The 144,179-nt window shown below is 47.6% G+C and overlaps 1 protein-coding gene across 1 annotated transcript; it reads left to right on the forward strand.

The window, feature by feature from the left end:
* The first annotated feature begins 55,813 nt into the window (after positions 1-55,813).
* On the forward strand, positions 55,814-102,722 carry LSM8 (LSM8 homolog, U6 small nuclear RNA associated). Its single transcript, XM_069627946.1, has 4 exons — positions 55,814-55,969; positions 61,766-61,806; positions 71,697-71,824; positions 102,470-102,722. Exons 1-4 carry the CDS (start codon positions 55,939-55,941, stop codon positions 102,558-102,560), a joined length of 291 nt encoding a protein of 96 aa, XP_069484047.1. The 5' UTR covers positions 55,814-55,938; the 3' UTR covers positions 102,561-102,722.
* Positions 102,723-144,179: the final 41,457 nt, after the last annotated feature.

Here is a 144,179-nt window from a genome sequence, read left to right on the forward strand (position 1 = left end):
ACGCCACCAATGGATTCTTCCTGCTTCTGCAGTGAGTCGTGTGCCTTCCGCCTAGCATAATTCCTTTTGGCCTATTTTCCAGAGACCGACTGTCTCTCGGTGCTTTCGAGCAGTGTGGGTTTGAATTTCCCAGGCCCTGCAGGACGGGCACCAGCTTCCTTCACTGCTCTTCCTGCTCCCAAACACCCTTAGTCCTTCCGCAGTCTTTACTTTATACTGCTTGGCCCACCCCAGCGTAGCGCCTATGTTCGCTGTCAAAGCCTTTGAAGTTATCTTCATGCCTCCTAGTGGCCACCACGTCACAGTTCTTTGGTAATCCCTTCTTCTTAGGTTTTGTGTGTTATTTTGGTTCTTCTTTGTCTCAGTCCTATCTGGTCTTGCAGATGCAATAGTAGAGACTTCACAATAACACAGTTTGGGAGGGAGAAGGAGTCAATAGGGCCATGAGGTCTTCCCGCATTAATTCACCCCCAGGGGACTATTGGGTAGCAGCCTCACCTCTCTAGCCTCATAAGAAAGGCTCCCCTGCGGGGAGAAGTGACGAGATACTGCAAATTGTTGTAATGCCCAGAAAGAGGCCATAGACATTCTGTGGACCAATGCTCATTTCCACAAAAATGGTGCTTCAGCAGAGATGATTGAGGATCTGGTGCCGTCTTGTTTTTGGATGTAAAACATTGTGCTTGTGTTGTCTGGGAATACGGGCACCACATTCCCTTGCAAATGGGCCAAGAAGAATTTGAAGTCCTAGAACACTGCCCAGCGTTCCAGAATATTGATATGAGAGGATGCCCTTCCGTTGACCGGAGGCCCCTGGCATGAAGTTTGGTTGTGTGGGCTCTCTGGTCCTCCATAGTATCTGTCATGACGGTTACTTGATGAGCTGGGACTGTGAATGAAGCCCCACTGGTAAGGTTGGTGACGTGTGTCCACCAGTGTTTTGCATCGTAAAAGGCACTGGTGAGGAAAAGCTTGTTGTCTCAATGTCCTGAGACTTGCTGCCAGCGAGCATACCGGAATTCTTGCAGGGGTACCCTATATCATTGACAGAGGCATCATAACAATTTGCTTTATCGTTTTCAATCCTAGAATATGTTGTGGGCACACAGATCATGAAGTAGGTTTTACAATGGCAATGCTAGCATTGCAGCACACGCATCATGAACATTAGATGTTCAGTGGCAACGCTGCAAATATTGTGGGCACAGGTATTAATTTAACGTTGCAACTCTGGCATAAGTTGTGGGCACAGCAATCATGAAAGTGTGTTTTACAGTGGCAATTCTGGCATACATTATGGGCATAAGCATCATCAGAATTGAGGTAAAATGCTCCTCTGTAATTTTGGTAACATTGTATCTTTTGGATTTTTCCATGTGTTACTCTAATGACCTGATTGTGAACTGATTGGCTAGTTACACAAGTGTATGCACAATGTTTGCTGTAAAATGCATAATTTCAACCCATTATGTTAAAATGTTTCTTTTGAGAAAGACCTCCACAATCCCTGACAGTTTTGTTTGGGCTCAATTTTGTTTTCTTTTATTTTTTATTGTGCATTAGTTTAGTTACAAAACAATAAACTTTAAGCATGTTTTTATATAAAGAAATTTAAAACAGAAGAAACTAGATTTTTTTAAACTCCTAAAAAGAAATCAATCTCAAACTCAGTGCAAACGAGTTAAATCATACAAATATAAAATGTCATCATCTTTTGGACATAATAATTAATCATAAATACATTATCAAATCTCTATTACATTTATAACACAATTCCAAATTGCATGGGCGGCTGCATTGATCACAACATACTGAGCCCCCATTAACGTAGACCAAAATTGGTCCACTTTTATACTATTTACACAGCTCACAAAATTCCCATACCCTTCTTATAGTAATCCTTCAGAGCCTCACATGAAGTTAATACATGTTGACCGGTCTCAACCTCAAGGCTACAGCATCTACAGAGATCATCTTGCAATACTGAATCCTTCCAGATACAAGTGTATTCTTTGGTTGGAAGAATATCAGAGCGCAAAAGCATAGCAAATCACTTTAACTCCGTACTACAGCATTTGTTCAAATAGCTGTGAGGCGTACCTCCCTTAAAACTCTGATATGAATATTCCTTGTATCTTGCGTATTTGTGTAGTTTTTCAACATCGGAGGCCAAGTCCCATTGCTGGGTGTTAAGTTTAATTATTCTTTTGCAATCTGGGCAGATTTCAAACATTTCCTGTTTAAGGCCCAATAATGTTAGATGACTTTTAGTAAACCCTTGAAGCTCAGCAATAAAGGGATTTGAACGGTCATTAACGCATATAATATTGAGGGAGTAATACTTACTTTATATATATCTACAAAACCCCCAATATTACACCCCTTACTGTGTTCAATATAGTTCTTAATTACTAGCCATCTCTTCCAGGTTTTCTCAAAAACGAAGGCCTCATAATAAGAAGAGGACAATCACATTTTTACTGGGAAACCCAAATATATAAATTCCTGTGCATTATGCAATACCTTGTTTTCCACTTGCCATTTATATTTATCTTTTGCTGTGTGGCTACCTCCCAGGCACATCGTTCTGGTCTTCGATTTATTAATCACCATATTGTTTACCCTAGCGTAGTCAGCAAGCGTAGTTAATGATCCCGGTAAGCCAATACGGGTCTGATTGAAAATAATAATGTCGTCAGCATAGGACATGCTGACAATCTTAGTGCCATTTATCCTTGGAATGAAGTTAGGTATAGAATGCAAAGAAGGATCCAAGTCAGCTGCATAGGCATTATAAAGAATGGGGCCCAATACACATCCCTGCTTCAGGCCACAGTTTATTGGTGTATATTTTGAATAGTGGCCTTCAGAACTAAGAAGTATAGATATTGAAGTGTTTGTGTACAGGGACTGTATGAAATAAAGCAATTGTGGTTCAATACCCCATTTTTTCAGTTTTTCCCATAACTTGGATCTTGATACCAGGTCGAAGGCCTTGGAGAAGTCTACATAACAGCAAAACAGGCCACGTTCTCTCCCTTTAGCCCAAATGGAAAGAAGAAATTGAAGAGTAGCAATATTAGTTATGGTGTTATATGTTTTTCTAAAACTTGTTTGAAAAATACCCAGAATATTTTTTTGCTCTAAGGAGAGAGTGAGTTGTTCAAGAAGTATATTGGTAAAGAGCTTTTGGAGTCCATCCTTGCAAACAGGCGATAGTTTGACGGCTCAAGTCTATTGCCCTTTTTAAAGATGGGGACCAATATTGATCTCTGCCAACTTTCTGGTATATTGCCAGTTGGAATAATATGAGAAAAGAGTACATTTAGTACCTTCGCCCACAACAACGAATTTTCTTCAAATACTATATTGGGGATTCCTTACCGGCCGGGGGCCCGTGAAGCTTTGGATTTGCTGATCAATCTCGGTAGGTTTCCCTCTTTGCTGTCAAAATTAGACAAGCTCTGAGGCCGTACAGTGGTAAGCAGCCGATCATTATACCAGTCTAGCCTAACTTCAAGAGAGAATTTAGATGGTACATAGTATAAATCCTGAATATATAATAGCCCTGTCTCCCGTGATATAGGGTTCAGTTCCTGCAGGGAAAAAGTCTTACGAAAGTCGTTATAATGATGCCAGAATTTACTTATATTATGTGTTTTTAACCAAAAAAAAACAATTTCTGCCAACTTGAACTTCTAATGGAGAGCTTATGCTGTTTTAACCAATTTCTATACTTGGTTGACAAATTTGTTAGTACTTTTTGTCTTTCCTGTAAAGTTAATTCGAAATCGGCTCTAACAGGCTCTAAGACAGTGGTCTTCAAACTTTTTTGGCCGGGGCCCCCCTGAGCAAAATTTGGGCAGGTCGGGAACCCCCAGAAAAGCCAAATGGACAGTATGTATTGCGCGCGGTCACCAGCTCCCATCACAGTCGCTGGGCTGCCTCATCCCACTCCTACCCAGTCCCTGGTCTCTCCCCACCCCATCACACACCCTGGGCTCTCCTCACTCTGCCCCCACCACTATCCCATGGTTCCCGTCCATTGTGCTCCCACCATAGTCCCTGGGCTCCCCATCCCGTTCCCAACACAGTCTGGGGGCCAGTGGCATCTGGTGATTTTTTTAAGTGGAGGGGCATAACTATTTCCCACAATAAAATGCCATAGCGACCGAGCACAGTGAGGGAGCCCGAACCAATAAAGGGGGGTCCTGGAGGGTTTCCCCTAGTGAATTCTTTTTTAAATAATGGGTTGAAATGTTGCATTGTAGAGCATGGGTAAATAGCCAAACTGTTTGCAATTGGTGCTGGGGGGCCCAGGGGGCAGGCATGACATTTTTTACTGGACATCTATGATAGCTGTCCAGTAGAAAGATACCAAACCTGTCCCCTAGGCCCCACTGGGCCTAACACAATCAACATGATTATGTGTGTATGCAAGGCGCTGCACATTCATACAGCAAACACTCTATCATTCACACGAGCATCCATCACCATACACTCACTCATAACATAAGCATACACGCAACCATACACATGTTTAAATAAAAACAATGAACATAAACGTACCTTCTGCATTGGCCTGCGTGTGGGTGCTGAAACGCCCTGCTCCACGCTGCTCTGTCCGCATGTGCGAGGTTGCGCAGGACCTCCCCCTCGGACATACAGACATGCAGTGACCCAGCCAGCATTTCCAATGAGCTATGCAATGCTGGCGAAGCAAAACGCCCCAGCACTTGCATGGCTCAGTGAGCATGCACGGCTGGGGAACTAAACTGAACTGTCAAAGGGAAACAGTGTTTCCCTTTGACAGTTTAGCCAGCCCAGGAGCACTCCATCAGCTGGAAAAAGCAGCTGCGTGAGTGCTCACTGTTTCACTAGGCTGGCTCCTTAGCTCCTCCATAATGGGTGAGGGGCCACTGGGTGGGCGCCCCCTCACCATTATGGATGAGCCGCCAGGCTCGGACTGGCCTATAGGGCAATGCCTGTACCAAAAATGTAAAATGCTAATGTGGGCCAGTCAAAATGGGCCATCATTCTGGCCAATGTGGACTAGTTTGATGAGTTACTTAACTATGCAGTTAGTAATTTTGACCATTGTTGCTGAATCTAACACAATTTACTTACATTTTAACACAAATCACCCCCTTGGATACTACTGAAACAGTGGGGCCTCATTACAACCCTGGTAGTAGCTATGCCGGTAAAACTGGCACGGCTGCCGGCGGAGTTGCATACGGGTCCGGCACCCGCGAATGGGCAATTACCGGGTCATGCTGAGTTAGGCGGACCTGATAATTGCCCTTTCGCGAGTGCTGGTACCGGTAGATCCCCATTCCCACTTGAGCCCCATAGGGCTCAATGGGAAAGGGGATCTCGGATGCACCGGCACCGTTAATAACGGCGCCGGTGCATCCAACGAGCCCGTGAGCACAACTCGTACTATGGCGGTACGGTAGCAACGGTGCCGGTAGCTTACCGTCACCGTTGTTACCGTTCCGCCATAGTTATAATGAGGCCCAGTCTGTGACTAAAGGAATGAATATTCATTTACAACTGCGGCCCACTTTTTCATTATTGCCTGAGACAGTTTCATGCTTCAGCCCAACCATGGGAGCCACCCCTGCCCATTTCTTCCAATATAAAAAAAAAGTATATATTTTTTTTTTTTTTTTAGATTTCATGTTGAGCTCTCAGGGCCCCCCAGGGATGCACCCACGGACCCTTGGGCGGTCACGGCCCACAGTTTGAATACCACTGCTCTAAGAGCAGTACGCACCCTATGATGTAATATTTTTCTTTCAGCAATAGCAAAGTCAAAGGGAGCGAAATTGTTAGTGATGTTATTGTTTCTAGTTCTTCATTTCTTGTTTAGCAGTGATTGTATCTTGGCCGTAACCATTTTTCCCAAATCCCACTCAGCCGCAACCAAGGCGGCAGTCAATCCAGGGAGATAATGGTGTAATCTCTCATTAGTATATTTGATGTTATCTACTGACCATCGGAGGCGATTGCCTAGATACTTTTATTATTTTTTTTTTTTATTGTGTTTGGTTTAAAACCTTTACAAATACATTTTTTACAAAAACATTCTTCTTTACACATTAAAATACCAAGACAAAAGATACCACACAAATTTGCATAATAAAACAATCCAATCCTTCACATATCAGATACAACTTGACTGAAAAAGACATCTTATCTTTCAATGCACTCCATCAATTTTGAGTCAGTGGTCGTTAAAACCGATAATAATTTCAATATTAACTTTGTGCTTTCACCCAGCATACATCTACTCCATAAAGTTTCATGAGACAAGATAGAGTTGGTGATCATATAGTCACCAAACCTGGTATGTCTCAGGTCTTCAAAATATTTGCAATAGATCACTAGGTGTTTAAGAGTCTCAAGTATGGTCATTTCTTTGGAAAATCGACAAGAGCCATTTTTAAATTCAGTTTCACCAGTACCCCATTTACACAAGCGTTCATTAGTATAAAACAAATTAAGTTTAAATCTTAGGTATGAGTTGCGACCCGAGGCTGAGGGGAACTGCATTATGTATCCTGGTCTCTCACCCATTTTTCTTCTGAACCGACGTACTCATAGTAAGATCGATAGGACCCAATTCTATCAGCCTGGCAGCTCCAATAGTAAAGGTATAATTTTTGTTTGCAACTAGGAAGACCTAACATTAGATCCTCCTTCAGGATACCAAGAAGACCCATTAGATCATTCATTTTTCCAGCGTATTTGGACAAAGATCTCATGCAACCCAAAGCAAGATGCTCTTTCAAGTCTTCATACAATGAATTAGCAGGAGGATTCAGAATTTTCACATAGTTACTCAAAAGTCTCCAATTCCGTTTAGCTGACAATGGAAGAATGCCAAGTTCAAGCCGAACTATATCATTTGGAACGGATGGAGGAAGCCTTAGCACATTTTTCCAAATACCTCCTTGAAGTGTATCTAAGATGTCGTCTATTTCATATAAACACACATCTAACATGTAGAGAATTGAAGGTTCCACTTTTAGGGTGTAAAATTGAAGAACGGGCAAGACCGAGAACCCACAGTATTTACCCATTATTAGTCTCATTTGGGAAACGAGGGGTTACATTTTTTCCCATATTTTATTTCTCCACCAAAACTTTGAAAATGAATTCGAAAGGGGATACCCCAAGTATTTAAATTCTTGAATTGTAGCAATCCGAGTATCTTCCATAAACAAAGTGTAGGTGCAAATCTTTCTATGACCGTCTTTAAACATCAAAATGTGTGATTTGGAATGGTTAATTTTCAAGTTATGGGCATTGGCATAAGAGCTGAAAGCATTACGTTTGTGCTGTAGCCGAAAGGAGTTTTGTCAAAAATAAGGATATCATCCGCAAAGCCAATATAGTTCAATTTGGTTCGACCTATTCGAATTGGGTAAATCACTTCGTTTGACCAACATTCCTCAATATCACAGGTATACAAATTGAACAATATGGCTGCTAGAGTACACCCCTGCTTTAGCCCCACTTTAGATGGTATTTGTCCGGTTAGCATACCTTCCTTGTTAAGACGCACTCTATAAGTGGTGTCAGTATGGAGTAGGTGTATAAGCGCTATTAGATATCCAGGGAAGCCCAACACCTTCATCTTTAGCCACAGGAGGTTCCTTACCACAGTATCGAAAGCAGAGCTCAAGTCAAGAGCAGCCATGTAAACTGCCCCAGAGTGATTATGCTTGGAATTCCACTCAATATGGGCGATAATGGTAGCATTAAGAGTGCATCCCATTTGCTGGCGAAAACCAGTCTGGAATTTAGAAAGAATGGCATTAGTTTTCATAAATACTTGGAGTTCTTCCAGAATTAGATGACAAAATACCTTAGACGACGCGTCGGTTAACGCAATGGGACGAAAGTTACTGGGGTCATCAATAGGGCCTTGTTTGTATGTAGGTATAATATTAGCAGAGCACCATGAGCTCGGAATAGTTTGGGAAGTAAATACTGCATCAAATTTTTTTTTCAAGATCATGGCCCACAACTGTATATCTGATCTATAGAGACAGAGACAAGCTGGGATACCATCAGGTCCCATGGCCCTAGAGGGATTAGATTTCTTAATGGCCCGTGAAATATCATCTAAGCTCCAAGGGGAGCACATAGGTATATTATTCTGGGTCACTAGATAAGGATAATTTAGAAACGTTATGGGTAATTCATATTTCTGCCTGAAGTAGCTGACCCACTGATCAGCTGAGATAGCATTTTCTTTCAACCCTTCCTTGTTACCATTTATCATTCTTAACAAAGCCCAAATTTTACGTGTATCACTTTTCAAGATGTGATAAATCATATTATAGTTGTCATTCATGTAAAGATGCGTTTTTAGGTTTTTCACAACAATTTTATGTGTAGCTAAAATGTTTTTTCTTTGCATGAAATATTGTGTTGGATCAAGCAACAACCTAGATAATCTATGTAATTTATAATTTCTGGTCTTCTTAAGTTGGTAAATTTCAATATTAAATTTGTGTCGGTGTGGTTTAACGACCGGCAGCGTTTTTCTATACTTAGACATTTCCAGCAGATGGAATTCGATCATTTTAGAGATATACTGATTAACACCTGCAGGGTCCTAGAGAGAATCATTCAGACATTTGATCAACCCCAAATCAACTCTAATACGCTCCGTAAGTTGATAACATACCGAGGGATTCCATCTGACCGTTAAACCTGGGCGATCATTCTCGACCAACTTTAGAGAGTGAGATGGGGTAAAACCCCAACCCTCTAATTTCAATTGTATTGAAATAGCATTATGATCACCAAATGCCAAATTCTTGATATTCACACTGTCCGATAAGAGGCAGGTATTCGATGATGTAAAAAAATAGTCAATGTGTGAATACAAACCTCCCCTAGACCAAGTGTATGTATAGTACACTGAATTGGTAGGAATTACCTGAATGTCCCAGTTAAGGAAAAACTCTATCCATTTCAACCCGTTCCTAGCTGAACTAGGGGCAATAGGAAAGGGTTGGTATCCCGGACAAAGCTTTTGCCTTAAGCATGAAGAGTTGAAATCGCCACCAACCACTACACTAACCTCATTGTGTCGAGAAAAAACACCTTCTAAGATAGCATCCAGAATGTCGGTGATTTCATTAAATGTTATCGTCAATCTATTCCAATAGATGCACAACAGGATGAGGAATTTGCCTTGCGGAGAAACCGGTGCTAATTCTATGGCTAACACATTCAGATCCTTATAGACAAGTTCTGTTAGATATTTACAAGCATTACTTATTAAAATTGCAAGACCACCCGACGGTCTACCCTTTTCTCCTCGGAGTGCAGGTTGGGAGTAACAAACAAAACCATCAAACGACAGCTGGGAGACATGCATTGTCTCTTGTAATAGCAATATAGCCGGAAGTTCACATGGGTTGGTGGATCCCCACCATCTTTTCAGGTTAGCCAACCCACAACAGTCCCATGACAAACATTCAATTGATTGTAAGTTAGCAGGGCTAGTGTGGCACCACCGATACAGTCGCCGATGTAGAATGAGGTAGTGTATTTAAACCTGATAATACAGCAGCCATTGCTAATAACTGTTTAACCAGATCACCAGTGATTTGGGGAGGCTGCATTAGCATCGTATTATGGTCACTGGTGACTGTGGAAACAGTAGGTTTATCAAGGAAAATTCTAGCATCAGAATCAGACTGTAATAAAAAGGGGGTCAATCCAATGAATTCAAAGTTTTCTTTTTGTTCCCAAACAAGTTTCATAATAAGTCTGGAATAGAATCCACATGCCATCCTGTTATTGTATCTGTTAGCTAGTCTTACCCAATCAATATCATCTGATACTATGGTTCTCAGGCAGGGTATAGTGTGAAACGCTTTTAGGAGGGATGACCGATTCAAAGTTAATTTGCCGTTAATATTGGGGTCACTTTCCCAACCAAGTATGTACGGTGGATCAAGAATGGACTCAAACTCATTGTTGTCCGCTTTGGGGCTGCTATTAGAACAACCCGCCACATTTAAATCAACCAATTCAGTTGTTGCTATAGATTCATTATCTTTACAGGACATAACTTTAGGCGGTGAAGGCATAGGCCCTATGTCAACTTGTAAGACCTTTGAACCTTCCAGACCTCCTAATGGATCCCTACCCAATACACCCAACATCCATGGCTCAGCAGAAGAACCCTCTAGTGGGTCATTGTCAGCGGGCTGAGAGATACAAGCCCTTGGTATCGTAACCTTACTTTTCCCTTTGCAGACGGAAGTTTGTTTATGGCTTATCGGGTAGAATTGAGAGAGCGACATTTGTAACCCCCCCCCAGAGATGCCTGAGGGGAGTAGACTGGATTGGGGGTTCGAGGAAAAATCAATCCTCCCCCATTCCTTTTTACATTAACAATTTCCTAGATACTCTTTTGTTTTTTATCCCCATTTGTTTTTTCTTTGCTTTTATTAGGGGGCATGATATCAAGTAACAGTCTTGATTCGTCATCAAGTTGAGAAAGATTAATCACCGCGCCGTTCACAGGTATGACCGGCATAGCTTTAGTTTGGGCATTTAGCGTGGCCTTCCCATGTTTCTTTGCCAAGGCCGACGCTTTAGCTTTCCTTTTCAAAGCCCTGCCAGCTAGCCTTTTTTCCCTTCAGGTTAGAACTTCTATAGGTTTCAGTGGGAGATCACCGTCAATAGATTCAGACATTTTTGGGTCTCCCATCATGGAACATTCACCCCCTAGATCAATTAAATCCATCAGCTGGGAAGGGCTATCAGGACTTCGGGATTCGTTCATGAATTCAACCCTGGTGACAGCAGGCGAGATCACTGCTTGAGATGCAAAAGTCTCTTTATTCATTTTATCCAGATGATACTCAATCTTTTGAACAGTGGACAGAACTTTACACAAGTCATCAACAATAACATCAGTCTGTGTACAGGTTGAGATAAAAGATCTGGGGATAACAGTACTGGCATAAGAGCATCTTTTCTGCGTAGGTATGTTAAATATGCCATCAAATTGAATGGCACTATCCACCATATCCTTTTTCTTGGGTAGTCTATTAGTTAGAGCAGCCACCGCGTCACAAGTGAACAGTAGGCCTTCAATTCTGTTAGTTTTGTTAGATAAGTCAGCGATAGCTTCTCTCATGATTCCTATTTCATAGTGGGAGCGCTCATGACCCTTATCCAGTAAGTTGAGAATTCTTGATAAGACAGGGAAATCAGGACTTAGAGATGGTGCATCAAGTGTGATGCTCTCAGAACGGACCTCATTATTAGAGGCATCTTTATCTTTTCCAATCAAACTAGATTGGAATTCTTTAATATCAAGGTTCATCCGGTTATTTAGTGCAGTTTGAGCACTAGAAGCTTTAGGTGAACTAACCATGGGTTTATTTAAAGATTCATTTGATTCAAAATCCATTTCCCAGGTCAGTTTGACAGTTTCACCACTCAAAGTGTCAGAATTGCTAATGGGAACAGGTTTACTTCTAGTACTCAACATGAAAACATCTTCTCTCCCGACCAATTTCTGATTCACAGGAGTTGAAGGTCCAAGAGAGAGACAAATACGTTTGCTTAGCTCTGCTTCAATGGTGGGACCCATTACTGAGCAATCAACTGTTTCTTCTTTATAGGAGATGTTGGAGATACTGTATAGTCCAATATCAGTACTTTGTTTCAAGTCAATTGCAAGGGAATTACTTGGAGCACTATTATTTAGATCCTTAAGCTCAAATTTAGTGTTTCTCACTGAAGGGTCAGCCCTATTACCAGAGCAGTGTATCATAGCATTAATATCAAATTTGGGAGCAACCCCCATTTCGTTGAATACCCTGTTTTTTTAGGACTGCTGGAGTGCACTCATCAGCCCCTGCACCATCTATTGACATCGTAGCTTGGTGTACCGATGCGGCCACAAGATCAACAGACGTTGCCTCACTCTCAAAAGAGCCCGGTGTAGTTACCATAGAAGCTTGTGGAATAAGTGGAGCCACAAACTCAGCAGACATATCCTCGCTCACAGCGGGGCCAGGTATTATAGATACCGGTTCTAGAAGCTTCCGACCACTTCGCAAGCCATTAATCATACTGCGACTTATATGTTAAATATACAGCAAGAAAATAAGCTCTGAACAGACTTGCTCTTGGTGGCTAAAATAGAGCAAGCGATCCCCGTGAATATATCCCAGCTAAACAAGTGAATCTCCAGAATTACACACAGGTATGTACAAAATTGTGCACCTATGTTGATCATGAAATACTATATTTAATGGAACATATCTCAATCGACAATTTTGCCCCTTACCCCGCCGCACAGCCGAAGAGCAAAACAGCACTTGCAGTGCACTTCCGGGGTGCACGCGTGGGTGCCTAGATAATTTGAGGTTGGCATTATGCTTCGCATGATTTGCAAAGGAGCGCTTTTCAGTTTCATATGCCAACTAAGAGCCCCATGGTCGCTCAGACTATTATGAGTGATAGTAAATTGACTACAATGTGTGCTCAGAGCAGGATTAATTATCACATAGTCGATGTAAGATATAAAAAATACCATTCGACCGAGTGTAATGAGACTCATAATTTGGGCTCACATACTGCAGTCACTCAGACCAAGTCAAGGAAAATATTTACTCTCCTGCACTTCAAAAATTCACCATCCACCAGAGTTGAACATTATCTCATAACTGAGGCTCAGGCACTGTGCATAGGAAAATCAAGGAACAAAATAACCCAAAACAGAGTCACTAATGTGGCCGTCCCTGTACATCAACGTGAAGAGCTTCAGAAATGAGCGGGTCATTAGTCACAAACTTCTGGTAAAACCGGCCTTCATAATTGACGCTCACACATATTAATGAGTTCAGTACTGAGAGATTAAAACATAATATAGTCAGAAGTCTATTTTAGATACAGAAAGCAACAAGGAAATCCAGCACAGAATTGTACTGGCAAATCCCTGCCTGGCAGAAAACTGTGTTGGAAGGAATTAGCAAAAGGGCACTCTATCAGGGAACACAGGGTGCAGCTCTAGTAAAAAGGTCACTATTTTGGAATGAAAAACTGAGCAGGACTTCAAGGCCACCCCATGCTCTGGAAAGAGCCAGCGGGGAAACCTGCCAGCCATGAAAGGTTCACGTGTGGTTTCTGGAGTGCACGCGCATCTAAAGTGGCTCCTTTGAATCAGCTACCCATCTATCTTAACTTCAAGCCTTTTTTGGCAGGGATTAGAGTACACAAGAGCTCAACTGTGCATTTGGAACAAGTAAACCTAGTAGGTACCTTACCCATAATAGAGGGCCCAACATGTGCAATCTCCTTTCTACATAATGAGGTATATCTGTCTTTCCACCACCGTTCCAGAGGCTCCTATCTTCTCCACTCATAGGCCCATCTGAGTCCATTACAAGTGGGTAAGCAGTATCTTGCAGGTTCCTTCTATTTGTAAGTCTTAGCCAAGTAAATACCTTGTTGATCACCCCAACACCTGCTAGCTTCAAGCAGAAAGTGCTTGGTCATCAACCCAATAAACATGTTCCTCTCTATGGTGGCAAGGGAATTTCTAGGATGTGCCCTCCTTGTGCCCCACACAGTTTAGTTTTACTGGTGCCTCCCTTTACTGTTCAATGTGGACGATTTAACCTCTTCAACATTGCCAGGTTTGTTGCACTTTCTCAGCAATGTTAGAGACTGCTTGGCCTCTTTGGAAATCCCATCAACTATTGTACTTCCCTTCATACTGGAATGACTGATGGGAGTCCCTGTCCCCTCAGATCCCGCTTTCCCAAACCCCTATAGAGGATTTTGCTTAGCAGGCTCACCTCCCTAGCAACACATGGAGTGGAGCTTCCCCCCGTGGAAGAAGGGAGTAAACCTCCAGATTCGTCACATTGGATGTTTCCTTGTGGATCAATACTTAATATGTCCGCCAAGGCTTTTCCCACTTAGTGCCTAATTCCAGGTCCGATTTACCTTTTGGATATTTTGGCTTTTTCCTTACTGGAAAGTAGGAGTGTTCCTAACTTAAAAAAGGAGTTTGCCTTCTTCTAAAAAATTACATGTTCAGCTTTGGCTCAATACTTTTGAAAGATATTTATAAGCATATACAAATAAATGTTGAAGAGAGCTTGAACAGTGCATTAGAATGGGTAGGAAAATGTGAACGGTACTCACCATAGAGACTGCTGTACTCTTAGTCCATGATCCTCCTTCCTCCATTCATATGTGATGTTCTCCCAGGGACAGGGACTGGACTGGAGCATGTTATTACGCATCATTTATTCTTACAATGAATTAGTGGGTGCATAGCACAGACACGCTTCATGTGTTGGTAACCCTCATGCATGTCCCCACAACAACCATCCATTTTTTTATCAGTGAAACAGATGAAGCCCATCAAAATGTAAAAAACATACTTTGTCTATGGCGTGTCTCCCTGTAACCAGTCAGTGTCTGACGCTTAGTTCCATGAATATCCCCAAGGATGCTGTATCCATGTGGGCAGTGAACAGATCCCGGAAAATTGTGTGTAACTGGTCATGCATCCATCCAGTCTGTCATGAACTGATCTTTTCAATCAAGTTGTATGCCTGATCCAAATTCGGCTTGGTCTTTCCAATACTTGATGTTGCAAACTGCTAATAAAAAGTCTACATTGGTTTGCCCTAAATATAGGGCACAATTCATACAATTCTTTTGCCCCAGGAGTCCTGGTGTTCTGCTCCATGTCCACACCTGTGGCATTGCGATAGAAGGGACTCTACCTTGATTAGATTAGAACTCAAGCAAAGCTTCTTATCCGGGGTTATGCATGCCTTGATGCATAACTTCTTGTTTACCCTAGTGACAGAGAGTCTCCCAAATTTTCACAGCTACTTCAGAGATTCGGGTTGCAATCAATGGTATACTCATCCTTTTAGATTAAGATAAGAGAACCACTCCAAGTATGCCTGCCTCCAAAGCGTAAGACTAGGGACCTGACATTCAGAAAACTCCATCATTCCTAGGACTGTCCGATTGGAGGCAATGATTGACCAAGGAAGTCGGTCTTGTTCCTCGGCTACCAAAGTGCAGAAGGCTGGCTTGGGCACTCTAAAGGTGCTCCTGCACCCTCTTTTACTTCTGGTTCTGCTGGTGGTGGTGGCTCCAAGCGCTGATCACAGACTGTGGAAGAAGAAGTGTTAAGGTAGCCCAAAGGTCCCAGGGAAGCCCAGAGGAAACGGAGCGAATCCAACCCAGACTCAATGACGGAGTAGACAGAGTGCAGAGCAAAATCCAACTTTATTCACATCGAAACAAAGCTGGGACAGCATACAAGCATTGAAATCTTGTCACTCTCAACATACTTATTAAAACCAGTTGCAAAAACCAGTTGCTTTAAAAATACAAATGTGTCATCAATGTTGTCATACCATATTATCAATTTACAGAACCTATGGGGAAGGTGGATAGTTTAGTGGGTTTGACTACATATAGATTCCATAAGTGTTAAACATTTTCACTGGGTTACACATATCTGATGGCTCCGCCTGGAACCACCCCTATATTGATAAAGGTCAAAATGCATCATCTTCACAACAAGGGGTTGGTTGGCATACTTCTTGATGGGCGGCATGTCTCTAAGGATCTTGATAGGTTGGCACATTGCTTACCCACATTGGGCACTTTGCAGGTCATCAGGATATGAGCCAGACAGAGTAGGGGGAGATAGGCCCATGAAACATTCTTCCTTCAATTAAAAGTTGCCATTCCTCATTCTCAGGCCATGAGACTGGGGTTTGAACTTGGCCTTGTGCGGTGCCTCGTGTCTATGTGTGCGTTTGGGGAGTACGGCAGTTGTCCTATCTGTGTTTCCTTCAAATGAATGGCCAGTGTTCTCCAATTATGATCCACGTGGGATGGGACCATGTTTGGAATAGATTGACCTTTTATTCATTGAGATTTCAGCTAATATTAATGTGTGTGTCGTGTGGCCAGGGCGAAATAACTTGGAGGGAGGGCGAGGCCCTGCGGGCCGGTACCTAGCCTGCGCCCGCGGGCCGATTTGGGGGTTACTAGCACCAGCACTAACGCAAATGCTAAATTTCTTAATGTGTTCTGCAATCTGCACATATATATTAGGGCTTTCCAGCCAGCGGGCATCAGTGATCAGGCCCTGCTGCTTGTGAAAGCTACGCACAAACAGAGCAAGTTGCAACATTGTGGCCCTGCTGTGTGTGACTGACAGCGGACCTGGGCCCATCTAAAACCAGGGTCTGCTGCCAGTTATGCACACATTCAATATGCGTTGACTGTTTTTTGAGCCAATGGAAATTGAATGTGTGCTGCTTGGGTGGGGTTGCTGGCAGTGTCCCAAACCTTCACTTGTTTGTCGGCTTCTGGAAGGGACGGTGGTGCAGGACTGCTTGAAATGAGGAGACACTTCTAGGCCCAGGAGAGGACTCAAACGCAACGGCTGCCAGGTCCCAGTGCCTAGCCACAAGAAGGGGCACTGAGGTGACAGGTGAGCCACTGTCAGATGACCTGGGGGATAAGGGATCACACACGCAAATGGTTGATGTACCAGAAAAAATGTGATGTTTGTTTCATGCACCCTTGTGTGGCCGTCGTGCCGCAATACAGTTGAGATGCGAGCAAACGTGGTTTGATTGGGCACCTCCTGCGGAGGAAGTACAGCATTTGCTTTAAGAACTAAGTTTGCAATTTAAACGTCTACAAACAGGTATAATTGTTAACTGGTAAAGTTGCATGCACCTAGTCACCTTTTTTTTTTCTTCGCCCGTCGGGCCGCGTTGTGGATGCGTTTACAGTTGAAGGGGGGTGAGGGAGTGGGTTAAGGCCATGTGTTCTCCCTGAGTGGCGAGAGCTGCCGCGTGGCGGTGGTCACCTAGGCGTTCGTGAGGTTCTGCCGGACATAGTCTAATGGTAGGTTACACTAATTTGATATTACTGGGTACTGCATGGGCACTGGTAGTATTATATCGTGGCACTGCATTATCCCTACATATACGTACGTGGAGTTGTACTAGAGGGGAAGGCATGCTGCACAGGAGCACTCATTGCGTGGTGAAGTTTTGAAGGGATGGGGGGGTGTTGGGGATGGCCCGGTCGGTTGCTGTGCAAGTGGCGCACTTGGCCTTTTGTTATGGAGCATCTTGGTTGGGGTGGCTTGGAGGGGAGGTTGGGGGTTTCTTTGTGGCGGCCTAGGTTTGTTTGTCTCGTGCATATAAGGCTCAGGCACCCTGAAGCAGCGTTCGCCATGCTTGGGGCAAATACATAATTGTTGGGCACTAATGATACTTGAGGATGTGGGATCCCTGCATGTGAATTTCTGTATTTGCTGTCCTCGACGTCCAGCACCCACCCACTCCCACTGCTACTGAGGGATGCATGTGCGAGCACAAGGAATTTGGGTGAATTATTTTGTAGTAGCCCTCTTTCACCTCTGCCGCCACTGCTCTATCCATGTGCACACCTACAGCCCGATAGTGAACTGAGGGCGAAATATTCAGAATTACAGGGGGTGTGCAGAGTAATCCATTTGGGCTTTGCTTGTAGAGCTGCAGAAAAGTGTCCTGTAGCAAAGACCATGTAGCAATGATATATTCCTTACAGAGCCTACATCCTGATCCCTCACATCACCAGGCGCTCTAGATGAAACTAGTACCCTGCGTTGAAGAGATTACAGATTTTCACCACAATGGGGGCCGTGGTAAGGGTGGCGGCTTCGGTCTGTGCATTTTGCCTAGGTCACGAAGCACACCATGAGCCATCGCTACTTCCGAGTGGGGGCGTTGACTGATGCATTGACTGATGCAGAAAATGCTGGGCCGGGTAAACGACTTGTGTTAGGACTTCAAGGGGAAATGCTAATGTAATACTCCTTGCGGCGCATAACAAGTTACGGTGGGGAGCTTTTTACGTCCGTTAGATTTCACAGGCACAAACCCACAAGCGCCAGGAAGCGGTATTGCTCTTTCCATCGAATGACAAATTGTCTCTTTGATTTGTTGCATAAAGGGAAGCCAAACAAAATTTGCAAAAAAAAATACCACATTCATTATAACAAGTACACATTATACTGTTGTGTGCATGGCCATCTCGGCGGGTTTTCCAAAGCATGTGACTTCATTTGTGGGGTGTCGGGTTGTGATATTGGCTGGATTTGGTGTGGCGGGGCTGCCTTTCGGGTGGAGGGGTGTGAGTGATTCACATGGTAGTAATTGGCTTGGGGGGGGTCAAATCTATCAAGCGCCATGCGTTTTGTGGTCAGCTTCTTTTAAGCATGGGTTGTTCACTTACGTGATGGTGGGGTGCAGAATTTAACAATAGGCACGCAGACATAAGGCCTGCGTACGGTTCGGAAAATCTTGCTGGGGGCTTATTTATGTTAAGTTATGAATGGCGGAGCAACGTGCCATGTAATTATTGAGATGCCTAGGTACGTGGTCTGTTTTCCTCGTGTTGGGCAATTTTGATAATTACAAGCCAGTTCGGACTAGTTTCCTCCAACCACCGTCACCCTAACCCTCCTTTCCTGTAGGGTTTGTAGAGCTATGTAAGGGCATCAACTTCCAGGTCCCAAAACCGCAGTGGGGGTGGTTGGTTCATGCCACTCTTGCGCCTCTGCGTTTACACGAAACAAGACATGCAACAATCACATTAAACCTCCATAAGTAGCTTTTTCTGTAAAGTTGTGAAGTGACGTGATTCACGGATGATGACTTTGGGCCACTTTTTTAAGGCGAGGGGTGGGCCACTTTTTTTTGGGTGTCCAGGCCTATTTCTTGTCCCAGTCGGACCCTGCCTGCAGGCTGTGTTTTACCCTACTCTCAGCCATACTCGTGCGTTCTTTGGGATGCTGGGAAAAAAGTATTGAAGCCGTGCTGCTAGGGCACTGGGAAAAGGGAACAGGTGCTTTCTAGTTTGCTATTACCTGGCAGCGTCTGTGAGTGGCTAGATGTTTCATTCCTTTGTGTTAATTAAGGAGTCAGTTACTAATGCTTATGTTGAGTCCTACACAGTTATTAAGCTCATTTATGCGGGCTGGGTGGAGCCCCACAGCAGGATCTGGCAGCAGCTGCTTGGCCTATTGGCCTCATGGTTATTATTGGGGTTATTTATTGAGCGCGGTCCTAGCTTCAGATAAGACACGGTGCAATTAAATGATTTGCCCAGGATCATATACTTTGGTTGTACCAAGCAGAGATAAGCACTTAGTTAGGTAGGCCAGACCACCCCTGTGTATTTTTACATGTTCTTTAGGCCACGCCCATCAAGTCTTAGACCATGCCCCCAAATGAGACTACAAATCCCATCAGTTGTACCCCAGAACCAAACAGATTCATCTCTCCTCTGTGGTAGCAGGCCCCAGGGGCACCTCGAATCAGTTCCCCGTGGCACTGGAAAGGGGTCTTGGAGGGTTACCAGTCAATTGGTCAAAAACATTTGGTCGACAGGACAACTGGTCGACACCATTTGGTCGAATGCCAAATGGTCGAATTTATTTATTTTTTGTTTTTTTTACCCCTTTTTTGTTTTTTTTTGGGGGGGGTCCCCCAACCCCCTTTTTTTCTTTCTTTTTTTTTTCCCCACACGAAAACCCACAAAACATAAAAAAAATAAAAAAAAATTCGACCATTTGGCATTCGACCAAATGGTGTCGACCAAATTGCAGTCGACCAGTTTGCTGTCGACCAATTGACTGGACACCGTCATGGAGCCCCTCCATGATTAGCAACATACAGGGAACGTGTCACGGGTCCAGGGCCTCTGAGGCAACAGATACTTTCCTCCCTGCAACAACATTTTTAAGCCAACCCGGTGAAAAATCCCGTCCGACTTCCAGAGCCAAGCCTGTTTGGGACCGACGAGAGGGAGTCCAGAAAAAAAACACAGTGCACAGGCGTGATCCCGCCTCGTGGATCCAAAAGAACTCGTGAGACGGAAATATGTTTTAAAGACATGGTTGGCACCGTCAGGATGTGCGTGGGATAAGCGTCGACATGTGTTTTCAAGAAACCTCCTGTGCTAAGCTCTATAATGAACACCGGAGGGCAGCAGAGGCCAATTGTTTTGCAGACGAAAATGAAGAAGACGTCCATATTTAAAAAATCTCATTTGGCTAAACCATAACTCTCAAGTCCAGTAAGTCTCTGAAAAAAACAGTATGAAGGTTGAGGGTAAAGTGAACGAGCAGGTAACCCGAAACGCCTTGAGTCTGCTCAGGCCCAAATGAACCTTAGCAAATGGAAAACTACTCCCATGGGCATCCATCAGTAACCATGGCTATGATATGATATGATCGTTTATTTATATAGCACCTATACACGATGTGTTTCAAAGCGCACGAAGGCAAGGGAGAGAACAAGAGAAGATACAAGGCCATGAAAGTAAGGATGTGAAATTAACTATCGTACTCGGCCTGGCAACATTTCAGATAGTGCAAGGAAGGGAGGGGGAGACTGGGAAGGAACTGGAAACAGACAGGCGACTACCATACTAGGCATATTTCTGGTAGAGCCGGAGAAAAACAAAAGGTGAGGGAGAGGGGTGCAGAAAGGGAGTGGAGGAACAAAACAAGCGACTATCGTACTAGGCCGGACGACATTTCAGACAGTGCTGGAGGGGGAGCGGGGGAACAAGTAGCCATATCTCACTAACAGCTGTAGTTTCAATATCAGATTATGAGGGCGGCAACATCTGTGGCTGGTCCACCTCTTGGTTCAAAAGACACTGGTTTTGAAGCCAGCAATGACCTTGACACGCCAGTTTCTCCACATTAAGGTCTGCAACAAGCATCACTCCAGATGTTTGGGAGGACCACTCCCATGATACCTCATCATTGACTAGGCTGCTTAGGGCCGAAGGGAGTTGTACTGCAAACCATTTGGAGAACCAAAGCTTGCAGATCTTTCTGCTGAAGATGGTGCACAGAAGAAGGCAGCATGTCCGCGGGGGAACAGGCCTTACTGCAACAAATAAAAGAAACCCTACAGATTAGCCACCAATACAGAGATGGCATCATACTGGTGAATGGCATAGTTGCCAACATAATCCATTCCAATCTGCAGGTGCTTAGATATTCCTGTTTTTTTTCTTTGCACTCTGGGACTTGCAGTTCTGTTTTCCCCATTATAAAACTCAGACCACAAGTCCCAGCCTCTAACTCAAAAGCCAGGCCTATTACAGTCAGTGTCACATTGGAATGCTGCCATGCTGGTCCCAATGCACATAGATGTTCTGAAGGTAAGTATGCACTCGAGCATCATCCTGGCGCTGACAAAGGCAAACAATACAATATCCTGAGACCCTATTCTGGGCCTGGAACCTCGAGATGCTCAGCTTCGCCGGATGCTCAGCTGGGCGAGATGCTGCAGCAAGGCAGGGAGGAAAAGGGGGCCAGTACCACCAGTGGAGAAGAGCACTGCAGAGAAAAAAACACAGGGAAAAGGAGCACACCACATCACAACACATCAATCGCCATGCTGCCAGCATCCTTGCACAATGTCAAGATATATAAACCGTTTTGTTCGGTAACTCAGGCTGCATGCCTTAGTCCCTCTCTGCGCTGAGTGACAGGACCGCCTGTAATTGTTTATTTGTAAAGCACTTATACACAAGCGAAGTGCTTCAAAGTGCTTCAAGGCGAGAAGGGAACAAGGGAAATACAGTTGTCATTCTAAGGCCTTGAAGATTCCGAATGATCTAACAACAACAACTAGCATACTAGGCCAGAGGCATTTCTACTAGTTTAAGTGTGTGACTGCAAGGCATAAAATAAGCAGTGTTGCATAGCAATTTACTATGCAATTCTGAAGGTTTGCTAATCAAATGAACACTTGTGTAGCAAGGTTAGCTATTTAAGTTGCCCTGTTCAATGAATGCACAGCTCGCCCTGCATTCCTCCTGTCCTCGGTGCACCAGTAATCATCTCCTACACTCAAGTCCCAAAGGCATGTATGTGAAGGGGTGGTAGGCAAGAATTTCCTTTTTTTTTAAATTGCAAACCAGAAGTAATCAGGATGATACTTTTAGGAATCTTTCAATATCCTGTCTGGCAAAGACCAGTATATGTCTACTTTATATCTTTTTAAAAAGACATTCATGCAATTCCATTCCAAAAATGAAAGTTGTTACATGATGCATAATTACAGTATTGATACTGTAAAACACTGCATCATCTCCTTGCTAAGTTTATGTTAGCGTATCTGAATTTCAAAGTGTCAACTATATTTCATTTTGTCGGGTAAGATTCATCATGTTGACTAGTGAACTTTTGAAAATGTACATGATCAAATGCTTTTCACTGCAAACCTAGTTCTGTAACCTGTAGGTTGCATACATCTTGCAACTGGTGCTAAACCCATGTCCAAACCATTGACTTCTACAAGATCACCCTGTTGATTTATACCAGGTACCCTGAAAGTAAGATGACCTCAAAATACAATATTTTACCTAGTTTGGCCAGTTCTTTGCCTGCTACGCAATCCACTCTACTTATTCTTTCTTTCCTCTTACTTAATGAATACACACAGCAAGCTAAATGCTTACGCAAAGTAGTGATCAATAGTTCCATCCAGTCCGTACATCTACAGATCTACTGCAACACCAAACACTGTAGTTAGCCTCTAGTGCTCGTTTTGCTTTTTGATTGTATTATATATTTCCACCTGCATGAGACAGCTGGCCAAACTGTTTTCATAGCCTTTTTATCATATCTATTTATTTGTGTACTTTCATGCAGCTAACCTTTCACATTTTACAGACACTCATCTATGGCTCACAAAGTCTTTTCGCACAGTCGAGTAGATTTAATGAAGGCCAGTAGCAATTACAAGAGATATTTGAAAATTTTATAACATTTACTTTGTTTGCAGTAAATGCCAAAGTTTCCCTGTGCATTGCTGGCCTGTGAGTGGCAACAGCGTGGCAAACATAAAGCATGTTTGTAGTGACATGCACCATTTTACAGAAATCTAATTTTAAATGTGTTGTCCTCCATTGCTATGGATCAAATGAATTTCTCTTAGGTTGAATATGCAAACTAAGTTACTTGCAATGCAAAATGTGGGGTGAAGAGGTTACAAACACAAACACATAGGTCCGAAATTCAAACAGGGCACAAAAATGCAATGCAAAATGTGTGGTGCAAGAGGCTACAAACACACACACCAAGGTTTGAAATTCAAACTGGGCACAAAAAATGCAATGCAAAATGTGCGGTGCAAGAGGTTACAAACACACACACACACACACCTACATTCCAAATTCATACTGGGCACAAAAAATGCAATGCAAAATGTGGGGTGCAAAAGGTTACAAACACACACCTAGGTTCGAAATTCAAACTGGGCACAAAAATGCAGTGAAGAGGAGGAAGATTAGGTCAGGCAGAAAGTCAAAGTGAGATAGACAGTTAAGATTCAGGTTTGGTGTTGAAGGAGGCAATGGAAAAGTTCAGCCATCACTCACATGACAAAAGGGGAGAGCGTGGAGGTGCAAGGGCACAAGTTTGTATGGGCACCGGCAGCATTGGGAGGTTCCTCATGATTCAGGGAAGGAAAAGGTGGGTGCCCCTCCAGGCCCGGACAGGCACAGACAGGGCCTTAGATGAGGCCATTCGATGGAGGGGCTGGCTAAAGCCTGCCGGTGCCTGTGATTGGCTGATGTAGGAAAAAGGGTAGCCAATCACGTCGCTGCAGCAGGCTGGCCATGGGGGCTCCTAGACCCCAGGACTGTTCAGCCATCTTGGAGGATTTAAGCTCTCACCTGTGGATTGAATTGGCCCCTCCTTTGAGGCTCCTTCAGTTGTACATTCTTTCCAAGATGGTTTTGTTCCCTTAGGTTTGGAGTGGAGATGTTCTGTGAAGAGGTAGGGACGATCCCTTCCAGTTGCCACAATGCCTGCCTATTAGAGACAGTCAAGGACAAAGAGGATACCATTGGGCCGAGCCTTGCAAGGAGGAAAAAGCCAGAAGGCAGAGTCAGAGTCCAAATAGTGCTCCAGGGGAGATCCAAGCGAAATGCAGGAGTAAAAGAGACATAGGAAGCAGGGAGGTAACAACGGAAGCAAGCAGGAGCTGGGGTGGTGGGTCTAGCAGCGACAACAGAACTGAGCGTCTTACCGAAACAGCAGAGCAGAGAAGGAATGCAACGCAGGGTGCCGCTCATCCTCAGTGAATTTGAGAAATGTATGCAACGGTTGCGACCATATTGAAATAGACTAGTCCGACAACAATGGTTGATGGTCTAAAGTAACAGCACGACTAACGTCCTACCGCCAGTGATGCCAGAGCGATCATTGCATCGCTATGACACTGTCCCACTCAAGTAAGAGTTGCTGTGGTAACAGGACTACCAGAGGAAGTTACTATAGGTACAGACTTCCCTACCTTTACGGATCTGTTGACACAGTCTACTCGGTAGAATTCTACAAAAATATATTCTCCCTTGTCATCCTGAGATAGTGACAAACCATCTGTGTGGAACTGGGGAAAATGTAACCTCACAGAAACAACAGCACCAGAAGAGGGGAGCTCCTGTTTAACGAATGGGGTATGTGATGAATCTGGGAAATGCATCCCTTCTTCCCAGGGGGGCAGACCCCAGTTTGAGGCTAGGGAGGTCAGCCTGCTAAGCAAAATCCTTTCTAGGGGTTTGAGAAAGCAGAACCTCAGTGAGACTGACTCCTCCCCCCAGGGACACAGACTCCCATTCCTGTGTGGAACTCCCTACAAAGGAAAACACATCTGCATGCATGGGAATTCAAAAAGAAGATATTTCCTTTAATCGTGGGACTCAAATAATCTTGATGACAAGTACAGACGTTAGGCTCAAGGCAATGGTGTTTACCAGGAGGACATGATGGCTGATCCTGTCCAACACATACCCTCTTGGTCATGGGATACAGATAAGAAGGCAGTCTGCCTTGAATGGAGGAGAGGAGATCAGCGGAGGCACAGGTCAGGCGGAGGTGTGGCTTTGTTTCTCAGCAGCATCAGCCGTTACGGAGAGCATTGTGGCCGAAGGAGAGAGACACCGCCGAGCAAACAATAAACCGCAATACTGCTGCAGACCGGAACTGAGAAAACCCAGTCCCAGCTGGAGGCACAACCACGCTGAGGACATGACATAGTGGGCGGGGAGCCAAAGCAATGATGCCCACCTTGTGACAGTGGACACACTCCTCCGCTCACAAGAGTGAAGGTGCCTGTTAGGAAGGAAACTCCAGGCAACACTCCGGAGGAAGCCGAAGAGCAGAAGAAGGCAAGAAGTCCAGCGAGTGTAAACCGTCTCACTGGAGGTAGCCTCCGGTCAGAGAAGGTTCATGGATTGCTCACGGTGGAGAGCGAGAGAAAGTCCAAAGAGGATTAAGAGAAATTAAAAGGATTGCGCCAGCTCACAGGCTCATAGGCCCTAAGGAAAAGGACCATTTTGGTACAATGGTGAAGGAGCAGAAGAACCGATTATAATAATGTATCAAACAGAGTATAGTCACTATAACAAACCAGAGGGAGAATACTGAAAAGGGGTTCTCAGCAACCCTGGAAGATGAAGCCCAAGGAAAAGGAACAGTCTCCTAAAGATGACTGTGAAGGGGCAGAAGGCCTGGTTATAATTGTTGGCTCATTCATTTGGCTCACAATGGCATACTCTTGCGAAGTGATGCAATTTCCAACTTTTCCCGTATTACTGATTTTAAGCCAGTCAGCGTCCTTCATGTGGGTAGAGTCCATCACAGCTAAAGAACTCCTGTTGGCTCTCTTGAATCACTCGTATGTTTCCGCTCCCATCTCTTCTCGTGTTGTGTTGCTCTTGCACTCATGTTTTTCCTAATCCCTTCTTTTTCACATATCGCATTAGGGTCACCTTCATTTTCTCCATTTGTAAATGAATTGCTTTTCCTAGATCAGAGGTGTGTGAACCGCCACCAGCTCAATTGAACGTGCCATGCTTAGTCAGTGCCTTAAGTGGCACTACAAATCGAGCCGGGCTCATCGAGGGAGCGTGGCCTAACAGCGGGGGTCTTGATGGCCCGTTAGGCCACGCCCCCTTGACGAGCCCCGGCTCAATGGGCTACTGGCACCCCTACCAGGCAGCCTTTTGTAGAGATTGGCACCCTCTCCCCTGTGGGGGAGAGGGTGCTGATCTCTGCATTTATTTTGTGTAGGCTTGCCTGGCAGGGGACAGCGCCTGCCTATTCAGCCTTAATGGTGGTGCTGCCCCTCGCCAGCTGGGGAGGGGCAGCACCACCATTAAGGCTGAGGCCACTGGAAGCAGAGGCCTTTTTTTTCCTAAATACTGAAACTCCCGCGAATGCGCGGCAGCTCCAGTATTTGGAAAGCAAGGCCTCTGCTTTCAGCGGCCTCACGTTTTTTCCATAATGGTGGCGCCGGCCGACGGGAATCTCTTGATTAAAGGGATACCTCGCAGGTGCGGCGCCACCATTATGGCTGAAAGGCATTTTTTCTGTAGCCTGAAGCTCTCGCAAACGAGCAAGCGCTTCAGGCTGTAGAGAAAAATGCCTTTTCGTGTAGTGGCCGGGGCTGCCAGGGGAGATTACTGGGCCCCGGCAGGGCCCCGCCTCAAAACGAAATTTCGGAGCCTGCCCGGACCCAGCCCCGGCAGGCCCCAGCCCCGGCAGGGCCCCGCCTCAAAACGAAATTTCGGAGCCTGCCGGGACCCAGCCCCGGCAGGCCCCGGCCCACTTAAAGCCCTGTGCTTAGTATTTCTTTCAGAGAGAGAGAGAGCTGATCTACTGATTATGTATTGTTGAGGCTGTTGAAAGTGGCACTCATAGATTATTTTCAGGCGTACCTCATGTTGCAGTCCTAAAACATGCAGGGTGAGGCCAAATAGGTAAAAACAAATGGAAATAGTAATCTTTTTCTGCTTGCCTCTCATTTTTAAACTGGAATCTTTCATAATCTGCATTGGATTTTGGATGGAAATAAGACGAGAGTACCTGTGTCAGGGAGTCATAGTGCTGCACTTTTGTTACCACTGGCAGGTCTAATAGTAAGGTTTACACTTTTGTCCCCACAAAGTGTAATAAATAAGTGCTATGTGACAAATCTAGAGAATTGGTCCCTTCTCCCGAAAGATGACACCTCCTTTGGGACTAGGGAGGTGAGTCCACTAACCTTAATACCCCCTAGGGGACAGGGCAAGCGGGATCCCACTGGAGGTGACTCCCACTTAGTGGACAAGGAATCCCCAGAAAGGGATCGTATTCCTCCTTCCTCATGTGAAAAGTTGCATGTGTTTGTTAGCTATATAATTCTAATTATTCTTTTATCACACGTTTAATACCAGAGATTGGTTTCTAAGCGCAGGATGGGGATTCAAACCTGTGTTGCACTGCGTTGTCTTGCTTCCAAGACAAACGTGTTGTCCCTGAGTTACCCCCCTTCACCATATGATGAGTGACATGTATAATTGTATTTATGACCCTTCAGAAATGGCTGGTGTGACCCTTATATCAGACACGCGTTACGAGAACCACAGAATCTCGTTTCAGTGTGGGCCATAAGATGCCACACGAGCAACACCAGCAGCGAAGAAGAGGAAGTCCTGCAGAGCGACCTGCAAGGGGGGACCTCCTCCAGGAAGGCACAAGACATGTAGGAGCTTGATGCAGAAGACTTCTGGTACACTGGAGCCCAAACGCCTGTGGAAAGCTGCTAGCTCAGAAGCCGTCTGGAGTTAGTTGGACTCGACTGAGCAAATCGGGGGGCAACGCCCAGAGCAGAAGTATTTGACCGGTGCCCACAGCCCCCGGCACCAACGTGCCTAAGGCCAAAGAGGAGGTTGACACAGACGCAGAGAATGCTGGAAGGAGCGAGAACCGAAGAGTCCGCCTCTCCTGCCACGATACAGAAGGTACGCGGCTGTTTCTGGGAGCAGGGAGGAGGGCAGAGAGACTAAATACCCCAAGGTGGGATGGAAAATCAGAAGACCCTTGGCTGGGTGAAAGCCAAACAACCCCAAGCAGGGGTAAGAGACACATAAGTCCATGACAGGGTGAAAGAATCCGGACCCTAAAAAGGGGTGAAAAAAGCAGGACGAGAAGGAGATGAGCGAGAGAGACGTCCCCAAAGTCGATTGCAAGAGATAATGCTCCAAAGAAGAGAAATCACCATTCACTTCACATAGTCAAAGAATGTTGTACAAGGAAATAAGAATTACTCAAAAGAATTTTGTATTGGAATATCCCATCAGGCACAAGGTCTGGAAATTCCCAGAGTGACATTTGGGGGGTGGTACGAAGCCAACCACCACTTCAGCTATTGAGGAAGGAACCCTTTAGAGACCTGTTCTGGTCAACTCTCTGTTAGTCCTGATTGGTAAGCCCTTCTATCTAATAAGCTGACTATCTGACATAGATGACCTAAACGGAATAGCCTTCTCCCTCCAAACTCTGTCTGGGAACAATCTAGGTAGTCCTTAGTGTGGTATAACGTCTGAGTTGATGCCTTCAGACACTCAGGTCCCACTTAGTTCTCTCCTCCCGGTTACATGTCTTTCCATCTAAATTTTTCTAACAACGATAAATTCCATCGAATCTTTTCCATTGAAAGATGTTTCATCGAATTGCCATATACAAAGTGTTTATACATCTAAACACTTTAATCGAATGGAATTTCATTATATAAACACTTGACATTTTTTTGAATGGCAATTCGCTGAAACATGCATAACGTTACAGGGAGCTGTCCAGTGCTGAAATCTATTCAATACACTTAAAATGTATTTCAGCACTGGACAGCTCCCTCTAACTTGTGTAGGGTCAGCAAGTGCACTTGAGACTTATTTTATTTTTTAATGGGGGGGCCGGGTCCCTCCCAATCCCCCCAATAAAATAAAGGTCCCCAGTCCTGAAATTGCTTGCTAACACTACACAAGTCAGAGGCAGCTGTCCAATGCTGAAATATATTCAATAAAGTTACAAAGTATTTCAGCACTGGGCAGTTCCTTCTAACTTGTGTAGTGTTTATATTTTATTGGGGGGTCATCCCCTCAAACCTCATTTTCAAAACTGAACCCTTTCCTCGACCCATTGAATTTCCAACCCAAACATCCGTACATCTATTTTAAGGTATGTTTGAGTTGAAAATTCAATGGAAAAAAAATTCAATGAATATTATTTTTCATGGAAAAGCATTTCAATGAATACATTTCGATGGAAAAAGATTCTATGAATCTTTTTTCGATTAAAAGACTGTATATCTTTCCTCCCTATTCCCTGGTGGTCCTTTTCCTGTCTTTCTCCCCTATCCACCACCTACTCTCTTCCCTAGTACTCCACCCACTGTGACTCCTATTTCTCCCTCTCACTACCTCTTCTTTCACTCTTTCACTTTGCATGATACTCGACCTTGCTGGCGAGTACAGGGATGTTAGAAACCTATTTTTCATTTACTGCAAATGACAAATACAAGTTTCAGTGCGCATGCTTGACAGCATTGTCCCAAATAGGAAGTGTGCTTATGGCGACATGCACCATTTTACAAAATGCACTGGCAAATATTTTGTCACCAGTCACCTTAGGACAAGTGCATTTCTCTTAGGTCGGGTATGTAAACTAAGGAACTCGCCCTGCAGGTCTAGTGGGATTTTTAATTAAGAATTTGCAAGGCCTGCTGTCAGGTTTCCTCCTCTCATGGTAGTTATTAGGCTCGTGCTTCACTTTTATGCAGCTTGTTTTCTTTTTCTATGTGTCTCAGTCGATTTTCTCTTTTATTTTTAATTTCCTTGTTTTTATGTCTTGAACATACAGTATTGTTTACGTTGCTCCAGGCCCCAAGCCTCCTCTCCCAAGCAGCCCCCTTTCTCCGGTCCCGTCACCAGTGTTATGGAGCCTTCCTTAGCCATTGCACAGTTTGCCACCTTACGCAGCCCTGTTTTTTAAATTGTCCTTTTTTTCTCTCTGCAGCTTGTGTCTGATTGAGGAGGAGTGCAGCGGCTTGTATGCGTCTGTTCTTTGCACGCCTTATTCCATCACCCTCGTCGCCAATGTGGTGAGTGGCAGGACTTCGGAAGAAGGCGCCAACACAGGTCTGTTATTTAGTGAGGACCGGCTTTGAAAATGGCCAATGGCATTTTTATCAACTAAGTGCCCCTGCGATCTACACAACACTCTTCTTACAGGCCAGTAAATGCATGTGTAAGGAAGAGGAGATAGGTAAAGACCTTTGCACATCCGTTGTTGCCCTGGCTACTATGCTCAAACCTCAAACATGCAAGTAGGGGAGGGGATTGAAACATGTGGCCTTCCAGATGTTTTTACTACAACGTCCATGATCCCTCACCATTAATTGTGAAGGCTAAGGCTGATGATGGTTGTAGTCCAAATATCTGGATATCCAAAGATTGCAGGTCCCTGGGTTCTGGTGTCTTAAGCAGTTACAATGGAGGCAGCGTAATGATACTGCAGCAGATGTGGAAAAGTTGCAGAGGGTGTTTCTAATAGTGCACATGGGTTGTAACACACCCGAAAACTAATATATTGATGCACACAAGGAAGGAGAAGCAGGACAAGTAGCACAGTGGTGGTAGCCTGTGGGCCACGTCTCTTCCCTCAATGAAGGAAGAAACAACCTCCTACAGCCACAACAGTAACAGTGATTTCACTCACTGCCAAAAACATTGTTTTAAATCCCACTGTTCCCTTGAGCTCCCTCACCCCACACACCAAATATGCATCTGATTTCACTCAAGGTGCAATATCAAAAACTATATAATCATCATCACCTAATTAATATCCTTACTCAAGCGCCACCTCAGAGGCGAAGAAGGGGCTTCCTTAACCTATCACAACAAATGTCACCTCCTTGATTGCCTAACTTCTGTCTCCTCTGTGCATATCAACCCTAAGCACTTCCTCTCCAGCAGTTTACTGTTTGTAGTATGTCAGGTCTTGTCAATAGTAGATTCCACTCCTCTCGTTAGTCAGGTTTTCCAACAACGCTCACCCAGTGTATAGCCCTGTCTTAGGAGTTCCCCGACTACTGCATGCTCGCTATGTAAGTGTTTCAGGTTGAAGCACATTGCTCCTTCAATAAATACAATGATTTGTGTACGTTTTGCTGTGTTTAAACCATTAGCACAATCAAAAAATATGAAAAAAATAAATGCTATACAAAATATAAATTCCAAAAGTTATGCAATCGACCAAACAGGTAGAAACGCCCAGATGGAAATGACAAATAAGTAACTCTTTCAATGATAAAATGAACCTTTTGGATACTTTTAGCTCATTTTATGGAGACTTGTGGCAGTAGACAACTTTGGGATTCTACGCAGCAGGCTGCTTGGTGATGCCTGAAGCAAGGGTGAGCTTAGCGAACCTTGGCAGCAGACGGGCTGATGACGCATGGCATCAGGAAGTCTGCTTGGATCTCACAGCACATAACTGTTTAATCTTGGAAGTCAGTAGCTTGATAAGACTTGGCTTCGACAAGATTGCAAATATTGGAATCTGGCAGTTTGGCGGCCAGTAGCATACAATAGCTTGCCATCAGACAGTTTTGTAAAATATTTCTTAAAGCACCCATGCAACTAAACTTGGCTGTGCCTTTTAGCGGGCATATTTGACAAGAATTCTGAATTTTGGAATAAAACAATCACCTTCGTTTGGTTGACTGTGTGTAGGCCATAATGCTTTAATCACCATAGTTTGCCTGGAATCCCAAGCCGTATGCAAACGGATGGGAATTAATGTCATTTTTTAATGAACCCAACTAAGAGTATATAAATCATTGGACGCAAATATGCACAATCAATTATAGTTAATACAAATAAGAGAATATAAGGATCGGTGTAAAAGTTGTTTTACACACTGAAGCATCATAAGCAAGGTCACACTGCAAGGAGATCGCAAAATACCAATTTAATTGATGAAACACATAGCAACTGAAAAACAGTTGTTTTTAAGAACTAATTAGTGGCACCACAAGGGGGGGAAACCTTTACCCAATTATAAATTTAGTACTACAAGTCCCAGATTGCGAACAAAAAATCATGACTGGGCTATCATACACATTGCACATTGGGATGTATGCCTTCCTCTCCTTCAGGTATAGAAGTAAGGGCTGACCAAGAGCACAGGGGAGAGGTAGGCGCCAAGGAGTTCCATTGGGGAGAACATAGGGGCTGAGGCACTTCATAGGTGTTAGACAGAGCTGGGCACTGAAAGAGAGCAAGGCAGGGTATAAAAGGAACATTAAAACGATACAGGGGCAACTCTCTTCTTGGCATTCTGTGTCTAGTTGCTAAGGAGGAATTTTTGGTCATTCCATTGTGCCATCACCGTAGAACCCGTCATTGTTATGTCAAGCAGCCACAAAATTCCAAAATGTGACATGCATGGTCATTTTGTAGCTAGTAGGTTTGAGAGATAGTAGCTAAGCTAGTTCTGAGCCAGTGTTTGCCGGTCTCTGGAATACGTTGAGTGTGCAGTCTTTGTATGAAATCAGATGGAGCAAAACAAGGTATGAAAATGTTTAACACATTATATTGCATATGATAACTGACTGTTGCAAATCCCTTTGAGCCCCAACCCCACAGTTGAAGCCTACATTTTTCATAATGAACTGACTTTTTAATAGGACGTCAAAGGCACAATTTTTCTCAAAGGCCTGTGTTGGGTTTAGATCTGCTCCCTGTCCATGGTGTGTATGCTTAGGTCATGTTCTGGTTTGCCACTTTACTTCCCAAAATATGTTGTCATCTCCGAAACTCCAAATGACTCAGCAACGTGTCATTGTAATTATTTCAGCAGAGATATGACTACATTAGATCACGTTTGTTTTTTTAACGAGTCGGCTAATTGCACACAAAAAAAAAAGTTCAATACAACATCCTGCGCCGCAAATTGTACGGCCTGGAAACTCCGTTAGGTAAAGTTCCTCCTGGATGCAGTACATTGATGAATCTTTAATCCAGCCCAGTGCACGCCGAACACGCACAAGGGTCCTTTTTTCAAAGTTACGTTGCTTTACTGTGATGTGACCAAGGCACCAACGTTAACTCCCTCCAAGAACGTAGGTGGCAGTATTCCAATAGAATTGTCGATCACCAACTCCCCACTGTGTTCCGTGACGTCACCATAGTGGAGCAAATCCACGAAGGGGAAAGAGCTCCAGCTCCAACCGTCGTCCACAGGCTGACCGCATGGGCAGGTTCACCAGGACTGACACAGCGCTGCGCAGGCCATCCCAACAACGCGGCCGCCCGGACTGCACACTCCACGGCCTACTATCAACGCAGCCATTAAAGAGCAGGTACGTACCTGAACAAACATGCTTTGCTGTTTAAAAAGAGGACACCAGCCGCACCACATTACTTCGACTGCTGGCCGTTGGGACTGCCACCAGTCGTGTATCGCTGGCCGTTGGAGGACCTGCATTCTCCTAAGCGGCCTGTCGTTCCTCTCTAGGGACGGCTCTTTCATCCAGCTGGCCAAACGCACTGCGTAGCGCTCTCTATTTGTGGGAAAGACACGCACAGAAAGGTGTCCGGAGGGCTACTTCTCCGGCCTTATTGGTCCCTTTATTTTCACTGCCCCATAAAGATGCAAGCCAGCCCCCCAAACTATCTCAAGGTGCAGTTTTTTGCCGGCTCTAGCGAAAGGGCACGCTCACCTTCTGGCAAAGGGACAGCATGGGGTGGCCGGTGGATGTCTCCTCTGGTGCTCTGCCTCCTTCTCAATGCTGCAAGTGCCCTCTGTCTCCAGATTTCCTTTGCTGTCGTTCAGCGTTTCTTCCTTCACCTGCACACTTTCTCCAGCAGACCTTCCCAAAGTCAAAGGGTGCTGTGGGGAGTCAGTAATGCGAGGCAGACAACTGTTTGAAGATCTTTCCAAATATGCCATTGGGTGATTTTCCTTCCCCAGGATTTAAAGTCACTTCACCACAATGTTCAACCTTGAAAAGGAAATGTCTTAACTTTCTTCTTAAAGATGTAAAGTCAAAGCAAATGTTCATCAACAAATGTTCCAATGCTAATAAATCTCCTTTTAATAAAAGTTCCACTAGCAACAAATCTCTCCTTTTGGGTGAAGTGTTCCACTTTTAACTTCAAACAAAATAGCACCAATGGTAATCCTGGCCATGATGCTTTGTCAATCCCACAGGAAAATTTGCCACATTTCAAAAGAAAATGCAATATTCACAATCAATGTTAATATTAATGGTGCACAGTTCTGGGTGAACAGTTAGGATTCCTTGAATTATGGTTTCAACAGTCAAAATTGTATATTTGTCACGATGACCTCTAAATACTGATGCTTCTACAGCTATATTTCTTCTTATTTTACCATGAGAGCAGTCACCTTTGTACCACAGTAGTTCACCTTGGTTTCGACAACTGCAATGTATCATCGGCTGACAACCAAATTTACCCGAGGAGTTTTAATACTTTGGACTACTGCCACAACTTCAATACCTTAAAGACAGACTTTGACCAGATAGATTTGACAATACTGCAACTCTTCAGGCAGGCTAAGCACTCTTCCTTCAAACTGAGCAGCGTCTTAGCCCCTCTTGTCTTACTGTCAACAACGGTAACCTGTGTTTGCCTTCAAGACTCCATATTCTCTGGCCTCTGCAGTCTTGGGCATTACAGGTTGAGTCTACTTCAAAATGTTCTTCACAAGTAGCCAATTCCACTTCCCCAACTTTACAGCCACCTTTCAGCCCAACAATTACCCAGAAGCCTTGGTGCCAACTCTCTTAGCCTCGGGTATACTTCACAGTATAGCTGCCTTGTTTTAAACTCCGAGAAAGGTGCAGCTTCTCAATTAATATGGGATACCTCTTTGCTTTAAGCAATACATGTTCTCTTCAATTTTTTGCACTCTTGTGAATGAAAGGTATGATACTTGTATACAAAGTATAAAGTTCAGTCTTTCAGGAGAAACCACAATTAGACACACACAACCACTCTTTGATGTAATTTTTAAGCGTTAAAGGTGGTTGTGAAATTGTATTCCCATGTAAGCAAAGGATCGAGTTCAGGCCTCCTTGGGGAATCACATTAAGGCACACATTACCAATCGTTAAAGTAGTTTTCCCACAATAAATATTGTAACTTTGAAATTATCACCGCTAAGTGTTCTGCAATGGTCTTCACTGGTCTTCACAGCGTTCCCTTTTCTTAAATAGGGACACGCAACCACTCCCTGAACACTAATAGTCTTAGCTTCCTGCACAAGCTAAAAGCCTTTTCCTCAATATGTGTTACATTTCCATTGTTCAAAGAATCTTTAGTACAGCGGTCCATTTCTACTCGCTGAAAATCTTACGCGAGTGGCAGAGGAGCTAGTTACTGTTACAGGCAAGGCTCAGGCAATGCTTTAGAACGCTATGCTACACTTACCTGTTTCTGAAGCGTATTCTCTGCTGGTCACACTGCTTTCCCAACTTCTACTACAACTTCTACTGCTTCTGGCTCACTGGAGACCCACACACTTCACCTGAACAGCTGTCTCCGTTCTGGCCACACGTCTTGGGAGTTTCCTCTACTCCTGAGACCCTCAAATTGGCAATTACTTCTTGCCTCAGGGTTCGACACGCCGGTAGCTCGGCAACCACAGCAATCAGGCTCACATGGGGAAAACATTTTCTCCAGCACGTCTTCCGCTGCGCAGCCTCTGCACTTCGAGTTTGGAAGGACAAGACTCTCTCAGAACAAACAGGTGAAATCTGCTGTCTCTTGGTTCCGGCATCCCTCTTGTTCTACCGCTTCTTCATGCTTTGCCAGCCTCATATCTTCCTTCTGCTTCTACTGCCACAGCCTGCACTCCAGCTAAAGATCCAGCTCTTTCCACTCCTTCCCCCTTCCTCTCCATTAGGGCGCATTTTATGGTTCCCAGGTTCAGTGATATTTTTCAGGTGTGGGCTATTAGCCACAATTGCCTGACAACTGCATGCCTCCTCAGCCCTCTTTCTCGTCTCAGTCTCTCTAGGGTTCTAGAACTTGTAGTTTCTATAAACAAAGTTAGGTTTTAGCTTATTTGAATTACTTTTAAGGCTAGGTTTAATTTCCTTAAAGTTATTAGAGAGGGGCTATGAAGATTAGCCTTTATAGATGAAGCTTGTTTATTGAAAACATTTCCATTTCAACATTCCTTTATAGTGTACCGTTGGGTTTGAAGAAGGTGTTTAGTTTGGGATACTTAAAATGATCTTTCTTTTTGTAAAGTTTGCTCGGATTTTACAACATTAATGTCCACAACTCAAGATCTAATGTTTGGGTTAGGGAAATTAAAATGACAATATGCCATTGCCTCTTTAGGCACCTTGGGAAGATTCATCCTTACAGACGAAAAATACTGTGTCACATCCAACAGAATCTCCTCACCACCCAAGGCCCGGTTTCCTCCCAGGTGATCAACCCGCAGTACACCACCCCAAGGGTTAGGATCAGGAAGCATCTGACTTCCCCTGGCCACCTGGGAGGAGACTTTAGGCAGGGTTTCAGAGAGGGATCCATAGGATTCTTCACAGTGGTTGCAGTGACTGTGAAGCTGGAGCCACCTGCACGCTAGCTGTTGAGTCTGGAGAGCAAGGGAGGAGGAACAGCGTAGCAGTCGTGGAGGGACTCTTAGGACAATGCGATGCGTGAGGTATGTGAGCAGTCAGAAATGCAAGACGGACACAATGGAAAAGGTTTCTCGAGTTTTGCCATTTATTAAATGAAGAAGGGTGAGATACATGCCTATCTTTCCCTATCCTAACCACAAGGTCCCTGTCTAGCAAACTAAAACAAAAGAAAAATGAGCTAGTGTCTAAAAAGTCTCTGACCCTCACACTAATACACACAACAACATTATACAAGGAATGTAGCAGTTCAAACTTAAAGGTTTTTGAAAGTACTCCTTGCGACCAGGGTTGAACTCCCTTCCCCTGGATCAATTCAGGAAGACCCTGCGCAAAGTTCTGATTCTACAAAGTCCTGTTCAATGTACCGCATTCTTCTCCATCCACTGTGTCCTTTCCCTTATAAAGGAAATATCTTTCCACAAATGTTTGTTCGCACAATGCACTACAAACAAGACTTTTCCACAATTTAAACAACTGTTGTTTCTCCACAGTATCCTTCTTGATAAGAAAACAGTCTCTTACAACACAAGCTGAAAACCAAAGCAATTGTTCTCTTCAGAATGTTGAATATTTATTAGCAATCACACCTTCAAATGAAATAGGATAGCACACCAACTACTTTTGACGATACTGCAGCTTGTCAAACAAATGATAAGGTTAATACGTTCTTTCCACCACACCTTTTTACCACAATACTTCTTCAAATCATGCTCTTCTTTCCTGGTATGCTCACCTGCCAGGACTAACTAGTATGATTCCTTTCCTGGTGTACTCTCCTGCCAGGAAGAAAATTCATACAGCTATAATCAAACTTTGTGGCAATATGGGTTCCAAGATTCTCCACACCAATATCTCTAAGGAGGGCTGAACAACAATTGCCTTTTCTTATATTCTCTTGACTCTTGTTAATGTAGGTTCCAGTTTTCTCCAAACTGGAAACTCAAGATAAGAGAATAGTTCTCATATTTATTTTCAGTATTTCCTGGCAGCCTTTTGACAGTTGGCAGCATGGGTTTAAGTTTTCCCCCAGTGGAAATCCCAAGAAAGGGGAATTGCGTCCTTGTTGCCTCTGCATGGTTTCACAATCTCTTGGCTGTTGGCAATGCGGTTTATAAGCTTCCACCAATTGGTATTTCGTATAAGGGAAATGATTCCCTTGTCCTTAAGTGTGTTTTCTTCATAGCCTTTTGGCTGTTGGCAATGCGGATCACAAGCTTTCCTCAATTGAAAGTCCCCTATAAGGGGACATACGTCCTCGCCACTTCTGCTTTGTTTCTTTACACCTGTTCGGTATTGAAAATGATAGGGTTTCAACAATGGACTTATTCATAGCACCACAGGGTCAGCGATACCATCTGCCCAACTCACCGGCTTTACCTAGCATCTCCTTTTCACTGTTCGCAGCTGTGGTGGACTTCGCGTATCCTGCCCGCTCTCTCTCCAGCTTCCTCGTACCTTCAGTGGGCTGCGCGTCTCTCCCCTAGAGCTCTGGTAATCTTCTGCGGCTTCTCGCTCACCTACACTCAGTGTGCTGAGTTGGGAGCACATCTCCCCACCAGCTGGGCTTCTTCTCCATACGTCAATTCCCGCAGCGTGTACTCTGCCATGCCGTTCACATTCACTCTTCATGACTGCATCAGCTGGCGTTCTTCTCTCTGAGGCAGTCCCTGCACCCGGACAGCCTCTGCATCAGCTACTTCTTCCGTACTGCCTTCTACAGCTCCTTCACCTCCATCCTCCAGCTGTAACTCATTTTGGGATTTAAATGTCCTGTTCAGGTCCCTTGGCCTGTAACAACTAGAGCGCACCTTTTGGGTAATAGCAATTTTAATCTTGACTGCCTCTGAGCCTTTCTTCCTCGTCCCAGTACCATAAGCATTATGTGTACTGAAGTCCATAGTGGTATTGATCTTTTTATACTCAGTTATTTGCGACTGTTTTATGGTCTGAGAGTTATCAGAGTGAGGGGAGTTTGTGAAAAGGTTTTGTAATTTAACATTGAAGTGAAAACGTTCACCCTTCGGCAGAATTATGAGAATTAAAGTATTTCACATTTAATTCTTGATCCCCTAAAGCACCAACTTTATTCTGTATAGATGATTTTCAATAACATGTTCTTTGGGTAGTTATATGGGAGGGACTCGTACATTGATAACACACCACTAGGTATCTGGGAATGACATGACTCTCATCCTCAGAAGAAGATTAATACAGCGTTAATCCCAGCGGAGTCACCACTCCCCCCCCATAGCCGTCTCATCTAATGTGATCCTCCCTCCTGATGCCACCCCCAAAGTCAGGGTCAGGTAGCGGCTGCCTTCCCCTGGCCACATGGGAGGTCATTGTAGACTGGGGCTCAGTGATAGCTGCACAAGATTCATTACAGGTAGGATGGTGCAGTGTTATAAATGCACCATGTAAAGGCATCATGAAGCAAGACACAGACAAGAGATTCATACTTTATTGGTCTTTATTTGTCAGGATGCAGTAATGCCTAACTTGCCCCAAGCTAAGGTGGGAGCTAGCTAAAGAAACTAAGGACAGTCTGTGTCATTAAATTCAACTCCAAAATCTGTCTGTGTCCAAAACCTATACTTGCCCTCACAACTAAAGCTATACATTGTGTAGGGATCTCAGTACTAGAAGAAGCAGTGTTCAACGTAAAGTTCTGATTTTTTTCCAGCTCCGTCTTGTTTCAGCTTCACCTTTCCGAAGTTCAAAATAGTTCCAAAGGGTCTCGGGGTTCCCTACCCCAAGTTCAACACAGTTCCAAAATATCTCAGGGGTCCCCCCGTCCCCAGGTTCAACAGTTCCAAAATATCTCAGGATTTCCTTCCCCAAGTTCAACACAGTTCACCAAAACCTTGGCGTTCCCTAAGTGCAACACAGTTCACAAAATCTCTAGGTTCACTTCCCCAAGCAGGCAGTTCCTCCAACAGAACTGCTATGAGCCTCTTGACTTGTAAGAATGCTTCCACTGTAACTTTGTAAACCTCTAGGCTCTTTATTAGTTCAAACTAATACTTTCTTTCACTTTACCCATTGTCATGCAGCACAGCCTTTGTATTGAGGCTTTCTTTGGTTCTTTCTCCAGTAGGGGCTACTCAGTCTAGACACAGTTGTCAGACCAAATGGTCCACTCATTGCAGGTCACGCAACCGATAACCCTTTGCACTCTGTGATGCTCTTGATTTTCTTTGGCCCACAAAGGTTGTCCTCCACGGACCGGTTTCAAAAATTCACATTCATTGTAGCTTTCACAATGGCAGTATTTTGGCTTTGTCAAAACTTGTATTCCTCTTGGCTTTGCATCAATTTGTATTCAAGTTACTTTTCATACTAGGCTTTCAAGCTTGCTTTTCTGCTTCATTCAATAGTGCTTATTATGAACTTTCACTTTGTTCATCAAATGCTTTAGAATGGGTTTTCACTGCGTGCACAACTGTACATCATTCGTTTTTCACTCAAGCTGTATTTTCACCTGATTTCCTTATCTTTTTTTCCATTCGGTATTCAGTAAATCTTGGTACATTGCAAAAGGTACTTTACAGTTTGTTTGGTATTCAACCCCACTCTTAGGAGTTTTAGCTGAATCACTACTTGCAAATGTCCAATTCCCACCCCTGGAGCGCTGCAGTACGAGTATTCCCTCTCTCACACTCACCAATACTTGGCTGCGCCTACGGGCGTCTACGCAGTCTTCTCCGACTTCCACTTTCCTCCCGGGTAAGCGTTGGGAGCTGCAGCGAGCAGCGCTCGCTACCAGGAAAACTCGCTGCAGCGGCTTGCAGTGGTTAGGTGTCTTCTGAGTTCCCCAGCTCCAACTGGGAACACGCGGTTCAGGTAATTGTAGGTGCTCCAGCCCGCTCAGGTCCCAGCGCCTCTCTCCCCCCTAAGCAACACACCGCGTCCTCATTGCCGGCTCTTCTCCAGGCTGCTCCTCACAGCTGCCTCCTTCTCACCAAGCAGGTTCCACTTTCTCCTCTCTCGGTCTACCATTTTATGCACCTATGGCCTTTCAATTGGTTGCAGGTGCAAGTCATTTGCCTGACCACAATTATAGTAATTAGCGGGACATGCCTGACGTTCCATAGTCCTCTTCCTCGTCTCAGTACCATAGTGGTGAAACTGACTAGAAGTATCCATCATTCCTAGTTGCCTCTTCTTCGTCCCAGTTGTAAAGGTATGTGAATGTGGGAAAACTCATACCGGAGCTCTGCACGGGCTAGAAGCAGGGATATTTAAATACCGAACCAACTGAAAAACAATCACAAGTACTATGGAAGGCCAATCTAAGGGTTGTTAAATGCCAAACAAGTTGCAAAGTGTATAAATGCTTTTGAGAGTACAGCAAGCGCTTTTGAATACCGTACTAAAGGAAAGATGTGATGAGCAAGTTAAAATACAGGGCTAGACGAAAGCAAGTGATAAGCATTTATGAACAACGTGAAAAGCAAGTAATGAACACTTATGAATAAGGTGAAAGCAAGGTGGTGGGAAAAAGATGAACACCACAGAGTGAGAATCTGGTTGGATGATGTACCTGTTATGCTAAAGCCAAAAGACTGCCAAAGAGAATACAGTTGTATGAAATACCAGTTGTGGCACAGTTGAAAGACTTTATACCCTTCAATGAGGGCGGCTATTATTACTATAATTCCTAAATTGGGGAAGGAGGCTTCTTCATGTTGATGTGAAGATCTTGACTAATTGGTTAGATAAATATATGGGGGAATTGGTGGATCTGGCGGAGGTGGGGTTTATGAGATTGTGACTCAGATATGACAACATTAGAACACTGTTAGATATTATGGGCCTGCTCTACTCCAAGGTTGGGGAAATGTTGTTAATTTTTTTAGATTTTAGATGCTGAAAAAGCTTTTAATCATGTGAACTGGACGATTTAGAACTACACGCTGCTGGAAATGGGGTTTGGACCGTTATTTATTAATGCAGTTGTGCCCTACAATCGGAAATAACTGCTAGAATCTGGGTGAATGGAGAATTGTCTGTGCCTTTTCAGTTGTTCAGAGGTACTCGGCAAGGATGCCCATCATCTCCTTTCCTTTTCAACCTAGCATTAGAACCCTTGTTGGCTTATATCAGGCAGCAGCAGAACATTCGTGGTTTGAGTGTGAGAGGCAGAGAAATCAAGGTTCTTGCTTATGCTGATGATGTCACAATTATTTTGTGTAATCTTGTAGAAGGAGATCCTATCCTGAAGAGTATGTTTGAAGAGGTGGGTTACTGTCAGGGCATAAAATTAATTGGGGAAAAACTGTAGTATTTCCAGTCATAGATACCCCGGTATGCAATCAATTAATGGATTGGAATTGTAAGTGGGAAAACCTGAGTGTGAAATATTTGGGGATCTATCTTGTCTGTGATGTTAGGAAAATTGTAGATTAAAATGTGTGCAAATTAATAGAAGTGCTTCAGAGGGACATTCAAAGATGGAGACATATTACGCTCAGTGTTTGGGCGAAGGTGAATGCAATCAAAATGATGCTACTGCCTAAAGTGCTGTATATTAGTCGCTCCCTTTGGGGTTTCCCAATAAGGTCCTTAGACGTGTAGATACCATTTTTAAGGAATTATTGTGGGATACAGGGAAGAGGCCAAAGATACCATGCTATATTATGGTCCGCAATGTTCAGGAGGGGGGATTTGGATATCCTATACTTGAGAACTATTGTAGGGGATTTCTGTTAAAAGGATCTGTCAGTTACTTTGGAGAGGAAGGGAGTTTGGATCCCTTATGGGCACAAATAGAAAGGGGGAAGTTGCAACCATATCAGGTAGTGAGTTTATATTCATTTGCTAAACTGCCTAGACAGGTAGCGACCTTACAGCCAATTGTGACTACAAAGGACACGTTAACATCATGCATACTTTGTAGCGGGCACAGTCTGCTTATGTATAAAGATGCGTCGATTTGCTTTAATCCGGGGTTGCAGATTGATAATTGAATGTTGAATTGGGTAGCTGGGTTAACAAAGGCATTTTGACAATTGAGGACATCTGGCGAGATGAGAGGATGGTGTTCTATACAAGTCAGAGAAAGAAGTATGGACTGAACAAGAGGGAGATTGGCAGATAGAGGGTTATGAGGAATTTTATATCTGAAAGGCAGCAGATGCTGAACGCACCAATGCTGCAGAAGCCAGAGATTTGTAGTCTGTTGGATGCAATGCCGCAAATGGTGTCAAGTTTTCTTAAACTCATGCCAGTGGAAGGTCATCTACTGGATTCTTGGGAGAAACTAAGGCAGGCTTGGCCTGAGGAGTTAGGTAGGAGCATTTCAGTGAAAGAGTGGGAGGGTCTTTGGAGAGTCCCTTTAAGGCTAAGACAGATCTAAATTTGCATTATATTCATCAAAGAATAATAGGCCGTCTTTACTGGACTCCAGTGCGAATTAACATTTTGGGATTGGCTTGTAGTAATCAATGTTGGGGATATCAGAGAGGGAGAGGTTAATTGTTGCACATGCTGTGGGACTTTGTCAGGGTGGTGGATTTTTGGAAAGATGTGCTGGACAGACTTGATACAATCTGGAACATCTCATTCCCACGGAATCCGGCAACTGTGATTATGTTGTCGCCAAAAAATTGATGTGACATTGGTGGAGAGTCTTTATGTTGGATTAACAAGGCCCTTCTTGTGGCTACTAAACAAATACTGATGGTATGAAAAACAACACAGCTTTGTAGCTGGACTATCCAGGAGTATGTGGGTAACAGTACAAAATTTAGCTATATTGAAGTGCAGCCCTACTTCGAAACCCCTTTAGAGGTTTCAATGAGGCCTATTACTTATCCTTTGTATGCACAAGGGTTCCAAGGGAAGTAGTCCACCACTCCTGTTACCATCTCAGCTGGACAAGGTGAATCCGAGTAACAGCATAAAATTAGGAATCCTGTTGACCATCAGCAAATAATCCAAACAAACCAAGCAGCAAAGATAGCAACAAGGTTTATTTCCATACAATTGTACAGAAATGGGCAAGAAAACTGGCAGAGTATTCCTATCCCACAGTGTGACCCTCTGAGTTTTAATAGAGTTTTACACAATAAACCTTATACAGAAAAGTGAGCATGATATTTTTCGGTTACGTTAACAATGGACTTCCTAACAAGACATCCCCCAGCCTTGGAGGTCCTGACTTTATAGTGCATTCAAGCCCTATACAATTGGGCTCAGCCTCATTACTTGGTACAGGCCACCACTTCCACAGATCTTTGCAGTCTAAGTAGCACGTCCTGATCCAGCATGTTGGGCCTACATGACTCACATTCCACTTCTCAAGCATTAAAGCCTGCATTCAATGATGATGTTGAGCTGTGAATCTGAGCCCTTGACAGAGCCTAATGTAACATATGAATAGCCTATGGGCGTCCATATGTCTGATAACCAATAAGCTTTCTCCCTGCACCACCTCTCCAAGTATAGCTACAGCCAACGTGTCTACTGCTGCGGGTTTCCTCTGTCCAAGGCTCATATGTGTCCATACCTCATGTGGCTTCGAGACTACTCATTTGTCCTGGCATGTCTTCCACGCTCCACTGCGACCAAAGCGCAACAGGAGTCACTAAGGCAGGTGTTCGCTTCAGCAACAATTGAATGAAGCGAGTGCAAGCCTGACATGCCTATCACCTGGGAAACATGACACAAGGTTCAGCAAAAAGAACAGGAAGGCTTCACCCTCTTATAGCCGAGGCAGAGGGGTCAGAGGTGTGAGGGGCACCACCAGTGGAACAAACAAAGAGTAAGCGGGCACCACCTGGTAAATTCACTTCAAGTCGAGTAATTCATATATAAAAGATCTCTGCTTCGTAATAAATCAAACCTTTTCCAGGAGCTGGCTGTGATGAGTCTGGAGACACCCTGACTCAAAAAAACATGTGAGGACGGAGACTAGATTGCAAACCCAGTCACACAGCTGCTCTCCATTGTACCCAAACCAAATTAATTGTTGAAATGTTCAAAATTATTAGAACCTAATATATGAATGGAACGTGGCAAATTTCAAAAATTGTCAGAGTCCTTGTTGTGTTTCAAAAAATTATATTTTATCAAAGACAATTCTTTCCAAGCAAGGTCACTAATTTATTCTTAGTGAGGAAGCAGCTAGCACATCTCTTGTTTAAACAGACTTATTGCGCCAATGCATTTCGGAGAATGTTCTCCTTCGTCAGGGCAAGTCTATGTTATTGCAAACATATACATGTCATGATCCACAGAACGCGCCCCTTCTGGACTTCCTGGTCCTTGTCACGGCACGGCTTGCATTAATTGTTTCTCCCAACATGGCCGTATCACATGACACGCCTCGCACCAGCCTTCTCAGGGACGTAGTACGTTCCATAAATATGCCACGCCCCCGCGGCCCCGCGCGTCTCAATGCTATTGCGAAGTAGCGACCAGACGTGTGCTCCGTAGCTCGCGGTATTGTTTCCCTTGCTTCTTCCACTCTAACCCAATTCTAGTCCCTTTCCTTCCTTTCTTGATTCCTGGACTTGTGTCCTAGTTGCGCACCCTGTTTTTTCCAGGATCCCTGCATCCCGGTACTTGAACGCACGCTGGAGTCGGAAGAGACTCGTGCAGCCTTATTCAAGATTCGAGCAGTACGCAAGAAGGCATCGATCAAGAAATCCAGCAAAGATCGAACTCAGGTGTGAAGGGGGGAACTCCTTGACAGTTTGAGACGACAACCGACCGAACTCGATATGGACATGGAAGCGACCATCCAGGACCTGATGCGTGGCATGCAAGAGCTATCAACCGAGGTGCAGAATCTAAAGGCGGAAAACGCCGCTCTCAAACAACTAGTTCTATCCCGCAATTCTGCCACAAAAGAAAGTGTATTGCTGGGCGGTATAGTGGACAAATATGATGGCTCACCAAAAACCCTTCGAGGATTCCTGGATTCATGTTTGGTTCACTTTACTTTTAAGCCCTACTACTTTTCAACTTCCAGGGCTAAAGTGGGCTTCATAATTTCCCACCTTTCAGGAAACGCCTTAACCTGGGCCACGCCCCTCGTTAATTCCGGCGACGTTCTTCTAGATGACTATGATGGCTTCATACAAGCCCTTAAGACCATGTTTGACCGTCCAGAACAGGTCTATAGTGCCCAGGAACACCTGTTAGTCTTTCAGCAAGGATCCCAGGATATGCTCACCTATGTTACCCGATTCAAGCAGTTAGTCAAGGAAGCTGATTGGTCCCCGGAGGCGAGTTTTACCCTTTTCAGGAGAGGACTGAAGGAGGAGATTAAGGATGAGTTGGCCAGAGTGGCTCGCCCAAACTCATTCCAGGCACTAATGGACCTTGCCATGCAAATAGATTTTCGTATCCAGGAAAGAAAGGCAGAGAAGAAGAAATCCAAAACTAATCCTCCGAAGCCGTCCTTTGAGAGTACCACCAAGGCGGACACAAACCCAGGTTCAATCTCTGAACCAGAACCCATGCAGATAGGAGCCTTCCGTGGACCTATATCCCTGCAAGAAAGAATGAGAAGGGTACATACGGGGTTGTGCATGTATTGTGCCTCAGACAAACACCTAGTTAGGGAGTGTCCTCTGGCGCCTCCTCCGCGTTCGGGAAACGCCAGCTCCCGATCCTAGATGGAGCAGAGCTTCGGGAGAGAGATGTTTGCTCCACATCAATTCCATCCTTGAACTCTCCTGGACAAAACAATTTGGTGATACTACAAGCCTCCCTGTCGCCTTCCAAGAATAAGACCTATCCCATTCTGGCCTTGATGGACTGCAGAGCTATGGGATTTTTCATTGATCAAGACTGGGTTGTTAGTCATCATATTCCGTACGAGACACGAAGCACCATGCAGCCGGTGGAAGCAATCGACGGAAGACCCCTCTCTTCAGGACCCATAAGCCTGCAGACAAAAGAGATCCAACTTTCCATAAACCATCACCAAGAGCGGAAAACATTCGACATCATTAAGTCAGCCCATTAACCCATGGTATTAGGTATGCCCTGGTTACAGAAGCACAATCCGTATATCAATTGGACAGCAGGATCACTATTCCTAGGCTCAGAGTTTTGTATGTCCCACTGTCTAATCCTGGATCCCTCCTCGACACCCCTTAAAAAACTACCAAGAGACCTGAAAACACCACTCATGGTTTCTAATATCATACAAGCCCCAGAGGCCTATCAGGGATATGCTGATGTATTTTCAACTGCCATAGTCCAGGCCTTACCCCCTCACAGACCTGAAGACTGTGCCATAGATACAGATCCCTCAGCAGTGATTCCTTTTGGCAGAATGTTCATTCTTTCCGAACCTGAGAAAAAGGACCTCAGAGAATACCTGGATACCAACCTTGAAAACGGCACCATAAAACCCTCAAAATCTCCAGCGGGTGCTTCATTGTTCTTTGTTCCCAAGAAGGACACCAAGGAACTCAGACCTTGCCTCGACTATCGTGGCTTAAATCAATGCACCCTCAAAGATCGGTACCCACTACCCCGGATCTCGGATATCCTGGAAGCTGTGAGAGGCGCCGTAGTATTCACAAAGTTGGATCTCCGGGGTGCCTATCATTTGATCCGTGTCCGGGAAGGAGGCGAATGGAAAACAGCCTTTAGAACACCCTTTGGTCACTATGAATATCTAGTCATGCCTTTGGACTAGCTAATGCCCCCGCGGTTTTTCAACGTTTTATGGACAGGGTGTTTTCTGACATGTTATTCCTTTTTGTCATTGTCTATCTGGATGACATATTGATCTTTTCCAAGGATCCTCTAAAGCATGAAGAGCATGTAAAGGAAGTACTACAACGACTCAGTGAACACAAACTTTTAGCCAAACCCGAAAAATGCTTGTTTCACGTTACTTCTGTTCACTACCTGGGATTCATCCTTAGCCTAGAAGGAATTGGTATGGACCCTTCAAAGGTAAAGGCCATACTGGCATGGCCTGCTCCCACCTCCGTGAAACAAGTTCAATCCTTCCAGGGGCTTGCCAACTTCTACCGGAAGTTCATTTCCACCTTTTCCGAGATCGTCCAGCCGATTGTCCTCTCTTGAAGAAAGACACTCCCTTTATCTGGTCTACACCGCAAGACAAAGCATTCCAACGATTGAAGACAGAGTTCACGCAAGCCCCCATCCTGGCCCAACCAGACATAAATCGCCCATTCCTAGTGGAAACGGATGCCTCTAACTACGCCATAGGAGCGGTCTTGAAACAGGAACTTGAGGATAAACTGGAACAGCCGATTGCTTACCTCTCACGAACCCCGACTCCCAGTGAGACACACTATTCCGTCCTGGAAAAGGAACTGTTAGCCATCCGTCAGGCCTTCACTGAATGGCGACATCTACTTCTGGGTGCTAGATATACAGTTCAGGTCCGCACGGACCATCGGAATCTTCAAATTCTACAATCATTGGAGTGCAGGAACAGTCGTCAGGCGTGTTGGGCCTACTTCTTTGGCCAATACCAAATCACTCATGTTCCCGGATCACAAAACATGATTGCTGATGCCTTATCTCGACGTCCTGACTATGTAACTACTGAAGATAAGGCCTATCCTAAGATGTTTCCCCACACGATCTTTGTAGCTCAAGCAGTCAACCTCCTAGAAGAAATTCGAGCACAAACCCAATCCTCTGACCTCTGGAAGGATATTTCAAGGAAGAATCCATGGAACCTAAGACTTAAGGAAGGATACTTATTCAAGGACAATGCACCGGTCATTCCTACACAGAAATTACAACAAAGAATGATCAACATCTGCCATGATACCCTTCACTCTGGACATCGTGGCATAACCAACACCCTCCATCTTATACAAAGACAGTTTTGGTGGCCTGGAATGAAGACCGATGTACAGCAATGCATCAAAGCTTGTGCTGTCTGCAGTCAAAACAAACATGATAACAAGAGACCGACGGGTCTTCTAATGCAACCATCGCTGCCAACAAGGCCATGGGAATTCATTGCTACAGACTTCATTGTGGAATTACCACCTTCCCGAGGGTACACGACCATCATGGTTACCATAGATTTGTTCACTCATATGGCTCATTTTACACCCCTGTGTAAGTTACCATCCTAGTCCGAACTTGCTGGAATCTTCCTGCAACACATATTTCGTTTACATGGACTCCCTTCCAAGATCATATCTGATCGAGGACCTCAGTACGTCTCTCAATTCTGTAAACATCTCTGTCGCATTTTGGGAATCCAACGCGCCCTCTCATCTGGTTATCATCCCCAGACCAACGGGGCCACAGAACGTGCTAATCAGACCCTGGAACAGTATCTTCGATGTTTCGCCACCAAGGTTCAGGATGACTGGTCGCTCCTGATACCCGTGGCTGAATTCGCCTACAACAATTCTGACCATTCAGCAATTAAGACCAGCCCCTTTTATTGTAGCCAAGGTTTCCATCCATCAGTTCTACCCTCTGTTCTCCCTCATCCTACACCAGTACCTACTGTCGACTCCTGGATTGAAACCCTCATCAACGTACACCAAGAGGCCAAAGAAAATTTAGAGAAGCCAGAACACAGACTAAGAGGTATGCGGTTTTAAAAAGGAGACCAGGTCCTTCTTATGCAATCAGTGATCAAGTCTGGTTGTCCTCGAAATTACTACCCCGGCATCTACATCCAAACAAGTTGGCCCCTTGGTACCATGGGCCATTTCCCATCAAGGAAATTATCAACCCAGTTTCATACCGGATTAGTCTACCAGACTCTTGGAAGAAAATTCACCCAGTATTCCACACATCCTTATTAAAACCCTACAACCAATCCTCCCGGAAATCCTACCGACCTCCTCCTCGACTGGTCGACAACCAATTGGAATATGAAGTATCTCGAATATGTGACTCCAGGTATAAACAGGGTCAGCTTCAATACCTGGTCGAATGGAAAGGATATCCTCCTAGTGAAAGAAGCTGGGAACCACTTTCTAATCTCAAGAACCCTCGACTACTCAGAAGATTTCACCTTATACACCCGGGCAAACCTGGTGGAACAGGTTTTCGGAGGAGGCATGCTGTCATGACCCACAGAACGCGCCCCTTCTGGACTTCCTGGTCCTTGTCACGGCAGGGCTTGCATTCATTGTTTCTCCCAACATGGCCGTATCACGCCTTGCACCAGCCTTCACGGCGGACGTAGTACGTTCCATAAATATGCCACGGCCCTGCGCGTCTCAATGCTATTGCGAAGTAACGACCAGACGTGTGCTCCGTAGCTCGCGGTATTGTTTCCCTTGCTTCTTCCACTCTAACCCAATTCTAGTCCCTTTCCTTCCTTTCCTGATTCCTGGACTTGTGTACTAGTTGCGCACCCTGTTATTTCCTGGATTCCTGGATCCCTGCATCCCGGTACTTGAACGCACGCTGGAGTCGGAAGAGACTTGTGCAGCCTTATTCAAGATTCGAGCAGTACGCAAAAAGGTATCGATCAAGAAATCCAGCAAAGATCAAACTCAGGTGAGAAGGGGGGAACTCCTTGACAATACAATGTACATCAGTGAAAACAATCAATGTAATGAAATAAAAATAAACATAGCAACATACCAAATGTGGGAAGATTCAGGCGAGGATTGGAATACCGAAGGACAAGAGAACAGAAGAGAAGTAAAAATCAAGGAAAGTTTGCCTGTTGGTCAGTGTCTAATCAAATAGGAATGCTGTTTACCTGAAGAGTGTCAAGCCCGTAGGTAAAGAATCAGTACTAATGCCGTACGTGAAGTCACAAAGTGCGTTCGGGAGAATGCCAGATTAACACAGGGCAGGAACGCGTGTCACGTTCTGTGAATAGATATGGAGTATGAATCAATTAACCGTTCCAGCGCTGAGTGCTGGATTCTCAAAAGTAAAAAAGAGCTGCGTAATGCATACCTGTCGTGTCTGTGCTGCTTGCAGAGCTGCGGCCAATGCCAAGTCGGTCAATCGCAACGCTGTGTAACGCAGTTGCCATTGTAGCGGTGCTGTTAAAGCCTCGTACTCGAATCGCGTCAATGTTTGGCGCGTTACGGTGCAACGGGGACTGATCACTGCAAATGCAGTAATTCAGAGTCCGAGTGCAAAGGAAAATAATTACCAAGTACTGTAGACGGATCATGAAAATAAAATGAGTGTAATCCTGGAACTGGAAAAAAACATGAACATAAAAGAAATACTCAACTGGCTAATGTGAGCCGGTCAGAGTCAATCACGAAAGGAAACTAAATGTAAGGAAGAGTCTCAATGTTAGGTAAGTGCAACAGTAATCAAGAGGTATCCGAGTCGCGGGAGGTGGCATCACATGGTGTCACCTTGGGTCCCAGACAGAATGTCCGGGATCTGCGACCTAGATACCTTTACTTAACTCATATGGCAACAATACTTGTATACACAAGAAACCATCATAGTAATGTAACAAGAAGTGAAAGAGACAACATAAAAACATACAAGAGGGTCAATGTATGCGTAAATGGGAGAAAACCAAAGCACATCAAAAGATACATATACATTCAAATATAACAGTGATAATTAATCTCCTCATTGAGACCGTTTGGGACCAAACTCCCAAGCCTGTCAATCCAAAATGTTTCTCTCCTGCTGAGCCGTAAACCCAGATCTTCATGTGGGTTGACTTTGGTCAGTACTTCAAGGATCAAAAACCTGATTTGTGTCAAGTTATGCCGTTTTTCAATCCAGTGACGAGACACTGCTGAATTCGGATTTGCATTCCGGATGCAGAATCGGTGCTCATTCCAGCAAATTCTTGCTGCTCTAGTGGACTGGCCTACATAATATTTTCCACATGGGCACTTTATGCCATAAATAATGTTTATGCTGTCGCAAGTACCAAAGGTTCGGAGGAAAATCTTTCGGGCCTGTACGTGGATGGTATACAGTGTTCCCCCTGATTACCATATTACAATTACTACAATGAAGGCAGGGGAATGTTCCGGTTCGTTGTGTGATCAGTTCTTTCAAAGCGGGTCTTGTACGAACCAGTTCGTCTTGCAGATTCCTGCTGCGCTGCATGGCAAATACTGGGGGTTGATCAAATAGGTTCTGTACCCTTATGTCATTTCTAAAGATGTCCCAATGTTTCTTGATGGTGTTTTTGATCTTGTTACTCTGTACAGAAAATTTAGAAACATACACTGGCGTTTTCAATTCTCTCTTGGTTTTAGTGGTGCCTGATAATAGGGTGTCACAATCAAGCGAATTCACCCTCTGGGATGCTGAATCGAGTTCTCCTTTCTTATAACCCTGTGCCAAAAATTTCTCTTTCATCGCTAATTGTTGCTCTAAGCAGTCTTCAGGGTCACTGACGATCTTTTTAACCCGCAGCAACTGGCTATAGGGTAGATTCTTAAGTAGACTGGGTTGATGAAAACTCATCCAGTGTAGCAAATTATTTCGGTCAGTCGCTTTTCGGAACAGGGTGGTGTTGTAGCTGCCACCCCTTTTCTCTACTTTGACATCCAAGAAAGTGATTGTATCATTGGATATTTCGCTGGTAAATTGAATTCGTTTATCAATTCTGTTGAGGTATTCAAAGAAATTGTTGAATGTTGTTTCTGTGCCTATCCAAATTCCAAAAATATCATCGATGTAGCAATCTTTTTCCAGTGGAAAACATCTATAAATATTTGGGAATTGACTGGGTGAAGGCAGAACTGCCTTCATGAGTAATACTGACATTGAAGGTTGACTTCTATTATGTCATGTCTTTGTGTCATGACTTCCCTTGCATCTTGGACTCATGGTGGCCCTGAATAATGCTGTTCCCATCTTCATCTTGTAACCTGGCTTGCAACATTATATGTTACTATTGACTTCTGCAATTGTATTCGCTCTCCCCCCTTGCTTCTCCACTCTTTTGACTGCTTACTCTCTGTTCTCTCCTCCTCTCCCTTTTCCTATCTCCTCCCCTCCTCCCTTTACTTTCTTCTTTGCACTTAATCTATAAGAATTGTCCCTGGACCTAGTATGATAGCAACTTCGTCTGTCTCCTCCCCCCTCCCCTTACTTGTTTTCTCCCCCCGACCCCCAGCACTATCTGAAATGTCGTCAGACCTAGTACGATAGTCGCTTGTTTTGTTCCTCCCCTCCCTTTCTGCACCCCTCTCCCTCACCTTTTGTTTTTCTCCGGCTCCACCAGTAATGTCATCAGGCCTAGTATGGAAGTCGCCTGTCTGTTTCCATTTACTTCCCACTCTCCCCCTCCCTTCCGTATCTATGTCTTAGCTCTCGCACTATCTGAAATGTCATCAGGCCAAGTACGATAGTTAATTTCACATCCTTACTGTTCATGGCCTGTAAGAATGTCATTGTATTTTCCCTTGTTCCCGCCATTGCCTTGAAGCGCTTTGAAACACATTGTGTATGAGCACTATATAAATAAACTATCATAGTTCGGTTCCAGTCCTGTTAGAGTGGCCAACCGAACCGTATTTTGCAGGACTGTCTTAGTTTCAGGGGCTTTGTTGCATGTCCTGCATACAGCTGTCTGGGACAGGTAAAAGTCCCAACTTTGCTCTGCTGCAGCAGGATAAGCTCTCGAAAGGATTCCCAGCTCAGACTTCACACTTTTTATGTGATCGTTCAAATCACTGGAAATCACAGCTGCTCCCTTTGAGGACTCACTTTGTGTCAATAAGCACTATTAGAGGTTGATGGATGAAGAACCAAGTGCTTGGGGAAGGACTTTTGTCCCTTTAGAGATGCAAATAGTTGGTTACTAATGAATGGGCGGGCTGTGTAACACTGCTTGTTGTTTGAAAAAAGACAATGCAGATGACTTCAGATTGCATTGCATTTTATGTCACTGTAGAAGTAATTTTCCATTCAAAAAGAGGAAAGTGCAACATATAATCATTCTTTTGCTGAACATATTGCTACCACGATGTATAATATCATCAAGTTGTACATTTGTCAAGGTACTGCAATCACATGTATTATTTAAGCTGCTGCACCCCAATCTTAACAAATACTTATATGAACTAAAGCTGGGAACATATCTGGTTAGGTGCTTATATCGCCCTGTGTGCCCAGATCCCAGTTTCACCACTTAACCAAAGTGTGTACCATGGGCAAATGTTTAATCTCACTGTGTTTTTTGTGACACAATTTGGGGATTCTTAAGTCATTTCATTTGCATGTTGTTCTATATAATCAAATCCATTATCAACGTTTGCTAGACTGTAGAGTGGTGACATGTATAATAATAGTAACCATTCTTATACTGAATGCCGCAAAGTTAATTGGCTCTTGGCTTACACATGTAAAGGTCTGTATGGCTTTTGCTGCACAGGACCTTGAAAATCCCAGCGCATGCCTTGGATGTCAACTGTCCTACAGGTTTGTGCGTTTTATTTCGTGCTATGTGTGTTAAATGCCTTTGCCACTAGTGGTCCCATTAACGTGGGCATGGGGGAAAGATACTTGCCAACCCTACCGATTTAGGGGGTAGGCTACAGCTTTTTAAGCACTCCTACTGCCTACTTATTTCGGTGATTTAATCCTACCGCTAATTTGTGGGTCTCACTGTCATGTTGCTTTATGGCTTCCCAGGCACTGATGCCTCAGAGCAAGATCCGACACACGTCAAGCCCCTTACTACACCTTAACACAATGAACAAGAAAGCGAGCATAGCTGGCATAAACAGGTTATTAACAATATGATGTGGCAATTTTAATGGCACGTGCCTGTACATAAGTGTTTCTAGGCGCGACAAGATAAGAGCAGGAAGACAGAGGGAGGACAAAGACACACGATCTAAGTAGGCCTTGTGTCATTCAGATCGTGTCACTCAGATCGTGCAGGGGAAGGGAGGGAGAGAAGTTCCAGGGCGGAGGAGGAAGGGGAGAGTGCAAGAACAGGTAAGTGCTGTGGAGGGGGGGTGTTATTACTCCCGGATACGTGTGTGGGGGAGCATCATCTGACTACACTTATTGTAAAGTGTTAGCTAAAAATGTAGAACTCAGGGACTTTGCAAAACCAAATAAATAAATGTATAATACCATTTATTTAGGAGTTTTGCAGAGTGCTGTACTGTATTTGCCACCCGATCGTCCATGCTGGACAACATGTTGAAGAAATAGATAATCCCTGGTATGTACTCCATCCGGGTTATGGACTAAAGGGCACAGCAATATATTTTTGTCTCTATATTACTTTTGTTCTAGGGATTGTCTTACAAGCTGCATTTGCAGAAGCCCTTGCGGCCACAACTTCCCTTGGGCCATAGAAGTGTTATCACCTTGTTGACTTTTCACACCTATTTCCTCCACTGTAGGCACTTGGTGACACAGAAGGATGTATAGCTTTTCAGTGGCTATTTCCATTTTCAGCCCCCTAGCCATCTCATGATAACCATTATGTTGAACTTTCCTGTGATCTCTTCAAGTCCATATGTCCTTTGAGGCCATTTCCTGTGATGTCATAAGGTCAAAGTTCATGTGACATTATTTCCTGTAATGTCATCATTATGCTAATAACTATTTTTGAAACTTAAGATTCCTACTGATTTTTGGTCACAAAATGTTGCCATGTATGAGAAGGGTGGCAGGAACCCAACTGCTCCTAATGTGCCTCCACGCCTAACGTGTTTTGTAATGAAAAAACATTTTGCGAAGTAGGCCCCCATAACTCTGCAATGTTTTTTTTTGAGTTAACATTTTTTTGATTGGTTTCAAGTTGGTTAAGTAATAACGGAACATATCCACAAGAGTATATATTCAGTTCTACAATAGTATACATTTGTGTTTTCTTAATATGGGGAGGTAAAGGCGTCAATAAAGGGTCTGCGCATGTGTGTTGAGGGGCACACCCGACTTTCGAGTTCACAGCACTAGTGTGGCAATTCTTCACTGCGTGTCTACACTTTTATATGGAGGCCGGCGTCCCAGACACTCTGGACGGCCTTCCAACACACAGGGCTAGCACAAGCCTGAACGTAACCCGGTTTACATTGCATACTCGAAAGGAACACGTTAACTTTCGCACTACGAGGAACGGCAAGCGTGAGCGGTGCCGCGTGTACCGCCATTATAACACGAAGTTTGATTCTCGCGCCTCCCCATTCTGAGGTGAATCGTCTTCGCAGCGCGTAACGTGACGTAGGGCGGACGCCAGGAACGTAGAACTACAATGACAATAGCGCGTATGTCACGTGATGTCAACGCGTTGCTGGGTTCTCTCCTCTAATGGGAACTAGTGGTTTTTGCCATTAGATTTTGTTTATTTGCTGTTGCCGGTAACCGGTTCGAACCTTTGCACCGGCAGGCCTTTTTATCGCCTTTGAAGACGATGACGTCGGCGCTAGAGAACTACATCAACCGTATCCTTTATGTTCGCACACACGTGTTGTTTTCTACGTGTGCTGGCTGTGTACACAGATTAGGAATTTAGTAGACAGCACTTTGGGTGACTATCATTTTTCTTCGTTCATTGAGCTTGGTTCTGCTCCTTGCAATAGCATAACTAGCAAAGTAAAACGGACAGGGTCACAAAATGATCATATACAGCACTATCAGTACCTTTTCTATATCATGCCAGGTCTGCTGAAAAACATGGCAGTCCTGCAGAATACAGGGACAGTTGGTCACCATAATCAAACTAAAAAAAATATCTTAAAGCACCCTCTTTGGGGAGTAAATAAGTTGCACTGGCATTGCGCGGGATGACTAGAATGATTAACAGCAGTACCTGACCAGAAACAGTGGAAGGGGTTCTTTTTAGATTCCATGTGTCCATACTTTGAATTTCTATTATACACAGGTAAACAAACTGTCACCCAACATGTTTTGAAAGTCAGTTCTTGTTTCGACAGCGCTTCAAGGTAAGCACGGGGCCACTGCATTGTGCGAGTTCGAGCCCTATAGGACGACTTCTCCCTTTTACCCTTTTGAGATAAATTGAGTACCTTTCTACATTGGGCTAATAATAAAATCCTTTATTGCAGCGGTAGAAGTGTAAATATTAGCCTTTTCTCGCAACATAAAAGTCAATGCCTCCCAGAACCCTAAGTACGTTTGGCACTTGCGCAGGCGACGTGTTAATGTTAACGGCTATTTGTACTGCGCACTATCAGCAACGGAGTGGTCCCCTGGCGCTCTGGCGGCTCTAAAAGAAAAAGGGAGGTGTGGGGGAGTTAGTGGGATGAGCTGGAGAACTGCAAGAGAGCAGTGATGTGCTGTTGGCCTCAGCTCGGAATTCCGTCGGCTCGGCTTGGGGTGTTATACTGTTGGGAGACGTTGTGTTCTGTTGTGGTCTCTTCACTCTTCACTCTAGGACAGACTTCTGTTAAGACTGATTTTTTTATTCTCATGCCTGGTTGACCACTGTATAGAAGGCCAACCTAGTATAGTGACAGGGATCACTGTGGGCACTGTAGCCAAACCAGTTCAAGGTAAGTGGTTGAACGGTCTAGGCAAAGTATCAAGAGGGGGTGAGCTTGTAAGGATTCCCCAATGAGTACGTACAAACAGTGCAAAGTCAGGGCTAACACTTAAACAATCAGTAATAAAAATATTGCCTACTAACAGGTAATATCATACATTGCTAATAATAGATACATCTATATAATCATTGGAGTAGGGAAAAATACATATCAAACCTCTAAAAAGGAAAGTAAAGATTAGTATAAGCACTACAGGTCCACAGAGATATACTAGCTTCAGAAGTCCATCCATAAGATGCATGGGGCCTTACATTTTTGTTAGGCTGGAAAAAAATGAAGGTAGGGTCTCTGGGGTTGAATGAACAGTTCCAAGTGGTAGAGGACAAGTTGTTCTAACTAACGTGTCTCCAACATTCGAAGTGCTTGCATGAACAAGCAATGGCAAAGCTAGACTATTAGAAAAGTTTCTAAAAGTTATTAAAACTTTTAAGAGGGCTTTAGGGTTCAGTTAAGTATTGTTACAACTCACGCGCTTACTCAGATTCTTCGTAGGACTTGACAGGTCTGTTCAAGAGGGGCCAAGGTTGCTTTTCCCACCGTTGGCTTCAGTTGCATTCCCAGGGTCTGCAGGTTCCAGCATTCCCCTGGTTGGCGACTAATGCTGGTGCACAGTCTTCCAGTTGAGAAATGCAAAATAACTTGATGCAGGGCACCTCTCAGGACAGGACTGGACGCAGGTAAGCAGTTTTGGACGGCGGCCAGCGATGCACACCGATGCAAAGGGATTCACTTGCAGCGGTCAGACTCCGCCTCTTATCTTCGTTCCCCTTGCTGCAGTCAGACTTCTCGTATCTCGGGTTCCCTTGATGCTAATTGTGCAGAGCCGGGTCTTATTGCACACGCTGAGGATCCCCCACGTTCCAGGCCTGAACTCGGAACGGCGACGTTGGCAGCACGGTAGTTCAGACGCTGAGTTGGTCAGCCACTGGGTGATCCAGGGGCCCTTCCAAAGGCTCTTCTTCAGAGGACTCTGAGCTGATGTCTAGAATGGATGTTGCAGCTCCTTCGCACGATTGCTGGAGATCGTCCACAAGACGGGCTCTTCCAGGACAGCAGCAGCAGTTGGTTGCCAGGCCTTCTTCCACCAGGTATCCGGTCTCCTTGCAGCTGGAGAGAATTCTTGGCTCCTTCGGTTTCTTCCAGGATCTCTCTGGAATGAGTGCTGGGGTCCTCTTATCCAAAAAGCCAGGTAAGAGCTGAAACTCCCACGAGCCAATGATGGATCTGGCCCACACACACACACACCCCAGCAGTGGTCCAATCGAGACCACTGGTGGCGACACTCATGACTACCACTTGGACATACAGAAACCAGTTTGGAGATTGGGACCATACAGTCCCCACCCACTTCCTGGCAGCAAACACCCATGGCTCTGCAGTAACCTGCCAAAAGCCTCTGCTTTCCCGGGATCTGGAAGTCCATATGAGGATTTTCCTGGCCTCACAGGCTAGGAAGAAGGTTTAACAACAAGATGGCAAAAGGACAAGTGTAAAACCTTGTGGCATGGCCATGTTTGACCACTAGACAAAGTTAGTAGCCAAACACAGTAAGGCTAAGACCAAATACACCAAAAAGAGCAAAACGTAACTGCTGCCACCAGCTTGTCTCTTAGGCACACCTAGAGTAACCCAAAATCCTCTCAGAGTTTAGGGCGAAACAAAAAGTGTACCGCAGTGTACTGCATTGTACAATGATACAAAAGTTACCAAAGTGATAGCAAGCTCCCAAAAGTGGCAACAAAGTAACAACACGATGGGAAACAGTTTCCCAATACTGACAGCATGAACTGACGTGTACTGGGAAACAGTTTCCCGGTACATGTCAGTTTCCCTATGACAAATGAGCAAAAGCCAGTTTAGCGGAGCTTAAGGCTTCATTGCACTGCAAAAAGAGCAGGTCAGAATCGGAAATCAAAGCTCAAAGTTTGGGGGTCCATAGAAATGGAAGAAAAGATTGTGCTGTTCGCGTAGTTGGCAAAGAAGGCTATCTTTTTTTCAGTTCCTCTGGCATTAGACTGATCATCTTGGTGGCGCTACCCATCAAGGCGTAAAAAGATCAGATATCGCCATGGGAAGAATCCCCTCTAGGGGCTTCCTCCGGGTAGCCATCTGCTGGGATTATGTCATTGAACTCGTCATGTCTGTGGTGTGGACAAATTATTGCTGGTCATCAGGGTCGTGCTCAGATTCTGTCTCTGTTAACTGAGGCAGCCTCTGTAGACACAGGTTATCTCTTGAAAGATGAGGAGCAGCCGGAACCTCGGTGGTCCCTGGTTGAGGGACCCTAATTTCTTGGCGTGGTTGGTTTGTAGGTTGGTAACCTGATACAAGAGTTTCAGGATGTCGATAGTGCCAGGATGCCCATTGGAGTCTCCTTACTTGGCGGCACTTGGACTGGCGCTGTTTTCGGAGAAGGCATTTCCGGTACTGGGCTGGAAGTGCTGGACTCCCGTTCTGAAGAAACAGAGTGGTTTGTCAGATACTGCCTGAAGGATGGAAAGCAGGTTTTCCTCCATCATGTCTGAAGTCTGGAAAGCAGGTTCTGTGTTGGTTCCCAGGGCTAGAGAGTGAGCTGGGCTTGGAAGCATAAGCAAAGCTGATGCTTTTAGTGGTGGCAGTAAGATTGACGCTGTCTTTGGTCGACAAGGATGACATTGTAGACGTGTATTTGGTTTCCGTCGAAGGCAATGGCTCCTGATTTCACTGGTGGCAGTGCTACTGTTGTTGACGAGGTCTTTGGAGTTGAAGATGAGGATTTCGTCATAGATGCCGACTGAGCCTTTTTAGTAATTGACTGTGTGACGACAAAGAGCTCTTTTTGGTTGTCAATGATGTTGCCGACGGTGACAAGGTTTTGGTCGCCAGCGATCACTAGTTCTTAGTTGCCATGGACGGCTTGGGTGTGGCTGCTGTCCACAACCCCGGTGCTGTTGGCGCAGCTGCATGTCGATTGCAGATATAGAAACTGGTCTACCATGTGGCGTGGATGAATTAGATTTCTCCAATGTCATGGTTGGCATCTTTGTAGTTTCTGACTGAAACTTACAGATGGGTTTGGGGGGGTCATGTACCCCTTTTCTGCTAGTTGCCAGTACACTGTGTGATCTTGACCTCTTACTAGAGGTGGTTTGCTGGGTAGACCTACCCTGCCTTAGAGAAGCATGACTCCGTACAGAAGCATAGTCGGAGGCTCCACCAGCATCGTTGAGCCATGCCACCAGTCTCTGATGACGCCACCTTATGGTTTTATTGGAAAAGAACTGACAAATTTCACACTCCTCAACGATGCGCTGAGGGTCGAGTCAAAAAAGGCGCTTCTCATGGGGACCTACTATGAAGACCTTCTTTAGTCCGCATCCGGTGTAGGCCTTAAAAATACATTTGTTGCTTGCCTGGGATATTCTAGTAGGCCCGAATGTCGTAGCTTCCGAAGACTGCTTTATTGTGGGCGGGAGGACAATGGACATGTCAGAACAATGCATAGTAAGACTCCTCGGAATGGGGCTACTGGATCCGTCGACGAAAAACTTTGAATGGAGAGAGAGAGAAAGATATTGAGGACTCGCAACACGAAACGTGGTAAAAAGCCGACAATGGCCTCCATGAGTGAAGCTATGGGAGCCCTTTCATTGGCTTTGAGCAGTATTACCCAAAAACGATGATAATAGAGCACCACAGTGACAGAAGTTTTCAGTTTAAAATGAAACTGCTCTGTTAACGAGGATTTCCAGCCCAACGATGGGGAATATTCACAGCATGTGAATCTGTGAAAGATCCAGTGGTGGAGAATGGTACAATGTATGTTTCTAGCACCGGTGTCAAGCAGCCTTCTGGATCTGACTGTGATCTTGTATGTGGGTATCATCTTTTCCTAAGTTAGACTACCCCTTTTTAAGTGGGTGAGGGGAAGAGTTAAAATTTCATCTGAGGTAAGATGAAAGTTGCTGTCATACGATTTTTGGGCCTTGCCTCCTAGAGTGTACTTAAACACAGTGCGGATAGAGGAAGAGCGAGAGAAGGAAGAGCGCTCTTATTCTGTTTGCAGCACTTGTGACATTGCCTCCGTATGCAAAAGAGTTCTACGTATTTTTGCTGTTCAAATACAATAATCACAGTCAGTAGTCTTCAGCTTAATTCTGCATCGCTCTTTCCTTTTTTTCATCCGTTGGGCTTGCCCCATCTTGAATTTATATTCATGCCTGCATATTTACTATATGGATGTTATTAGAAGAGATGCTCTGATTCGAAGACCTTGAATAGTCAATTTTAAATGTTTTTGGTAGCCCTCTTTAAAACTGGCACCTGTTTACAAGATTAGGTTTAAAGTATCGATCTGCAAAATCCGTGTGCCTTCCCAAATGTATGCTCCGAAAACATGTACTGTAGTCTTCAACTTGGGTGTAGCATGTGCAGATTGTAAATCTTGGCCAAATGTATCAATATTCAACCCATATCTAGATTGGGGTTTCGAGTGGTTGTGGGGACTCCCAGCAAAGCTCTCGGCCCTTCACAAGATTTATAGACCTTATTAATTAAGTCTGTACTACCAAAGTGTTTAGAATGTTAGTGTCTGCCATGGACGTGCCACTTTAAAATGTTGTTTTTTTCTTCATTATGTGCTTAAAGCATTCATTTCTTCCTAAGAAAAATGTGATTCTTTAACTACTTTGCTAGGTACTGTTGCAGTAATCACAGCTGATGGCAGAATGATTGTGGTAAGAAGTCGTGTGTGTGTGTGTGTGTTTATTGTACATATTATTTCTCTCCCAATCTGCCTCTTTCTGGCAAAAGCAATATCTTGATTTATCTGGTTTTACTGCAAGATGTAACCCTTTTGGTAGTGTCAGCATAACTCTGTCCCTGATTACACACCATTTTATTTTGTATTAATTCATTTTATTGTGCATTTGTAAGGCGCTTATACATCAAGAAATTGTGTTTCAAAGCACCCACAGGACAAAGGGAAGGGAACAGCAAAACAATGGAATATGATAACGGTGATGAGCAAAAATACAAATGCGGACCTACTGGGCCTTGTGAACACTCAGAGCGTGCAAGTGCAGAGAGAGTGAAGTGAGAGTAGAGGAAGTGCTAGATGTTCCAGAGAGCCAGTTGCAAAGGCAATGGGTAAGTGCCAGGCAGTGACCACTTCATAGAAGAGGGGTCACCAGCCAATACAATATGTGCAGGCCTGTGTGACATCACAGGCCAGTTGGTGCCTGAAGGCAAGTGCAAGGGGAGGGCGGATGCTGCGGGCGATGGGACATAAGGCCAGGACCCAGAAGGAACACATGCAAGCCTATGCCACTAGCACACAGCGACTGTGGGGGTTAGTATTGGAGGAGAAGCTGAAGTCTTGAGGTGCTTGCAGATCTTGTGGCGATCCAGCTCAAGACGGAGAGAAAGGGGGGAGGATGTTCCAGAGGAGGGAGCCAGCCGAGGAAATAACGGTCACTTGCTCTCTGCTTAGTGAAGCGCTTGATAAGTAGAGAGTTGGAGCTAGAGGATCGGAGGGATCTTGAAGGAGTGTATTTGGTGAGAGCAAGTTGCAGATGGCGTGGTCACTGGCTCCAGACGTTGCAGAGGTATTTGAATTTGATTGTTGCGGCAGCCGGGATCCAGTGGTGAGATTTTAGGGCTGGAGAGATACGGCCCCTGGGCTTGAGGCCAAGGATTAGTCATGCAGCCCTATTCTGGATTAGCTGGCGGGGGCGGAGCGAAGAAGGTAGATTGAGGAAGAGTCTGTACAGTAGTCCAGTCTGGAGAGTACAAGGGCTCTGGCGACATTGAGCTTCTGGGGAAAATTAGGAAAGGGAGGATGCCTCTGAGGAGGTAGAGTTGAAAATGGGCCTTCTTGGCAAGGTCCAAGATGTGAAGAATGAAAGAGAGAGAGGAGTTTTAAGATAACTCCCAGATTTCTGGTTTCACAGATAGTGGATGGGGAGATCGGGCGGGGGGGGCATAGAGGCTGGCCAGAGTGAAGGGAGAAAAGGGGGAACAGGACTCCCAATAGCAAGACTTAGTCTTGCTGGCATTGAGACAAGAGATAATTGAAGGTGCACCAAGACTGGATGGCGGACAGGCAACCGGGAATGACAGGAAGTCGGAAGAGATGCAGAGAGTAGTCTGAAGAAGAGTTGGGTGTCATCTGCATAACACTGGAAGTGCAAGGTAAAAGCGGAGATAAGGTGAGCAAGAGTAGATTGAGAACAGCGGGCGAGTTTGAGTCAAGAGATGCAAGCAATTCTTCACGGGTGCTCATGAGAGCAGTTTCAGTGCCTCTGGATGCTCGGAATCCAGATTGATGGTCGTTCAGGCGACCAACAAGCTCAGTATGCTGGGACAGTTGGGGGGGGGGGGGAGACCAATTTATCCAGAAGCTTCCCAAGGAAGGGAGTGATAGAGCTGGGGCAGTAGTTATCCAGACATGAGGAGTCGGCAGAAGGCTTTTTCAGGAGGGGGCACACAAGGAGGTGCTTGAGGGAAGAGGGGAAAGTCCCAATGATGAGAGGGGGATTGCAGAAATCGGCGCGTGCAGGGACAAGGGAGCCGATGTTGTCCTTAATAGTTCTGAAAGAACAGGTTTGGCAGAGACCTTCATAGAGCGGACAACTTCAGTGACCTCGTCTGATGTGATAGGAGAGGAGGAAAGAGTGAATGGGGGGAGGGGTTGAGGGTGCCAGGGGGTTACTGCCAGTGCAGTCCAGAGCGCCTAGGTGGGAAGAGGTGAGGTAGAGACTGCAGCTGGATTGGCTAGTTCCTTGCAGATTTGAGAGTTCAGCCGTGTTGTTAGAAGCTCCAGAGATGCAGGCCTGGATGTGAGCCCTCTTCTTGGAGTGTATAGAGAGACAATATTACTTTTAGAGAAGGCGACAGGCAAGTTTATCAGAGGATGAGCTTGAGGTATACCACTTCCATTCAGCAGCTCTGCACTTGTGTTTCAGGGCTGCTAGATCAGGGTTCATGATGGGGAGATGGATATTGTTGAGCGCAGAGTCAATAGTATCGCTAGTGGGAGGAGGGGGAATGAAGGTGGAAGCGAATGCAGCAATAAGTCCACCACTAAAAGCACACCGAAAAGAGCAGTTCGGAGGGGCGAGTGTGAGGCTGCAGAATATTGTCCTTCTTACCCACTATCTGGGAGAGAGCAAGAGTATTAGTGAGGCACAGAGAATACTGACATCTACTAATGAGCACATCGCTCCGTGGAGAATATCTGACATTGGAAGAGATCTCTTGGGTGATGTGCACCAGGAAGGAAGCCCATAATAAAGTGATGCCCAATACTGTTTGCAGTACTAGAGTCTGGCACAAGCAGGACCACTGCAGCTTTGTTGCTCCGTGCGGGATTAACTTTTTTCTCCAGTTGCAGTTTAAGCTGACTGCATGGTAGCAAGCAGGAATACTGGTCTCAACAAAGATCAAAGCATCTTGTACGTGAGCAATATTCCATCTGGAGTCAATGCTTCTAGATATGCATAGAAGGGACAATTGACCTTCTGAAGTTCAATCGTTGTTGGTACAGGGCAGAAGGTGGTTGATCCAAAACTCTAATCGGGGTGTTCTGGTTTTGTCTCTAATGTTCTTCCCAATCACCTCTTACTAGATTTGTTTTGTTAGGCGCGCACAGAGTAAGTGCCAATTCACCTTCCAACCCCCATGTTCCAGAAGAAATCGTTGGCTGCTGCAAGAAAGGTAGATTTAGCTCTTCTCCCGAGCCCCAAGTAAATGTAATTAACCCTGCCAACTCCTGGTAGCCTCAAATGAGAGACACGCTAAGATTCCCTTTCCTATGTGACCTAGTTGGAGCACATGGTTTCATTGCCATAGTACAATAACCTTTGGTGGTCATTTCCTCTTTTAAGGGGCTAAATCTTCAGGGAAGGGTGCACTAGAATACTGTTTCTGACCTCCTTCAAGACCTTGATGGACGAGTCCTCCAGCTGATTTTGAATCGTCTTGCATTGGATCCAGCCGCGTGGTATTTACTTTTGTTCATTCGTCTTATCTTGACAAGAGTCTTCGCGCACACCAGGCATCTTCAGAAAACCCGCACTGTGAGGGCATGGGAAAAGAGCACTGCTATGGTCTTGCCTATGTATGTGATTTAAGACGTGTATCGGTGCCACCAAAAGTGGCAAACCCCAGCTCTCTGGAAATTCTGGGCAGACAACCTGCAATTTCCAATATGGCAAGCGATCTATTAACACAAGCCTCTCTGAAACATCCTTTACCCTGCCTTGCAAAAATCCATTAAAGCTTTGCTGATTGCACATACAGCATATATTGTGGCACTTGCCATGCTGAGACGTGGCACGTTTTTAAACCACTTTTGATGGGCCTGTTGGAATCTCCTGGCTCCCTCTGCCTGTCCACCCAATCTGTGGTTGTTGACATTACTGTATGTAGGACATGTACAGACTTGAAACACGCCACGGCAAAAAGGAAAGGACCAGAAACAAGCCTTCTCTACCTACACCCCAAGACTATGGAACCACCTCCCTGTCCGCATCAGACCCGCGCCTTCAATTCAGAAAAGAACTCAGACCTACCTCAACATCTCTGCCATCACGTTGCCCCTTGCGCCACCTGACTCGCTGGACGCCTCCCGCCCCTCTGCTCCCTGCCACTCGATACAGCTGTATCCCTCCTCTGTATCCTACCCCCTACTGTATATCTGTATATTGTCACCTCTGAAAAGCACTCTGTTATGTATCTGTATTATTGTATATGTGTATAAAGCACTCCGTTGCTTTTCAAAGCTAGGTCAGCGCTCAGTAAATACCGTAATAATAATAGTAATCGTGCTGATTATAAAAGGCCCTGTATTGTCTTCTTTGCAAATGCAAAGGAACAATGCAAAAGAGCCTGCATCAAAGCTGCAACTTCCTTATTAGAAAGCTTGCTGTTCAGTTTTGGGGCCATTTTTAATGTCCATCAAATTGAATGGACTGCTCTGCTTGCCCTACAGAAGACATCTGTGCCTTTATAACCCAGGCAGGCCAACTGGCATCATCTTCTCCCAAACGAATGGAAATGAACAGCAGTTTTTCGGAGAGCATTGACAGCTGGATGCTACTTCTCAGCTATCGAACTAGTTGGAAGGGAGAGCAGTGGTTTAATGGATGGCCATGGTCTCAAACGCATGGGAGGAAGCAGTTTTACTAGATTAGTTAAGAACCCGTCCGATTTATAGTTTTACTCCCTCTTCAAAAATGAACAAAGGAAGCTGGAGGTTCCAGCAAAAGGGGGTGCATAGTCTCCAAACTGAGACTCTGCTTGGACACACTCAGTCTGATTTTATTGAGAGGTTTTACCCTTTCCAAGAGTGGGATTGTGGGAAATCGGGAGCAGATTCCCCTGTTGCCGAATCTTCAAACTTAAAAATTCTTCAGGAATTGTTTTTTTTTTTTTTAAAAAGCGAGGCTCTACAAGCCCTACCGTTTTCTATAATTCTGCATTGAGGGCATATCCTGGCAAGGAAATACTCCACCAAATCTTTTTACCGAAATGGGCACCTCAGGTTTTGCCGCTGTGCATTTGGACAGTGTTAATCCACTCGCTTTGTGCAGTCAGCCTGGTTATGCTTTAAACCTGAGTTGATAAAACCAGTATTAGGAGTGATTCTTTGGGTCATTCAAAAATATTTTGGTGGTGTCCAAGAAAACAGTAACACGATGGGTTTAAATGCCTACAAACGTGTTCCCCAATGTTATTGCATTTTTCTCTTTAGATGCTCTGGTTTCTCTGCTTCACTTTAAGCATGAATGAAGAAAAGTACTACCCTTCCCACAAGTCATGCGTTCTATCTTTGACGTCATTGGAGAAAAGCAAGCTGCCTACTGGAAAGTTTAATTGGCAGCAACTATGGGCGAGGCTTGTGGTTATGGTGCCCTCTCTCTTCGAGTTGATCACATATAACACAAATCATGGGACAAGAAGAGGGTGTGTGGGCCAACCCAGATGCCATGGAGCAGGCTGGGCTAGCACTATGCAACTATTTACCCATTTGTGACTTGTTGTTTTGGTTAACAAAACAAATGTCCTCTTTGGACTTTTGCAAACATGCCAACAATCGGAGGCTGCAATGAGGCACCAAATGCCTTATGCATTTACTGAAACAATCTGGCACGAAGACCCTCCCCCTATAGTCCTGCTTGATCCGGCAGCCCCTAGCAACTGCACTGCCACTCGCAGTCCGGGCTGATCCCGCACCCCTTCAGTCACTGTGCTGGTCCCAACACCTGAAGCTCAACGCTGGTTCTGCTGCGAATGCACAACTAAAATGTCACATCCACAATGGTAGTTGCCTATATTCATGATTTTCCTGTAACCAGCTGCTTTCAATGGAAACCTGATGCTTGCTTAGAATATTATAACAAAGGTAGCGGGCGCCCCTCTCTCGCAAGAACAGACATGATAACCTGTTCAGTGGTTATTAACCACTTGAGAGTTCGCAGCCACTGCTTTTACCCACTGTGCCTTTCACAGATGGGAAATATCCATTTGCATATCAGTCTTTGTCCTGCCCAGGGGCAGTCCAGCACCGAAATACAATGGCAATTCCAATCTGAACGAGAGTACCACCAGCAACCCCATACACGTGTTTCACCCTTGTTGGGGATCATCAGTGAGGTGAAGCTAGATGGAGCTCACAGTACCTGTGAGGTGAATATTACCTTCTTTTTTTTTTCTTTTTTTTTAAATTATTTATTTGTTTTTGGTTTTACAAAGAAAACCTTTACAAAAATTAAAGGAAAGAAAAACGGTAACCCTTATTTGCCATGAACAATACAAAAACAGAGCGAAATGGACCACCCAAGGTGACTAGGCAAGACAGGTCAAACTTGTAACTGTAGTTTTCTATTATCGAACATTTTTCCAGAACCTTTACGATTGCCGTAGTGAGCATGACTTCTTGGCCAGAAATAAGTCTATCCCAGAAGGAGTCCTGTGTTAAACTCTCCTCTCTAGAAACAAATCTTCCAAGCAACTGCAGTTAGACCATGTGAGACCCCCAGCACTTTTAGCTGTAGCTGGGGATTTCTCTTCTATATTCCTGAGTGAGTGGGAACCTTTTTCCCCACTCGCCCTTTCTTTTGCTCTATCCATCGGAGTCATTTTTCTGTCTCTTAATTTGGAATCCTACTTTTCTATAACCGGGCAACTACATTTTTACTGCAGCACAGGGCACTTTCTGTATAGTGTTGCTGGGGAGCCCCTTTGGGCTTCCCTTTTTTTTATATTTTTTCTATTTTCCTTGTGTGAACTAATGTTCCCAAGAGTAGAGGGATACTTTTGATCCTTTCTACAATTCCCATTGTGAGATCAGCACACCCCACCTATGTGGAGTGCTGAGGGATTACACTGTATCCCCTTTCTCACTGCTCCTGTAACATTTCTGAATGGCTGTGGCAGTGGATGTGTTCTCCCGACCTTTTGTGTTCTTTTTACCTGCAGGCTGATGCCTTTCTTTTTTTGCCATTTCTTGTGTGCTTGTTCTTTCTTGGATACGACAGGTGATATACTCCAGCGTTGCGCTGTATACCAAAAAGAAATCTCGAAAGCGTTATCAATTTCTTCAAAAATTATTTATTCCTTCTTGGTGCCCAACAGTTAACACGTGTTTCAGCCACCTGGCCTTTCTCAAAACTAGACTATTAGAGTATGCAATATATTTGTATAGGACATCGTTCCTTGACTTTTTCCTCTGATCTTTCACTTGAAATCATTCTTCCTTTGACTGGAATAGATCCCTTATTCCAAATCACTCACAGACTCTCGTCTACATTCCGCATTCTGTTCTTTCTTGGTCCTTCTGCCGTCCTGGGTGGGGGAGATCCTGGTTTGACTTTTGTCTTCAGCAGGAATCCTTTATGGAGCCCGCTGAGGCTCCAGCGTCTGTAAAGACAGGAAACAAAGGAGGAGTCTGAAACTCTGCAGTCCTTTGTCATGGGTTCTAACCGGGAGGCTGGCGGTCATCAAAGGACAGCCGACCCCTCAAAATTTTAATGTAGCATTAGTGCTGATTGGCTGCATTCCTAGGTAAATGGCCTGGATCTGGAAGCTGAAGACTAGTCCACTACTGGAGCTGAATCGATGAGGAAGAGGAGGAGATGCCTGTAGCTACCTCCAGTGACTGACGATGCCTGCTGAGTAACCGCTGCCTGTGCTGACCCTTTTTTCCATGCGACAGAGGAGTCCCGAAGATGACGACTCCGACCCTTGGACTGGTGGGACCAATCAGTCTTTTTTTTTTTTTCGAGCCATTCCCAAGACGAGCTGTAACCTTCCTGGACTGCAAACCGCCAATACCTTGGGACCTCGAGGGTGCTGCGCATTGTCTTCCAAAGAACGAATCTCGCCGAAATTCAGTAGACTCCTGCTGGACCTCTAGATGCAAGACTCCCCACTCCTTGAAGTCCACTCACCAGAGTGCTGGACTGAGAAAGCAAGGCAAATCGATAAGATTGACAACTGTTCTTCAGTTGGTGCCTTGAAAAGGGCGTCAAAACTGCAGAGCCACGAGAAACCCAGAAGAATCCTTTGCTGGGAGCCTTTCCTCTCGACTGCTGCTGCAATGCCCATCCAGTTTTCTTTCGTTCGTCTGAAGACCAAGAATCCAGAGACTGGGTCCTGTAGCTACTGGATCATGAAGGCATCCGTCTCTAACTTATTTTTTACTGCTGAGGTACTGTATGGCTTGAGGTAATACTTACCTAAAGTCGTTCCATTGCTCTGTGTGGCTACGGTGGCGATCGTGTAGTTGGAAGTTCGTCCAGGCCTAACACTGGAGTACATGTTCTGCAAAGTCCCTGAACCTTTTACTGACTCCAAAGTATTGTACATATTTGTTCTAAAACGATATCCTCTGGAGCTCTGATTCCCTACAGTTGTGCCTGTGCTTGTGACTGTTCCTGTTCTATCTACTGTTGGACACTGGACCACCAATGTCCCCTTCTGCCTCTGAGAACCCTCATGACCTTGAGTAGGGAAGGACTGCTAAAGCATAAGGCCTTTATGGAGAAGCATCATGCCTAATTGCTATGTGTTGGCGCTGTAACTGTATATTTCTGAAATAGAATACGTTACAAAGTTATTACTTGCCTTTTGAAGTGCATACTGCCATTCTGAAAAGTAATTGCCAAGTTCTTACTTACCTTTGAAATGTGTTCCAGTATTCTAGAAAGTAATGTTTGTGGTATAACAGAATTATTCCTGAAACAGTAGGAAGCATAGTTTACTACCAATAGGGTAATAAACCATTATTTTTACATATATCTTTGTATAAGTGTTTCGTTGGATCATATGTATGCTACTAGTTCTTTGTACCTTCCTACAACCATCCCTCCCTCCTAAGATAAGCATGGCTGTTCTGCCACCTACCAGTACCTTGAGTGGTACACGCCTATACTAATAGTTGGAGTTTCTGTATTGCCCAAGGGATAGTCTTATAAAGTACTACTTTAGAAAAACTGTCCTAACCCTTGCATGTGGTGGGTTCTCTGACAGCCCTACAAGAATGTTATAACAACATCCTTTAATATCCTCTTGTGATTTTTAGTAGCCATTTACTTGATGGGGGAAACTCATTTCCCATTTGGTGCCTGCTCTGTCGATCCCTCTGCTGAGAAGGAGGATTGGTCCTAGTTCACCCGGGTAAATGTAGAGGTTCTTGCCATCTTGAAACAAATCACTTCTTTTGAGTTAGCAAGACAAAGTCTATACACTACAACCCGTGTTTCTGCAAAGCACCTCTATTTGGGTTTAGACAAAGGCGGGCACTTGGATTTTTTAGGCAATCCCGTGAGAGAGCTAAGCCTAGTGCTTAGTCAAACCAGAGATATTCCCATCTTCTAGAAATGTTTTTTTTTTTTTTATATAATTCGTTTTAAAATCAAAGAGTGACGGACATAAAAGGAAGATCTGCTACTAACTGTTGGGTTTGTCCCATCGGCCTTCTTGTCTTTTCAACACCTGTCAGTCGTCCACAGATACTGTGAGCTCCATCTAGCAATTTTGCCATGTTCAGAACTGTAGTGCGAGTTGTGCAGGGTATCGTCTAGAGGCATGCATTCCTTACCCACTTACACCAGTGATACTAATTGTATTTCAGTCCACTGTAGCATCAAACATTTGGGTAATCTTGTTTGAGAAAATAAGTTCCAGGATTTTGCAGGTTCTGTCGCTCCCTCATGCATTTCTATACTATTTTTAAAAGCGTGGTGAGGAATCCTACAGGATTCTGAGGATATCGTGCAAAGGAAGCATGCCAAGGAAGTCGATCTACAGTTATCCCTAAATTGCTAACTGAAGACTAAAGCATTGCAAGGAACATCTTTCTTTTAGAAGAAACAAACTTAAGGAATCGGGTTTTGTATATTTGAGATACATTCTAGTTTGTTTAATGATCTGAGGAGCAGTCCATTTCCCCTAGTAAAGATCTTGACATCAAGCTAGTATAGCCAGTGCACCCAGAGCAGGATTTTGTTGCCTGCCACACATTTTCGATTTTAACAAAATTGCCAGTTGAATGGGGATTTGTTTTGCTTGCAGCCTTGTCTATTAAAAATTACCATTCTGTATTTCTTTCCAACCTGTTTAGGGGACGCTCAAAGGGTTTGATCAGACTATTAACTTGATTTTGGATGAGAGTCACGAACGTGTGTTCAGCTCGTCACAAGGAGTGGAACAAGTTGTTTTAGGATTATACATAGTACGAGGCGACAACGTGTAAGTATATTATATTGAACTTTAAAAAAGTTTTGATCTGACAAATTGTATTTCTTTTCTGTACGCATATTGGCAGTCTTGTCTGTTTGTTAAGTTCATCTCATTTCCAGGTATAGGATTTCTAATCTAATATTGATGCCATGGTCTGTTCATGCATTCAACAGGAAAACATAATGCGATTTCATTAAAATTACCACAATTAAGAAGCCTGCTCTTAAACATGGCCATACCTACTTAGCCCAATAAGGCAAACTAGCCATTCAGCTTCGTTGTATTCTCTATCACTCTGTTCAGGCACACAGACTTCTATCAATTCTGAGAAATTGTCTTGTAGAGTATTTTCCGTGTCAGTGATCCACCTTTCTGACTAGTGAAGTCACTGTGTTTCACTTGCCAATTGGGAACAGAATTCTCTGAAGTACAAGTGATTTGTTCAGCGCAGATGACCAGGCTCCAATTCGAGCCAAAGCGTTCCTCTGCGTATGGTTCTTCACCACATTCCAGATTTGTTTTCTAGGTGTAAACATTTGCTCACCTGTCATAATGTTATACCCTTGGTGTTTACCAATAAATATTTCTTTGGTTCAGTTGCCCAGGTTCGGCCTTGGTACCAGGTTTTGCTGATGTTTCTGGAAATTCTGCCATCTCCTTAGCCTTGGATTTCAGCTGGTTCAGAGCTGCTGCCGACCAGTGAAGCTTCCTTTACAAAAAACAGATGTTCTATGGGCTCCAGTGGGCTTTAATCATCCTCTCTGCTGTGTCCACTTGATGGTACTAATGGGGTGAGGAACCTGAGGGTGTCCTCACTTCTTGTCTGACTTCCTCTGCCCAGGTGGCTAGGGAGAGACCATCGCTTTTAGATCCAACCCCTAGGGTGGATATGCGGGGGAGGATCACCTGGGTGGAGGAGACTTGGGGAGTGGACGTCCTTGGGTGAGACATGGTATTCCCCCATTCCCTTTACACAATGAACCGACCGTCTCAGCAGCCATTATAGGTTACTGTCAAACCCTTCCCCTTTCTTGCCTTTCAAAATGACCCTTGGAAACACCCTTATTATACTGGGACGAGGGAGAGATCAACTAAGAGGACATCTCCTTATTTGGGTAGGTTAAACACACATCAGGCTCCTCTTGTTATTTCAGAGAAATACAAGGTTAATACCAAAACAGGGAAGAAACAACTGCGAGTTATGCATATTTCATCCATTCACAACCATGAACGAGGAGGCGGCGACTAGGACACACACAGAGACGCACATGGAGACCCCCACCCCCGGTAAAGATACCAGGAAGAGGACTACTATGGTAAGAGTCGGGCATGTCCAGCTAATCACTTTAATTATGGTCAGGCAACTGAGAACAAGGACTTGCACCTGCTGCCACTTAACAGGCCACAGGTGCATAAAAGCAGAGACCACCACAGAGAAGGGGAATCCTGCCTGGAGGCTAGGACGCGGCTGGCAGGCTGGAGAGGGGTTGGCGAGAAGGGTGCTGTATGCAGCAGAAGGGTGAACGTGATGCCGGGGCCTGAGTGGGCAGTGAGAGGATTGAGATACCAGCTGTACCCTTTTGCCTTGTGTCCATAGCTCAAGCTGTGAGACACTGAAGGCTCCCGAGCACCGCAGGCCGCTCCTAGCTCCTGTGAGAGAAAGCTGAGCTATGCACAGCGAAATTCGAAGACGACGAGCGCTGCTCACTGAGCTCCTGAAAAGCACAAGCGGAGCGAAAGGAAACCGAAAAGACGAAAGAAGATGCCCAGAGGAGCGGCCGCCGACTAGTGAGTGGGGAAAAAAGGGAACACTTCTACTGTTGTGCTCCATGGGCTGCAAGCAGGCATATGTTAATGCTGAATTAACTGAAACCTCTGAGAAATTGTTTTTGGAACCCACGTTGACGGTTTTTGAATACCGCACAAGCTGGAAAAGTTTGTGTAAGAGTAATATTGAATACGAACTAAAGGAAAGTTATGATGAACAACTTGAAAAGCGAGTGATTGAGCATTTGTGAATATTATGAAAGCAAGGTGGTGGAAAAGGGTGAACACCGAGTGAATTATGTGGAAAATAAGTTGTGGCAAAGCCAAGAGATTGTCAAGGAGAATCATAAATGAGTGTGAACCAATGACACAGAGGGAGAACACCTGTGTTTGGCAAGAAAGCCCAAAGGATACAGGAATTATAACAGTGCCATGGGTTATCGGTTGCGTGAACTGTAATTGGTGGATCGAGTAACCAGGCAGCTGTGTGAAAAAAGAGCAATCTGTGTGAACCAGTGAAAAGCCTGAAAGCTTACAAAGTTGATCTGGAACTATTATTGAAAGCCACGTTATTTGAGCTGGTTTGGAAGCCGAGAGAGCTTACGTCTTGGGGAAGGGAACCCCAAGACCTTTTTGAGGCTGAAAGAGCTGACTTCGTGGGGAAGGTATACTGAGGCCTTTTGAAACTCTTTTGAACTTGGGCAAGGGGATGCTGGAAAGTAAGCCAAGAGCTGGAAGAAACTCAGAACTTTATTTGAAACACTGTTTCTTTTGTTGCTGACATCCCTACACATTGTTTATCTTTAGTTATGGGTTCAAGTATAGGTTTTGGACACAGACAGACTTTTGAGTTAAAGTTACTGACACAGATTATCCATAGTCTATTTTTTTAAAAATTTTATTTATTTAATATGCATACAGCCATCAGGCTTTACATATAGACACAACTTACATATACCATTTATACTATTTATCCTGACAGAAAAATTAAAATGCCACAATCAACAGAGAGATTTAAAATATGCATTCTAATAAAATGTAAAACAGCGTGCCATTAGACAGTTCCATTAATATAGATAAAACGAGTTCATAAAATTTCATCACATTAAGATCATTACCTAACAATAAAGTTTTCCATATTATATACATATTAGCAACATCTTGGCTATTATGGTATGCCTTCAAATATTTCACTCTTAGGAAATGCAGATTTTCACAGTGGAACATTAAGGTGTCGATTCATGTAATTAATGTGCGCCGAAAATTCCCGCGCAGAGGTGCCAAAACGTGCGAATCGCAGTGCAAGTGCGAAAATCGCAGGGAAACCAGCGCACATCGATTCATGGAAGGCCGTGCGCGAGAAAAATATCGGATGTGCGCTGAAAAAGTGCGCGGCGCACCCCGGCGCACAGGATATCTAACGGCGTGCGCCACAGCGAAATCGCACATAGCGCGGCGCACACAACAAAAGTAGGCGGAACACGGGGCGTAACACTCGGAATGGGGAACAACTCGTCAAAATGTGGGCGTCACGGGGGGGCGGAGTACAGGAGGCAAGTGCGCGGAACGCCCACACGCTTGCCTACAACACGTATTCATGGAATCCAATAGGGCAAACCAGCGCACGGTCAAACCAGCGTACAGGCCCAAACACGTCCGCCACAAGAAAGCAGGCGGTAGTGTCCCTGCCCCTGAAATAAATCTGCGCCAAAATGTGCGCCAACAAAAAGCACCTATATACAGCTATGATGAATGTCACATACTGTGGCCCTCTAAGACAAATGACGTGCAAAGGGGTATGCGACAAACACGGACACCCGCTGTGTGAAAAATAGCATGTGCGTGTATTCTGTGCTGCGCGGAAAGTCCCACACGTGATTTGCCTGGGTACGTGTATTCCGCGGTGCGTGGGAAGTTCCACATGCAAATTGCCTGGGTCCGTGTATTCCGGGGTGCGCAGGAAGTCCCACACGCGAATTGCCTGGGTCCGTGTATTCCGGGGTGCGCGGGAAGTCCCACACGCGAACTGCCTGGGTCTGTGTATTCCGGGGAGCGCGGAAAGTCCCACACGCGATTGGCCTGGGAACGTGTATTCCGGGGTGCACGGGAAGTTCCACACGCGATTTCAGCAGGGTACGTGGATTCCGGGGTGCGCGGGAAGTTCCACACGCGATTTCAGCAGGGTACGTGTATTTCGGGGGTGCCGGGTAGTACTACACGTGAATTGACCGTGTGGGTCCTCCCAGGTGTTCCCTCTACACCCTCCACGGCCCCTGCAGGCAGCCCACACCACAGGGGACTACCCTGCACCCCTGCTCATGTCCCGCAGGCAGCCCATCCACCATGGCCATGCCCCCCAGCCAACCCACATGTCACCTTGCACTACTGATCACCAACGCATGTCTCCCAGCACCCCCACCAGCATCCAGGGGCACCCTCCACCAGGCCCCCACACATGTCTCCCACCACCCCCACCCCCCAGCAGTCAGGGGCACCTGCCAGCAGGCCCATACTCATGTCCCCCTGCAAACCCACCCCCCAGCAGCCAGGGGCACCCTCCACCAGGCCCATACTCATGTCCCCCTGCACCCCCACCCCCCAGCAGTCAGGGGCACCTGCCAGCAGGCCCATACTCATGTCCCCCTGCACCCCCACCCCCCCAGGCAGCCAGGGGCACCCTCCACCAGGCCCCCACTCATGTCCCCCCACCCCCCAGCAGCCAGGGGCACCCTCCACCAGGCCCCCACTCATGTCCCCCTGCACCCCCACCCACCAGGAGCCAGGGGCACCCTCCACCAGGCCCGCACTCATGTCCCCCTGCACCCCCACCCCCAGCAGCCAGGGGCACCCTCCACCAGGCCCCAACTCATGTCCCCCTGCACCCCCACCCACCTGCATCCAGGGGCACCCTCCACCAGGCCCCCACACATGTCTCCCACCACCCCCACGCCCCAGCAGCCAGGGGCACCCTCCACCAGGCCCCCACTCATGTCCAACTCATGTCTCCCAGCACCCCCACCCCCTAGCAGTCAGGGGCACCCTCCACCAGGCCCCCACTCATGTCCAACTCATGTCTCCCAGCACCCCCACCCCCCAGCAGTCAGGGGCACCCTCCACCAGGCCCCCACTCATGTCCCCCTGCACCCCCAGCAGTGCAGGGCACCCTCCACCAGGTCCCCACTCATGTCCCCCTGCACCCCCACCCCCCAGCAGTGCAGGGCGCCCTCCACCAGGCCCCCAGTCATGTCCCCCTGCACTCCCACCCCCCAGCAGTGCAGGGCACCGTCCACCAGGCCCCCACTCATGACCCCCTGCACCAGCATCCAGGGGCACCCTCCACCAGGCCCCCACACATGTCCAACGCATGTCTCCCTGCACCCCCACCCCCCAGCAGCCAGGGGCACCCTCCACCAGGCCCCCACTCATGTCCCCCTGCACCCCCACCCCCAGCAGCCAGGGGCACCCTCCACCAGGCCCCCACTCATGTCCCCCCTGCACCCCCACCAACCAGCATGCAGGGGCACCCTCCACCAGGCCCCCACACATGTCTCCCACGACCCCCAACCCCAGCAGTCAGGGGCACCCTCCACCAGGCCCCCACTCATGTCCCCCAGCACCCCCACCCACCAGCAGTCAGGGGCACCCTCCACCAGGCCCCCACTCATGTCCCCCTGCACCCCCACCCACCAGCATCCAGGGGCACCCTCCACCAGGCTCCCACTCATGTCCCCCTGCACCCCAACCCACCAGCAGCCAGGGGCACCCGCTACCAGGCCCCCACTCATGTCCAACTCATGTCTCCCTGCACCCCCACCCCCCAGCAGTCAGGGACACCCTCCACCAGGCCCCAACTCATGTCCCCCTGCACCCCCAGCATCCAGGGGCACCCTCTACCAGGCCCCCACTCATGTCCCCCTGCACTCCCACCCCCAGCAGTGCAGGGCACCCTCCACCAGGCCCCCACTCATGTCCCCCTGCACCCCCACCCCCCAGCAGCCAGGGGCACCCTCCACCAGGCCCCCACCCATGTCCCCCTGCACCCCCACCCACCAGCATCCAGGGGCACCCTCCACCAGGCCCCCACACATGTCTCCCACCACCCCCACGCCCCAGCAGCCAGGGGCACCCTCCACCAGGCCCCCACTCATGTCCAACTCATGTCTCCCAGCACCCCCACCCCCTAGCAGTCAGGGGCACCCTCCACCTGGCCCCCACTCATGTCCAACTCATGTCTCCCAGCACCCCCACCTCCCAGCAGTCAGGGGCTCCCTCCACCAGGCCCCCACTCATGTCCTCCTGCACCCCCACCCCCAGCAGTGCAGGGCACCCTCCACCAGGCCCCCACTCATGTCCCCCTGCACCCCCAGCAGTGCAGGGCACCCTCCACCAGGCCCCCACTCATGACCCCCCGCACCAGCATCCAGGGGCACCCTCCACCAGGCCCCCACACATGTCCAACGCATGTGTCCCTGCACCCCCACCCCCCAGCAGACAGGGGCACCCTCCACCAGGCCCCCACTCATGTCCCCCTGCACCCCCACCAGCCAGGGGCACCCCCACCAGCCAGGGGCACCCTCCACCAGGCCCCCACTCATGAACCCCTGCACCCCCACCGACCAGCATCCAGGGGCACCCTCCACCAGGCCCCCACACATGTCTCCCACGACCCCCACCCCCCAGCAGTCGGGGGCATCCTCCACCAGGCCCCCACTCATGTCCCCCTGCACCCCCACCCACCAGCATCCAGGGGCACCCTCCACCAGGCCCCCACTCATGTCCCCCTGCACCACCACCCCCCAGCAGCCAGGGGCACCCTCTACCAGGCCCCCACTCATGTCCCCCTGCACCCCCAGCAGCCAGGGGCACCCCCCACCAGGCCCCCACTCATGTCCCCCTGCACCCCCACCCACCAGCAGCCAGGGGCACCACCCACCAGGCCCCCACTCATGTCCAACTCATGTCTCCCAGCACCCCCACCTCCTAGCAGTCAGGGGCACCCTCCACCAGGCCCCCACTCATGTCCAACTCATGTCTCCCAGCACCCCCACCCCCCAGCGGTCAGGGGCACCCTCCACCAGGCCCCCACTCATGTCCCCCTGCACCCCCAGCAGTGCAGGGCACCCTCCACCAGGCCCCCACTCATGTCCCCCTGTACCCCCACCCCCCAGCAGTGCAGGGCACCCTCCAACAGGCCCCCACTCATGTCCCCCTGTACTCCCACCCCCCAGCACTGCAGGGCACCCTCCACCAGGCCCCCACTCCTGACCCCCTGCACCAGCATCCAGGGGCACCCTCCACCAGGCGCCCACACATGTCCAACGCATGTCTCCCTGCACCCCCAGCAGCCAGGGGCACCCTCCACCAGGCCCCCACTCATGTCCCCCTGCACCCCCACCAGCCAGGGGCACCCTTCACCAGGCCCCCACTCATGACCCCCTGCACCCCCACCCACCAGCATCCAGGGGCACCCTCCACCAGGCCCCCACACATGTCTCCCACGACCCCCACCCCCCAGCAGTCAGGGGCACCCTCCACCAGGCCCCCACTCAGGTCCCCCTGCACTCCCACCCACCAGCATCCAGGGGCACCCTCCACCAGGCCCCCACTCATGTCCCCCTGCACCACCACCCCCCAGCAGCCAGGGGCACCCTCCACCAGGCCCCCACTCATGTCCCCCTGCACCCCCACCCCCAGCAGTCAGGGGCACCCTCCACCAGGCCCCCACTCATGCCCCCCTGCACCCCCAGCAGCCAGGGGCACCCTCCACCAGGCCCCCACTCATGTCCAACTCATGTCTCCCAGCACCCCCACCCCCCAGCAGTGCAGGGCACCCTCCACCAGGCCCCCAATCATGTCCCCCTGCACCCCCACTCCCTAGCAGCCAGGGGCACCCTCCACCAGGCCCCCACTCATGTCCAACTCATGTCTCCCAGCACCCCCACCCCCCAGCAGTCAGGGGCACACTCCACCAGGCCCCCACTCATGTCCAACTCATGTCTCCCAGCACCCCCACCCCCCAGCAGTCAGGGGCACCCTCCACCAGGCCCCCACTCATGTCCAACTCATGTCTCCCTGCACCCCCACCCACCAGCAGTGCAGGGCACCCCCCACCAGGCCCCCACTCATGACCCCCTGAACCCCCACCCACCAGCATCCAGGGGCACCCTCCACCAGGCCCCCACACATGTCTCCCACCACCCCCACCCCCCAGCAGTCAGGGGCACCCTCCACCCAGCCCCCACTCATGTCCCCCTGTACCCCCACCCACCAGCATCCAGGGGCACCCTCCACCAGGCCCCCACTCATGTCCCCCTGCACCCCCACCCACCAGCAGCCAGGGGCACCCTCCACCAGGCCCCCACTCATGTCCCCCTGCACCCCCACCCCCCAGCAGCCAGGGGCACCCTCCACCAGGCCCCCACTCATATCCCCCTGCACCCCCACCCACCAGCTGCCAGGGGCACCCTCCACCAGGCCCCCACTCATGTCCAACTCATGTCTCCCAGCACCCCACCCCCCAGCAGTGCAGGGCACCCTCCACCAGGACCCACTCATGTCCCCCTGCACCCCCACCCCCCAGCAGCCAGGGGCACCCTCCACCAGGCCCCCACTCATGTCCCCCTGCACCCCCAGCAGCCAGGGGCACCCTCCACCAGGCCCCCACTCATGTCCCCCTGCACCCCACCCACCAGCAGCCAGGGGCACCCTCCACCAGGCCCCCACTCATGTCCCCCTGCACCACCTCCCCCCCAGCAGCCAGGGGCACCCTCCACCAGGCCCCCACTCATGTCTCCCTGCACCCCCAGCAGCCAGGGGCACCCTCCACCAGGCCCCCACTCATGTCCCCCTGCACCCCCAGCAGCCAGGGGCACCCTCCACCAGGCCCCCACTCATGTCCCCCTGCACCCCCACCCACCAGCAGCCAGGGGCCCCTCCACCAGGCCCCCACTCATGTCCAACTCATGTCTCCCAGCACCCCCAGCAGTTAGGGGCACCCTCCACCAGGCCCCCACTCATGTCCAACTCATGTCTCCCAGCACCCCCACCCCCCAGCAGTCAGGGGCACCCTCCACCAGGCCCCCACTCATGTCCAACTCATGTCTCCCTGCACCCCCACCCACCAGCATCCAGGGGCACCCTCCACCAGGCCCCCACTCATGTCCAACTCATGTCTCCCACCACCCCCACCCCCCAGCAGCCAGGGGCACCCCCACCCACCAGCAGCCAGGAGCACCCTCCACCAGGCCCCCACTCATGTCCCCCTGCACTCCCACCCCCCAGCAGTACAGGGCACCCTCCACCAGGCCCCCACTCATGACCCCCTGAACCCCCACCCACCAGCATCCAGGGGCACCCTCCACCAGGCCCCCACTCATGTCCCCCTGCTCCGCCACCCCCCAGCAGCCAGGGGCACCCTCCACCAGGCCCCCACTCATGTCCCCCTGCACCCCCAGCAGCTAGGGGCACCCTCCACCAGGCCCCCACTCATGTCCCCCTGCACCCCCACCCCCCAGAAGCCAGGGGCACCCTCCACCAGGCCCCCACTCATGTCCCCCTTCACCCCCACCCACCAGCATCCAGGGGCACCCTCCACCAGGCCCCCACTCATATCCAACTCATGTCTCCCAGCACCCACACCCCCCAGCAGTGCAGGGCACCCTCCACCAGGACCCACTCATGTCCCCCTGCACCCCCACCCCCCAGGGGCACCCTCCACCAGGCCCCCACTCATGTCCCCCTGCACTCCCACCCCCCAGCAGCCAGGGGCACCCTCCACCAGGCCCCCACTCATGTCTCCCACCACCCGCCAGCAGTCAGGGGCACCCTCCACCAGGCCCCCACTCATGTCCCCCTGCACCCCCACCCACCAGCATCCAGGGGCACCCTCCACCAGGCCCCCACTCATGTCCCCCTGCACCCCCACCCCCCAGCAGCCAGGGGCACGCTCCACCAGGCCCCCACTCATGTCCCCCTGCACCACCAGCAGCCAGGGGCACCCTCCACCAGGCCCCCACTCATGTCCCCCTGCACCCCCACCCACCAGCAGCCAGGGGCCCCCTCCACCAGGCCCCCACTCATGTCCAACTCATGTCTCCCAGCACCCCCACCCCCCAGCAGTGCAGGGCACCCTCCACCAGGCCCCCACTCATGTCCCCCTGCACCCCCACCACCAGCAGTGCAGGGCACCCTCCACCAGGCCCCCACTCATGTCCCCCTGCACCCCCACCCCCCACCAGCCAGGGGCACCCTCCACCAGGCCCCCACTCATGTCCCCCTGCACCCCCACCCACCAGCAGCCAGGAGCACCCTCCACCAGGCCCCCACTCATGTCCCCCTGCACCCCCACCCCCCAGCAGCCAGGGGCACCCTCCCCCAGGCCCCCACTCATGTCCCCCTGCACCCCCACCCACCAGCAGTGCAGGGCACCCTCCACCAGGCCCCCACTCATGTCCCCCTGCACTCCCACCCCCCAGCAGTGCAGGGCACCCTCCACCAGGCCCCCACTCATGTCCCCCGGCACCCCCACCCCCCAAAAGCCAGGGGCACCCTCCACCAGGCCTCCACTCATGTTCCCCTGCACCCCCACCCCCCAGCAGTGCAAGGCACCCTCCACCAGGCCCCCACTCATGTCCCCCTGCACCCCCACCCCCCAGAATTGCGGGGCACCTGCCAGCAGGCCCACACACATGTCCCCCAGCCAACACGTCATCACAAACCAGATCCCAGGCTCCTATGCCCACCCCAGTCCAAACACCCAACCAAGCTTTACATCCATTCAAAATGGAAATACCCATTACATGATAGATACCAAACAAGCAGTATGCGCATGAGTACAAGTCTGTCAGACCCACACAATGGCAACACATGACTGTGAAAACCCACATTCTGACAGGCATGAAACCAATGAGAGAAGTCCACACATTGAAGTAAGAAACAAAAATGTATTACAGTGTAAGTGAAGTGAAGTGAATGAAATGTAAACAAACGATAATGGCAACAAATATTAAAATGCAGCATGTCCACAAAAATAATAAATAACGAAAATGGGACTCCAAAATAACCGTAAAGAAATTGTGTCCAAAGTCACTGTCCAACAAAGCAAATCCAAAGGGAAAGTAAAGTGAAAATCCATTGCTCCATGGTGAAAAAAATAATAAAAGATGAAGGCCACAAATCCACTGTCAAACTATGTACAAAGAGCAAATCCATGGTCCATGATCCCAACGATGTAAATGAAACCTACAATAAAACCTACCTAATTAATAACTATATACAAAAAAGTGGGGCATAGTCCAAGCGCCCCAAATTAAAAAAAATAAATAAAACCTAACATTAATTAACTATATACAAAGGCGGCGGGCTAGTCCAGCGGCTCACTCCGTGGTGTCCCGGGCCAGGGCATCATCGAACTCCTGTTCGATGTCCCGGAGGCGGTCCTGTTCCATGGCCCCGAGGGTCCGCAGGGACGCCGACATGTCCTTCTCCAACTCCCTGCGGATTCCATCGAGGCACTCGGCCCGCCTCAGCGCCCTCCGCATGGAGTTCTCCGCCCTGACCATCGTGAGCCGCGCCTCTTCCGCCCGCCGCCGCTCCGCACCTATCTGCTGGCCCAACCGCTGCCACAAGGAAGACACTTCCTGTCCTGGGTCCTCCTGCCCTCCGGCCGATGCCTGCCCCTCTGATGTAGATTGCCCCGAGCCATGATGCCTCCCACGTTGACTCCGCTGCTGCCTCCGACGCAACTGCCAGCACGACGGCATCCAGGCTGATGGAATCCACCGACGCCGTCGTGCACGTGCCCTGCCCAATGATGCCGGCACATCCTCCATCTGCTGGGGTCCAGTTGCTGTGGTGTCCACCCCTGCTGGACCTCCGACTCCCAACTGTGGAAGGGATGGGATCCCCACCAAGCTGGCTGCGTTGGTCAGGGCAGGTCCACAGGGGGCCCTGGTGGCATCTGGGCTGGAAGACGGCATGGAGAACGACTGGCGTATAATCTCCACAGAGGAGGAGAGGGCCGCCAGATTGGTCGACACATGTATGAAACCCCCGACCACGGCCGATCCCAACTGGGCCACGTTGGCACGGTGCTCTTCGTGATGACGTGCAAGCTCCTCCCGGGAAGCATGCACGTCATCACGAATGACACCCGTGCGCAACGCGACACCAATCGGGACCTTCTCCATACGGCCCCGGGTCCCCTTGTCCGCAGGTGGAGGGGAGTCAGATGACATGGACATCCCCCCCTACCTGTGGACGGGCCTGGGATGGGGCATCCCTGCTGGTGCATGGTGGTGCAGTCACAGTGTCAGGGACAGTGACATGCACAGGCCCCTCCACGGCGACCTGTGCTGCCTCCTGCCCCTGCCTTGCACCACTTGCACCAGCAGGGATGCCCCCACCAGGCCCCATGTGCGCCTCAGTAGCGGCCTCCTCCTCTGTGGAAACCACCAACCTGGATGGCTCCACACCGTCTTCTGCCGTTGCAAGCCCCTGTGGGGGCTCACCCACCCCTTCCGCTGCAGCCGTGGGGGCATCCCCGCCGCTTTGCTCCACAGCGCCGTCTCCGCCCTTTTCTTCACTTGCCGCTGTGTAGAGGGAGACATAGAACACAAGCATCGGGGTACTGTACAATGGTCCCCTAGACAGGAAGCAATAGCAGATGAGTGGCACTGTCAAAGATCACTTCCATCATGTCCCTCCACAACACATGTGTCAGTGCAGGCAAAACACACACAGTAACAGGCATGGCACATGCTATGGACATTTGCATACATGTCCAAGGGACTGTCCAAACATACAATGTTATGGAACTCACATGCATCATGGGTCATGCCTATCACATGCACACACATCGTTATTTCATACATCTGGCCTTGTACACCCCAGACACAGTGGATACAAGGATAACTAGGCTGCATCTGTGAATCTGTACATTGTCACAGACATGTGTCATGCATCCATGGCATCCACAAGTCACAGACACGCAGGTCAGACACACAGACATGGATACCATACATGTACATGGCATTAGCACCCATCCCTCATCCCCACCCATGTCCAGGAACAGAGACTGGCATGCTCTCATGTGTCCAATCCGCATAGGGCTCCCCATGTTGCCTTTAAACACATGCACCAACTGTGTGGTTCACACATTACTGGTCTCACATGCATGACCATGATGTCCCTGCACACATACATGCGTACATGGCCTATGTCACACATACAGGCAAGCATCAGACAACCAGCACACTGCAACATGCCCTGTCTCCCACAGCAATGCTTGCCCACTTAACGCTCAACTCCAGACGGGTCTGCCTCGCAGGGATCTGGGCGTGGAGCGCTGGGTCTACACGTTCCAGGACCCTCAGCTGGATGGTACTCATGCGACCCCGGCCCCCCTCCACGAGGCGCCGGGCCTTAAAGAGGGTCCTGGACCTCAAGTCCTCCCAGCGCTTCTTGACTTTCTGGATGTTGCGGGTTGCCACCCCCTCCGCATTGATGGCAACCACCAAGTCGTCCCAGATCCTGGCCTGACCTTCCTTGTTGGCGCGTGACGATCCGAAGAGGGCATCATACTGCCCCAGGACTTGCTCCACCAGGACACCAACTTCGGTGGCAGTGAAGCTAGTGCCCCTCTGCCTCTCTGGTCAGGGGTTGCCACTGGTGCCAGATGTTGCAGTGCCCGACATGGCAACCCCGGAGGCAGGAGTGGGTGGGCAACTGGGTCCTGGGGCGGGGCTGTGGAGCGATGGTATACCAGTCGGGAGTCTTCTGTTCCAGCAGGGGTGGACACAGCAACTGGACCCCTGCAGATGGCAGATGTGCAGGCACAAAATGGCAAGGCACGGTGGCAGCAGGCAGGCAGGCAGCAGCAGATGGCTCGTGGGAGGCTGCTCGGGGCTCTGGGGGGCCGTAATTCGGCCTTCTGGGCAGAAGCGTGGTCTTCCGTGTGCTTAAGCGTGGCCAGCTTGATACGGAGTGAATTGGCACGTGAAAATCCTGCACGTCAACGTGAAATTTGAGGAAAGGGCCTTAGCGCGTAAGCGCGTCAGCACGCATACGGATTCCATTGGACCAAAGGCCCTCAGCGCGTAAGCGCGTCTGTGACGTGACGCGCGCGGGTGTTTCCCCTCATAGCGCGTGATGACAGAGCACACGTGGAAACACTGCACGTCAGAGTGTCATTGCGTGTAATTGGATGAAAGTGCGCGTACACGCAGTTGGCCTGGGTACGTGTATTGCAGGGGTGCGCGGGAATTCTCACATGCAATTTGCTTGGGTACGTGTATTACAGGGGTGCGCGGGATTTCTCACACGCGATTTGCTTGGGTACGTGTATTACAGGGGTGCGCGGGAAGTTTTACACGCTCGCCAACAACACGTATCCATGGAATTGAACGGGGCTAAGGCATGCGCACAAAAAAACATGCTAATCCGGAAACACGTACGCCAGCAGGAAGCGGGCGTACGTCGACCCGCACAGCATAAAAGTGCGCGCAAACAACAAACAAGCTCAGACGCCAGGATGAATATACCGTTCCTAGCAGCAGTGGCCGTGGGTTACCAAAGGAGGAGGAGGATAGTGAGGGCCCGAATTTTCACACCCAGAACCAGCCTTTTTGGGATGCCTGATGACCAGGTGTATGGGAGGTACAGGTTTCCACCTCACATAATACTGGACCTGGTGAGTGAGTGGTAGGATGACCTCACATCACCCACCCTGTGCTCCCAAGCACTCAGCCCCCTGGAGAAGGTCCTTAATGTACTGCACTTCTTGGCCACTGGATCATTTCAGAGGAAAAGTGCCATAGTGGGTGGGGTGTCACAGGCCACGCAGTCACACTGCCTACACCAGGTCTTGAACATCATCACTGCACGCCCATCAGTTCCCAGGCACATATACCTGCCCAGGACACCTGCAGAAAGGCAGGCTGCCGCCCTGGATTTCTACGGTGTGGCACAATTCCCCAAAGTACTAGGTGCCATTGACTGCACCCATGTGGCACTACGTCCCCCCAGGGCATCTGAGCACATCTATAGGAACCGCAAGCACTGGCATTCCATCAACGTGCAGGTAGTATGTAATGCCAAGGGAATCATCACCTCAGTATATGCCAACTATCCAGGGTCCACCCACGACAGCTTCATTTACCGAATGTCTACCCTAAGCCAGGACCCAGAAGCTGGGCGGCATGGCGATACATGGCTGCTTGGTGAGTATGAATGCCACTGCACACGCATGCATGTCAGATGCAGAGTTATGTCACTACCCCACTAATGATACCCATCACCTCCTCGCCACGGGACAGTGCCTACCCTCTGGGCACCCACATGATGACGCCAATTCGGAACCCCATCACGCCTCCCGAGGTAAGATACAACACAGCCCATATTGCAACCCGGGGCGCACATTCGGAGTGCTCAAGTCACGCTTTCGCTCCCTTGACCGTTCTGGCGGCAGCTGTTATATGCGCCCCCAGTAGTGTGCAGGATCATAGTGGCAGCATGTGTCCTGCACAATGTTGCAACACGCCGGGGCCTGGCTGTGGACATGGTGGTGCCCCCACATCCCCAACCACATGCACGCCCGCTGCGCATGGGAGGGGAAAGGGCACGGGGTGAGGCAGCCCGTACGCAGCTGGTGACTAATTACTTCACATAGAAATCACACCCCTGTGGTGTGCACACAGCCCTGGCACATACCATCTGATAAGCAATGATGACTCGACCTGACAATTATGACGAACAAAGGGACAGTCAACCCAGGAGGTCCGAGGACAGGGTGCACACCAAAACCCACCTGTGTGGATCTTGCAAAAAAAAAAACACCTCCATGGGCTCATGGCCTGCACGGCTACCCTATTGTGAGAGAATCGCTGCTGTCGCTCTCCTCACCGTCTGCAGCTGCATCAGGAGGTGGTGGCACTATGGGAGGCAGCCCACGCAAAGCCCTAGTCTGGTCCTCCATGGCAGCAAGCATGCGGGTGTGGAAGGTCTGGTTCTGGAGGATAATTGTGCGTAGGTCCCCATGCAACAACTCACGGGATGCCCGGACCTCCGCCCTAGTTGCCTGCATCTCAGCTGAGAGCGTACGTGTGAGCCGCTCCAGCTGCTGTTCTGTCCTCGTGTTAGCTGAAGCCTCAAGCTCAACCAGAGTTGCCCTGAGCTGACGGAGTTCCACCCTCAGGGCTTCCCTGTGGCCCTGGGACTCAATAGAAATGGCTTCCCGCAGAGTTTCCAGTGCCGCCCGCCTGTCCCTGTTGGACACCAACATGTCCTCCCTGTGTGACTGGCAGATGGCGTCTGTTGCCTGCTGTAGTCGCTCCATCAGCCTTTCTGGGGGGACAATGGAAGTGGCCACCCTATCCATGGCCTGAGCCATCATCTCTGATGATGCTGCCTGTTGGGTTGCCATAACGTATATGGATTGCTCCCATGCGGTATTGCCAGGTGGCGTACGGCCACCACGTCGGCGGGCACCACACCTGTCTGGGGCAAGGCGAACTGCGCCTTGCTGTGCCGGCACTGCCTGAGGCTGCAGGACTGCATTCCCCCTCTGATCTGCTGGCCCAGGAACAGGATCAGATGTTGCGGATTGTGACCCTGCATCTGTAACCACCAAAGGCGTACCTGCCAACACTGACATTCCCATTGAGGGTTCTACCCCTGGTGCAGGTGGGTCGGACAGAACAGAATCCCTCCCAGGAACACTCACCTGCGACGGCACATAGGTCTCATCATCCGAATCGACACCTGAATACAGTTCGGGGGAAGTGCACCCAGAGACACCCCTTGAGAGCACGACCTGCAGCAGTTGTGGGTTCTCACCCACCACCACACCACGTCCCTCACTGGTGGTCGGTCGGCACTGAGACCCCTCCTAGGTCTGCACCATCTCCACAACCCCAGCAGTATCCAGTGCGTCATCCCCTGCAAAGACATAAAAGAAAAGAAATGGAAACAGGCATTAGCACTATGACACACAATTAGGGCTGAGAAGCTACAGAACCAGTACTTGATTGACACATGTCCCACATGACAAAAACCCTCCCATGCATGCACCGTCACTCCGTATGAAGGGGAGGCAGATGGCACACATTGATGACACCAAGATGGAAGATGAACGCATTTGCTGCATGCTGCCTAGCAGTGGCATCACACATTGGCCTGTGATTGGCAGGTCAAATACACATGCCATCACACAGATGGCATGTACCCTAGCCATAAAGTGAAGAGGGAGAGGAGGGCACCAATTGTTCATTCAGTCTAGTTTGCTCATGAAATTGCTTTTTTAATTGAAATGGTTCAAATGTTTAACCTGGAGCTGCCAGTCCAAAATGGTCCTATAGCACAGGGACATGTCTAAACAAATGATATCCAGGAAACAAAGTCAGTCCACTGTACCATAGCCATGTCAGACATGTGACAATAGGACTGAGAAATGCCTAGTAAAAGTGGTGGAATGCAAACAATCTGCCTGAATAAACAGAGAAAAATAAGCAACAATGTTGTGGCAAGATGACACTTCAAGGGCAACTGGCGTGGTGTTGGGCTGGATGTCTACTGTTGGCAGAAGGGATACTGCTATACCCAAATGCTGGTGCACAGAATGTATTGGATGAGGCACATGGGTGACCCAAACCACTCAGGCACACACACCCTCACCTGGCACCCAAACAGAAGCCCTCACACACACCATGCACATGGATGACACACACATGCATGTGCACTCACCGGACAATGCCTCGTAATCTGCCACTTCTCCCACGCCTTGGATCTGTTCCTCGGTGACGTAGGTCCCAGCAACATGCTCATGTGGAGTGAGTTCTATGTCCTCTGCTGGAGACCCACCTCCAGTCACTAGAGTAGCGGCATGACTTGAGGCCAGCTTATTCTTTGCCCTGCGCTTCAGGTCATTCCAGCGCTTGTAGCATTCAGTAGCTGTGCGCCTCACGATTCCAAGGGCACTTATGATGTCTGCGATGGTCTGCCAGTGTGCCAGAAGTTGTTCAGGTGTGGTTTTGGATCCTGCAACAATCACCATTTCGCGGTCATGTGCGGACACATACTCTACAAGTGCATTCAGTTCGGCCTCATTGAAGCTGGGCTTCCTTGACGGGCCGGACTGTGTAGCCGTGTCTGGGGCATCAGCCTCTACTGGACGAGCACTCTTCCTCTTCCGCTTGGAAGGTGGTGGGGATTCTGAGTGTCCTACACCACTCTGGACACTAGGGGCAGGAGCCCCGGTGGACTTTGTACTAGGAGTGTGGGATTGCACACTCAGCATGGGAGTTGGTGCAGGCATTAGCTCAAGTGTGATGGTGTCAGGGGGAATGTCAGCAGGATGGACTTGGACCGACACTGTCCTGGCTGGGTGTGTGAGAGGTGGGGTGGATGGAGCCACAGCTGCCCCTGCAGCCTCCCCACCCTGCCTACTCAGGGCAGCAGATGACCTAGGTGGCCCTGATCCACGTGGCCTGATGACACCAACGTGCACCGGCGCACGTGGCCGAGACCTGCTGACCTGGAAGTCAGCCATGGAGTCACCCTGTGCCAGGTCTGGTGCCACAGTGGGCTGGTCCAACAAGGGCTGAGCATGGATTATGTCAGCCACGTTACCCTCAACCGGGGGGGGCATGGGTGTCCCTGACTGGTCCTCCACACATGGGGGGCTACGGGCACCCTGCAAGTCACGGCCACGTCCCCTACCGGATCCACCACGGCCACCACTTGGGGCTCGGCCACCTTTGCCACCCTTACTGCTTGTTCGCCTCCCAGCCATGGCACTGATGTTATTGTGCGTATGGGAGTCGCTGTGAACTATTGTCCTGGGCAATTGGGGGTCAAAGGGGTTGGGTACCAGATGGGCATCGTACCCTAGTGCTCTAGCAAGGCTGTATGTCACCCCTGGGGAAAGATGACGGGTCACGCAACGCACAGGCACCCCAAAAAAGGGAAGTAAGGTGCACGCAACTCCTCCTAGACCACGTGTGTGGAAAAATAAACCTGCACTACGCTGTGGCACCCAGAAACACAAGAATTAACGTATGCGTGTCACACGCAGCCTAGAATGACCTCTGAAGGGGTACGCGACACACTGGGCAAGCACAGATGTTATATACGTGCGCGACTCACCGTCTGCCAGGAAAAAAGCATGAAAAAGACGCGCGTGTGCGCGTTGGCAACACCCCCGCCAAAAGAAGAATTGTACGCTGTCTGAGGAGACAGGACAACAGTAGAAGGGAACGCTGTTTGAGGAAACGGGCCCAGGAAAAAGAGGAAAAGAGAAAAAGCTGTCAGAGGTAACAGGGAGTACGAACTTGAAACGCCGTGAAGTAAATCGCGTGTGAACCGACAAGAAGTACAGTCCTTAAGCAAGAAGGCAGAAGCTACTACGGCAGTAAAAATTTATAAAGCTTGGCTGAAGTCAACAAAAGCAAATAGGATCCAGGCAGACGCGGAAAACATGCTGCGCGCTATCAGTGGTCATAAGACACGCGATTTCTGGTCACTAATTAAGGGCAATTCTAAATTAGTGAATCAGGCACTGCAAAACTCGATTGGTGAAAAGACATGGATATCCCACTTTGAAAATCTTTACGGAATTCCGGATAAGGATAAAGAGAGCGATGCCCCTAGTTTTGGGGATCGATGGGAAATCCCTCTGGACCTGTTCACAATCAAAAGTAAATTAACACATCTTAATGGTTCCAGAGTGGCAGGCCCGGATGGAATAACCAATTTTGACATAAAAGACAAATTGGAATTCTGGGCACCCTTCATCAAGGAGGTATTTTCAAACTGTGTAAGACTCTCGACCATTCCTGCATCATGGAAAAAAGCGATCCTGGTTCCCATTTTTAAAAAGGGAGCTAAAGATAATCCTGCACATTACCGCCCTATCGCGTTACTTGATTCCATAGGAAAACTTTTCGGTGCCTTAGTCCTGGACAATTTTAGCAATTGGATCTCCGTGACTGGCCTGTCGGATCCCTTCCAGGCGGGTTTCGTGAAAAACGTCGGAACTACGGTTAACATCTTGGCGGTGAGCATACTTAAAGCTAAAGTGTTCGAGGGCAGTCCAAAGATCTACATGGCATTAATCGACCTGGTGCAGGCATTCGATCGGGAAGACAGGCAACGTCTTTGGGCAAAACTACAACTTCACGCCTGTCCCCCAAGGATACTGGAGCCCATAAAGGCCTTGTATACGGACACCACAATATGTGTCCGATTGAACAACCAAGGCCTCTTATCTTCCTGGATGAAAACGGTAAGAGGGGTAAAGCAGGCATGCCCCTTTGCCCCCGCCCTGTACAACGCATACACGGCCGACTTCAAAGAGTATGAAGCCAGAGTCCGGACGTTCCCTCCTACACTGGGATCAAGCAAAATCTCACGCCTACTATACGCGGACGACATAATACTCCTTGACGTAACCCCGATCGGCCTCCAGAGGCAGATCAATAACCTCGACTCCTACTTGAAGGAAAACAATCTTTTGATGAATTTGGAAAAGACTAAGATCATGATTTTGGGTGGAAAGGAAAGGAAGTTGGAGAAATTCACATGGGTGGTAAACAACACTAAAATCGAACTGGTGGACAGCTTCAAATACCTGGGCGTTATCATCAACAAGAATAGTAAGGAAACAGCGATGCAGGATAGCATCATGTCCAAAGCGAGACTGCTCGTTTCACAATCTCGGGCAATATTGAAAAAATATGGAAAATTCACCATCGCCAGTGGTGACTTTCTACAAGTCCAAAGTAATTCCAACGCTCACTTATGGGGCAGAAGCTTTACCAAACCTTCCAACATCCTTTTGGTCTAAACTGGAAGGATTCTATTGGAGAAAGGTTCTTAATCTTCCTGACTCGCTACCAATTGTGTTATTAAGAAGGGAACTTTCTTTACAATCCTTGACTTCCATTGTGACCCGCAACGAAGTTATGCTATTTCGAAAGTCTCTACTCCCAAGCTCCCCACTGATCATGCAAGAAATTCAGCAAGAAATTCAGTTGGGAACATGCAAAACGTTAACAAAATGGGCGGCAAAGATCGACTCAATCCTAGAGGGCGTGGGAAGCTGTAAAGACAAATTAATATACAACTTTTCTAAGTTCAAACTACGTCTATTACAGCAAGATTGGATTGATACTTTGGAAAAAGCAGCCGCATCAAAATTGTTCACAGATTTGCCTCCACAGCTGACTAAAGTGAATGAACTTAAGCCTTACTTGTTTAAAAGGGCCTGATCCCATTTTCAGGGTGAACTTCTTAAGAATCCGTCTGAATATCCTTCACACAAGGGAAGTCCTATTCCGAAGAAAATTGGTATCGGGTGAAGTTTGCAGATTCTGCAGGAAGCTAGAGATGGCAGAAACCATAAGACACCTCCTGCTAAACTGCTTAGGAGTCACGGGTCCTCGCCTGAGACATCTGGGGCACTTGTTCAAAAATCTACATGTCTATGATGAAGAGGAATGGTGGTGTCGGCTTCTTAGTGGGATGAAGACCACTTGGGTGATTGCGGTGGTGGGCTTCTTCCGAGAGATTAAACTGCTTACCTGACGGTAGTCATGTGTGTAGGATCATCAGCTGGGCGTCCTCACACTAACCTCTCCGGGGGGGAAGCTGACTCTGATTTTGGATTTTGAATTTGAACTAGATTCGAAGAAGAATTGATCTGATAGAGCCTTTCGGGGAACTTTGAGATGCTTGGGGCTCTGGACAAAGAATGTCTTTGTCTTTGCAGGGAATCTGGATCAGTTAATGTGGGGATCTCTCTATTTCTTCTTCCTTTCCCCTTTCCAATTTTGTAAAAAATTGTTTTGTAAAAATTGTTTTATACAATTAAAAAAAAAAGAAGTACAGATTTCACCCACTCGCTCTCCACGAAAAGCACGTACAAGGAAATGGTGTTCTACACGTACCTTTTTATACACACGTCACAGACGCGCATACGCGCTGAGGCCATTTCCACCAATTACACGCTTTGACACTCAGACGTGTATTTTTTTTAACACGCACCATTCTCAACGGCCATGCGCGTGATGTCATAGACGCGCCTGGGGGCCTTTGGGCCAATGATTTAACGTACGTGTGCTGACGCGCTTACGCGCTAAGGGCCTTTCCTCGAATTACACGCAGACGTGCTGGATTTTCACGTGCCAAATCACTCCGTATCAAGCTGGCCACGCGTAAGCACACGAAAGACCACGCTCCTGCCCAGAAGGCCGAATTACTGCCCCCCAGAGCCCCGAGCACGCTCCCACCTGCCATCTGCTGCTGCCTGACTGCCTGCTGCCCACGTGTCCTGCCATTTGCTGCCTGCACATCAGCCAGGGGTGCTGTTGCTGTGACCACCCCTGCTGGAACCGAAGATTCCCGACTGGGATACCATCGCTCCACAGCCCAGCCCAAGGACCCAGTTGCCCACCCACTCCTGCCTCTGGGGTTGCCATGTCGGGCACTGCAACATCTGGCACCAGTGGCAACCCCCGGCCAGAGAGGCAGAGGGGCACCAGCTTCACTGCCACCGAAGTTGGTGTCCTGGTGGAGCATGTCCTGGGGCAGTATGATGCCCTCTTTGGAAGGTTGCGCGCCGACAAGGAAGGATGGACTCGGATCTGGACGGACATCGTGACTGCCATCAACGCGGAGGGGGTGGCAGTCCGACTATTCCATCATGTGAAGAAGCGCTGGGAGGACTTCAGGTCCAGGACCCTCAAGAAGGCCCGGCGCCTCCTGAAAGCAGCGGATGCAAAGGGGCGGCCGGGCCACTTGTCGGTAGATCAGATGAGGGTCCTGGAACGCATATCCCCAGCGCTCCACGTCCAGGTCCTTGAGAGGCAGATCCGTCTGGAGTTGAGCGCTAAGTGTCCATGCATACTTATTGTAAGCTGTGCGTGTGGTGGTGTGGCAGGAGTGTGCAGGTTGCACATGTGGTTTTATGTGGCCAAGTATGGGGGGGGGTGTACAGGGCCGTGAGGCTGACACATGCGAGGGCTCATGTGTGACACATGGATGGTGCTTGTGTGTGTAGGCTTGCATGGCAAAGGATGTGGAAGAATGATTGGCAGGTGTGACATGGATGCCGATCTGAACACTACGACAGTTGGCGGAGGTGTACACATGCATGCAAGTGTGGTGATGTGTGTGCATGTGTAGTGCACTCCCTGTGTCGCATGTGATGTCTGGCTCACCTTTGCCTGCTCATGCTGTTGTATGTGTATGGATGGTGCTGGCTGTTGCGATGTGGCTGTGGTATAGCTCATGTGTGCAAGGTGAAATGACGTGTGTTGGGGATTGTGATGCCATGTCTGAGGTTTGCGAATGCCACTCATGTACAACTGTCATGTGTTTATGAGTCCATTATACAGTACCCTGATGCCTGTGTTTTATTTCTCCCTGTCTGCAGCGTCAACTGATGAAGAGGGCGGAGAAGGTGCTGTGGAGCACAGCGGCAGGGGTCGCACCGCCAGCCAGAGGCGCAAGGCCCGGCTCCCCTCCCAGGTTGTGATCTCGTCGGGGAGTGAGGAGTCCAGTGCCGCGTCCGAGGCCGCAGCTGCCGGGGAGAGGTCCAGGAGGCGGAGGTTGGAGTTGGACTCCTCGGCAGCAGAAGGGGCAGCTGGGACCCCACAGGGCACAACGGAGGAAGATGGCATGGAGTCATCCAGGTTGATGGGGGGTTTGGTGGAGGAGGAGGCCGTGCAAGCAACAAAGGCGGGGTCTGGCGGTGGGGATTCTAGTGGTGCAGTGCAGGACCAGGGACAGGTGGCAGCACAGGCCGCCGCGGAGGTGCCTGTGTGCAATCCTGTCCCTGCTCCTGTCACTGCATCATCTTGCACCAGCAGGGATGCCTACCTCCAGACCCGTTCTCAGGGAGTGGATTGGCTTACACCAACTGGCCTTCCTCTCCCTGCGGATGTGGCTATCCTGCAACAGTTTGAGCCTGTCCAGGGTGGGGTGGCGCTGCGTCAACGGGCCATGCGAGCTGACCTGCAGTCTTTCCATGATGAGACTGCACGTCTTCTCGCATGGCTCGTTGACCCACTGGGACAGCTCACCATGGCCGGATTCCTCTGTTTCCTGGACCTTGTTCCGACCCCCTCCTCAACTGAACCCCCTATGCCCCAGTCGTCCTCCATGCCATCTTCCCACCCATGTATCACCTGGGTGCCCTGTGGAGCTGCCTCTGACCGTGCGGCCAGGCTGGTGTGCAACAGATCCCTGCCACAGTCGGGAGTTGGATGTCCAGCAGGGTTGGCCACATCAACAACTGCACCCCAGCTGGAGGAGGATGTGCAGGCACCATTGGACAGGGCACATGGACAGCAGCAGCAGCAGGAGGCTGTAGGTGGGAGCCACGATGGCTCGGGGCCTTCGACATCAGAGGGGTAGGCATCGGCCGGAGGGCAGGAGGACCTAGGACGGGAAGTGTCTTCCGTGTGGCAGCAGTTGGGCCACGCCATAGATGCGGAGCGGCAGCGGGCAGAAGAGGCGCGGCTCACGATGGTCAGGGCGGAGAACTCCATGCGGAGGGCCCTGAGGCGGGCCGAGTGCCTCGAGGCAATCCGCAGGGAGTTGGAGGAGAACATGTCGTCCCTGCGGACCCTCGGGGCCATGGAACAGGACCGCCTCTGGGACATTGAGCAGGAGTTCGATGATACCCTGGCCCGCAACATCCAGAAGTGAGCCGTTGGACTAGCCCGCTGCCATTGTATATAGTTAATTAGTGTTTGGTTTTATTTATTTTTTTTAATTTGGGGCGCTTGGACTATGCCCCACTTTTTTGTATATAGTTATTAGTTAGGTGGATTTTATTGTAGGTTTCATTTACATCGTTTGGATCATGGACCCTGGATTTACTCTTTGTACATAGTTTGACAGTGGATTTGTGGCCTTCATCTTTTATTATTTTTTCACCATGGAGCAATGGATTTTCACTTTGCTTTGTTGGACGGTGACTTTGGACACAATTTCATTACGGTTATTTTGGATTCCCATTTTCATTATTTATTATTTTGGTGGACAAGCTGCATTTTGATATTTGTTGCCATTATTGTTTCTTTTGATTTCATTCACTTCATTTACACTGTAATACATTTTTGTTTCTTACTTCAATGTGTGGACTTCTCTCATTGGTTTCATGCCTGCCACAATGTGGGTTTTCACAGTCATGTGTTGCCATTGTGTGGGTCTGACGGACTTGTACTCATGCACATACTGCTTATTTGTTATCTATCATGTAATGGGTATTTCCATTTTTAATGGATGTAAAGCTTGGTTGGGTGTTTGGACTGGGGCGGCGTGGCGTCGGGTGGGATTTGGGTGGGCATAGGAGCCTGGGATCTGGATTGTGATGACGTGTTGGCTGGGGGACATGTGTGGGGGCCTGGTGGCAGGTGCCCCGCACTGCTGGGGGGTGGGAGTGCAGGGGGACGTGAGTGGGGGCCTGGTGGAGGGTGCCCTGCACTGCTGGGGGGTGGGAGTGCAGGGGGACATGAGTGGGGGCCTGGTGGAGGGTGCCCTGCACTGCTGGGGGGTGGGAGTGCAGGGGGACATGAGTGGGGGCCTGGTGGAGGGTGCCCCTGGATGCTGGGGGGTGGGGGTGCAGGGGGACATGAGTGGGGGCCTGGTGGAGGGTGCCCCTGGATGCTGGGGGGTGGGGGTGCAGGGGGACATGAGTGGGGGCCTTGTGGAGGGTGCCCTACAGTGCTGGGGGGGGTGCAGGGGGACATGAGTGGGGGCCTGGTGGAGGGTGCCCTGCACTGCTGGGGGGTGGGAGTGCAGGGGGACATGAGTGGGGGCCTGGTGGAGGGTGCCCCTGGATGCTGGGGGGTGGGGGTGCAGGGGGACATGAGTGGGGGCCTGGTGGAGGGTGCCCCTGGAAGCTGCGGGGGTGGGGGTGCAGGGGGACATGAGTGGGGGCCTGGTGGAGGGTGCCCTGCACTGCTGGGGCGTGGGGGTGCAGGGGGACCTGAGTGGGGGCCTGGTGGAGGGTGCCCTGCACTGCTGGGGCGTGGGAGTGCAGGGGGACCTGAGTGGGGGCCTGGTGGAAGGTGCCCCTGGATGCTGGGGGGTGGGGGTGCAGGGGGACATGAGTGGGGGCCTGGTGGAGGGTGCCCCTGACTGCTGGGGGGTGGGAGTGCAGGGGGACCTGAGTGGGGGCCTGGTGGAGGGTGCCCTGCACTGCTGGGGGGTGGGGGTGCTGGGAGACATGAGTGGGGGCCTGGTGGAGGATGCCCCTGACTGCTGGGGGGTGGGAGTGCAGGGGGACATGAGTGGGGGCCTGGTGGAGGGTGCCCTGCACTGCTGGGGGGTGGGGGTGCTGGGAGACATGAGTGGGGGCCTGGTGGAGGGTGCCCTTCACTGCTGGGGGGTGGGAGTGCAGGGGGACATGAGTGGGGGCCTGGTGGAGGATGCCCCTGACTGCTGGGGGGTGGGAGTGCAGGGGGACATGAGTGGGGGCCTGGTGGAGGGTGCCCTGCACTGCTGGGGGGTGGGGGTGCTGGGAGACATGAGTGGGGGCCTGGTGGAGGGTGCCCTTCACTGCTGGGGGGTGGGAGTGCAGGGGGACATGAGTGGGGGCCTGGTGGAGGGTGCCCTGCACTGCTGGGGGGTGGGGGCCTGGTGGAGGGTGCCCCTGGATGCTGGGGGGTGGGGGTGCAGGGGGACATGAGTGGGGGCCTGGTGGAGGGTGCCCCTGGCTGCTGGTGGGTGGGGGTGCAGGGGGACATGAGTGGGGGCCTGGTGGAGGGTGCCCTGCACTGCTGGGTGGTGGGGGTGCTGGGAGACATGAGTTGGACATAAGTGGGGGCCTGGTGGAGGGTGCCCCTGACTGCTGGGGGGTGTGGGTGCAGGGGGACATGAGTGGGGGCCTGGTGGAGGGTGCCCTGCACTGCTGGGGGGTGGGGGTGCAGGGGGACATGAGTGGGTGCCTGGTGGAGGGTGCCCTGAACTGCTGGGGGGTGGGAGTGCAGGGGGACATGAGTGGGGGCCTGGTGGAGGGTGCCCCTGGCTGCAGGTGGGTGGGGGTGCAGGGGGACATGAGTGGGGGCCTGGTGGAGGGTGCCCCTGGATGCTGGGGGGTGTGGGTGCAGGAGGACATGAGTGGGGGCCTGGTGGAGGGTGCCCTGCACTGCTGGGGGGTGGCGGTGCTGGGAGACATGAGTTGGACATGAGTGGGGGCCTGGTGGAGGGTGCCCTGCACTGCTGGGGGTTGGGGGTGCTGGGAGCCATGAGTTGGACATGAGTGGGGGCCTGGTGGAGGGTGCCCTACAGTGCTGGGGGGTGGGGGTGCAGGGGGACATGAGTGGGGGCCTGGTGGAGGGTGCCCTGCACTGCTGGGTGGTGGGGGTGCTGGGAGACATGAGTTGGACATAAGTGGGGGCCTGGTGGAGGGTGCCCCTGACTGCTGGGGGGTGTGGGTGCAGGGGGACATGAGTGGGGGCCTGGTGGAGGGTGCCCTGCACTGCTGGGGGGTGGGGGTGCAGGGGGACATGAGTGGGTGCCTGGTGGAGGGTGCCCTGAACTGCTGGGGGGTGGGAGTGCAGGGGGACATGAGTGGGGGCCTGGTGGAGGGTGCCCCTGGCTGCAGGTGGGTGGGGGTGCAGGGGGACATGAGTGGGGGCCTGGTGGAGGGTGCCCCTGGATGCTGGGGGGTGTGGGTGCAGGAGGACATGAGTGGGGGCCTGGTGGAGGGTGCCCTGCACTGCTGGGGGGTGGCGGTGCTGGGAGACATGAGTTGGACATGAGTGGGGGCCTGGTGGAGGGTGCCCTGCACTGCTGGGGGTTGGGGGTGCTGGGAGCCATGAGTTGGACATGAGTGGGGGCCTGGTGGAGGGTGCCCTACAGTGCTGGGGGGTGGGGGTGCAGGGGGACATGAGCGGGGGCCTGGTGGAGGGTGCCCTGCACTGCTGGGGGAGGGATTGCAGGGGGACATGAGTGGGGGCCTGGTGGAGGGTGCCCCTGGCTGCTGGGGGGTGGGTGTGCAGGGGGACATGAGTGGGGGCCTGGTGGAGGGTGCCCTGCACTGCTGGGGGGTGGGGGTGCTGGGAGACATGAGTTGGACATGAGTGGGGGCCTGGTGGAGGGTGCCCCTGACTGCTGGGGGGTGTGGGTGCAGGCGGACATGAGTGGGGGCCTGGTGGAGGGTGCCCTACAGTGCTGACGGGTGGGGGTGCAGGGGGACATGAGTTGGACATGAGTGGGGGTCTGGTGGAGGGTGCCCTGCACTGCTGGGGGGTGGGTGTGCATGGGGACATGAGTGGGGGCCTGGTGGAGGGTGCCCTGCACTGCTGGGGGGTGGGGGTGCTGGGAGACATGAGTTGGATATGAGTGGGGGCCTGGTGGAGGGTGCCCTGCACTGCTGGGGGGTGGGAGTGCAGGGGGACATGAGTGGGGGCCTGATGGAGGGTGCCCTACAGTGCTGGGGGGGTGGGGGTGCAGGGGGACATGAGTTGGACATGAGTGGGGGCCTGGTGGAGGGTGCCCTGCACTGCTGGGGGGTGGGAGTGCAGGGGGACATGAGTGGGGGCCTGGTGGAGGGTGCCCCTGGATGCTGGGGGGTGGGGGTGCAGGGGGACATGCATTGGTGGGCAGTAGTGCAAGGTGACATGTGGGTTGGCTGGGGGGCATGGGCATGGTGGATGGGCTGCCTGTGGGACATGTGCAGGGTAGTCCCCTGTGGTGTGGGCCACCTGCAGGGGCCATGGAGGGTGTAGAGGGAACACCTGGGAGGATCCACACGGGCAATTCACGTGTAGTGCTCCCTGCGCACCCCTGGAATACACGTACCCTGATGGAATCGCGTGTGATACTTCCCGCGCACCCCTGAAATACACGTACCCTGCTGCTTTTGCGTGTGATACTTCCCACGCACCCCTGGAATACACGTACCCTGCTGCTTTTGCGTGTGGTACTTCCCGCGTACCCCTGGAATACACGTACCCTGATGGAATTGCGTGTGATACTTCCCGCGCACCCCTGAAATGCATGTACCCTGCTGCTTTTGCGTGTGATACTTCCCACGCACCCCTGGAATACACGTACCCTGCTGCTTTTGCGTGTGATACTTCCCGCGCACCCCTGGAATACACGTACCCTGATGGAATCGCGTGTGACACTTCCCGCGCACCCCTGAAATGTACGTACCCAGGACAATCGCGTGTGTAACTTCCCGAGAACCACTGAAATACACGTTCCCCGTTTGGCAGCCCTGTGAACTGGTCCAGGGTTAGCGCAGCCCTTTGCGATGATTTTGGAATTTTGAAGGCCTTTACTTGCGCGAGGGCGTTCTTGGGGGCGTAACTGGCGCTGCTGCAGGGTCACTGCGCCACGGCTGGTTTTGGAGGCTAAAATCCATGAATACGCTGTGCGATGAAAAGGATTTTATCGCACGCGGCTGGCGCAGTGTATCGCACAGGGACACTGTGCGCCAGCCGCGTGCGCCACTTTTGTGCGAATTTCTATGAATTACCCTGTCTGTGTTTAGCAGTTTCTGTGCTTAGATTTCCACACAGTCTGCAATATCTCTCAGCCCGGGGAATACCCAATTTCGCATCTAACACTTCCAATGTATCTCGCATGTTAAATTTGAATAGCAAGTATTGTCTTACAATTGTAAAATTTGGATAGGCTAGTTGATACACTGGTTTATTCTATTTAAGTAGAGAAATCCCGCCCTAGCATTGGGCAAGTTCAACCTTACTCCATCCTGACATTTTAGAAAATGAACTATTTTGTAGAAAATGTAACCTGTTGTCTGTGTCTTACTTCATGGTGCCTTCACAGTGGAAGCACATATGAACAGAAGAAAGACTTTGTAGACTTTATGCTGAGGTTAAAGTCTTGCATATCCTAAAAGAGTACTCTTAGGAAGGGATGGGTTTTGAAGCCTCTAGAACCTTTACCCACACACTGGGGTATATCTTCCACTGTTTACCTCCCACATTAGAAGCTTTTCGGCTATCCTAAAACAGAAAGATATGATGTGTAAGAAAAATTGCCAAAATTCTCACTTGATTGTGAGCAAAAACCTGATTCAAAACTCATAGTGCCACCATTTGTGTCGCCTTCTGTCCTCCAGCACAGCTTCATCCTTCAGGTAGCGCTCAGCATGAAAAGCGTGCAGCAGCCTCTGCCTCTACAGATAAGTTTATGTTCTTGCATGGTATTGGAAATAAATATTTTCAGAACACCCCCTCCCCTTCCGCTTTGGCCAAGTCAATGCGGGCAGTGTTTTGTTAGGGGTAATAATACCATGTTGCAGGCTATGCATGGCTATCGTTTGTGTGCAGGCACTTGTTTTGTTGCAGGGTTAGCTGAAGGTAAGCATGCATCACTGTGACGGGTGACCTGAACATGAATAGCTCGATCAGGTGACGGAATGCAAAAACTCACAGATCACTACGGATTAAATAGATAAAACCACGGCCAACATGTGATCATTGCTCAGTTTCATGTTTCTGTCCAAAATGACTCTCCAAAATGTTTCAGTACATATTTTCTAGAGCTCATCCACGTAATATTGGATCCTACAAACCTCTGTATTACATGGAGGTCTCAAAAGCTAAAATGGTATTGGCGCCATTACAGTAGTGACATGCTGCCAACCAAATAATGCCCATTTTTGCCATGTTTTGTTTCCCGCTCTGTTTAACGGAAAGCAAATGTTTACTACCCCTGGAGTGTTTCTATTTGCCAATCGTTGTGAAATAAACGATGTACAGTGTCTTGAGACTATAATCAATGTCCAGGTCTTTATATTTGCGCTGCATCTCTATTTATTTGAGGGGGGCGGCAAGCGATTGTGTTGCAGTGGAATCCATTTTCATTACTTGCTCAAAGGCATCTGATTTATTTTCTGTTTTGCAGGGCCGTCATAGGGGAAATAGATGAAGAAACTGATTCGTCCTTGGACTTGGGGAACATTCGAGCAGAACCTTTGAACTCTGTTGTAAATTGACTGTGCAGGGAAATATTGGCTTGACAAGTGCTTTTGTAAATCTTCCGCGCAATTGTTTAAGAAATGCAGCATTTTTACAAGAAGAAAGTAATTCCACTTCAACTTTTTTATTTTTTTGAATGTTGTAGTTAATTATGTAAATTAAAATGTTTATACATTTTTGTTGATGGCCTGCTTTGTATATCCCCTCCAGTGTATTTTCTATGTCTATTACAATGTCCACCCCAAAATCAAACCCGTTGAATACATTACTGGCAATTGTTGGGCCAGCTAGAAACCTGTCCCAACAATTGGTAACTAGCTGTGATTCGTTTATAAGTATGAAACCTTTCAGACTGTCTAAATATACAATGATTCAACTGTACCAAAGTATAATCGGATACATTAAATATGATTATCATACTGGAGGTGGAGTCAGCGTGGGCATACATGCTGGGGGGTTTTGCTAGACCACGTAACCTTAAGCACATTAGTAAGAGGAAGGACCTGTCCTAGATCTGGGCCAAACAAAGAATTGCAATGGGCTGGAAGGCAGCCCAACGACCTAGAATAGAGACGTGGTGGGCGGACCTCCTAAAGTGGGCAGATGTGGAAACGGCGGTCTGGTTTAAAGCAATAAGTAGGGAAGGGGAGGAGGAGGTGGGACCCCTGATAGCTTGGAGATAACTGGTAGCCACGATGGTGGGACCCTCCAGGACCGAATTTAGTGAGGTCGACATGCGGGAGAGTGATGAGGAAGATAAACCCGGAGACCCGCAAGCAGCTGGCATTGAATTAGAGGCTCAAGTTAAAGGGGGCGGGAGGGGGAGGACTGTGACGCACTACCTGTGAATTTAACGATGTGATACGAATGTCCTCATTGGTTGAAATGTTTGGTGTTGTTTATAAAATAATAAAAATTGTTTTAAAAAAAACATTAAATATGATGAACCCAATCCATTCTCCATTTCGAATAATTGCCCCTTATTAATCTTTTTGAAAACTAGCCCAACATAATGAATAGACCAAGACCCGTAGTTCTCAAACCCTTCTATACATGACATAACACTTCTCAAGATTCAGCTAGAGCAGACTGTGCAATTTCAACATGTTATGCTCAACGGTATTGATTCAGTGTGTCCTTTTGATAACCACATAGCAGACCATCACAACTGCCCTTCTGGTTTTCCAGACAGACAACTAGTTAAACATCAAAACAACGGCCCATGTAGAATGTCAGGAAACATCTTTTGTTATTAGGCTCTTGCCACTGGGAGCAGAGGATAACCTCTAAAACCACCATTAAGGTCTTGTATTGTATTTGATTTTTGTATAGCGCCGGTAGCCCGAGGGCATCAGGGCGCTTGAACATAAAACACCGGTACTGCACGACGAACAACACGTGTGATACGGACAATGGGTACAAGTACTATTGCGTTGCGAGGTCTCTAAGGAAAGTCTTACGTCTAAGATCTCATCTAAAAAGGTGTGTCTTCAGCATCTTCCTAAAAGCAGAGTGATTAACTTCAGACCTAAGGGATTCGGGAACGCTGTTCCACAGTTTAGGAGCTAGCACAAGGAAGGATCTGCCCAGCCCTGTTTTTAGCTTAAACCTGGGCACATGCAAGAGGCATTTTCCACCCGAGCGTAGATTTCTGCTGGGGTTGTAGGGCACTATGTGTGTTTTCAAGTATGCAGGCGCTGTGCCATAAAGGCACTTATGTACCAGGCAGAGAGTTTTGAACTTGATGCGCTCTTCTACTCTGAGCCAGTGCAGAGCACGCCTCTCTTCCGTAACATGGTCTTTCCTTTTCATATTTTTTACTAATCTGACCGCGTTGTTCTGGATCACCTGACAACTGGATAGATTGTAGCAGCACCATTAACTGGGTGGTCCTGCTTTTTAAGTGTTTTCTGCTGTAATTTGCCATATAAAGGGGGACTGTAGTGTGTCGAAAGTCGCTTTGGAAACTCACCAAAATATTACACAAATAGTCAAAAAGAAGTGTACGCCGGTGCAGGAAGTGACGCAGTTTTATTCAGTGCCAAAGACCCAACTGGGACATCAAATTCAAATGCAATGCGGAACAGAACTGCATGAAAAGGCGCTGTCAAAGAAACTCCTAAATCTATAACATTTATACAATGCATAGTAACTAGTATTCGTTATCGTGCAACATGAAAAAATCTCCCCATACAAAGCTGATTTGGTGTTCGCACTTTGAGCCCTTCTACAAATGCATACATTATGTTCAATAATTGGGTCCATAAACCTTCCCACAACGCCCACAATTGCAACATGTGACATCACAATTCACCCCCAATTCCCACAGCACAAAGTTAATTCATTGAAACATTTGAGACGACCAGCAGAACTTTAATCAGCTGCCCTGGTTGCCTCATCCTGGCTCTCATGAGAAATGCTTACCACCTTGTCACTGCAAAAACAAAGAGGTGATGGCTGGAAGGTTTAGAATGAATCTTAACCACTGGCATTGCTCTGGGCAACCCTCCAGACCATCGTTCTTCGCCTGCCAAGCCATTACAGAAGGGGAAAGACCATATGCAAATCAGGCTTGGTCCCACCTTGTCACTGCCAGAGCTTTGAATTACAGACGCACTGCTACACAAATGTTGCATATTGGGGACGGTCTAGCCCTTTTCCATGGAAAATGAAATACAGGCTAATTTGAAACCACTGTGGTTCTTATCGGCTCCATTTAAAAATGTTTTGAATTATAAAATGGTCATGCAATCATTGATCGTTGGCGGAACCTGCAAGCTCTAATCTGTGACCTTGAAAAATAACCATTGTATACTTCTTTCAGCACTGGCCTGGGATCGTAGATTCTGCACTAAATCACCAGCTACAGCGGGTTTATCTGCACATAAAAGGCTAAGACACGTTTTCTGCAAAGGCAAGCTTTTGGGGCCAATTGACTGCATTTCGTCCGACAACTAAGTTTGAATATACATACGTACATGTGCCCCCATATTTATGGATTTGTTTTATTATCGATTCTATTGCACTGTTTGTTAGTTGCTTCCACTATGTCCTATAGTCCCAGCTTCTATATGTATTTAATCTTTATTATTTGTTATTTTTGTCAATATTAAGGTAGTTGTGGCTTTAAAAACCAGCCTTAACATTAATCAATCATTGCAGCACAACCATAGTGACATCCAGAAAATACTAAATCATCAGCATAGGCCAACCAATTAACATGGTTCTGGCCTAATTACGGTGGGAAGTTCAAATGTTCTCAAACTGGTCAACGTCCACTTTAATTGATTTGGTGTTCTTTTAGAGCTCATCAATACCTTGTGGGGGTCTTGGATCACTGGTTATCGGATTGCTTTGCAGAACAGAGACTGCTTGAGACATGACCTGCGTTGGATAATAAAAGGGTAAAAATGCTAATTTTATCTGCTTTTGCTGCAAAGCAGCAGCCTACTTTAGAAAGTAGCCTAAAAGCCGGAGATAGAAACGGTGGACTTGATGAAATATACTTTAGGTATGCAGGGGGCCATACTATGGCCGCATTTAAAAATCAGTCTGGCTATTTTGAAATCGGCTATGCGTTGAACTGGAGGTCAGTGAAGGGGAAATAAGGGATCCAGCAAAATGTTCATATTTGCCGAATTCACAAATCAATTGGGCAGCTGCATTCTGCTCCTGCTGAAGTTTGGGAATGAGGTAGGTGGAGGGGGTCTCGATAAAGCGGATTATAATAATACCAAAAAATGTCTCAATGTTATATGCCCATTGGGATGACATAGATTAAAAGCCAATGATTGTGTTGAGTCTATGATACTAAGTAAACAATCCTGCCTTTATTCGTCGCCACCAGGGATCTTTTTCAGGAGGAAAAAAAGGGGACTACTTTCCTGAAGAGTTTAATATGAAGAAAGGAGCCGTTTTCAGCTGTACTAACCTGATAGACTAAGGTTAAGTATTCATCAAAACTAGATATTTTACTTTTGTTACATGGGAGTGGAACAGCGAAATCGAGGTACTGCACTAATGTTGGTAACTGAAAATCGCCATGCAGACTGTTTGATATGATATGGCATTTATAACGTGCCTATACACAAGTGTTTCAAGGCGCGACGAGGCAAGGGAGGGGGAACAGATGGAAGACGAGAACGATATTACTAGGCCAGGTGACATTGAGATTGCGCAAGTGCAGGGGAGTGCGAGGGGGAGGGGTAGTGCAGTACATAGGATAAACAGTAAATAAATAAAAGAATAAATAGAAAGTGCGACCAGCTGGTGGCAACTGCAGGCAAAGTGCAGACATCAGGTATCAAGTTCTGGTTGGGGGCTGTAGGGATATAGGAACAGCCCCCGAGTGCAAGGGTTGCAAGGGGGCCAGTGCAGGTGTGCAACTGGCAGGTAGGGGACCTGGGCCCGAGAACAGAGGGTAGCCAGGTGACCAGTGCAGTTTCAGCGAGGAGTTTAGCAGGGTAGAGGAGGAGAGAAAGCAGAAGCAAATAGGAAGGTCTTGAGGTGCTTTCGGAACCGGAGATGGTTAGCCTCAAGTTTCAGAGAGTCAGTGAGGCTGTTCCAGGGGTAGGCCCCGGCCGAAGAAAGAGATCTACCACTAATTTGTTGCTTGGACAAGCAACTGACCCTGAGGAAGTTGGAGGCGGATGAGCGAAGAGCTGGAGAAAGAAGATGTTTAGGAAGAGAGAGTTAAAGGTATTTAGTCATCAGAAGGCCTTGCGGACAATGCAGAGGGATTTGAACTTAATCCTCGCAGCCACTGGGAGCCAGTGCAGAGATTTCAGTCCTGGAGAGATATGATTCCTGGGCTTCTGCCAAGAACAAGTCTCGCAGTCCTGTTTTGGATGAGTTGCATAGGGCAGAGAGTAGAGGCCGGCAGATTTTGAAAGAGGGTGTTGCAGTAGTCCATCCTAGAGAGAACCACAGCTCGGGAGAGCGTGAGCTTCTGGGAGGAGGAAAGGAATACCTCCTGAGGAGGTGCAGCTGGTAGTGTGACTTCTTAGAGACGTCAGAGATGTGGGGAAGAGAAGGAGCGTCTGGAGTTGAAAATGGCCCAGAGGTTTTTAGCCTCACAGGTGGGAGCCGGAAGAGGGCCAAGAGAAGCCGGCCAGAGAGTGACAGGAAAGGAGGGAACAGGTGTGCCGATGAGAAGAATCTCAGTCTTACTGGCATTAAGGCAGAGATCATTGGTGGCACACCACTCCTGGATAGCAGAAGACAGACAGAGATGAGGGAAGAAGAGGTGGCTGAAGGGAGCCTGAAAATTAGCTAAGTGTCATCTGTATAGCACTGAAAGTTGGGGCAGAGAGTGGCAATGCTTTGGGCAAGAAGTGCCAGGTATTGGTAGAACAGCCAAGGAGAGAGGTTAGACCCCTGTGGAACACCACAGATGTAGAACGAGGAGAGGAAGAATCCAATTTGGACCTGGGAGGGTCGATCAGAGAGGAAGGTGGTCAGCCAAGCCAGGGCCTGACCGGCGATACCCAGGTTATCACAGAGACAGTTGAGCAGGATGGCATGGTTGACCGTGTCAAAGGCAGAAAAGGGATCAAGTAAGATGAGGACATGGGATGTTGGAATTGAAGCTGGAGAGCAGGTCTTCACGAATGTTCAGGAGAAAAGTTTCTGTGCTTCTGGAAGCTCTGAAGACAGACTGATGGTCATGGAGACAACAAACAGATTCAGTGTGAAGATTAAGCTTGGAGATGGCCAGCTTTTCCAGGAGTTTGCCCAGGAAAGGAGTGATGGAGATTGGATGATAGTTAGCCGTGCAGGACGGTTTGGCAGAGGGTTTCTTAAGAAGAGGGTGCACAAGGGGGTGCTTCAGGGGTGGGAGGTGGGGGGTTGTGGTGGGGGAGAAAGTCCAGTGGTGGAGTGTTTTCAGAAGTCAGCCAGAGCAGGAGTCAAGTTGTCAATGTGATCCTTGATGGTTTTGGAGGAACAGGGGTGAACCTGCTTTTACGAGACTTTCATAGATCAGGCTTGTCTAGAAACCTCATCTGTGGAGAACAGGGGAAAGGCAGAGGAGAGGTGGCCAAAGAAGGGCCAGAGGAAGAGCAGGGATGAGGGGGAGAGGAAGAGGCAGAGAGAGGACGGTATGGCCTGAGATTTAGAGATGAAATGAGAAGCCAGAGCTGTGCGGAGAGCTTGGTAGGGGACAGGAGAGGCAGAGACTGCAATCAAAAATAGGGTGTAATATTGACTGATGCTGAAAGTTGTAAATTTGAGGCGAATATATGAAATTCCAATAGTGACTTTGATTGTACTAAAATGTTATGGGATAATATCACTTTTGTACTGATTTAGTGGGATTTTATCAGTGTCTGTGACGTGTATTGTGATCTTAGTTGTCTTCATGTGATTTATGCCGGTTATGGTGTTGATATAGGCAAAATGTGTGGTGAAAATATCACATCATTTACAAAGCATCGTTCTTACAACAAAGGTGGTTTCTTGGGGACAGGCAAATATGCTTGATGGTACAGAGGGTAATTTTGTTATGGAAGAAATAGTTCTCCAGTACCTTATGGACGGCCAGGTGATTTTGTCAGGGAAGCAGTTTCAATGTTACGAGGTGTTGGCTGAGAGAGTCCATCCTCCTAATTGAGTTATGATGATGCAGAGAATGGACAAATGAAGGTCAGAAAGGGAGCAGAGGATCCAGAGTAGGAGTAGTGATGGAACTTTGTGAAGGTGAATGCAAGACCCGGATCCTAGTATTCATGGTGTGCCGTGCTTTAAGATTTAAAAAATATGCATTTGGCAGTAGGGAGCCCGTGTCTGCAAGAGGGCAGAGTGACGAATCATGGGTATTCGTCCATTCTCCCTTAGGGGGAACCACCCCCTTTTGAAGCTAGGGAGGGGAGCCCACTACATTAAACCGTCTGTAGGTGTTTGGGCAAGCGGAGTAAGTATTCTGAACAATCCATCTATCTGGGTGGATGACTATCTCCATGTCTTTGACTCAAGGTAATGATGATCTTTCTACATGCTTGACAACCTGTGCCGGACAATATGCCCCTTTCGTTTCCGGAAAATGAATGACGCCATAACAAACCTTCAGTGGAGGAGGATATTCCCAACACTGAGGTGAGTCCCAGACATGAGGGGCGTAGTCGCACAGAAATAGTGTGGAAAAGCCATCTGCCCCGCACAGCAAGACACAGGGCCTACGAAGTAGAGGCAGCGCAGTGCAAGCCGCACCTGGATTGCAGTGCAGAGATGAAGGGAGGACTGGGTTATCTGCTCTCAAACCGAGTGGCCACCAGAGGGGGAAACATTTTACACAAAAGCAAGCCTCCAACGTGAGTACTCCGGTGAGAGAAGAAGCTGCGTTGAACAGCAGGGCAGGCTCTGGCGCAGCGAGAGGTCAAGGCCAAAGGGAGACGCCGCTGTCCTGATACGTTAGACCCTATGAAGCAAAGCTTATCTGGAGGTGCAACCACACGGACAATATGGTGGGCCTGGTGTCCGCAATCCGAAACCAGAAACTGAGGGAGGAATGAGACCACCACGCCCAACAATAGAGTAAAAGAGCAAGAGAACTCAAGCGGAACCCAAAAACTGCTCTTATTCAGTCCGAAAGAGAGGCAAAAAGTGGGAAATTGGAAAATCCAATGCTGCAGAAAGGAGAGACCCTCGCTGGAGCAAACCCTACAAGGCTGAAGGTATGTGTGTTGCCAAGATCGAAGGGAGTTTTAAAGAGGAAGAATCGAGTGGGCAAGAAAAGCAGAAGGGTTACGGGAGCCCTAAGAGGATAAACCTCCAGAAGGATCTGAGAAATCTACAAGAGCTAAGAGGGCTACACGAAGAGACGTGTTACTGATAACCCGGAAAACCAAGAGAATCAGTGGGACAGATAAGCCCAAGGGAGCCAGCAGGGCCCAATAAAGAAAGCGAAGAACAGATAAGAGGAGTGCACAGAGGCACCCCATATCGGGACCAAATGGGGAGAGACCCACACAAGTGGTGGAGAGGAATATGGGAAATATCCCTCCACTTAAAGAAATATGGATATTTTATTTTGAATGGAACTTAAGACTTTGTTCAACTTTTGGAAACCTCAAGGACTCGAGGATAAAACTGACCAGAACAGTTTGTCTTCGTGAGGAATTTTTGTTAATTTTTCACAAATTGCTAACTGTTGTATTTGGACCCAGGAGGAATTCCGAGGACTACCAGAAACACGTTTGAGGTGATCCAAACCAGGGACACTTTGGAGGAGAAACTGAGTGCAGGACACTCCACCTACTTTTTGTTAAGTGCTAGGGCCAGTTTATTTGATAGGGTTGGACTGAGGACTACTTTTGATTTGGCCTATCGACAAGCACCTTAGTTTAGTAGTAGGGTTAGCAAAGCTTTTTCTTACAATGTGAAGAAACACAACTTCTAAACATGTCCTCTGGTCCGAGTCCGCCTGACTCGCCACAACAGGTATGAAGTTATGTGCCTTTCTAAACCCAAGGAGAAGATACGAGGGTAGGGTTTCGGATGCACTAAAGTGTGCAAATAAGTAAAACTCAGAAGACAAGGTAAGGCCTGTTTCCACAGTCTAGTCTAGCAGGGATTGCGTGCAGTGTGAGGCATGTGAACTTAGGATTCTTATAGAGTCTATGAAGGATATAGTTTGTTATCGAATAGGAATAAAAGAGGCCACAGAAATAGATATGGGAAGTATGCACAGAGAGAACAACTGGTAAACTGTGCGTGAGGTGGGGGTGGGCGACTGAGGTTTAGATTGTAGCTGGGAAAGCAAAGATCAATCTGAGAGGTAGAAGTTAATCCATGAGAGCAGAGCCTTTGATTTCTGCGGAGTGGAGCATAGGCAAGGGACAAACAGCTATGCTACTCCTCCTGGACCTCTCTGCAGCGTTCGATCTAGTGGATCATGCAGTTTTGTGTAACCATCTTAGGTCGGCGGCGCACTTCTCAGGGGAAGCCATAGCCTGGGTCCAATCCTTCCTGGCCAACAAGACAATTGAAGTCTTTTCCCCACTAACGGCTGCTGACCCAACTCAAATTTCCCGTGGAGTACCCCAAGGATCCTGTGTCTCACCCACTATGTATAACATCTTTACTAAGCCTTTTTTTCGACAAATTGGATGGACTGGGTATCACTTACACAAATTATGCAGATGATACCCAGATCCTCATTCCCCTTTCGGGCAAATTTCTGGAGGACATAGCCTTAGTAAACAGAGTATACCTCAACATTGAGGCATGGATGGCATCTCATGGCCTCTGCCTGAATGACGATAAAACTGAGATACTAATCCTAGGCTCTGAAACAAACATAAAAAACTCAGCCCTAACTATACCACCTTCAATATCGACAACAATCTCATCAAGGTGAGGCCAGCGGTCAAAACATTAGGCTTCCATCGTGATGCCACTCTCTCGCTTAAGAAACAAGTCAACTCACTCGCATCCTCTACAGTTTATACCTGTAAGCTTATCCGAGCCTGCAGACCATTTCTCTCCACCTCAAGTTGCATCACCCTCGCCAATGCCCTTGTAATGTCGAGATTAGACTACTGTAACGCTCTCTACTCAGGCGCCAACAAAAATATCATTGACAAAATACAAAGAATGCAAAATAACGCCCTAAGAGCAGCCCTAAATATCCCCAGGAGAGAACACATTTCTAATGCAAGAGAGGTTCGTTGGCTAAACATATCTGACAGGATACTTCTAAAAACAGCCTCCCTTACCTCCAAATGCTTAAACAACTTGGCCCCACCCTACCTTGCTGAAAGGATAAATAGAAGATCGTCCACACGCCCAACGAGAACAGCCAATGCCCATACCCTGGAAACCCCTAGATTTAAACGTGTCACAGCTGGAGGATCTAGCTTCCCAGTTATTGCAGCACAAACTTGGAATGCACTACCGCATGACCTCAGAAAGGAACAACCATATCCTAAATTTAGACTCCATGTAATTAAATGGCTACGAACGAATGACTGCTAGCTTACCTTCCCGGTACCTTACACTACTGTCTCTGCTGCATGTCTCTTAACCTGCTTCCTTCTGTATGCCACTGTAACGTTCCTGGCAGCCTACCTTCAAATTGTTTTGTATATTATATGCTTCTTTGTACACATTATGTAACCAAGTTTAAGTTGGCTTGACCTCTACTGCGCCCGGCTACCTAATGGGTTTGGCGCGCAATACCAAATAAATAAATAAACAAACTAACTGATTTTGTCAAATGCAACAGGTAAGCTTAGCAAAATGTGTTAACTGACACTATTATCTGCAATGCATATATATAATACACAGGGCGCCTCTGGTAACGCAGATGAACCCACTGATGCATGGTGGCAGCGGTCCAGGTCAGGTATTCCGCTGGCAATCCACTAGTCTTCCACAGTCCAAGTGACATGAAGGCAGTCCACAACACCATGAGAAATCTATCGGGATTGTTCAAAATGGATACCAAGCCGGGACATCGATCCCAACCAAGATGGCCATCAGACCTTTTACTGGCAAAAACCAGCATAAAAGACCAAGCAAGCCGGATCAATGTCTTGCAAACTTCAACATCCGCTGATGCTTGCAGACTTCCTAACTAGGTATTTAGCTTTGTGTCACTGCGGAGCACTGTTTGCTCTTGTCATGTTTTGATTTCATGTCCAGGACTTCTTTATGTTGGTCCCTGAGGGATTGGAAGGTTTGTGTGAGGACTCTATAACAAAATAGTACTTACTTGGGGTTAGGGAAACACCTACCTTATCATATTAAACCCTATGATCACAACGTGTCCTTCTCTCACCCGTTGCAACACACATTCCAGTTCGGAAGTCCTACTCCGGAGGTTCATTGTTACGCCGCCTCTGCCCTGCGGGACGGTATTGGGGGGGTGTTCTGATATTATCCTGGTCTCGTCCTCAAAGAGAGGAGTGCGGGGACAGTTTTTTGGCTTTCTGTACTTGACTCGCAGAGAACACTTGCTGTCCAAGACCGGCAGAGCTAAGGGTAAGTCCCGAGCTGAGACAGAGGTGATCATAGGCTTTGTTCATCAGGAGGTGCAATCCAGCTTATCCTTGAGGAGGTGGTTTCTTTCAAAGGATTAGGGTTGGAGGGAGATTAACTTTTCAAATGTTTCGTTGGGAAAGTTGGAGATGAAACAGTAGATAGTTGTGATGGAAGTCCAGGAGACAGTTTTCTATGGAGTGGATTATCAAAGGTTGTGATCGCTGCAAGGGTTTAGAAGGAGGAGAATGGCAAGGAGTCATCATTTTGTGGGCTATAAACGTTTATTGTGTAACTCAAGAAAACCAAACTCTTCCTACTTCTAAGGGGCTTGTCCTTCCTCAACTTAGAAGAACTTTCTTTACTTTCTGAACGGTCAGAATGTCCATCAAAATAAATGTTCTCTGTCAGAAACCAACACTATAAACATACGTCTTTAACTAAAGTGACGTTTTTGTTTCTTTCGCCAGGAGAATGACTCCCTCTGTCCTGGCTGCTTCAGTCTTAAGAAGTAACTCCTTCAACGTCCCATCACAAGGGACCAGGGGAGTGACTCCCTTCTCTTGATCCTTCTATAAATGTTTTCCACAGTGGTCTTTAAGCACTCTTGCAGAAAACTTGGATTAGTCTCTTTCACTGCTTCCAGGAAGTAGAAAAACTCATAGCATTATTTGGCTTCTATTTAACACTCTGATGATGGTTATCTTCCAAGGTTCTTATCTTTCTTGTGTGTCTCTCTACTGGTTTCTATATCGTAATGAGGGGCCCATTTCCCAAACCTGTCAGGCTTTCCAATGACGTTTGTTGGGTCACATCATTGAGGGAGACAACTCCCGATGCTCTTCATTTTAATAACGGTATTTGGTGAATCACTGTGATGAGGGAGATGGCTCCTGTTCCACTCTGTTGGGAAGCAGTATTGGGTGGACCGCTGCATTGACATTGATGACTCCTGATATACTCTGAGTTGGGCCTCTTCCTTGGGACCCCACCCGGTTTTCCCGCTGTTCCGGTTACCTGTATTACCTTGGGGATACGGCTCTGGTTCTTCATGGGGTTACAGGGTCTTCACCTCCTCTTTCTTGCTTCCTGCGCAGCTCTTTGGCAGGCTTGTGGTTTTAGTGTAATTTCTGGACCCGACTGTCCACCTTTCAGCGGTCATGCCACTACCAAGTGAGTTGGTTCCCTGCCGGCTCTCAGAACGCTCCAGCAATGTCCTGTTCTTCTTGTCCCCCTACTGGAGAGACACGACTGCTTTGGCTGCAGCATTACAAGTTTTAACTTCCCGGGTCTTGTTTGCATACTCCTGGCTTCCGTTGTGATCTCTCTTTAGTCTGTTCCTGCTTTCAACTGTTGACTCCACCCTAGTGTAATATCAACACCATCTTGGAAAGTCTCTTCGGCATTCTTCAAGCCTCCAGTGAGCCGCCTTGTTACAGTACTTGGCTGGCTTTGCATATGGTTATTCCATATGCTTCTCATGTTATTCTTCATCCCAGTATGTTTTACATTTGTCACAGTCATGGCTTTACAATAACACATGGTTCCACTATCAATGGTGGAAGAAAGTTGTGACCATGAGGGCAGGGGGTTATGTAACCGGAAAGGGTGACCATGAGGGTGGGGGGGTATGTAACCGGGTTTTAGGGCGGCTTTTCCCCAGGTGAACGTCCTTATACCCAGGAGGGGAGTCCCTCCTTATGAGGTCCTCCCGCATATTACCACCCTTAGAGGGAATATTGGTTAGCAGCCTCTCCTCCCTAGCCTCATAGGAAAGGGCTCCGCTCGGGGGAGAAGAGACGAGACCTGGTGAATGATCACATACGTGCCCTGGGTATCCGGATCAGTATGACCCATTAAAAAAGAAAAAGTGAAAAATGATTTTCTAGTGAGAATAAACGCATACAGCACTCCATTTTAGTCATACACCACTAGAAATTACATGCCAGAAAAGGCTGTGCACCTTTTGGAGTCGGCAAACATTCTATCTAGTAGAGCCCAAAACAGATTATCAATCCACCCCTCTCCAGTCCTTTGTTCCCTTCCAAAGACAAGACCTCTTTGTCTCGCTTTAAAAATCGAATTACTAAATGGACAGTAAGATGTGGTATGTGACCCATGCATTGACCCATGCAATCTAGGAAGAAGCCCCCTAAGCCCCAGACCAGGTAGAATACATTCTATCAACATATTTTATATATGTTATTTTTTATACCTTCTGCAAGATATTGTAGGGTATTTATTTCACCTCCCCAGTGATCCCATCTCATATTGTTAAAAGCAACATTTGAAAAACTGGGTGTTGCTTCAGGCCATTCTCTAAAGTAATGTATACATTCTTCTAGTCATCCTGAACCCTTAGGCCCTTTAAGACGAGGTAACAGTATCTGAGATGGATGGGAATGCAGATCTTACTCGAACGTCAATAATCAGACCGACTCATGAGGTTGGCAAAACACAACTGTTTTAATTGCAATTTGTCTAGAACAGGGAGTACAATGGACGCTGCACAGCATAAGCCTCTCAACGCATTAAATTTGTCATCACTGATGTCATACTAGGTGGCAAAATAAGAAAACCTACTTGGGGATGTGATAGGCTTAAAGGGAACATCAAAGTATACTTTCTATGGGGCACTGGACTGTGATTGGGTCTCTAAGGCCAGGTGGACAGCTATGCCCACCCCTAGTGCAAGCCATCTTTCTTGTCAAACTAATACACATTTCATTGGCTTTCAAACTAAAGGGCTCTCTGCTATGTGGTCCTCTACAATTGGTTAGCACGCTTGTACCCTTCTGGAATATTCCACTCGCTAGCAGCACGCAAGCTGGTTCCCTTGCCTCCCCACCCAATTAGCCCAACATCCATCATCACTCCTACTGTATGCCATTCAATTAGTTATTTGAAATTCGCTCTTGCAAAGGATCCCTGTGCTTGCGAATAAAAGGGAGTGTGAGCATGGCCTTATCTCCTGGTCTCGGTGTAGCTCGCCCAATGTCTAGTTCCAAGTTGACCATGTGACAGGAGACCACGTTTTGCATTCCTTCGTTGCATTTAACATTATTAAATGAATAAAACCTGGCACCTTACAACAGGAGCTTGGCTCCCTTCTCACGTTCATTGTATCGCCTCAAATAGATAACCAGGTTCTTGGCGGTCCCAACTCTTGACACTGGGCCAGATAAGCCTTCTCGAATCTTCCTTCACCGTCAGCCGTTTTATTCAACTGCGCCACATTTTCAGCCCCTCTTATTCATGTGGTCCAAGTTTGCTAAAATGTGTCATGGAGATTCTATACACACGTATGTATATATTGGCAGCTCTGCCTTGTCAGGATTCGCCCCGGAAGTCAGGAATGTTTGAATAAAACCATTTACCCCAAAACAGATGCTGCTACTACATCAACTGCTCGTGATGCCATTGACGCGAGCAATTTGCATCGTATTTTTACTTGGACTCACTCTCGTTTCTTTTCCACTCACTCCGCAAGGTTGTCATGGCAACTATGGCATCCGCTCCATGTACGTCACATGACTCAATCTCAGAGAGGCAGAGTTCGGGAAGTTTGGGGTAACCCGATATAATGCTTCCGGGTTACCGCACTCGCCGCTTCTGATTTTGTTCTAGAATCTAGGTTATGCTCTTGAGTACCTGTTGGGTTCTTTCTTGTCCTTGAATATCATCCCATCCCCTCTTTGAAGTCTTCCTGTTACAGACCTCGGCCTGTGTTCTTACCTGCCTTAGCCTCATCCTCTGTACTCATTTTCTGCCAGCACGCTGCACGACTTGGAACGCTTACGACCTGACTTCTGTCGCGCGAATTGAATACCACGCTGCCCGCAACAGAACAACCGGAACAAACCTCAACTACGCTTTGCCTCTTGGATTCTAACAAACACCCCGCTAGCAAGTTGCCAGACCCGGAACGTTTGACCACTCTCTCACCTTGCCGTGTGTTTCCTTTTCATCAGCGTCACCATCCTCACTCTGCATCTTGGATACTAACATCTGAAGGTGGAGGTCCTGCAAGTGCCCACTTCACTCCCGTGCGGTGGACAGTGCTGTAAGGAGATCATTCACTTACCAGAAAGATACTGCTTGACCCACTATATAGCGCTTGGACTAGAGACTTGCATCATAGGCGCAAGAGTCGACAGGCATCCTCGTTCTGTCAGCACAGGCACCGGACTAGAGACCTTTTGCACACGCTTAGGCGTTCTCGTGCCGTCGTGGTTTCAGGGCTAGATTGGGTTGCAGTGATTCTTTCTGGAAGAAAACTCCTCCTCGCACTATTGGTAAATTGCTCTTGAACTTTGTTATGAAAAACCTCATACATGTTTATTGCTATCCTGTAACACGATCCTAAGCCTGTTTTCCTCTGTGATTTCTCTAATTTTGTGATAATCAAGTACACTATCCTACTCTGCATTCTACGCTGTTCCTGCCTCTTCAGATGTCCGGCCTGGTGTTCCATCTTCTGACTAATTGGTCCCTTGGTACTTAATATTGGAGGTACAAAGGGGCACATTGGTAGGGAGAACTCAACTACTACACTACGAGTTCAACTACCGGTTTCTTGATACTTGACACGCCTGCAGTCTATTCACTACGTACAGCCAGCCTTATGATTACTTAGTCTACTTGTGTTACTGCATCTGTACAATTGTAAAACGGCTTTACATTTTCTTTAGTGCTTCGCACGTGCAATCTTCCTTTTGCTCATGAGAAGTTTCTCAAATCTTTACTTTGCCATCAGATGCTATACGATTTATTCACCTTCTTCATTGGCATCGCTTCTGGGTGCGTCATTTCTGCTTCATGTGACGTCACCAGTCTTCTCTTTCATCAATCTTCACACTTCTTCCGAAACTTCCTTCAGAAGACTAATTTCTTTGTGGATACATCACATATGGTTTTCTCAATGGAACACTTGTTTCAAGGACTCTTTGCGGTATAGGTACCATCATTGGCATTGCGCATGTCGCAATTTATGGTTTCCAACATATAGGCAAAATTTGTATTTATTTGTATTTATTTATTTGTATTGCGCACCTTGCCCGGAGGCTTGCGGGCGCATGTTTAGTAGGCAGTTACAAGTTGCAGAGGAGAAGTTACAGGTTCCAGGAGAAGAGGTTAACAGTTACATAGGTAGTGATACAGTATAACATGAACGGTGAAAATGACAATGATACAGTATAACATAACGGGTGAAAATGACATAGATAATAACAACAAAGTAGCAGTACCCAAGGTTACAGTAGAAGGGTACGCGCTGTGAGCAGTTACAAATTTACAAGATGTCTTGTTCCCGTAACCAAAGTTTAGCTTTGGTTTTGAATACGTGGCAAAGCGGAATGTTCCTTAGTGCATTGGGGAGTGAGTTCCAGAGCTTGGCAGCAAGGACCGGAAAACTTGACCCTCCTGCCGAGCGTAATTTGAAGCTGGGGATGTCCAAAGTGTGCACCTGGGCAGCTCTCAAGGGTCTGGTGGCTGTGTGATGCGAGAAACGTGATATTAAGTAGGCTGGAGCTGCATTGTTCTGTGCCTTGTGTGTGAGCACAAGTGATTTGAGTGATATGCGGTGCAAGATAGGTGACCACTGGATGTTGCGTCTGATAGTGGCTATATGATTCCGTCTAGGTATGTTGAATGCTGCCCTAATGGCGTTGTTTTGTGTGACCTGTAGTTTGTCCAGATTTCTTTGGCTCGTCCCAAGGTATAGGGCATTGCAATAGTCTATTTTGGATAAGATGAGGGTTCTCGCGAGGGTCAGACAATTGTCTGGAGTCAGGAATGGCCTGCAGGCTGTAATCAATTTGCAGGTGTAGGACGATGCAGAGACAACTGCATTGGTTTGTCGTGTGAGGGACAGGGTAGAATCAAGGTAGATTCCTAGAGTTTTGGTGACATTGGCCACTTTGATGTCAATCCCGTCAATAGTGAAGGAATTGTAGTTGGCGTCAAATTTCGCGAGTTTAGTTTGGGAGCCCAGGATGATTAACTCTGTTTTTTCGTCGTTAAGGCAGAGCCCATGATTGGCCATCCAGGCCTGGATGACGGAGTAGACCGTATTAAGAGATTTTGAGTCGGTTACAAAATCACCAGTGATAGGGATGAGTATCTGGGTGTCATCCGCATAATTAGTGTAGGAGACACCCAGATAATCAAGGATATCAAAGAGTGGTTTAGTAAACACATTGTAAAGGGTGGGAGATACACAGGATCCTTGTGGGACTCCACAGGGGACGTGGGAGGGGTCAGCCGCTGCTAGTGGAGAGAAGACCCTCATGGTTCTGTTGGCAAGGAATGAACTGATCCGAGAAGTGGGCGGCGATTTTGAGATGATGACAGAGAATTTGGTGGTCAACCAGGTCGAAGGCAGCTGAGAGATCAAGGAGGAGCAGGAGTGCCAATTTGCCCTTGTCTTTCAGGTCCTCGATTTGGGTTTTCAGGTCCAGTAAAGCTGTCTCAGTGCCATGCCTGGGACGGAAACCAGATTGTCTCAGCCCTAGTAGATTGTTGCGTTCGAGATACTCCTGGATTTGGAGATAGGCTGCGCGGTCAAGGATTTTAAGCAGGAAAGGCACAGTGGTGATGGGCCTGTAGTTTGAAGGGTTGCTGGGGTCAAGATTGGCTTTTTTAATTAATGGTATGACCCAGGCATCCTTAAGGTTGTCAGGTACGGTGCTTGATTCAAAGGAGGCATTTATGAAGGAGGTAATAAATGGGGCGAGCTTGGGTGCGGCTTCCTTAATGATGACAGCAGGGCATGCATCACGTTGGCAATTGGAAGGTTTTAGTTTAGATATAATGATTTCTACTTCCTTGATGGAGAGGGGAGAGAAGCTGAATGGTTTGAAGTTGTGTTTGAGTGCTTGTATTTTATAATTCAGGGTGGTGCTCGTTGAACTTGAGAGGTAGTTTTTTTTTGCTTTGATTTTAGTTTGGAGAGTGGTGATTTTGTCTAGTAAAGCTTTTTGGATGTTTGTACACCAATCAGTGTCAGGGGTACACTTATTGAGAGGAGCGATAGGGGACTCCAGTTCCTTAAGTATCTTAAACAGTTCCTTAGTGTTAGAGCGGGCTTGGGTGATTCTTTTATTATAAGCTTCCTTTTTGGCAGCAAGGATGGCTTCTTTATAGGCCAGGGTGGCTAGCGTAAGATTATTTTTGTTGGCCAGGGAGGGGATACTTTTCCATGAGGCCTCTGCTTTTCTTTTTTCTTTGCGTAGGTCATGTAGTTGCGGAGTGAACCAAGAGTTCAAGTGGGTCCGTGGTTTTTGTTTACGCAGTTTGATAGGGGCGATAGTATTAAGGGCTTTTAGCATAACACGATTATAAGTGTCTACTAATGCTGTGGGGTCAGTGCAGGACTCTGAAGCTGCGTGCAATAATGGGAGGATGAGTGGTAAGAGTTTCTCAACAGTGATGTCTTTTTTATTCCGTGTGCGCGTGGGCGGTGCGAGGTTTTGTGTGTCCTCAGGAGGGCTAGTGTTAATAGAGAACGAAATAAGATGGTGGTCAGACCAAGCGCAGGGGGAAACAGTAATATCATTAAGGGCACAGTTCATGTCGGCAATCCAGTCAAGAGTACGACCTTTGATGTGGGTGGGCTCTGTGACATGTTGTGTGAAGCCGAAATCAGTCAGGACATTTGCAAGATCTGAGGCTTTGGTGTCATTCTTGTCCAAGTAACCCAGGTTGAAGTCACCCAGGATGATGATTTGGGAACTAGGCTTCGCACCGGATGCTAGAATAGAGGAGATGTCTTCAACGAAGGTAGATGTGGGTCCAGGAGGCCTGTAAATTAGGTGAACAGTGGCTGTGTGATTGGGCGAGATAGATAGTTTGAGAGAAAGCGATTCAGCTGAGTGTAACTGAAGGCTGTCCGCAATTCTGATGTTAAGCGTATTCTTGAATATGACGGCTAAGCCGCCGCCCTTAGTTTGGTTGGTATCTCTGTCGCACCTGATTATGGTGTAGTTGTCAGGGATAGCGAGTGTCAGAGAGGGTCCAGAGGCTGCGTGCAGCCAAGTTTCCGTGACTGCAAGTAGGTCCAGGTTGTCTGAGACAATGAGATCAGCAATATCAAGGGCGTGAGCTTGGATAGAACGTGCGTTTATAAGAGCACCTTTGAGCTTAGGGACCGTGGTAACGTTGTCTTGTTGAGTATTCGAGGTAGGAGTAAAAAGGTGTTGTGGTTTGTGAGGGCTGGAGCTGCAGGTGTTGCCTGATGCAGGGCTGGTAGTGTGGTAAGACCAATGTGTGCATCTAGATGCTAATTTGTGGTTCCTGATTGATAAGGCACAAGGTAGGCTAGGTTGGGTAGTAGCAACTGAGGTAGCGTGGTGAGCCTGTATGCTGTCGTTAGAGGGATTGTAGGCTAGAGGTGTGGTGGGGCGCGAATCGTGGTAGCTAGTGCCAGTGGCTGTATTAATTGTTGCAGCGAGTGGGTACTGTGATACGAGGCGCAAGCGAGAACCAAGCCTCAAGTTTCTACTGAGAATTGTGCAGGGGTAGGTGTTGATGATATCATGGCAGGTATGCCTGGAGGGCTGGCGAGAGACAGGAGAGGAGGGTGGGCTGGTTCTTGAGTTCAATCTGGTGTTTCTCATAGCAGTTGTACAAGGTTGGTTAGGTGTTGGTCTAGTAGTGAAGTGGCGTATCCAAAGTGCTGGATCATCCAGGTACGGATTCGGAGGTGTCATGGTGCTGAGCCACAAGGAAGGGGTGGTAGTTCCCATAAATGAGCTAGTGTAGGAGTCTTGGTTTGGATGAGGGTTGGGTTGGCTAGTCCAATATCTGCTGTATGTATACAGTAAGTGGAGGAGGGTTGATAGGCACCAATACATGATGTGGGTGTTGCTAGTACACAGGGTAGCAGGTGTGGTTAGTTAGTGACCAGAGGCACAACACACTAATCAATGTGGTCTGTAGGCGACCATAAGGCACAACACACTAATCAATGTGGTCTGTAGGCGACCATAAGGCACAACACACTAATCAATGTGGTCTGTAGGCGACCATAAGGCACAACACACTAATCAATGTGGTCTGTAGGCGACCATAAGGCACAACCTTATGCAAAGTCTTACTAGGGATATGTTGCATTGCCGAGCTCATGGGTAGGAGGGTAGAGGTGGCAGTAGTAGGCGCAGGGGGCTTCTTCTGCTCCTTGATGCTCCATTGTGCGAACAGGGGGCAAACAGGGGCCTTAGTATGGGCCTTCGTAGGCGGCCGCCGGCGTTTCCGCCTGCCGGCGGATATGGCCACTGCTAAATACAGCAGTAGCTTAGCAACGAGGCGCCAGCCTCGTTATGGTGCCGCATCGCGCCCGGCATCGCAGGGTCAGGCAAAGATGGTCAGGCGGGCAATTTATGCGCTCCCCCGCTCTGTGGAGAGTGCAGCAAAGGTGCTTTGCGTAGGCCAAGGTGGATAAGGGCAAGGGCCTTACCAGGGCGAAGGAATCGTGTGAAGGGATGAGATGGACTGGAGGCCGTGCGTCCGCGTGGGGACAGGAGTTTCGGTAGAGGTACTTGGCTCCTCCTATACAATGCCTTCATCAGGACTAAAAAGACAGAAGTGACTCCAGAGTGGTCTGCAGTGGGGGAAGTATATTCTGGCTTAACAGAGTAACTCTTCTGTGTCTACCACGTGTGGTAGGAGCTGGTGGCAGAGTGCGTCCTCGGCTTACCATAAAACTGTCGATGCACAGAGCAGCTAGAGAGTGGTCTGCAGCTGTGGGGCGACAGGCTATTGGACGTACTGCAGAGTGGCTTCACCTTCTACAAGTAGGTGGTGTATATTGTAAAATGTGAGTTCTGATCACATTTGCGGGACTGCTTGAGTAGATGAAAAATAAATAATGGATGGTGCAGGCAATAAGTGAAAGGACACCAAACCACTTCCCCACCTGATCATATGCACTGCGAAACCGAGCGGGTTGGTATACGACGGTAGATAAAAGATCAAATGATTCCCAAAGTACGTCAGACTAAAGTCCCGAGGGTGCTGCCCACTGTGGTCTCTGAAACCTTCCTGAGGGCCTCCAGTCCCCGGACAAGTGGCGGTGCAAGTTCCAACATGCAAGAGTGGTCGGAGTCAGAGTCCGTGAAAATGGATAATCGGGGTTTGCAGCAAAATGAAGGAATGGGCAGCATAGAGCTAATTGACACACATCGGTGGGAACAGGAATAGATTACAAACTTGTTCCCTGTTCTCGCAATAGCCTGGATAACGGGTACATGACAGTGACGACCTCACCTATTTCTCTCAATAATATAGATAATAATTCTTTACTGAACATGTGCTTGAACATGGACCAGGTGTGATTAGGAGGTCTTCAGACCACGGAGGTGTCGTTATCGTTATCTGTCAGTGACACCTGACCTTGATTGCATGGTAAACATTGGCTGGGATGATGAAGCAACCTCTAGCTCAGACACGTCGGGTAATACTACCCAGGAAGGAGACGGACTAAAGGAGTCCGGTTTTGTGCCAAGTTTGAACACCATAACGGTGACCATGGATGCTATCTTTGGCCTCTGTTCTACCTTGCCAAAGAGCAAAGGGCCATAAAAAGTATTTTGGCCAGAGTAGTGGATGTCATTTTAACAAAGTGTTATGGGTGTGGAGCTGAGAGGTGACTCGAATGAAAGGAAGGTGGAATGGGAGGTGGAAGAGGATATGCTTGATGTTATGTTAAATCATTTATATGGCACCAAAGCCCTCGGGCATCCAGGTGCTAATTGATAGGAGTACGTTGGACATGCCACCTCTAATTTCCCCTAATTCGTCTTTTATAGAGGATATTAATTACACAGGGGTATATGGTATCGAAGAGTCAATGGAGTCTGCAATGGTGATTTTCCCGGTACAACATGTCCTGGCCAAGCAATCCCACAAACGTAGAAAAAGGGAAAAACAAGGCTAATGTGTGGTCAGTTAAGAAAAATCAAATGCCCGCCAGGCCACCAAGGAATGCAGGCTCACTTGCAGCAACGCTAAATACACCGAAAAGGATAGCCCCTACTAATATCGAGGGATTTAATCCATCAAGGAAAAAGCTACAACTGTAAGCAGAACGTAAGACAACATGGCACATTGGATAAATGGCTACAGTATCCAGAGGTGGATTCAGTGGCTCTGACTGAGACCAATGGTATAGAACAATTGTTGATTGGTAGCACCTGCAAAGAGGCAAGATGAGCAGCACTCTTATGAGTACATTCAGCCACAGGGTGCCGAGAAGCCTCAGGTTGAGTTAGAAAATTATAACACAACAAGTAAATATACCGGGCATCTTGGAACCTATTCTAACATTCCTGCTTATTATTTGGATTGAGGAAATTGCACCCACTGAGTATTCCCCTTATCCGAAAAAGAGGGAATTTGATGCTCATTTTTCAACAATTTAGGGAGCTGTATATTATGACACCCCAAGATATTGAACGTGTGGAACTCCCGACCCTTTTTAGCCAGTCTAATTGGGCGGTTATAACATTTGTGAGTCAAATGATGGTGGAAAAATGTATTTTATTTGCTATGGAATTTTATGCTATGGGTTTTGTGATACAACTACAACAGGACATACATAACCTACGAGGAAGGTGTTCAGCCTTCAATTTATAGCATGGAAGGCAAAGGGAAAAAACACCCATTAAACCTCAGTGTCCCAAAAGAAACCTCACATATGAGCAGAAACCACACAAAGGCGATCTACATGTGCAGATAGATGAACAATGGGCACCGGTATGGGAGGAGGCAGCTATTGACCTACAGAAATTGTCTCCTGTGTTCAAGTTTTGTCATGGAATACGCAGGGCTTTAAATCTTTTACTTCGAATGGTTTGTGTCCTCCCACGTATTCCTCATCTGAGATATTGTGAGGTGGAAGCAGTGGCAGCCGCCCTGGACACTGGGAGAAAGGAGGGAGTTGAGGAAGAGTCCCGTCAAGTGCTGGCCATCAATGAAAAGAGACAAACTACAGATCCCAAAATACCCCACGAAATACTGCATCAGGGGGGAGGCACACCGATGGGTAAAGAAAGGAGAAAAAGGAAAGGGAGAACCAGGTTTCCTTACGTTAAAACCACCCGAACACAAACAAAGTACAGGGTTAGCCCACAGTGGACGGAGCAGGGAGGAGGTGTTAAAACCGTTGCTGAGAACACATGGGGCTGATTACGGGGGAGGGGCCGGACAAGGATTAAATGCAACTCCAAGAGACTCAGGGCGCGTCTTATTTTTCAGGATCAGAGCGAGGCAAGAGACGCCGCACCCGAGTGGAGTGAGTCCAGCCAAGATTACGAGTGGGCTTACTAGTAATAAGCGGAAAGTTCACAGATTGACACCGTACCCGGACCAAGGCTCAAGACCTTCCATTGGAGAGAAACTGACACCTAAGAAGAAGGATTCAGAGTGGTGAAGTGTGTACTATTGACATTTTGTTAATTTCGTTTTTATGGCCGGTGGACAGGTTGAAGGGTGAAAAGCCTGTAATTACCTCGCTGTTATCTTGGAACTAATTAAGGCCAGCAGAGGCCGTTGCAAGTAAAGTAAGACAGAACGCCTGTGCCTATGAGGTGAAAAGAACCGTCATCAATTGGCTAAACTTATTGATCTGTGACCAGAATTTGTTGTGCAATAAACCACTGTGAAAGAAAACCTCGTTTGTCTCCAGCTGACTACTTAACAGATATATTCGTCAGCTTGCTGCTTCTTTCGAAAAAAAAATTCACCAGAGGGCGCTGTGCTCGAGGCCGCATAGGCCGTTCCCTCGAAGGCCGCCGTCGAGCGTCGACGTCATCCGTCGTATAAAGGGCTCAAGCCGCACCCGTTGGTTCAGTTAGGTTTTTCCGAGCTTCTGCTTTGTGTATCAAAATGGTGCGTCAGTTTTTCTCATCGAGAAATGTCTTCTTCCTCAACCCCGACAACACCCAAGATGGGTTTTTAAAAGTGTCTCAAATGCGGAAGAGAGATGTCCATTACGGATCTTCACTGCAACTGTCTTTGGTGCCTTAGTCCTGACCACTGAGTCGACGAGTGCGGGTCGTATCAGGCGATGTCGAACAAGGCTCTTAAGGAATGCCAAGGTAAGCTAGCGGTGGGGGAAGAGTCTTTCAAGTCTGCTAAAAGGCTAAAAGACTCGAGAGAATCGAGATCTAAATCTCGTCATGAGTCGAGGTGATCGAGGTCGAAAAGTCGCTCAATGAAGTCCTCTTCCTCGTCATCGAAAAAATCAAAAAAGCGATGTCATAGATCTTGGTCCTCTTCTTCTTCGCCCGACAAAAGGTTAATTTCTTATCCTTCGAAGCATGATTCCCCAAAGAAAAGGAAGGCCTTTAGGGCTTCAACGCTAAAAAAATTTGAGAAGGCGGCCCCGACCCCCTCAAAAAAGCTACGTGATGAGCATGTCCCTGTCCACTCTAAAGGTGACCGACGGAAATCCAAAACGTCTCACACTAAATCCGACAAAAAGCCCAGGGCGTCCTCGGACGATGATTCTCCAGCGCCTCATGAGACTGTACAGAAACCTTCGGTGCATAAATCGAGTTTGCCTGAGGACAAAATGGCGTCCTCATTGTCGAAGTCAGCTATCGACTCGACGCGTCCTTCGACGATGCCGGCGAAGCCAAAAATGGCGTTCATACCTTCAGCCTCGGCATCAAAGCTTTACTCAACATCGAAGCCATCCTCGATGACCTCGGGGAATCCTTCGAGTATGTTGAAGCCGGTGTCGATTCCGTCTATGCCGTCGACGCCTTTGTCGGGGAAATCTTTCACACTGGTTCCCAAGATGACAACTATGGCTAAGGCTAGGTCTCTTCCACCTTTACCAGAAAAAATGTTCCACCCTCAGCCCAGGCAAGAATTTTTTTAATCTATGTCTGCTATTTTTGAGGAACAAACCTCTGATGAGGAAATTACAGCAGCTGGTGTTCGATTTGGGACAAGGGAAGTCCCTGATGAACTAGTAGATCCTAATTCAAAAATGTCAGACCTTTATGACTGCCTACAATTGGCCAGTGGCCTAGATACCTCACCTGAGGTAGATTTTGAAAGGCCTGACCCCACAGACCATGCTGAACCGGGGTATAGGAACCTCATGGGAAGAGTGATAGATTTTATGGGGTGGAAGTCAGTGTCCCCAAGATATGACCAGGACAACTTAACAGACATTATTGATGAAGGACCTCAGAAAGACCCAGTCCTTCCCTTCCACAAAGTTCTTCAAAAGAGAATTATGACAAATTGGGAGACACCTGAATCTCTACCAGCTGTGAATAAGAAATTTGTAGCAAAGTATAGACCTGCTCGCTCGGATCCAGAATATTTATCTTAGCATTTTAGCATACTTCGCCTGAAAGTTTGGTAATTCAAGCTGCGACTGCGTATAGACATTCGGCTTATCCCTCTATGCCCCCTGATAGGGACGATGAAAAGATTGATGCCTGGGCGAGGAAGGCTTTCACTTCTGGTAGTATGGCCCTTAAGTCTACTAATGTGACTTGTACATTAGCTAGGTTCACTTACACCCTGTGGAGCTGTTTAGATGCAGTGGCTGATCACATCCCGGAGGGTGAGGAGCGGGATGGTTTCTTGGCGATAGTAAAGGATGGGAAGGAGGCTTTGGAGGAGTGCCTCAAGTCAGGACTGGATACTGCAGAGAGTATAAGTAGATCCATGGCATTTAGCGTGGTCTTGCGTAGATTCACATGACTAAGAAAATCTGATTTTGCATCTGATGTTCAATCCAGGTTACTTAATATGCCCTTTGACGGCTTGAGGTTGTTTGGCAGCAAGGCGGACGAGAGCTTGGAGAAGCTGCAGACCTCGAAAGCGGCAGCAAAATCACTCGGCGCCGCTATAAGACAACCTCGACAGCACTCTTACGCAGGATCATCTTCCTGGAAGGGTCGCCCTTTTCGCTTCTATTCCTCTTTTGGAAAAGGGAAAGGGCAGGCCAGTCAAAGGGGACAACAAAGAAAACCCTTTCGTGGTGGAAAAGGGAAAGGTGCTCGATCAGCCACAGCAGCGGCTACTACCTCCTCAGCCACTGCAAAGCCACTTTGAGGCCTTAACCTACAAGACCCCGGTGGGAGGCAGAATCACTCAGTATCTGGACGAATGGCGGGGCATTACGTCAGATGCCTGGGCACTAGAGATAGTGACCCATGGTTACGGTCTTCCTTTTCATCAAAGGCCTCAAGATCATCCACCGGGAGCCAACTCCGTAAAAATTCCAGACTCGCTCCTTGTGCAGGAGATTTTAACCCTGCTAGAGAAAGGTGCAATAGAACATGTACCTGTAGCGGAGAGGAACAAGGGTCGGTACTCCCCTTATTTTCTCATCCCCAAAAAGGACGGAGGATTGAGACCCATCTTGGATTTGAGAAATTTGAACAAATTCCTCAGGAAGGACAAGTTCAAGATGGTGACCCTTTCTCATATCCTTCAGGCTCTTCAGCTTCAGGACTGGCTGGTTTTATTGGACCATTAGGATGCTTACTTTCATGTGCCAATCCATCTCAAACAGAGAAAGTACCTAAGGTTTGCAATTGACGGATCTCACTATCAGTTTCGAGTTCTGCCATTTGGGCTGACCTCCGCCTGTGTGTCTTCACCAAACTAATGGCAGTAGTGGCAGTGGGTCTCAGAAGGGAAGGGATTCACATCTACCCTTATCTGGACGATTGGCTAATCAGGGCAAGTTCACCCGAACTGGCCCAGGGACATCTGGCCATGACCTGTCACTTCCTTCACAAATTGGGCTTCTCCCTCAATTACAAGAAGTCACAAATGATTCCGAGCCAAAGACTCCAATTCATCGGAGCAGTCCTGGACACCACCTTAGGGAAAGCCTCGTCTCCCGAGGAAAGAGCTCACCACATTCTGCAGATGGTAACAAAATTTCAGAATGCCCAACATCTACCAGCGTTCGACTTCCTAAGGTTGCTAGGCCTCATGGCATCCTCCATTTTTCTGGTGCCAGAGGCTCGACTGAGGATGAGACCCCTTCAATGGGCCCTCAGGACTCAATGGTCCCAAGGTGGTGGGCTCACAGGAAAATATCCTCAAAGGGGAACCTTTTTGGCAACAATGGCCGGAGATAACTGTAGTGACGGACGCCTCACTCACAGGGTGGGGAGCCCACACCAACGATCTGACAATCAGCAGTCGTTGGTCTCCATCAGAGTCCAAACTACACATCAACCTTTTGGAGCTGAGGGAAATCAGACTGGCGCTGAAGGCCTTTCTGCTCTCTGTACGGGGAAAGAATGTCCTGATAATGACGGACAACACAGTGGCCATGTACTACCTCAACAAATGAGGAGGCGTAGGATCACTCCCACTGTGCATAGAGGCAATGCAGCTCTGGTTCTGGTAAATGCAAGAAGGAATCCCTCTGTCGGCAGTTCACCTAGCCGGAGAGCTGAACACAGCGGCGGACGCTCTTAGCAGGCAGGGCACTGTCTCCCACGCGTGGGAGCTAGCTCAGGAAGTACTTCAAGAGATCTTTGCCCTTTGGGTAACCCCTCAAGTGGATCTGTTCGCGACCGGTGCCAACTGAAAGTGTGAACTATATTGTTCAAGGGGATTTCCCCCGAGAGGAGCTCTAGGGAACGTGTTCGTAGTGGACTGGATATTTCCACTCCTTTACGCGTTTCCTCCAGTCCCTGTGATTCCTCAAGTAATCAGGAGGTTGAGAAAGTTCAGGAAAACCATGATCCTCATTGCCCCGGATTGGGCCAGGAGAACGTGGTACCCGGACCTTCTGGACATGTCCATCTGCCCTCCAATACGTCTTCCACAAAGAGAGGATCTTCTCTTGCAAAAGGAAGGTCAGATTCTCCATCCAGAGGTCAAGACACTCAACCTTCACGCTTGGCATCTGAGAGGTTGAGATATAAGGATTGGGACCTCCCGGGTGACGTTATGGAGATTTTGCTCTCGGCCAGAAGGCCAGCAACAAAATCCTTATACCGGTGTCGTTGGAAGTAATTCAGTAACTGGTGCAGGGGTAAGAATGTGGATCCTTTTCAATGTACCACTCCCATGGTGCTTTCCTTTCCATTACATTTAGCCAACTCGGGGCTCCAAGTTGGAACTATTAAAGGATGTTTGGCAGCGCTATCCATCTTCAAGCGCTCCTCAGAAGAAGTTTCATATTTCAAAATGCCTTTAGTTATCCAATTTCTTAAAGGATTAACACATGTGTTCCCTCCTACACCTTTCCAAGGTGTCATTTGGGATTTAAATTTAGTTTTAAAGTTTCTTATGTGTGCCCCTTTTGAGCCTTTACATTCTTGTCCTTTAAGGATCCTAATTTTAAAAACGGTTCTACTAGTGGCTCTAACTTCAGCCCGCACGGTGAGTGAGTTGCAGGCGCTCTCTTGCAAGCCTCCTCACACGGTTTTCCATAAAGATAAAGTTGTTTTAAAGGTCAAGCCTTTTTTCCTACCTAAAATAGTTTCGTATTTCCATCTGTCACAGAAAATCACCTTACCATCTTTTTATCCTCCTCCGCATGCTAGTAAAGAGGAGGAAGGATTTCACAGACTAGACCCTAAAAGGGCTCTCAGTTTTTACATATCTAGACTGGAAAGATTTAAACAAACAGATCAGTTGTTTGTCGGGTATACTGGACACAAATTGGGCCTTGGTGTGTCCAAACAAACTATATCCAGATGGATTATCCTAGCAATATCTGAATGTTACAAATTGGCTGGGAAGGAGCCTCCAGATGGTTTAAGGGCCCATTCAACCAGGGGCATAGCAACTTCCACGGCTCTTAAGAGGGGTGTCCCAGAACAAGACATTTGTGCTGAGGCCACTTGGTCATCAATGCACACTTTTGCAAAACATTATTGTTTAGACACCACTTCTTACCAAGGAGGTCTTTTTGCAAAAGCGGTCCTTCATTCTGTGCATTATTGAAGAACTACGGTACTCCTTCCTCCTCTAAATTACAACTGCTATGGGAGTCTATCTAAGATGAGGAATACGTGGGAGGACACAATCCATTCGAAGAACAAGTTACTTACCAACTGTAACGTTCTTTCGACTGGATGTTCCTCCCACGTATTCCTCATCGACCCTCCCAATCTACCCCTCTGTACAGTTCTTACGCTTGTTGCACTTGTACTTCCTTAAGAGCCTGACATCTGCCGTCACAGAATACAACTGATGCGACCATTAACATCAAAAAAACAGAACTGAATCAGCGCCCTCTGGCGAACATTTTTTCCAAAAGAAGCAGCAAGCTGACGAATATATCTAAGAAGAACTTGTACTTATCAGCCTGCAGGACATGATGCTTTGATAAGGTTGGACATATTTCTCCTGCATAATGATATGATATTTTATTTGTATCGCGCTCGTACACAAGTGTTTCAGAGCGATTTGACTACTAGCATCGTTTTGGATGGTTATTGCATTTTTTCTCATGCAGCAACTCGGGCACGAACTGGGAGGCCTCTGTATAGGCCTCAGCCAAAGATATGTAGCAGTAAGGAACAACTGTAATTTAGCCAATATCGTGGTCCTTCCTAAAACTGACAAGGACCCTGGGCAATGCAGCTCCTATAGGCCACTGTCAAAGCTGAACATTCACTACAAAATCCCGGCGAAGGTGGTGGATGACTCTATACCACCACATATGCCAAGACTAGTTCACACCAATCAATCCGGGTTTATCCCAGGAAGATCAACACAACTAAATATATGTCGGCTATTTGCAATAGTGGCTATGGTTGAACCTGAGGGGAACACAGCAGCGATACATCTGGATGCTGAAAAGGCCTTTTATTGTGTTGAATGGCAATACATGACAGGAGCTATACGAAAATTGGGGTTCAGATCAGCAATCTCAAGTGGCTCTCCATACTAGATAAACTCCCACAGGCCAAGGTGATTACAAACAACATCCTCTCCGAGGACATCTGCCTAGAGCGCAGTACCAGCTGGGCTGCCTGCTGTCGCCATTAATATTTCCCCTTGCATTAGAGCCACTAGCCCTACTTATTAAACAGAAACATATAAACAGGGCTAGAAATGAAAGGCCAGACAACATTAAATGGGAGGTTCTCAGGAATTTTATTGGCCCAATGGATCGGTCATGTGTTTTTGAGCATATATCGATTGATCCGAAATTGTTTTCTAATGCATCTTACCTTCGGTTTTCTCACATTTACCCATGCAAAACACACGGGTCGGAAACTGCCATCTTGTGCTAATCTTATCCGTTGATCCATCATCCTAAGTTCAAGTGCCCTCGCTGAAGTAAATCAGATCACTCGTCCCTCAAACTGACATCATTAGACGCTTACGCCCCTTGTCACAATGCGAGTGTACGTCTCATTTGAATGTCCTCTGTGCGCAATCTATTGATGTGTCTCCATGGAAATGTCAAGATGCCTCTTTCCTCGATAAGTATCAACAAACCCTTTCTGATCAGACACCATTGGACTTTCTTCTTCTTTCCAGTCAGTCTATTTCATTCCGAACCCCCACAACTTTATTTTGCTCTGTTCAGCTATCTACCATGTACGACATACTGAGAACAGGTACTTACACTACCTCTACACTAACTTTTTAAATGTAATTTAGAAATCTCTTTACTAAACCATTTAAAAAATGTGTATTTACATGATTTATTTTTTACAGGTGTCAATGTGAAGTTTTAAAGTTTGGGTCTATTCCTTTTGCCTTTGCATGGTAGGTTTTTGAAAACTGTCTCTTTTGTGATGAATCTAATGATATCATCACTCCTTTCCCTCAGGGTAGCCTCTCCTCGTGTGGCCAGGGGATGGTGGCCGCTGCCTGATTCTGACCCTGTGGATGGCTATTTGAGGGAGGACCACATGGGGGAAGGCGACCCTCGGGGGGGGGGGGTGGCATGACATCCTCAGGTGAGACATGGTATCGCCCTTTCCCTTTTGGTGATGTTCCCTCCACTCCTCATGCCTTGATGGCATACTGCCATGATCCCCTTTGACAACTTGCCAAGTCTACTGACAGTACTCTTCAATATCAGATAATGAACAAAGTGACAAAAACTAAGACGACTAAGAGGCAAGCAGCAATGATCATTACTCCCAGTGAGAACCAACACCAGCAGTTTATTAGCTGGAAGAATCCGATTGGCCCGACATGGTTTAAAACCATGCCGGGAAGAGAAGTATGGAGTTTGTCTTCTTCTTCATCGTGGTGCAGATCGAGGACGCCACACGAACATGTGGATCTGACCTGCTAGGCACTGGTTGGGGAACTTGAGCTGTCACATTGACTGGCGAGCAGAGTAACCGGGAAGGCGGTGACCAGCGGCAGTGCAGAAGATGAGTCAGCAAGACGGAGTGAGAAGGCAGCCTGGTGAGCGACATGCTCAGGGAAACTCTGTGGAGGCTGTGTCAAAGCAGGAGGAAGCAAGCCATGCTTCCTGATAGCCGATGGAGCTGGGACACCGACCGAGGACTCAACGCCTGACAGGAGTGCCTGCAGGGTCAGAGAGCCAGAGAAACTCCTGATTCCCAGTCGGCAATGCAGAGAGACTCCAGGAAAAGAACCAGTGAGCCCTGGGAAAGGTTTGGGATACTGAAGCACTGTTGGGCAAAGTATCGGAAGCCCTAGACAGTCGGACTGGGGTCTGGGACCCACAGTATGAACTTGGGGAAGACCAAGAAGGGAAAACCAGAGAGACATTGAGTATTAAGACCTGGCAGGGGAGCATACCAGGCATTTATGTGCATCAAAGTGAATGAACACATTAAGAGAACTGGGCACATGCTGTGTAAAGAAACTGCATATGAGAAGTCCTGACAAGAGAATATATGGGGCATCCTATGAGATTAGAAGTCGCACCGATGAGTTTGAATTGAAAGTTCTGACAGGAGAGTATGCCAGGCAAAGCCAAGTGTATGAAGTAAACTGCATAAGAAAGTCCTGGCAGGTGAGTATACCAGGAAAGACCAAGTGTGAGAAGTGAATTGCATAAGAAAGTCCTGACAGGAGAGTATACCAGGTAAACCCATGTATGGGGAATGAACTGCATAAGAAAATCCCAAGAAAGACACATGCCTTTAGGATTTTGAATTACATTCAAGGTGCAAAGAAACCTGGAAAAGGGAGTAATTTCCCCAGGAGTGGATTGCAACTCCAAGAGGAGGGAGCTATACTCTACAAAGAACTTGATTTATTTTTTTACTTTTATTTTGGTGGAGCAAATTGGATTTGAACACTTTGTGCACTTTCAAGGCCTTAGACAATATCCTTTATACCTTAGAGTTACTTTTAGAATGTGAGGGCTAGGAAAGGATTTCAGACACAGGAAATGTTTGCTTTGGACATCTTCATACAGGACATACCCTTAGTTTTGGTATCAGGTTGAAATCCCCTCCCAGTATCATGGAACCCTCTTCCCATTTGTCCATGAGATCAAAGATCTGGGTAAGGAAATATATCTGTCCCGAGTTGGGTGCGTATAAGGTGGCCAGGGTGATGCGTTCTCCTTCATAGGTTCCCTTAATACCCAAGAATCAGCCCCCAAAGCCCCTCTTGGTTTCGACTCCCGTGAGAAGAAACGACTTGCCAAGAATAATGCCCACCCCTTCCTTTTTAGAGCTCCTATGAGAGGCCCAGTAGTTGCTACCAATCTCTTTCCCCTTTATTGTCGACTCTCCTCCTTGCCTGTAGTGTGTTTCCTGCAGGGAGAGGACTGTCAGGTGTTGTTTGCGGAACACATTGCTCGTGAGCAGCCCCTTGTTCTGGGAATTGAGGCCTTTGACATTCAGCGTGTCTATCTTCCCCTCAATCATTTTCATCTTTCGTTATGTGCTCTATAAACCCCTCTAAGTGACCGCTGTCTAGAACCCGTTGTGAGGACAGGGTCCATGATTTGAGCTTGATTTCCGCCTTCCCCCTAACCCTGTCAAAAGCTGTGTTCCCCCTACCCACCACCCACCTCCCTCCCCCTTACCAGTCTTGTAGGGCGTTCACCACCTGCTCCCCAGAAGGGGTTGAAGCGAGCAACGAACCGCCAGTGTCGCTACCCCGGCCCCAGGAAAAATAATTTGTAGTAGGACATCTTGCATCACGCCTTTCTCCACTACATGTTGGCCCTCTTGTGTTGACGGAGAGAATCTGGTGACAGTGTCCCTCCCCAGATTTATTCTCCAATCCTGGCAGATGAACAACAACTCATGTCCCTCTTGGAGTTCGAGACAATGTGGGGTCGCGTGTTGCCAGCAATTCTCTAAAGCAAGGCAGAGTGGGTCACACCAAAAAACCATAAAACAGCCTCCAAAATGGGCAACATTGCAATTCTGACGTTGGTCATTCAAACTGGGAAAACCCTGCAAACTGTGGGAAAAACATATTGTGCCCCGTGGGGTCTTCGAGGGTACGAAGACTATGGAAGGGCCTGCATCATGCCGTGGCCTAGTGATTAAGCCTTGAGTGCTGCATACATGTTCACGTGGGGTCCCCCCGCTCCGTGGAGGGGTGTCTGGTCTTCCGAAACTTGTTTGAGCCCTTGACTTTGACCTTCCCCTGAGAGGAGTCCGGGCCCCGAGGGACATAACTGCGATCTCTCTGGGTTCCACTCTGATCTCCAGATGATCCCGCGTGGTCGCCCGTAAGGTCGTCAGTGGCCCTATGAATGTCTGTTTCCGTGACTAGTTGGTATCTCGGCCCTGCCACTCGAATGCCAGGTAGAACGGATGGCCCCAGCGGTATCGCACTCCCTTTTCCTGTAGCCATCTGGGGATGGAGCTGCATTCTTTCTCATCTGAAGTGTGAGGGCGGAGAGGTCTTGGTATATTGTCACTCTGGAGTTACCGTGCTGGATATCACGCAAGGTTCTTGCCCTCTCCAGAACCCTAGCTTTGTCCCTGTAGTAATGAAATCTTGCTAGGACCGAGTGTGGGCCCCTACCTCCGCCCCCAGCACGGTGGACCCTGTCGAGGAGAAGAGTTTCACCTGAGTCGGACCCCAGGACAATCCAAATGATGTCTTGAATTTAGCTTTCCAGTCCCACCGGAGTCTCTCCTTCGGTCTCCTCAAGGCCGAAAATTCTCAAGTTGTTCCTCTTCTCCCGGTTTTCCATGTCATCGACCATGAGCCAGAGATCTGCCACGTGGCGCTGCAGTTCCTTGATTCTGTTGTCCATTTGCGTTTCAAGGAGGTCCTTTGACACTTGGTTGTTCTCAACCCCCTCCATTCGGTCCTCTAATGTGGAAACCTTGGCCGTGAGGTCAGCCAATTTGGCCCCGATGTCCGTCCTCATTCCTCGGATCTCCTCGAGGATCATTTGGATATTACGCTGCATGGCGTTCGTGTCTGGGGGCTGTGCAGTGGTGGGGCCGGTGTCCATCGTGTGGTGTTTTGGGATAAACTGGTATTTTGCAAGAGTCTCTCTCCAGCTCATGGGGTGTCGTTCGCCTTGGAGTTTTGGGACTGCTCGGAGTGTTTTTTCCCCTGGAGGGCCCGGGGTCCCAAACCCCAAGCCCCGTCGTTTTAGTATGAAGCCTAGTGTTTTCCTTGTGGCTGGTGGAGCTTTATGCTGGCGTCCAAGCTCTAGTCTGTGGTCCTCCGCTGTACTTTCGCTAGGAGAGCAGCCCCCCTTGGTACCGCCTAATGTTGCTGGGGTTTGCTACTCCGCCGTGGTGTTCCCCCCGGAGAATCAGGGCGGGCCTCAGCAGGCGGCTGATGGTTCGAAACTGGGGATGCCTCCGCCCAGGGGGTAGGTCCAGCCTGAGTTGCCTCCTCGTGTCCCCTGGATGTGCTAGGGCCCCTCCGCTAAAGTAGTGCTCACAGGTATATGTGGCAGAATGCTGTTGATGAACTAGGGTCCCAGTGTGGCCCCGCAGCATGGTGTGAAGCGTGAGACATAAGGCCCCGAGACCAGACACCTGCAGGTGAGGCCCATCCAGGCTAGTGAGCGGGCAGAGAGGTGAGGGGGGCCCAGGCGCGCTCCAGCGACGGCCTGAACCTGACCCCAGTGCTCGCGTGGGCTCCTCTGCCCGCTGTCACTGCCCCAAGAAAGCCAAGCAGGGTGGGCCCAACTATGGCCAAGACGGCAGTGCTACGCGATGGTGAGGGCCGCTGAGGCGGGCCTCCACTGTTTCTAGGGCAGCGGTGGTTGTCTGCAAGTGGGCTGGTGGCAACGGTGGGGCCCAGGCACGCTCCCGCGTCGGTCCGGGCCAAAACGCAACAACGGTACCTGGGTCAGAGGGTTAAACACGGCTCCCCGGGTGCTCCGTGTGGCAGGACGCCACTGAGACCGCTCTCGCTGTTCCTCCACTGTCGGCGGCCGAGCGCCGCTTTTCTCCTGGGGCGGGGGGGCGGGTTGCTGGTCAGCGGCAAGGATCTTCAGGGGGCCCGCCCAGACCCACGAGGTGGTGTCGGGCAGTGTTCGTCACGCGAGCGGGCACCGACAGAGGGCCCGGCTCCTCCTCCCTCGGCTCCTCCCAAATCGCTTACCAGAGATATGAGGGCCTGACAGAATTTTGCCATACTTGTGATTTGGAGGTTTTCCATAATATGTGCCTAAAGTACAGGCCTAAAAGTTTGCATTTCAGCATGGATGGTATGGAGGCCAGAACACGGCTGGCTGTACTTGCACACAATGAGAACATTAGTAGGGAACAAGCCAAAACGGCAGGCAGTTTCGGTATGCTTCAGTACACCATGGCATTTATATTTTTTTAAAACAATGGGTGGCAAAGCCCATATTACAGGAGATGGAATTTGACTTAGTGATACATTTGACATTGACTGTGCTGGACATGCAAACACAAGGACTGGCACCAGAATATGTTTCCAGGGGCCAGTCTATGCCACAGAACATTGCTAATGTGGTTTGTCCTCCAAAACCTGAAATTGTCGAATTGTTTACTTCATGATTCAAATGAAGTGTTGTGGTCTTTAAAATTTCATCCAACCGAAGTTTCAATCCTTTTATTGATTTGAAACTGTATTTATAAAAGAAAATATTTGTAAAACACATGCACCTTTGGGGATTTATTTGTTTTTTATGAAATGTTATTCGATATTTATTACTGAATGTTTTTATGACCTTTTCATTATTTATTTGCCTCAATAGTATTGACATTATAACAATAAATGAGAATGGTAATATTTTATGTATGCATAAGTAAGGGGGGTTCTGGGAGTGTCTCTCAACCGGCCTATATCCCGGGTTAGAATTTCATCCAGATTCTTCAGCTCACCTTCTCTTCTCTGAAGAGAAATGTCCACTACATATCACTCTTTGCCGCGAGGTTAGGCTGGTTAGGTTATGCCGATGTCCTCTTGTTGTTAGATTATACCATTAACGGATTACCGACTAAATTTGATGCACCACTGAGCACCATTTAAAAATGAATATAGGCAAAACCAAAACAATTATGCTTTGTGGTAAAACAAAATCTTCTATCTCTAGGAATGGTAAGTGGTCTATTAATAACCAGTGAATAGAAACTGTTGAATAATATAAGTACCTTGGTGTGATAATAGATCATAAACTGTGCTGGAAACAACAATGGCTGGAAACAAAAACGAAATGTATGAAAGCCGCCATGGCTCTAAGCTATTTTTTTGGACGACAGGGTGGATTTTCCGTCAGTACTGTACTAATGTTATATTCAGCTAAGATTGTACCCTGTCTACTGCATGGTGCTGGAATATGGGGCACGCATTTTAAAAATGAATTAGATAAGTTTGAAGCAAAAATGTTAAGGATCCTATTCCGAATGCCTAACTTTTTATCTTGTGAATATATTTTATTAGAGTGCAATTTATTAGGGGTTGGCGACATTTTAGAGTATAAAATGGCTATGGCATATGTGAAATTGATCATGTTATAGAATTAAACTGTTATTGTTGATTTAATGAAAGCTTTTTCCAAAATGGAGAAACAAAAGGATTTAAGAGTACTTGGTTCTATGCGTAGCATCTATCTTAAATGGGTGAAAGAAAATGCTAATCTATGGCTTGAAAACTCTTTGACTAAGAGAAAACATGCATTGAAAATGTTGATAAATGAGCATAGCAAAGAACGTAACATGGTGAATCCTGCTACCAAAACCAATAGCGGGTTATTTTTAGAATTGTGGGAGAAAGATTTGACCAACCTAAGTATCAATCAGAATTTCCCAACTGTATGATCATTAGGCATTACTGGCTTTTCAAGTATAATATGTGTGATACTATGGAAATATTAGGTGCTAAACGTAGCATTGATAAGCAGCAAAGACTATGTAGACTTTGTGGAACAGCAGTTATAGAATCTGCAAAACATTATATCTAACTGTGAAAGTCTTGATTTTCTGAGAAGAAAATACTTGTTGGCATATGACAAGGCAAGTAGCAATGTAAATATGAATTAAATATGGGAAACCCTGATACATGTAAATTATATGAATTTGATTTTTCACATGATGAAATATTATGAGCTAATCTTATCTATTTTAAAAGAATTGTCAACTGGCACCCTGTTTTAGTAGTAAATAATTTTTTATGAAGGTTTTAAAATTTGGCATTTCTGTCTTATTTGGAATGTTTTATTGTTGTGCTCATATGTAAAGCCTTTGTTGGCTATGCACATATTAATCAAATAAATAACTATACTCAATATGATACCATAAACCATGATCACATTAGGATTTATCTTGTAGACAGGACATGGACTGACAAGAAAATAATTAATTGTGCATCATGGTCTGCCCTTGCACAACACAGAGCGAAGAGGCTGATGATATATGGCTTTTATTTCTCGGTTTCATTGCAAAGGCATGGAGGCATTGAATTGGGACAGACAGACTGTGCCACAATTCTTCAATCGGTCTATGGAAAAAAAATCATCATCATTTTTATATATAGTGATCTCAATTCATATGTTTCTGTCGCTATATATCTTCCCAACTCTTTTTCTCTATTAATATCCATGCATCTGTATATCTCGCTGTATCCATCCCTCTATGCCTGTCGTTGATCAATGTTTGCTTGTGTCTACATATATGGATATACAATTGCATCTATGCATTTGTAGTTGTCTATCCATATCCCGCTATACATTTATGTAATGTATCTCTTTATATGTCAATGTACATATCCATCAGTGTCTGCCTATATACCTTGATTCATAGGCGTGTCTCGATGGGTGTATCCATCTGTTCCCGCAAATATAACTATATTTATGAGTTTTAATATATATAAATGTATACTTTGATCTCAATGTTTATCTCTCTGTCTGCAACTTTATGTAAGAGAAATCGTTAAACGAGCACAAAAATATCAAATGTCCTCTTTTTTGTTAGGGGCTCGTTGGGGGAGGACTGTGTTACATGTCAAAAAGGAAGGAGGGTCCACAGCGAGCTACCTACTTATGTCACACTAGTTTGAAGATTAGGCTTCACATGGGGTGAACAATATTTATCATCTTTTCAAGCAAATATCAAAGAAGATAGGGTCGGAATTTACAAAAATATATTAGATTTTATTATTTAACATATAATAAAATGGACAGAACGGGTCCCATTCATAAAAAACACAAAAACAAATGTTACAACAAGACAGAAGCTGGTTCTCTGCCACAACAATACTTATTTTAGACCAAATAATGTGATGTTAGTAATTTATGGGTGACTGAATACAAATATCTTTTCTGAAGGAGTCCCCATTCAGGGTGTGTCAACAGAAATTAGTCTGTTTCCAGCCTTAGAATATTGGCCCCCGTATGGATGATGTCAAACAAAAGATGGAAAGGTGTATCTCTTTCCAACTAAGTCTTTCATCAGGACACATATAATCCAGATTGAAGGATTTTTGATGTCATATTAGCGGTCTTATAGCATTCGCTACCAGCGTTTCTACAATAATCCATACAAGAGTTTTTTACCGACCAGATTACATAGATTGTCATTTTCATTTATCACATAATGTGAAGATACAAATTCTATCAACCAAAGAGCATATCTTAGTGCACATCAAGAAATTTCATTGTACATATAAAAAACAGCATTAGGGCTCCATTTATACCCTTGTGACGACAATAATTTGTCGCATTAATTTAATTGTTAACAGTGTTTTGGGACACCAATGTCCAGTGATTGAAACAGTGCCTAAAGAAGGGGAGGGAAAGGCACAAGGGAGGGAGGGGAAGGAAGGGGAAGGGAAGAAAAGAATGGGTTTAGTGACTTGATATTTATATCACTAGCTCCAGACAGCATCTCTATTCAAATAGAGCAAAGGAACAAGACAGATATGTACCTCCAAATGTTTTCACAGTGATTAATACTGGATCTTCTAATTCAAAAGCCACGTCCAGTGGCAACAAGAAAACTTCTACACGTTTAACTGCAGGATTAAATCAAGAAACGCGACTGTCAAATGTAGGAACCAGATGTTGCTGGTCAAATTCCGCTCGCCATCATAATGGTTCTTTACTTGCCTACCTGAGTGCGCATGTTGTATGCGTAGGCCTCATTCAGGTGTACGGTCCCAGACTTTTTCAGAAAAATAATTACATAAGCGGAACGGGACTTCTTACGGGAGAAAGCATCAAACCCTGTTTGAGTGAAAACAGCGTTACGAATGTCGCGAGTTGTCTATATAACAAAAAAAGTATAAAGACGAAGCTCTGTTAGCACACGTGCATGTGTGACCGCAATCTTGATGTAAAAGAAAGAATGGCTTGCCGTTTATCAATCTTGGTAAAGGAAACTTACTTAGGTAATCGGGGACGCGGCGTAGAAATGTCTTCTATCCGCTCTTTGGAAAACAGCATTCACTTGCCCTGATCACGTGATCTGGCTATGAAGGGCCAGATTGCGTGACCACGTTTTGAAAGACTAGAACGTCCAAGTGTTTGAGTACTGCCGTCATGTTTTAATGGCCGTTTTCCATTTCTATTGTCAAGTCCGTCTCCTGGCTTCTATTTAGAATATGGTTCAGTGTAAATCGGAAAGACCTGTGTGCTTTACTACTAATACAGACACTTGAAAAAGAAAAAGAAAAATGAAACCGGGCGGCAGGTGCCAGGTGTCTTTTCATAGTGCTGGACAAAATGCCTACCTCATGGCAAGATTGTCTAAGTCGACAGTGGCACGCGCTTGTCAAAAGGGTATGATCCCTGTTCTGGCAGGGCCTTCATGGTAAGTGTGTTACTATCCGAAGGCAAAGCTGAAACAGATAATTCAAAAGCTGTCAGGGCTTGGAATCACTAGATTATCTCAAAACCATTTCTAGTGGATGTTAGATGGGGAATTTGGCGCATTTCGGTGGTTTGTGTCCAAAATCCATACACACTGGTGCCACGAAAGGGCCAGCAGGATGCACCAATTTAGGTATTTATACGTGAATAGGGTCCACAGAGCAGTGCTGCTCATCTATAGTGCTGCCAAAATATTCAATTATTTGTGAAGAAATAGGTTCCCTTCTATGTAGAGCTTCAGTCCCTGTTTGACAGAGTCACGATTATAAATCCACTTCTGCTCCAATCTACGGAGCTTTAAATCTCTGTCGCCTCCACGAGGGTGTGGGGTCAGGGTTTGCAGGATACACCAGAACAATTCATCATGAGTGTGTTTCATTTTTTTATAGTGTTCCACCAGTGGTTTATCTGCTATACCATTTTTTTATACAGGAGCGATGTTCTCCAATTCGAATGGCTCTTTTAGTTTTTCCAATGTACCAAAGGCCACAGGGGCAAATGATACAGTAAAACACCCATTTTGTGGGACAATTAGTAAAAGATTTAAACTGCCAGATCTTTCCCTTTAGGTCAATGGATTTTAGATTTGTGGTAAAATTGCACATTAGGCACTTCCCGCATTTAAAATGCCCTATGACCGGTGGAAGGTGCCAAAGTGTGGATTGTGGCCAATGCTGGATTTGAATTTTATGGACTTCATTCATTCACGGTGCGTCACCCTTTCTCAACTCTCATGCTGAACTTCCTTTGCATCGTATACTTGTGGCCCTGAATCATGCTGTTCCCATCTTCATCTTGTATCCTGGCTTGCAACATTATGTGTTACCACTGACTTCTGCAATTGTATTCACTCTCCCCTCTTGCTTCTCCACTCCTTTGACTGCTAACTCTCTGTTCGCTCCTCCTTTTCCTTCTCCCTTTTCCTATCTCCTCCCCTTACTTTCTTCTATGCACTTACTCTATCAGAATTGTCCCTGGACCTAGTATGATAGCAACCTCGTGTGTCTCCTTCCCCCTCCCCTTACTGGTTTTTTCTTCCCCACACCCCACCAGCACTATATGAAATGTCGTCAGCCCTAGTATGATAGTTGCTTGTTTTGTTCCTCCCCTACCTTTCTGCACCCCTCTCCCTCACCTTTTGTTTTTCTCCAGCTCTACCAGAAATGTTGTCAGGCCTAATACGGTAGTCGCCTGTCTGTTTCCATTTTCTTCCCACTCTCCCCCTCCCTTCCTTATCCATGTCTTAGCTCTTGCACTATCTCAAATGTCGTCAGGCTGAGTATGATAGTTAATTTCACATCCTTACTGTTCATGGCCTGTAAGAATGTCATTGTATTTTCCCTTGTTCCCCCCCTTGCCTTGAAGCGCTTTGGAACACATTGTGTATAGGCGCTATATAAATAAACTATCATATGTGATACATGAAAATGACAATCTATGTAATCTG

Source organism: Ambystoma mexicanum, chromosome 12 (genome assembly GCF_040938575.1).
Source record: "Ambystoma mexicanum isolate Mex_15411 chromosome 12, UKY_AmexF1_1, whole genome shotgun sequence".
In the NCBI taxonomy this organism is placed as follows: Eukaryota; Metazoa; Chordata; class Amphibia; order Caudata; family Ambystomatidae; genus Ambystoma; species Ambystoma mexicanum.

What these genes read in the sequence shown, in the direction of transcription:
- LSM8 (XM_069627946.1), top strand. Translation starts at nt 55,939, where the DNA reads ATGACGTCGGCGCTAGAGAACTACATCAACC. An exon ending in GCTAGAGAACTACATCAACC is followed by an intron (nt 55,970 to 61,765) that starts GTATCCTTTATG and finishes CTACTTTGCTAG; the next exon opens with GTACTGTTGCAGTAATCACA. An exon ending in CTGATGGCAGAATGATTGTG is followed by an intron (nt 61,807 to 71,696) that starts GTAAGAAGTCGT and finishes CAACCTGTTTAG; the next exon opens with GGGACGCTCAAAGGGTTTGA.